This window comes from Delphinapterus leucas, chromosome 2, assembly GCF_059928025.1.
Source record: "Delphinapterus leucas isolate spDelLeu-1000000601 "Yukka" chromosome 2, BTC_Dleu_Yukka2, whole genome shotgun sequence".
Lineage (NCBI taxonomy): Eukaryota > Metazoa > Chordata > Mammalia > Artiodactyla > Monodontidae > Delphinapterus > Delphinapterus leucas.
In genome coordinates this window covers 25,367,649-25,504,547 of record NC_143130.1, presented here as the reverse complement: position 1 = coordinate 25,504,547, position 136,899 = coordinate 25,367,649, and the positions used below count along the sequence as shown (strand labels likewise).

The following is a 136,899-nucleotide window of genomic DNA, read 5'->3' as shown; positions in this document are numbered from 1 at the left end:
GGCGGCTGCCGGGCACTGGTGGGGGACTCTGACCCCCAAGGAGACAGAAGGAACTCCATAATGAACGAGTAGGATGTAAGGGGACCGAGGGGGTAGGAGAAGTGGAGGCCAGACAAGATCAGCCCCTGAGGCTGGGGAGATCAGGAGAGGCAGGTGGGAGGGAGTCTCCAGGAAGAGCGGGAGAGCAGTGGAGGGCGACTGCCCCACCTACTCGGGCACGGGGAGCTCCCAAGCTGGTTCCCCCACCTCCAAAGCACCATCCAGGCCACATGTGTCCTGGGGGGCACAGAAAGTAGGCCAAGGGGAGTATCTGAGAGGTAAGCGGGAGGGGCCCTCCAGAGGAGTGGGTGAGGAGCAGAGGGTTACTGTCACCACGTGCACTCAGGCACAGGGAGCCTGCTGAGCTCCCAGGTGAGGTCCCCTGCCCTCTGAGACCAGGGGTGGGGAGCACACCTGGGCCCCTTCTGTTCCTTGAGCCTAAGCCCCACCCCTCACAGCCCCCAGGGCCTTTTCCAGCCCTGTGGGTCCTGAGCATTGGCCCCACCTACCACCCAAACCTCACCCTTGCTTAGGCCCCGCTCTCCACAGCCAAGGACCTTCCCCCAGGCCCCCCGCTTTTTTTTTTTCCTTTTCCCTCCTCCTCTTTTTTTACTATTGTGGTACTGATGTACCTTCTGGATGTTGATTCATCTATAGTTTTATTTTTACATTCTTTATAATACATCTGTTAGTTTCATAGTCTAATTTTACTTTTTACTTTGTTATTCTTTTTTTTTTTTTTTGCCACCCCACACGGCTTGCAGGATCTTGATTCGTGAGCCTGGGGTCGGGTGGAAGCTCCTATGGTGGGAGCTGTGAGTCCGAACCACTGGACTAACAGAGACCCTCAGGCCCCAGGGAATATTCACTGGAGTGAGGTCTCACAGAGTTCCTCATCTCAGCACCAAGACCCAGCTCTACCCAATAGCTTACAAACTCCAGTATTGGAAGCCTCTGGCCAAACAACTAGTAAAACAGGAACACAATCCCACTCATAAAAAAAAAAAAGGGAGATGGCAAAAAAATGTCACAGATGAAGAAGCAAGGTTAAAACCTACAAGACCAAATAAATAAAGAGGAAATAGGCAATCTACCTGTAAAGAATTCAGAGTAACGATAGTAAAGATGATCCAGAATCTCGGAAATAAAATGGAAGCACGGATTGAGAAAATACAAGAAATGTTTAACAAAGATCTAGAAGAACTAAAGAATAAACTAACAGAGATGAACAGCACAGTAACTGAAATGAAAAATACACTAGAAGGAATCAATAACAGAATAACTGAGGCAGAAGAACGAAAAAGTGAGCTGGAAGACAATGGTGGAAATAACTGCTGAGGAGCAGAATAAAGAAAAAAGAAAAGAATTGAGGACAATCTCAGAGGCCTCTGGGACAACACTAAACGCACCAACATTCGAATTATAGGGGTCCCAGAAGAAGAAGAGGAAAAGAAAGGGACTGAGAAAATATTTGAAGAGATTATAGTGGAAAACTTCCCTAACATGGGAAAGGACATAGTCATTCAAGTCCAGGAAGCACAGAGAGTCCCATACAGGATAAACCCTCAGAAAGACACACCAAGACACATATTAATCAAACAAACAAAAATTAAATTCAAAGAAAAAATATTAAAAGCAGCAAGGGAAAAACAAAAAATAACATACAAAGGGATCCATCCCCATAAGGTTATCAGCTGATTTTTCAGCAGAAACTCTGCAGGCCAGAAGGGAGTGGCAGGATATACTTAAAGAGATGAAAGAGAAAAACCTACAACCAAGATTACTCTAACCAGCAAGGATCTCATTTAGATTTGATGGAGAAGTCAAAAGCTTTTCAGACTAGCAAAAGCTAAGAGAATTCAGCACCACCATACCAGCTTTACAACAAATGCTAAAGGAACTTCTCTAAGCGGGAAACAAAAGAGAAGAAAAAGACCCACAAAAACAGACCCAAAACAATTAAGAAAATGGTAATAGGAACATACATATCAATAATAACCTTGAATGTAAATGGATTAAATGCCCCAACCAAAAGACACAGACTGGCTGAATGGATACAAAAACAAGACCCATATATATGCTGTCTATAAGAGACCCACTTCAGACCTAGGGACACATACAGACTGAAAGCGAAGGGAAGGAAAAAGATATTCCACGCAAATGGAAATCAAAAGAAAACTGGAGTAGCAATACTCGGGATCAGATAAAATAGACTTTAAAATAAACACTGTTACAAGAGATAAGGAGGGACACTACATAATGATCAAAGGATCAACCCAAGAAGAAGATATAACAATTATAAATGTTTATGCACCCAACATAGGAGCACCTCAATACATAAGGCAAATACTAACAACCATGAAAGGAGAAATCGACAGTAACACAACAACAGTAGGGGACTTTAACAACCCACTTACAAATGGACAGATCATCCAAAATGAAAATAAATAAGGAAACACAAGCTTTAAATAACACAACAGACCAGACAGACTTAATTGATATTTATAGAACATTCCATCCAAAAGTGGCAGAATACTCTTTCTCCTCAAGTGCACATGGAACATTCTCCAGGATAGATCACACCTTGGGTCACAAATCAAGCCACAGAAAATTTAAGAAAACTGAAAGCTTATCAAGCATCTTTTCTGACCACAATGCTACTGGAAATCAATTACAGGAAAAAAAATGTAAAAAACACAAATACATGGAGGCTAAACAGTGCACTACTAAATAACCAAGAGGTCACTGAAGAAATCAAAGAAGAAATAAAAAGACACATAGAAATGAATGACAATGAAAATACAATGACCCAACACCTAAGGGACGCAGCAAAGCAGTTCTAAGAGGGAAGTTTATAGCAATTCAATCTCATCTCAAGAAACAAGAAAAATCTCAAGAATCTAACCCTACACTTAAAACAACTAGGGAAAGAAGAACAAAGAAAACCCAAAGTCAGTAGAAGGAAAGAAATCATAAAGAAGGAGCAGAAATAAATGAAATAGAAATGAAGAAAACAATAGCAAATATCAATAAAACTAAAAGCTGGTTCTTTGAGAAGATAAACAAAATTGATAAACCCTTAGCCAGACTCATCAAGAAAAAGAGGGAGAAGATGCAAATCAATAAAATTAGAAATGAAAAAGGAAAAATCACACAACTGACACGGCAGAAATACAAAGGATTATAAGAGACTACTACAAACAACTATATGCCAATAAAATGGACAACCACGAAGAAATGGACAAATTCTTGGAAAGGTACAGTTTTCCAAGACTGAACCAGGAAGAATTAGAAAATATAAACAGACCTATCACAAGTAATTGAATTGAAACCGTAATTAAAAATCTTCAAACAAACAAAAGTCCAGGACCAGATGGATTCACAGGTGGATTCTATCAATCATTTAGAGAAGAGCTAACACCGATCCTTCTCAAACTCTTCCAAAAAACTGCAGATGGAGAAACACTCCCAAATTCATTCTACAAAGCCACCATCACCCTGATACCAAAACCAGAAAAAGATATCACAAAATTATAGACTAATATCACTGATGAACATAGATGCAAAAATCCTCAACAAAATACTAGCAAACAGAATCCAACAGCACATTAAAAGGATCATACACCATGATAAAGTTGGATTTATCCCAGGGATGCAAGGATTCTTCAATATACACAAATCAATCAAGGTGATACACAACATTAACAGATTAAGGAATAAAAACCATATGATCATCTCAATAGATGCAGAAAAAGCTTTTGACAAAATTCATGATCAGAAACTCTCGAGAAAATGGGCATAGAGGGAACCTACTTCAACATAATAAAGGCCATATATGACAAACCCTCAGCAAGCATCATACTCAATGGTGGAAAACAAAGCATTTCCACTAGGATCAGGAACATGACAAGGATGTCCACTCTTGCCACTCTTAATCAACATAGTTTTGGAAGTCCAAGCAACAGCAATCAGAGAAGAAAAAGAAACAAAAGGAATACAAATTGGAAAAGAAGTAAAACTGTCACTATTTGCCAATGACATGATACTACACATAGAAAATCCTAAAGATGCCACCAGAAAACTATTAGAACTAATCAATGAATTTGGTAAGGTTGCAGGATACAAAATTAATGCACAGAAATCTCTGGCATTCCTATACACCAACAACAAAAGATCAGAAAGAGAAATTAAGGAAACACTCCCATTTACCACTGCAACAGAAAGAATAAAATACCTAGGAATAAACCTGCCTAAGGAGGTGAAAGACTTGTACTCAGAAAACTATAAAACACTGATGAAAGAAATCAAAGGTAACACAAATAGATGGAGAAACATACCATGTTATGGGTTGGAACAATCAATATTGTGAAAATGACTGTACTACCCAAAGCAATCTACAGTTTCAATGCAATTACTATCAAACTACCAATGGCATTCTTCACAGAATTAGAAGAAAAAATCTTACAATTCATATGGAAACACAAAAGACCCCGAATAGCCAGAGCAATCTTGAGAAAGAAAACGGAGTTGGAGGAATCAGGCTCCCCAACCTCAAACTATACCACAAAGCTACAATAATCTAGACAGTATGGTACTGGCACAAAAACAGAAATATAGATTAATGGTACAGGATAGAATGCCCAGAGATAAACTCACACACATACAGGCACCTAATTTACGACAAGGGAGGCAAGAACATACAATGGAGAAAAGACAGCCTCTTCAGTAAGTGGTGCTGGGAAAACTGGACAGCTACATGTAAAAGAAGGAAATTAGAACACTCCCTAACACCAAACACAAAAATAAACTCAAAATGGATTATAGACTTAAATGTAAGACCAGACACTATAAAGCTTTTAGAGGAAAACATAGGAAAAACGCTCTTTGACATAAACCACAGCAAGACCTTTTTGTGACCCACCTCCTAGAGTAACAGAAATAAAAACAAAAATAAACAAATGGGACTTAATTCAACTTAAAAGCTTTTGAACAGCAAAGGAAACCATAAACAAGACAAAAAGACAACTTTCAGAATAGGAGAAAATATTTGCAAATGAAACAACAGACAAAGGATTAATCTCCAAAATATACAAATAGCTCATGGAGCTCAATATCAAAAAAACAATCCAGTTATAAAATGGGCAAAAGACCTAAATAGACATTTCACCAAGGAAGACATACAGATGGCCAAGAGGCACATGAAAAGATGCTCAACATCACTAATTATTAGATAAATGCAAATCAAAACTAAAATGAGGTATCACCTCACACCAGTCATAATGGCCATTATCAAAAAAGCTAGAAACAATAAATGCTGGAAAGGGTGTGGTGAAAAGGGAACCCTCCTACACTGTTGATGGGAATGTAAACTGATACAACCACTATGGGAAACAGTATGGAGGGTCCTTAGAAAACTAAAAATAGAACTACCATATGACCCAGCAATCCCACTAATGGGCATATACCGTAAGAAAACCGTAATTCAAAAAGAGACATGCACCACAATGTTCACTGCAGCACTATTTACAATAGCCAGGACATGGAACCAACTTAAACATCCATCGACAGATGAATGGATAAAGAAAATGTGGCACATATATACAATGGAATATTACTCCATAAAAAGAAACGAAATTGAGTTATTTGTAGTGAGGTGGATGGACCCAGAGTCTGTCATACAGGGTGAAGTAAGTCAGAAAGAGAAAAACAAATACCGTATGCTAACACATATATATGGAATCAAAAAAAAAAAAAGGTACTGATGAACCTAGCTGCAGGGCAGGAATAAAGAGGTAGACATAGAGAATGGACTTGATGACATGGGGTCGGAGGGTGAAGCTGGGGCTAAGTGAGAGTAGCATCAACATATATACACTACCCAATGTAAAATAGTTAGCTGGTGGGAAGCAACAGCATAGCACAGGGAGATCGGCTTGGTGCTTTGCGATGACCTAGAGGGGTGGGATAGGGAGGATGGAAGGGAGACTCAAGAGGGAGGGGATATGGGGACATGTGTATGCCTATGGCTGACTTGCTTTGTTGTGCAAAAGAAACTAACACTCTATTGTGAAGCAATTATACTCCAATAAAGATTTTAAAAAAAGAACGTTGTATATTCGTGAAAGTCAAAATGAATAAACAGAAAATCTCACAAGAAAAATGAAAACTATATTTAAAAAATGAAAATTCTAGATCAGTTGAAAAAATATTTTTTAAAAAATTAAAACTCACTGAATGTGATTAACAGCTTACTGGAAATAACAGAAAAAGGAACTAGTGAACTTAAATGAACACGCATTACCTGATACGAAACATAAAGAGATAAAACAAAGAAAAAAATGAGCAGAGCCTCAGTGACCTATGGCAGCAGTCCCCAACCCTTTTGGCACCAGAGACCAGTTTCATGGAAGACAATGTTTCCACAGACCAGGGGTAGAGTTTGTTCAGGTGGTAATGTGAGTGATGGGGGGGATCATTCAGGCGGTAATGCGAGCAATGGGGAGCGGCAGATGAAGCTTCGCTCGCTCACCCACCTATCACCTCCTGCCGTGTGGCCTGGTTCTTAACAGGCTGAGGACCTTTACCAGGGGTTGGAGACCCCTGAACTATGGAATAATACCAAGTATCTAACATACAAGCAATCAGTGTCCCAGGGGACAAGAGAGAAAATGAGACAGAATATCTGAAGAGGATAATGATTTTAAAATTCCCAGCTTGATCTAAAAAATTAACTTACACATCCAAGCAGTTCAGCAAATCCCAAGCAAAACCACACCTAGGCAAATCCTAGTTATACTCCCAAAAACACAAAGAAAATTTTGAAAGCAACCAGAAGAACAAAAAACAAAAAAAACCCACAGAAACAACTATTTATTACAGTTGACAGCTAATGTCTCATAAATAAAGCAGGCCACAAGTGAAGGGAACAACAGCTATAAAGTGCTGAATAAAAAAAATCTTAAGCCAACAAAAGTCCTTCAAAAATGAGGGTAACGTAACACTTTCAGATAAAAATAAAAGCTGAGAGAAATCATCAACAGTAACTACAAGAATGCCAAAGAAAAGCTGAAGAGAAATGACAACAGATGGAAACAAGGATTTAAGAAAAAATGAATAGCATCAAAAATGGTAAAATTGTGGACAAATGATTACATTTTTCCTTCCCTTCATTTCTTTAAACTGACTGTTTAATGCAGAAATTATAATGTTGTATTGTGGGGTTTAATAAAGTATGTAGACATAAAATATAGGCAACAACAGCACAAAGGAATAGTAAATGGGATGAGATTGTTGCAAAGTTCTTACAGTTTATGTAAAGAAGGACAGTATTAACTCCAAATAACTGTGATAAATGAAGGACGATATTATAATTTATGGAGTGAGCACTAAAAAATTAGAAATGAAAAGGCACAGCTAAAAATTAAGATGAAAATATTTGATTAATTCCAAAAAAGGAAAGAGGAACCTGGGGGGGGAGTCAGGGGGAGGGGGGGAAAACAGCAAAACAACAGATCTAATCCCAACCATATCAATAATTATATTAAACATAAATGACTAAAAAATTCCATTAAAAGGCCAAGGTTGTCACATGGGATAAAAAAGCAATATTCAACTATATGCTGTAAGAGACTCACTTTAATATAAAGACACAGAGGGTTTAAAATCAAAAGGATAAACAAAAATTGTTCAAACAGTAAACAAGTTGGTATGGTTATATTAGTATGAGACAAGGAAGACTTGGTGTAATCAGAAATTAGTATCACCTAGTAAAAGAGCTTTAAATGTCTGAAGTACAAACTGACAGAACTAAAGTAGGAAACAGATAAATCCGCAATCGTGGTAGAAGACCCTCTCTCAGCAACAGAACTAGAAAAAGAATCAGTAAGAATATACATTTGAACAACTCTATGAGCTACCTTTCTAAAACATGCATGCAGAATTCTTTCAAGGGCATATTCACTAAAACATCATGTATTTGGCCATAAATTATGCCTTAATTAATTTCAAAGACTGAAAATTTACAAGTTTGTTCTCTGACCATAATGGAATTAAATTAGATGTCAGTACGGTATTTAGGGAAATCCTCAAATGTTTAGGAATTAAACACTGTACTTTCAAATAACCCAAGGGTCAAAGAAAAAAAAATCATAGGAAAGATAGGGTACCATGTTAGATGGTACATATTTAGAGGGAAATTTAGACCTTCAAATGTTTATGTCAGAGAAGAAAAGTATAAAATCAATTATCTGTTTCAACCTTAAAAACTAAAAGAAAAAAAAACCCCAAATAAGGAAAAAATTAAGATCAGAAATCAGTAAAATTAAAAATAACTACAAAGGAAATTAACAAAGCTAAAAATTTGGCACTTTGAAAAGATTAATAAAATTGATGAAATCCCATCAAGAAAAGAGAAATTATAAACTATCCAACACAAGAATGAAGATGGGAACCTCACTAAAGATCCTATAGACATCAAAAACATAATAAAGAAATATTATGAACAAGTTTTTGTCAAAAAGTTCAAGAACTTATTTGAAATAGTCAAATTCCTTGAAAAACACAACTGAAAATAAGAAATAGTACATTTGAACAGCCTTATTTCTATTAAAAGAAAATGAATTAACACTCAAAAGCCTTCCCATAAAAAAAGTTCTACAGGTCCAGATGGCTTCATTGGTCAATTCTATCAAACCTTTAAACACAATACCATTTTTCACAACCTCTTTCAGAAGACAGAGTAGGAGGAAACTCTTCCAACTCATGTTATGAGTCTATTAAGCCCTGATACAAAAAAACAGACAAGAATATTACAGGAATTATAAACCAGTATCTATCATGAACATAGGCACAAGAACTTGTGTGTGAATGTACACATACAAACAGGCACACACAAACGCATACATACACACACATATATGCAAATTAAATCCAACAGTAAATTAAAAGGAAAATATATCATGAATAAGTAGTGTTTGCTCTAAGAATGCAAGGTTAATTTAATATCCAAAAATCAATATTACATTATGTACATATTATTTCATGGCTTTTAAAATTAGTTATGAGAATGAAAAAGAAAAATATGCATTTATACTGTTTTTTATCTTTATGTAATAAATTTTACCAGAGTTCTTTGCTTTTTCATGCAGATTCAGATTACCATTTGTGGTCACTTGGTTTCAACCTGAAGAGCTTCTTTAGTATTTGTTGTAATGCAGATCTGCTAGCAAAAAATTATTTCAGTTTTTGTTTACTTGGGACAGTCTTTTATTCACTTTCACTTTTGAAACATAAAGTTGCTGGACATAGGATCCTTGGTTGACAGTTTTTTTTCTTTGAGTACTTTAAATATGTCATCTCACTGTCTTCTAGATTCCACTGTTTCTGCTGAGAAGTCGGCTGTTAATCTTATCAGGGGTCTATTATAAGCGACAAGTTATTTTTTTGTTGCTGCTTTCAAGATTTTGTCCTTGTCTTTGAATTTGAGCATTTTTTTCCTATGATGTGTTTGTTTGTGACTCTCTGAATTTATACCACTTGGAGTTCATTGAGCTTCCTGGATGTCTATATTATTATTTTTCAATCAATTTGGGGAGCTTTTAGCTATTATTTCTCCAAACATTTTTTCTTCTCTGTTCTCTCTCCTCTCCTGCTACTCCCATTATACATAGGTTAATGTACTCTGAGTAATATTCCATTGTATGTATGTACCATATCTTATTTATCCATTCATCTGTCAATGGACACTTAGGTTGCTTCCATGTCCTGGCTATTATAAATAGAGCTGCAATGAACATTGTGTTACATGACTCTTCTTGAATTATGATTTTCGCAGGGTATATGCCCAGTAGTGGGATTGCTGGGCCATATGGTAGTTCTATTTTAAGTTTTTTAAGGAACCTCCATACTGTTCTCCATAGTGGCTGCACCAATTTACATTCCCACCAAAAGTGCAAGAGGGTTCCCTTTTCTCCACACCCTCTCCAGCATTTATTGTTTGTGGATTTTTTTGATGATGGCCATTCTGACTGGTGTGAGATGATATCTCAATGTAGTTTTGATTTGCATTTCTCTAATGATTAATGATGTTGAGCATTCTTTCATGTGTTTCTTGGCAATCTGTATATCTTCTTTGTAGAAATATCTGTTTAGGTCTTCTGCCCATTTTTGGATTGGGTTGTTTGTTTTTTTGATCCTGAGCTGCATGAGCTGCTTGTAAATTTTGGAGATTAATCCTTTGTCAGTTGCTTCATTTGCAAATATTTTCTTCCATTCTGAGGGTTGGCTTTTCATCTTGTTTATGTTTTCCTTTGCTGTGCAAAAGCTTTTAAGTTTCATTAGGTCCCATTTGTTTATTTTTGCTTTTATTTCCATTTCTCTAGTAGGTGGGTCAAAAAGGATCTTGCTGTGATGTATGTCATAGAGTGTTCTGCCTATGTTTTCCTCTAAAAGTTTTATAGTATCTGCCCTTACATTTAGGTCTTTAATGAATTTTGAGTTTATTTTTTTGTATGTTGTTAGGGAGTGTTCTAATTTCACTCTTTTACATTTAGCTGTCCAGTTTTCCCAGCACCACTTATTGAAGGTCTGTCTTTTCTCCATTGTATATTCTTGCCTCCTTTATCAAAGATAAGGTGACCATATGTGTGTGAGTTTTTCTCTGGTCATTCTATCCTGTTCCACTATCTATATTTCTGTTTTTGTGCCAGTACCATTCTGTCTTGATTACTGTAGCTTTGTAGTATAGTCGGAAGACAGGGAGCCTGATTCTTCCAGCTCCATTTTTCTTTCTCAAGATTGTTTTGGCTATTCGGGGTCTTTTGTGTTTCCATACAAATTGTGAAATTTTTTGTTCTAGTTCTGTGAAGAATGCCAATGGTAGTTTTATAGGGATTGCATTGAATCTGTAGATTGCTTTGGGTAGTATAGTCATTTTCACAATATTGATTCTTCCAATCCAAGAACATGGTATATCTCTCCATCTATTTGTATCATCTTTGATTTCTTTCATCAGTGTCTTATAATTTTCTGCATACAGGACTTTTGTGTCCTTAGGTAGGTTTATTCCTAGGTATTTTATTCTTTTTGTTGCAATGGTAAATGGGAGTGTTTCCTTAATTTCTCTTTCAGATTTTTTTTATCATTAGTGTATAGGAATGCAAGAGACTTCTGTGCATAAACTTTGTATCCTGCTACATTACCAAATTCATTGATTAGCTCTAGTAGTTTTCTGGTAGCATCTTTAGTATTCTCTATGTATAGTTTCATGTCATCTGCAAACAGTGACAGCTTTACTTCTTATCCAATTTGGATTCCTTTTCTTTCTTTTTCTTCTCTGATTGCTCTGGCTAAAAGTTCCAAAACTATAAAACTATGCTGAATAATAGTGGTGAGATTGGGCAACCTTGTCTTGCTCCTGATCTTAGTGGAAATGGCTTCAGTTTTTCACCATTGAGAACAATGTTGGCGTTGGGTTTGTCATATACGACCTTTATTATGTTGAGGTAACTTCCCTCTCTGCCTACTTCCTGAAGGGTTTTTATCATAAATGGGTGTTGAATTTTGTTGAAAGCTTTCTCTGCATCTATTGAGATGATCATATGGTTTTTCTCTTTCAGTTTATTAATATGGTGTATCACATTGATTGATTTGCATATACTGAAGAATCCTTGCATTTCTGGGATAAACTCCACTTGATCATGGTGTATGATCCATTTAATATGCTCTTGGATTCTGTTTGCTAGTATTTTATTGAGGATTTTTGCATCTATGTTCATCAGTGATATTGGCCTGTAGTTTTCTTTTGTTGTGACTTCTTTGTCTGATTTTGGTATCATGATGATGGTGGCCTCATAGAATGAGTTTGGGAGTGTTCCTACCTCTGCTATATTTTGGAAGAGTTTGAGAAGGATAGGTGTTAGCTCTTCTCTAAATGTTTGATAGAATTTGCCTGTGCAGCCATCTGGTCTTGGGCTTTTGTTTGTTGGAAGATTTTTAATCACAGTTTCAATTTCACTGCTTGTGATTGGTCTGTTTATATTTTCTGTTTCTTCCTGGTTCAGTCTTGGAAGGTTGTGCATTTCTAAGAAATTGTCCATTTCTTCCAGGTTGTTCATTTTATTAGCTTATATTTGCTTGTAGTAATCTCTAATGATCCTTTCTATTGCTGCAGTGTCAGTTATTACTTCTCCTTTTTCATTTCTAATTCTATTGATTTGAGTCTTCTCCCTTTTTTTTCTTGATGAGTCTGGCTAATGGTTTATCAGTTCTGTTTATCTTCTCAAAGAACCAGCTTTTAGTTTTATTGACCTTTGCTATCGTTTCCTTCATTTCTTTTTCATTTATTTATGATCTGATCTTTATGATTTCTTTCCTTCTGCTAGTTTTGGGGTTTTTGGTTCTTCTTTCTCTAATTGCTTTAAGTGTAAGGTTAGGTTGTTTATTTGAGATTTTTCTTGTTTGTTAATATAGGATTGCATTGCTATAAACTTCCCTCTTAGAACTGCTTTTGCTGCTTCCCATAAGTTTTGGGTCGTAGTGTTTTCATTGTCATTTGTTTCTAGGTATTTTTTGATTTCCTCTTTGATTTCTTCAGTGATATCTTGCTTATTAAGTAGTGTATTGTTTAGCCTCCAAGTGTTTGTATTTTTTACAGGTTTTTTCCTGTAATTGATATGTAGTCTCATAGCACTGTGGTCAGAAAAGATACTTGATACAATTTCAGTTTTCTTAAATTTACCAAGGCTTGATTTGTGACCCAAGATATGATCTATCCTAGAGAATGTTCCATGAGAACTTGAGAAGAAAGTGTATTCTGTTGTTTTTGGATGGAATGTCCTATAAATATCAATTAAGTCCATCTTGTTTAATGTATCATTTAAAGCTTGTGTTTCCTTATTTATTTTCATTTTGGATGATCTGTCCATTGGTGAAAGTGGGGTGTTAAAGTCCCCTGCTATGATTGTGTTACTGTTGATTTCCCCTTTTATGGCTGTTAGTTTTTGCCTTATGTATTGAGGTGCTCCTATGTTGGGTGCATAAATATTTAGAATTGTTATATTTCTTCTTGGATTGATCCCTTTATCATTATGTAGTGTCCTTCTTTGTCTCTTGTAATAATAGTCTTTGTTTTAAAGTCTATTTTGTCTGATATGAGAATTGCTACTCCAGCTTTCTTTTGATTTCCATTTGCATGGAATATCCTTTTCCATCCCCTCACTTTCAGTCTGTATGTGTCCCTAGGTCTGAAGTGGGTCTCTTGTAGACAGCATATATACGGGTCTTGTTTCTGTATCCCTTCAGCCAATCTATGTCTTTTGGTTGGATCATTTAATCCATTTACATTTAAGGTAGTTATCGATATGTATGTTCCTATTACCATTTTTTAAATTGTTTTGGGTTTGTTATTGTAGGTCTTTTCCTTCTCTTGTGTTTCCTGCCTAGAGAAGTTCCTTTAGCATTTGTTGTAAAGCTGGTTTGGTGGTGCTGAATTCTCTTAGCTTTTGCTTGTCTGCAAAGGTTTTAATTTCTCCATCGAATCTGAATGAGATCCTTGCTGGTAGAGTAATCTTGGTTGTAGGTTTTTTCCCTTTCATCAATTTAAATATGTCTTGCCACTCCTTCCTGGCTTGCAGAGTTTCTGCTGAAAGATCAGCTGTTTACCGTATGGGGATTCCCTTGTATGTTATTTGTTGTTTTCCTTTGCTGCTTTTAATATTTTTTCTTTGTATTTAAGTTGATAGTTTGATTAATATGGGTCTTGGCGTGTTTCTGTTTGGATTTATCCTGTATGGGACTCTCTGTGCTTCCTGGACTTGATTGACTATTTCCTTTCCCATATTAGGGAAGTTTTCAACTATAATCTCTTCAAATATTTTCTCAGTCCCTTTCTTTTTCTCTTCTTCTTCTGGGACCCCTATAATTTGAATGTTGCTGTCTTTAATGTTGTCTCAGAGGTCTCTGAGACTGTCCTCAATTCTTTTCATTCTTTTTTCTTTATTCTGCTCTGCAGTAGTTATTTCCACTATTTTATCTTCCGGGTCACTTATCTGTTCTTCTGCCTCAGTTATTCTGCTATTGATCCCTTCTAGAGAATTTTTAATTTCATTTATTGTGTTGTTCATCATTGTTTGCTTGCTCTTTAGTTCTTCTAGGTCTTTGTTAAATGTTTCTTGTATTTCTCCATTCTATTTCCAAGATTTTGGATCATCTTTACTATCATCCTGAATTCTTTTTCAGGTAGACTGCCTATTTCCTCTTCATTTGTTAGGTCTGGTGGGTTTTTACCTTGCTCCTTCATCTGCTGTGTGTTTCTCTGTCTTCTCATTTTGTTTACCTTACTGTGTTTGGGGTCTGCTTTTCACAGACTGCAGGTTAGTAATTCCCATTGTTTTTGGTGTTTGCCCCCAGTGGCTATGGTTGGTTCAGTGGGTTGTGTAAGCTTCCTGGTGGAGGGGACTAGTGCCTGTGTTCTGGTGGATGAGGCTGGATCTTGTCTTTCAGGTGGGCAGGTCCACATCTGGTGGTGTGTTTTGGGGTGTCTGTGACCTTATTATGCTTGTAGGTAGCCTCTCTGCTAATCGGTGGGGTTGTGTTCCTGTCCTGCTAGTTGTTTGACACAGGGTGTCCAGCACTGTAGCTTGCTGGTCATTGACTGGAGCTGGGTCTTGGCATTGAGATGGAGATCTCTGGGAGATTTTTGCCATTTGATATTACGTGGAGCTGGGACATCTCTGCTGGACCGATGTCCTGAACTTGGCTCTCCCACCTCAGAGGCACTGCCCTGACGCCTGGCCAGAGCACCAAGAGCCTGTCATCCACACGGCTCAGAATAAAAGGGAGAAAAAAAGAAAGAAAGAAATACAATAAAATAAAATAACGTTATTTAAAATAAAAACATATTAAGAAAAAATTTTAAAAGTAATAAAAAAAGAAAGATGAGAGCAACCAAACCAAATAACAAATGCACCAATGATAACAGGCACTAAAAACTATACTAAAAAAAGAAGAAAGAAAAACGGTCAGACAGAACCCTAGGACAAATGGTAAAAGCAAAGCTACACAGACAAACTCACACACAGAAGCATACACATACACATTAACAAAAAAAGAAAAAGGGAAAAAAAATATATCGTTGTTCCCAACATCCACCTCCTCAAATTCTGATGATTTGTTGTCTATTCAGGTATTCCACAGAGGCAGGGTACATCAAGTTGATTTTGGAGATTTAAATCCGCTGCTCCTGAGGCCGCTGGGAGAGATTTCCCTTTCTCCTCTTTGTTCGCACAGCTCCTGGGGTTCAGCTTTGGATTTGGCCCTGCCTGTGCGTGTAGGTCGCCTAAGGGTGTCTGTTCTCCGCTCAGACAGGACGGGGTTAAAGGAGCAGCTGATTCGGGGGCTCTGGCTCTCTCAGGCTGGGGAGAGGAGGGGTACGGATGCGGGGTGAGCCTGCAGCGGCAGCGGCTGGCATGACGCTGCACCAGCCTCAGGCGCGCCGTGCATTCTCCCGGGGAAGTTGTCCCTGGATCACGGGACCCTGGCAGTGGCGGGCCGCACAGGCTCCTGGGAGGGGAGGTGTGGAGAGTGACCTGTGCTCGCACACAGGCTTCTTGGAGGCGGCAGCAGCAGCCTTAGCGTCTCATGCCCATCTCTGGGGTCTGCACTGTTAGCCGCGGCTCGCGCCCGTCTCTGGAGCTCCTTTAAGCGGAGCTCTGAATCCCCTCTCCTCACACACCGCGAAACAAAGAGGCAAGAAAAAGTCTCTTGCCTTTTCGGCAGCTCCAGACTTTTTCCCGGACTCCCTCCTGGCTAGCTGTGGCGCACTAGTCCCTTCAGGCTGTGTTCACGCAGCCAACCCCAGTCCTCTGCCTGGGATCCAACCTCTGAAGCCCAAGCCTCAGCTCCCAGCCACAGCCCGCCCCAGTGGGTGAGCAGACAAGCCTCTCGGGCTGGTGAGTGCCGGTTGGCACTGGTCCTCTGTGCGGGAATCTCTCCGCTTTGCCCTGCGCACCCCTTTTGCTGCACTCTCCTTCGCGGCTCCGAAGCTTCCCCCCTAAGCAACCCGCAGTCTCCGCCAGTGAAGGGGCTTCCTAGTGTGTGGAAACCTATCCTCCTTCACAGCTCCCTCCCAGTGGTGCAGGTCCCGTCCCTATTCTTTTGTCTCTGTTTTTTCTTTTTTTTTTTTTGCCCTACCCAGGTACGTGGGGACTTTCTTGCCATTTGGGAGGTCTGAGGTCTTCTGCCAGCGTTCAGTAGGTGTTCTGTAGGAGTTGTTCCACATGTAGATGTATTTCTGATGTATTTGTGGGGAGGAAGGTGATCTCCATGTCTTACTCTTCTGCCATCTTGAAGCCTTTTGTTCCTTTTTCTTTATTGTTTATGCTGTTTTTCAGCTTGATCAATAATCTCTATTGATCTATATTCAAGCTTGCTAATTCTTTCTTCTTCCAGTTCTAATCACTGTTGAGTCCCTCTAGGTGTTTTTATTTCAATTATTTTACTTTTCAACTCCACACTTTCCATTTGGCTCTTTTTTGTAATTTCTCTTTGTTTTTTTTAGAATTGGTTTCATAATTTCGCTTTATTGATATTCTTCATTTGATGTGATATTGTCAACATATCTTTCCTTACTTCTTTTATCACACTTTCCTTTAGTCTGTTGAACATGTTTATAATGGCTACTTTGAAGTCTTTCTTTCTTAAATACAATATTAGTCACTCTCACAAGAGTTTCTGTTGCTTGCTTTTTTCAGTGCATGGTCATACTTTTCTGTTTTCTTTTCATGACTCATAATTTTTGGTTGGAAGCTGAACATTTATGTAATAAATTGCCACAACTCTGTGTGCTGGTCTCCCCTCACCCCTTGGGGCCTTGTTACTGTTATTTGCTTATTTATTTGCTCAGTGACTCACTGGATTATTTTGGTGGTATCTATTTCCTCAAACACACAGTGTTAAGCTTCTGCTGTTTCTCCTTGGGGCTTTGGGAGAAAGCCCACGGTCACCCTGCTGTGACAGTGGTATTGGTAGAGCTCTATTCCTCTAAAATAGATATTCTTAATAACTCTATATCTATTAATGAAATAAAATTTGTACTTAAAAAAACTCCCTATAAAGAAAATACAGGTCCCTAATGACTTCACTGATGAATTCTATTAAACATTTTTGGAAGAAATAATACCTATTTTAATCAGAGTATTTTGGAAATTAAAAGATGAGGGAATACTTACCAACTTACTCTGTGAAGCTAGAGTTACCCTCATACCAAAACTAAGATATCACAAGAAAAGTAAACTGTGGACCAATATCTCTCATGAACATACATGCCAAAATGCTTAACAAAATATAGCAATTCATGTCCAGTAATATAGAGAAAGGATAATGCATCCTAAGTAAATTTGGTTCATCCCAGGAATTCAAGGTTGGATGAACATTTGAAAATAATGTAATTCATCATACTAGTAGATTAAAAAAACTATATAATCCTCTCAATAGATGCAGACAAAATTCAACATTCATTTATGATAAAAGCTCTCAAAAACTAGGAAAAAAAGGGCAAATCCTCAACCTAAAAAAGGACAGGAAACACCAAAGGTAACATTATACTTAATGGTGAAATATTGAATGCTTTCCCCATAGATCAATAATAAGATGTTTGCTCTCACCTCTTCTATTCAGTATTGCATTTGAGGACTTAACCAATGCAATAGGAAAAAAAATACAGATTGGAAACAAAGAAAAGTATTTTTATTTGCAATCAACATGTTTGTCTTAGAAAATCTTAAGGAATACACACACATACACACACACAAATAGCTATTAGATCTAATTAGTGAGTTTAGCAAGTTGCAGGATATAAGGTTGCTATGGGAACATCATTTGTATTTCTATATACTAGCAATAAGCCATTATAAATTAAAATTTCAAAATACCATAAAAATATGAAGAGATAAATATAACAAAATGTGCACAAGACCTGAACACTGGAAAATGTAGATGTTGCTTAGAGAAAATATGAGAGACCTAAATAAATAGAGATATCATGTTCATGAATTCAAAGGTAGAATATTGAGACGTTAATTCTCTCCAAATTGATCTATGTATTAAACACAATCCCAGGCAATATCCTAGCAGCTGTGGGTTGTTTGTTTTTTTTGATTTGTTTGTTTTTGTGTGTGTATGTGTGTTTTGAGGTAGAAAATAAACTGATTCTAAAATTTATACAGAAATTCAAATGACTTAGAATAGCCAAAACTATTCAAATATTGGAAAAAGAACAAAGTTGGAGGCAATGCAAATTCAAACCATATGACACCCTTCAGAGTAACTAAAGTTAAAAAATATTGACCAAGATGTAGAGAAACTAGAATTCTCATACATTTCTTGTGGAAATATAACTTTGTAAAACCAATTTGCAAGAAGTTTGACTTTATCTATTAAAGCTGAACATATGCCTTCTTTATTGCCACTATAATGCTGTATAATAGACCACCCCAGGCTCAGTGACTTAGGACAACAGCATTAATTCTCATACTCACCAATCTTTGGGATGTCTAAGTTTATGCTAATCTAAGATTGGTTTGGCCTGCAGGTTGGATTCACATCTGCTCCATATGTGCTTATTCTGAGGGCCCAGACTGAAGGGGCAACAGCTACATGAGACTATGGTCTCCTCGTGTGCATCACCTGCACTCAGGAGCCAAATCAAACTATGCAAGCACACAAGACTCCTGCATATATCATGTCTGCTAACATTCTATCAGCCAAAAGCATTCATATGACCAAGGACAATATCAATGGGGTAGAAAAGCAAACCTGACCAACAGTAGAAGAGGGAAGGGAATAAATATTTGCTGAAGGAAAAAGTCCAAATCATCATGTCCAGCATGTCCAGCATGTAATACACCCAACATAAATGATGCCCAAGTGTACAGAGATGTGAGTAAGAAAGTTCAGGGCTTCCCTGGTGGTGCAGTGGTTGAGAGTCCGCCTGCTGATGCAGGGGACACGGGTTCGTGCCCTGGTCCGGGAAGATCCCACATGCCGTGGAGCGGCTAGGCCCGTAAGCCATGGTCGCTGAGCCCGTGCGTCTGGAGCCTGTGCTCCGCAGTATTATTCATCATAGCCAAGAACTGGAAATAATGCAGATGTCTGTCAACAGTAAAATGGATAAAGAAAATGTGCTACACCCACCCCTATATATATAGCAATGAAAATGAAAGAATTGTGTACACAAAAACATGAGTCTCACAGTGTTACTCCAAAGAAACCAGGCACAAACCCATTCAGTTTATATAAAGTTCAAACCACAAGCAAAACTAAATGATAAAGTTTAGGGATGCATATTTAGGCAGCAAACCTACTAAGAAAGGAAAGGAAGAGATTACCATGGAAGTTAGATTCGTTGTTAGGTTTGATGGTAGGTAAGGGGAGTGGGTATTGATCCATAGGTGGCGCAAGAAGGAACTTCTGGGTTTTTGGCAATGTTCTATTTCTTTTTTTTTTTTTTTTTTTGGTACGCGGACCTCTCACCGTTGTGGCCTCTCCCGCTGCGGAGCACAGGCTCCAGTTTTAATGTTCTATTTCTTGACCAGGGTGGTGGTTTCATGAATATTTGCTTTGTGATAAACCAGGGAGTTGTACATACTGGTTTTATGTACTTTGAAAACATCGGCTGTACCTCAGTCTCTGCTTCTGCAGCCAACCTTCCTCAGTTCTTGAACACAATTTCATGTCTAGGACTTTTGTACTTACTTTGTCTTCTGCTTGGGAAGTTCTTCCTCCTCATCTTCCAAGAACTAATTTGGTCTGTTTTTATCACTGAGGTTTGACCTCAATGTCCCTTATTCAATGAGACGTTGTAGCTCTGCCTTTTCTGCTCCGGCCTCCAGCCTCCAACCCCATCCTCAGCATTTCTGGCTTGTTTTCACTGCAGTATTATTAAGTTCTGTTCTGGTGGTGGTGGTGGTGTTACTTGTTACTGTTTGTCATCCACCTCTAGAATAAGCTCCACTCTGTGCAGGGTCCTTATCTGGCTTATTCATGACTGTAATCTTAGTGCCTAATTCAGCACCTGGCCACAGTAAACAATAAAAGATGCTACTGAATGAGTAAATTATTCTATTCCCATAGTGTGGCCCAGTGTCTGGCTCACGGTTAAGTGCATCACCTAGTATCTCTGATTGGTATAAGTAATGCTATTTGTGGTAACAGCATTGCTATAGTAATGCTATTCCCTTAACTCTGCATGGAATAGAAACTTCTAGCGGTGTTTTCCTAGGGAACCCACCACATAAACAAATGTTACATGGATCAACGTGATTTCCTAAACGTCGCTTTTGGGCAAGACAAGACAAGCGACGCTGCGGCAGCTGTAGCAGGAGACTCAAGGAGGTAAATACTCCCAACGGTGAGGCGAAAGACGCCCGTCAACACATTCAAGCCCGTCACGGCCGCGCCTCCGCGGTTCCCCTTGCGCGCCTTCCGCTTCCGGTGACGCGTCAGCCCCGCGAGACGCCCAGCTCCGCCCGCCGGGCAACCGCGCCCGCCAGAATCCTTTGTCCAATCCCGGGCCGCGCCGCGGCCTCGCGCCTGCGTAGAGGAGAGAGGTGAGCGCCGCGTGGACGACGGCCGCAGCTCGCGCCTGCGTGTCGGCTTCTCCCCAGCGATTGGCTCCTGCCTCCTAGGGACGCCACAGTTCAGTTTTCACTTTCTCTCCCCCCCATCTCCGCTTCCTGTGGGCGTGGGGTTTTACTTCCGGGTTCCAGCGTGAGTCACTGAGAAAGTCGACTAGTTACCTCAGGTGGTGGGGAGTTTCAGCGTTCGTGCCTTCCTATGACCCTCTGGGGCAGGAGCAGCGTTTATTTGGCTGACGAGCGCGGCGAGGCCTGCAGGCTCCGAGCCTGGACGCCGGGCCCGCGTCACTCCCGCCAGCGCCTCGGAGCCGCCCCGCGACGCCCGGGCGGCGTTCTTGGCACAAGGGCGGAGAGGAAGGACTGTTTGCGACGTGGAGGGTCCCGCGCGCCGCTGACGAGCCTGTGCGAACTCGGGCCCTGTGGAACCGGGAGGAGGGGAGTCGCTGCAAGGGGCGGCCCGAAGGCTCCCCGGCCCGGGGAGTTGGCCCGGGCGCGGCTGGTTGGCAGGGTCCGACGGGATCTGTCACGCTTGGCCTCGAGGGCCTGAGGGGAGGAAGCGCGTGTGGAGGCGCGGACAGCATTTTAGCATGGGGAGGAAACTGAACGCTTATCTTCGGTCCGCGGGGGCGGCGGCGGCGCACAGGACAGGTGAGACTGCCTCTCGTGGACGCCCACCCAGAGGGCAGGCGGGAGGAGCCCGTCCTCCGGGGCCGAGTGCCCGGCGTGGCCGCTCGGGTTGTGCGGGGTTCGTTGTTGTCATTTTATTTTTTAATGAAAAATTGAGTTCCAGTCGACTTTGCATGTTTCTCATGGATGCTGAGTTGACTCACGCGTTCTTGCCTGGTAGCGCTGCTCTGGGTGGGAGGGGCGGGGGTCGGAGGTTTTCAGAATCGCTTTTGCTTTGCTGCTTCGGCTCTGACTCCACCTGTGGCCGCTCTCAGCTGCTAACACACCGATCTTCACCTGTTTCTAGTCAGTCAGCGTCTTCCAGGTGTGTAAGGCGTCAGAATTCCTGTTTCCCCTTTCGGAGGCGGAAAGTGTAGGGCGGTTCAGCACTTCCTTTGAGTTGCCTGTGAGAGGACCGCTGCATCCTCGTGGACGTTGTAAGAACTAGCCAGCTGAAGCTTTCTTTGCCCCCTTGGGTTGGGACTGGCAGTGAAGTACTTTTCTAAGGATTCTTGGTTAAGGCCGCACCTCCGCTTTCCTTCTGCATAGACTTCATTGGCCGTGTGTGACCTTTTCTTTTTTAAAGTAGGCATAGAAGAGGTCTTGCCCCAGGGAGGGTTATTTAGCTGAAAACAGAAGTAGCGCGTCATCGTAGGTTGGTCCATTCAACCCAGCAGTTTGTCTGAAGGTGGCACCAAGCAGCATTTGTGGGAGAACGTGGCACATTAACCTCAAAATTGGGGGGAAGATCCTTTGAAAATCCTCAAGTTTCTCTTAATCACCACTTGTCTATTTGAAATCCATATATTTAAATACACCTCTTTTACCCTTTATTCTCCCTGTAAGGTAAAATTAGAACAGTAAGGTTTTTGAAAATATACTCCAGACGTTAAGTGCTGTGCAAGCATACGGTGTTATTGCAGTAACGTTAGTGATCCAAGGGCCCACGGTGTTCCCCTGAAAAAGCATTAGAAGGGGAAAGGGGTTTGAATATATTTAATATTATAGGCTCTGAGATTGGTAGTAAGCTTAGGAGGTTTATAACAAAGCTGCTATTCCTTAATAGTGTAAAAATACTTTTCTGTTGAAAAACTGCCTTCTAGAACCAGATAGCTCTATACAGTATACTCAGTACAACAGTAAATAACTCAGACTGGAGAAAAATTAAAAGTGACACAGTGTTCACAACTATTTTAAGGAAGACAAAGAACAGTGTTTGAAATTTTGTGTTTTCAGGACATTTGTCCAAGTGTAACCAGTTCTTTTTTAAAAAGAGCTGTATCAGGAGCATCTCCTGTAATCCAGACATAGTTGCTTAAATGAATTAAAATCTGCAAAGTGTCTAAAAACTTAACTGAGACGTAGTGTTTGTTAAATAAATGCAGTGTGATATATCTATTTAGTGTAATTAAATAGATATGACATCTACTTGTCAAATGAGTCTTTCATTCCTCTACTGATGGACGTTTAAATTATTTTCAAGTTTTCCCTTATAACTAAAATGCTGCAGTGATTTTTTTGCCATTATAAGCAGTGTTTCATGAGCTCATCATAGTATTTCTATGAATCGTAGACTTGATTGCTTCTGAGAATGATGGATAATAATGCTATTAAATTACCCTCAAATGATTGTACCTTTTTATATTCACTTTCTCAAAAGATGTGTTTTGTGTCCCCACTAGCCAGCACCGGATGGTAATATTTTACTAAGTTTCTAATAGTTGAAATAACATCTCATTTAAATGTTTATCTTCCTTGGATAGTAGGAAAATTAAGCATTTTTGGCCAGGTCATATACTTTGCTGATTTTTTTTTTTAATTGAGTTCTGAATTTTCTTCTTTTCTTTGACCCATTTATCTACTACCACACTGTTTTAATTATTGTAGCTTTATAATATAGTTTGGTACTTTCTTTTGAAAAAAGTTTTGGGCTCTTCTTTTGCATTTTTCTTCCAGATGAAATTTAAAATCATCTTTTCAAGTTCTATAGAAAATCTTGTTGGGATAGATATTGTTTGTGATTGCATTGAATTTATAGATTAATTTGAGAAGAGACATTCTTTTGAGTTTTTCCTTCTAAGAGGATAGGTATGCCTCTTTGTTTCTTCTGTTAAAATTTTTGTTGTGAAATATACCATTTGTATATACTGTTTTAAAAAACAAAAACAAAAAACTGTATCTGTGTACTCTGCTTAATAGACCATCACAAGTACCTTAGAAGCCTTTGGTGTGTGCCTTTCTGCAGAAACAAAGGATTCTCTGCCCCCATCACCATGGTCGTCCTGAATTTTGTGTTAATTATCCCTTTGCTTTTCTTTACAGTTTTATCAACCATATATGTATCCTTAACCAACATATTGTTTACTTTCACCTGTTTTTGAACTTTAAGTAGAATCATATTGTGTACCCTGTGAATTACTTTCGTTAAACGTTATGTTTCTGAGATCCATCCCTGTTGAAGCATGTACCTATAGCTCAATTCAGAAACTTGAGGACTCCTTCACAGTTCTAGGAAGTATTGAGGACCACAAAGATCCTTTGTGGATCATATTATGGATCAATATCCTATGTGGATCAATATTATATCATATTAGATATTAAAACCAACCAATTTTAAACGTAGATATTGGTATATTTACATATACCATTAAGCATATGGTGTATTGCTTATAGAGGTGTATACCTCTAAAAAATACTACTACTAATAATAGTAAACCTACTACATCTTAAACAGCATTTTTAATGAAAAATAACTATGTTCCAAAACCCAAAATAAGTTAGTGGCAAGAGTGTTTTTGTTTTATGTTTTCGCAAATATATTTAATGACTAGAGTCTCATGTTTGCTTCTGCATTCAGTTAGTTGCAATATACTGTTTTAGTTGAAGTATATGAAAAAATCCGGCCTCACTGAGCTGTATGTTTAGAAGAGGGAGGAATATTTTAATATTCTTTTAAATAGTTATATTTTTCTTTAATACTCATCAAAACCTAATAGTTTCTTAAAGGTTAGCTGAAGTATAGAGTTTGGAATCAATGAACTTCTCAAACTATGCGATATTAAAACCTATTGGTCTAGCTTGCATTTTTTTTAACATCTTTATTGGAGTATAATTGCTTTACAATGGTGTGTTAGTTTCTTCTTTATAACAGAGTGAACCAGCTATACATATACATATATCCCCATATCTCCTCCCTCTTGCATCTCCCTCCCACACTCCCTATCCCACCCCTCTAGGTGGTCACAAAGCACCGAGCTGATCTCCCTGTGCTATGCAGCTGCTTCCCACTAGCTATCTATGTTACATTTGGTAGTATATATAAGTCCATGCCACGCTCTCACTTCATCCCAGCTTACCCTTCCCCCTCCCCGTGTCCTCAAGTCCATTCTCTACGTCTGCATCTTTATTCCTGTCTTGCCCCTAGGTTCTTCAGAACTTTTTTTTTAAAGACTCCATATATATGTGTTATTGTACGGTATTTGTTTTTCTCTTTCTGACTTACTTCACTCTGTATAACAGACTCTAGGTCCATCCACCTCACTACAAATAACTCAGTTTTGTTTCCTTTTCGGGCTAAGTCATATTCCATTGTATATATGTGCCACTTCTTTATCCGTTCATCTGTCAGTGGACACTTAGGGTTGCTTCCGTGTCCTGGCTATTGTAAACAGAGCTGCAGTGAACATTGTGGTACATGACTCTTTTTGAATTATGGTTTTCTCAGGTATATGCCCAGTAGTGGGATTGCTGGGTCGTATGGTAGTTCTATTTTTAGCTTTTTAAGGAACCTCCATACTGTTCTCCATAGTGGCTGTATCAATTTACATTTCCACCAACAGTGCAAGAGGCTTCCCTTTTCTCCACACCCTCTCCAGCATTTATTGTTTGTAGATTCTTTGATGATGGCCATTCTGACTGGTGTGAGGTGATACCTTATTGTAGTTTTGATTTGTATTTCTCTAATGATTAATGATGTTGAGCATCCTTTCATGTGTTTGTTGGCAATCTGTATATCTTCTTTGGAGAAATGTCTATTTAGGTCTTCTGTCCACTTTTGGATTGGGTTGTTTGTTTTTTTGATACTGAGCTGCATGAGCTGCTTGTAAATTTTGGAGATTAATCCTTTGTCAGTTGCTTCATTTGCAAATATTTTCTCCCATTCTGAGGGTTGTCTTTTCATCTTGTTTGTGTTTTCCTTTGCTGTGTAAAAGCTTTTAAGTTTCATCAGGTCCCATTTGTTTATTTTTGTTTTTATTTCCATTACTCTAGGAGGTGGGTCAAAAAGGATCTTGCTGTGATGTATGTCATAGAGTGTTCTGCCTATGTTTTCCTCTAAGAGTTTTATAGTGTATGACCTTACATTTAGGTCTTTAATCCATTTTGAGTTTATTTTTGTTTATGTTGTTAGGGAGTGTTCTAATTCCCTTCTTTTACATGTAGCTGTCCAGTTTTTCCCAGCACCACTTATTGAAGAGGCTGTCTTTTCTCCAGTGTATATTCTTGCCTCCTTTATCAAAAATAAGGTGACCATATGTGCGTGGGTTTATCTCTGGGCTTTCTGTCCTGTTCCATTGATCTATATTTCTGTTTTTGTGCCAGTACCATACTGTCTTGATTACTGTAGCTTTGTAGTATAGTCTGAAGTCACAGAGCCTGATTCCTCGAGCTCCGTTTTTCTTTCTCAAGATTGCTTTGGCTATTCGGGGTCTTTTGTGTTTCCATACAAATTGTGAAATTTTATGTTCTAGTTCTGTGAAGAATGCCATTGGTAGTTTGAAAAGGATTGCATTGAATTTGTAGATTGCTTCGGGTAGTAGAGTCATTTTCACAATGTTGATTCTCCCAATCCAAGAACATGGTATATCTCTCCATCTGTTGGTATCATCTTTAATTTCTTTCATCAGTGTCTTATAGTTTTCTGCATACAGGTCTTTTGTGTCCTTAGGTAGGTTTATTCCTAGGTATTTTATTCTTTTTGTTGCAGTGGTAAATGGGAGTGTTTCCTTAATTTCTCTTTCAGACTTTTTATCATTAGTTTATAGGAATGCAAGAGATTTCTGTGCATAAATTTTGTATCCTGCTACATTGCCAAATTCACTGATTAGCTCTAGTAGTTTTCTGGTAGAGTATTTAGGATTCTCTATAGTATTATGTCATCAGCAGACAGTGACAGCTTTGCTTCTACTTTTCTGGTTTGGATTCCTTTTATTTCTTCTTCTTCTCTGATTGCTGTGGCTAAAACTTCCAAAACTGTGTTGAATAATAGTGGTGAGAGTGGGCAACCTTGTTTTGTTACTGATCTTAGAGGAAATGGTTTCAGTTTTTCACCATTGAGAACGATGCTGCCTGTGGGTTTGTCACATATGGCCTTTATTATGTTGAGGTAATGGTTTCAGTTTTTCACCATTGAGAACGATGCTGTCTGTGGGTTTGTCATATATGGCCTTTATTATGTTGAGGTAAGTTCTCTCTGTGCCTACTTTCTGGAGGGTTTTTATCATAAATGGGTGTTGAATTTTTTCAGAAGCTTTTTCTGCATCTATTGAGATGGTCATATGCTCTTTCTCCTTCAGTTTGTTAATATGGTGTATCACATTGATTGATTTTTGTATATTGAAGAATCCTTGCATTCCTGGGATAAACCCCAGTTGATCATGGTGTATGATCCTTTTAACGTGCTGTTGGATTCTGTTTGCTACTATTTTGTTGAGGATTTTTGCATCTATGTTCATCAGTGATATTGGCCTGTAGTTTTCTTCCTTTGTGACATGTTTGTCTGGTAGCTTGCACTTTAAAGGGATCTTTCACCCATGCATTGGTCATGAGGAAGATACTAGTTCACTGAATTATGTAGATTTCCCAAATGATGGCACATTTCAATATATAATACCAAAAACTCACTTACATTATCATCACCACTTTGAGAACCACTCCTGTGATTCATTCGTTTTTGTTGAAGTATAATAATCTACTCTAAGAATATATTATACGTTTATCCATTTTATTCTTTATGAACATTGGTTATTACCAACATTTGGGCCATTATAATTAGTGGAGCCATAAATGTTCTCAGTCATCTCCAAGTGCATATACACAGTACTGTTGATCGGGCATATTTGTAGTGGAAGTGCTAGATCCATTGGGAGGATATTTGCATGTTCAATTTCATTAGATAATATCTGACTTTTCCCAGATGGTGATTCTGATTTATACTCCACCAGTTGTGAATGAAACCTCCCTTTGCTCACCATTCTCTCTACATATGGCATTGTCCAACTTTTAAAATCTTTGCTGGTCTGGTAGAAGTGAAATGATATATTACTGTGGTTTTAAACTGCATTTCTCTGATTACTTAAAAGAAACTCAGGGTCTGTTTTCTACAGGCTGCTTGTTTTTTCTTACTAATGTCTACGAATTAAAATGAAATATGTTATATATACTAGTTGATGAACTCTTCCTGTTGCTAAAAAAGTTACTAGGATCATTTATTTAAACAATTTAAAAACATGTAAAGGCATACATTGAAGAAAGTCTTTCTCCCCTGTACCTGTCCAGCTCATTCCCCCAGTGTATTTTTTTATATTCCGCCTTCTTACTCTAATTTCTGCTATTATGCTCCTTTATTTTCCTCCACTTTTCAGTATATTCTAGAAGTCTTCACAAATCAGTATAGAGGAAGCATACTCATTCTATAGAGTAGGAAAAGCAGTTTTCTACTTTGTGGCTGTACCAGTTTTACCTAATCTGTAGTAGATAGAGTATTTGATATTTTTCTAATCTTTTGCTAGTAAAAAAAACAAAACAGTGGTGCATGGAGTAACTTTGTAGAGTTGTCATTTTGTATGTGAGATTTCTATACAGTTAATTTCCAAAACTGATTGTTGGGTCAATATGTAAATGGTTTTGAAATTTTGGTAAATATTGCCAAATTGCTTTTCCTTGGATTTTGCACTCTTACCTGCAGTATACCTAAGTGACTTTTTCCTAAAACCTCCCCTCACGGAATATGCTTATAAATTTATAGGTTTTGATAGTGTGATCAGTGAAAAGTGGTATCAGTTTATTTGAATTTACATTTCCTTGGACTGTTTGAGCATCTTTATATATGCTTAAAGGTCTTTCCCCCCTCTTTTTTTGTACTAACTGTTCATATCCTTTGTCCATTTTTCTGTTTTTTATTGGGTTGTTGAACTTTGGGACTTCTTTACATACTCTAGGTACTAATCTTTTGATAGTTAAGTAGGTTGCAAATTCTTTTTCTCTTTGTGGTGCTAGTAATTCTTAATTTTAAACATTTTTATTTCATGTCTGTATATTTAGAATTGTTATTTGTGGGTAGTTTGGAGTATAGCTGTAATTTTAACTTTATTCACATATGGATAACCGGGTGTGGTAGAAATTACCATTGAATCCACTTGGGTTTGAAGTTTTGGTGGTGGCAGATTCTTGACTAGTGATTTAATTTTTTTAATAGTAGCAGGATTACTTAGATTCTTAAAGAAAATTATGTCAGTTTTGGTAAATTAGATTTTTTCTAGGACTCGGTCCATTTTGTCTAAATTTGTAATATTTATTGGTACAGAGTTGTTAAAAGTGCCCTCTTCCTATTTTTAATGTCTGAAGAATGTGTAATTATGTCTCCTTTTTTCATTTCTGATAATGCATATTTCTGTTCCCAACTCCCCTCCTCCTTTTCTATTAATTCATCTTGCCTGTAGTTTATCATCTATCTTAGTCTTTTTAGTGAATCCTTTTTTAGCTTTGTGATTATCTCTATCATGTGTTTGTTTTTATTTTTTAATTCTTTTTTTATTTATTTGTTTATATTTTATACTCAGCTGCGTTGGCTCTTTGTTGCTGTGTGCGGGCTGTCTCTAGTTGCGGTGAGACGGGACTACTCTTCGTTGTGGTGTGCAGGCTTCTCATTGCGGTGGCTTCTCCTGTTGCGGAGCACAGGCTCTAGGCTCGCAGGCTTCAGTAGTTGTGGCACGTGGGCTCAGTAGTTTGGCTTGCAGACTCAGTAGTTGTGGCACATGGGCTTAGTTGCTCTGCAGCATGTGGGATCTTCCCAGACCAAGGCTTGAACCTGTGTCCCCTGCGTTGGCAGGTAGATTCTTAAGCACTGAGCTACCGGGGAAGTCTTATCATATATTTCTTTTTGTGTTTATTTTTTGTTTTTTCATTTATTAAACTATTTTTGAGATAGCTATAGATTTGTATGCATGTGTATGCTTTAGATATGCTTATTTTAAAGAGCATCAGTTGGAATTTTAATGCAATTTTCAAACATTTTTAGCTGGGATATAGCCTATTTACATTTGCTACAGTTGCTCTTATTTTTGCTTTCTATTTGTCCTGGCTGTTTTATATTTCTTTTTTCTCCTTTTTTGTTATTTTTTGAAAATAGCTATTTAATATCTTATATCATTTCATTTTCCCCATATTATTTCAGAAGTTTTATACTTTTTTCTTTTTATAGTTATCCTAGAAATATCATGCATCCTTGACTTTTCAAAATCTAAAAATAACCAGTAGGGCTTCCGTGGTGGCGCAGGGGTTGGGGGTCCGCCTGCTGATGCAGGGGACACGGGTTCGTGCGCCGGTCCGGGAGGATCCCATGTGCCGCAGAGCGGCTGGGCCCGTGGGCCATGGCCGCTGGGCCTGCGCGTCCGGGGCCTGTGCTCCGCAACAGTAGAGGCCGCGGTGGCGAGAGGCCCGTGTACCGCAAAAAAAAAAATTAAAAAAATAATAAAAATAACCAATATCTTTACCTTCCTCTTAGATAATACAAGAGCCTTAGTAGTTTAATTTTATTCAGCCCCTCATGACTTAACATGTTATTATTATGTAGTTTAATTTTTTTTTAATATTCTTACAAGACAGAAGGAGACCTGTTTAGAATTGTTATTGTGTTTTGCAGTCAGTCCTTTTTTATATTTCCCACATTTTTGCTACTTTCTCTATTATTCATTGATTGTTTTATCTTTTAGACCATCCACCTAGGGCCATTTTCCTTCTGCTTAAAGTCTATCCTTTAGAATAGATGAACTCTCTTAGTTTGTGTTTACCTGAAAGTGTCTTTGTTTCACCATCACTTAAGGAAGATGTTTTTGCAGAACATAGCAGTTTAGGTTGGCAGTTATTTTCTTGTAGCAATTTGAAGATCTCATTCCTCTGTCTTTTGGTTTCCATTATTGCTATTGAAAAGTCACCTGTCAGTCTTTCAGTTCCTTGTCTCTGGCTGCTTTAATATTTTTCCCTTTGTTTTTAGCTTTCTGCTGTTTCACTGTATCTATATTTATCTTGCTTGGGTTTATTTGGCTTTTTTAAGTCTGTAAATTGGAGGTGTTTTGAAATGTGTTTATTGACTTATTCATAATTCCTGAACTGTGAATTTCCATTTTTATGTTCTGTTGATCTGTTTGTCTTAATGTATAAATAAATCTTTTATAACCACCATGGTAAATATTTTTTCCTGGTCTTTTGCTTTTCTTTTCCTTTGTTTCCCACAGTTTCCCCAACAGACTGCATTGCCAAACTCGTGGATTTTTGATAATCTGATAAGTGAAATTGTGAACCTTGACAATAAAACTCTGGAACTGGTCTTTTGAGAGGAGTAGGACTGCAACTACTCTTTCAGTTTTTTCATCGTAATTGGTCTATTCAGATGTTTCTTCCACTTAGACCAATGTTAGTAAATTATATTTTTATAATTTTCAAATTTATTGGTATAGTGTGTGATAATTTATTATTTTAGAAATTTTTCCCTGTATTTGTGGTTAGCCTCCTTTTGTTGATATTTAATTTTTTCTCTTTATTGATTATATTTGCTAAAGGTTACTTATTCCAAAAGAACCAGTTTGGGGACTTCCCTGGCGGTCCAGTGGTTAGGGCTTCACCTTCCAATGCAGGGGGTGTGGGTTCAATCCCTGGTGGGGGAGCTAAGATCCCCCATGCCTCATGGCTGGCGGGGGTGGGGGGGGCACAAAAACCATAAAACAGAAGCAATATTGTAACAAATTCAGTAAAGATTTTTTTAAAGAAATGGTCCACATTAAAAAAACTCTTTTTTTAAAAAAAAAAGAACTAGCTTTTGGCTTTTATTGTTTAACTCAATTGGCCTTTTGTTTTTAAATTTGGCCTCTCTTTTTATTTATGAATTTTCTAAGAAGTGTCTGGGGCATACTTTCTGTTTTTTCTTAAGAATTTAGTAACACTTAATTGGATAACTAAATCCCTTGGTAATATTCTGTGTTAAAGACTCTGCCCTCCTTGGTACGGTGAAATAGACCCTGTTTAGAACCTTTGGGTACACCTGCTCCCTCATTAAATATTCAAGACCCCAACTCCTGAGGCCTGTTTTGACCAGCTGAAGCACCTGCTTCACCCTGTGGTTATCCTCCACTTCTCTATGAGCCACCTTTAGTAAATAGGCCTATTCTCTGCCCAGGGCATTTGTGATGGGATATATCTAGGGGTGGTGGTGATTAAAAAAAAATCATTGTTATGGTATGGATTAGATGTCACTTTCCCTTTTGTTATATGTGATAATCAAAATAATCTAAAGCAGGTCTTAAAATGTAATTGACCCTGAGAGAAATTTAGTCTTAGGATTTTCTTGTAAGAAGGACAAAACTACTTAACAGTATCTTTGTAGTGTATAAATACAGTAATGAGTTTAATGCAGCCATTCATTGCAGGCTGATAGTTTAATGCTGAAGCACAAATTAGTAAACGTGGTTTGATGAGCCAGAGCAAAGGCCGGTTCCTTTATACAGATGTCTGAAAATGGCACCATATCAACTTCGAAGTGATTCTAATAAAAAGTGCATAATCTTGAATATGGAAAGTATGTTCTCCAAAGAATCTGTTGACTTTTTACACAGCATAGCAAGAAAGAAAACAAAATGTGATATAAGATTATAAGCATCTGTCTGATATATAGAAATCTTTTTTATAGTAGAAATGGATTTTGAAAATGTTAAAACAGTCTTCAAAAATTGAATATTAAGTCTAAAAGTAAGCCACAGTTAAATGAAAAAATCATAGTACAAAGGGATTTTTAGCAATGGAAATAATTTTTTTTTTACTTTTGAATTTTCTTTATATTTTTATATAGCAGGTTCTTATTAGTTATCCATTTTATACATATTAGTGTATACATGTCAATCCCAATCTCCCAATTCATCACACCACTACCACCCGCAGCCAATTTTCCCCCTAGCAATGGAAATAATTTTTTAAAGTTTTTAAAAAGAAGGCAGTTGCTCTCCCATTGCATATGTTAAATATGCAAAGTGATTTTGCTATTTTAAATAGTAATTAATCTACGTGATTCTTTATGAATTTAAGTAATTTCCTTTGTGAATTAAGGTTTTCCTGTATGTTTTCTATTTGTACAATACCATAGGAGCTCCTGATTAGTTTTCCGCTAGCAAGTGCAGATACGGTCCAGGAAATGCATATGGATGTCTTAGATTACTTGGTTAAAACATAAGCCAAAAGGAAAGACGTCCTTAGATCAGGCCAAACACCACACACACACACACACACACGCACACACGCACACACACACTCCAACTTTATTTTTCATGAGTTTTGTTAGGGCTGTGTGGCTTAGTGGGAGGGACAAGCACCCCATCCCAACCCTGGGTGCTGGTATCAGCATCTCCTGGGCGTATATGGAGTATCCAAAACCATATTCAGTAGACCTTTTATTTTTGTAAATTACACAGCAAAGCCCCATGAAACTATAATCAGCGAGTTTACTAGACAATAATGGGAAAGCTTTATAGCAGCGGTGAGTTAGAATAACTTGGGGTCACTGTGGTGAAAAGACATGGATTTCGGTTTAGGTCTAGGATTTGCAATCCAGAATGGTTACTGAATAACCTGCAGGCAAGACCTTCGAGGGAATTGAAGCTTGGAGCGATCGTTGTAAAATAACAATAAAACTGTCCACCTAAGAGTATTGGGAGACGTCAGAAACAGGGAACTGAGGACACTCTGCTTGTCCAGCCCTCGGACCAGACTGCGGCTCCCCGACCCGGCGCACAGCCAGGTAGCCTGGCTGTGCGCGTGTGCGCGGCTCGCGGTTCGCCACCCGCCCTCGTTGACTTTTAAAGGCACAACCCGCGCCGCCCCCGCCACACTGGCTTTCGCTGGCGGGAGGGGGCCGGAGAGGCCAGCTGGGCAGAGGGACACCCCCTCCGCCACACACCATGAGGTGAGGAGGAGGGGCCGGCCCTAACCCCCACCCAGCCAGGGGCTCCTGGAGACACCGGCGTCTAGGGCCTCCCACCTGGCCGGTGAGCTGCCTGCCAGACAACTGGGTGACGAGGAGACTGGGAGAAGGGACGGACTAGGTGTCCCACCTTCAGGGGCCTTTAGGGAGTGAAGCTTTGGTGGGGCCGCCGAGGTAGGTGGTGAACAAACGGTTCTATGTACTTAAGGGTTTACGGAGCGCCTTTGCCTCCTGACTCATGGGATTCTGCGAGCGTGGAGTGGAGAAACCCTTGCCGAACTGCCAGAGAGATGGCATCACTCTTTACAACTCTTCTGTGTGTGTAGACTTACAGTATTTTAGGAAATCTTTTGAATTGTAAAGCAGTGATTCCAAATGGACTTTTGCACTTCAAATAATAGCAAGGGTATCTTGGTTTTTATTCTTTCTGTGGGTGATTATCTTGACATTAGAAAACATTTAAACTTTTGTACATGGTAGACTTTTTTTAATTTAAGAAATTTTTAAAGTTTAAAAATTTTTAAGAACTTAAAAATTGTTATAAAAATCATACATTTCTCATTCTGTAGTATTTTCTATTTTTTAATAGAGAAGCTTTATCTTATGGGTCTCTTACTGTTTTGGCTTATGGGAAATGCTATTTCCGTTCATTTACTTTGTGTTCATTTTAAAAACTAACTTGCTACTACTTAGGGCCATGGAAGATCTTTTTTTCCAAAATGAAAATAGCTTTAGTTCCCCAGATTATATTTATGCTTACGTAAAATTTCAGATAATACGTAAAGCTGTAAAAAGAATGAAACAGGAATTACCTGTACTTGACCTACCCAAAGATAACTTGGTAGAGCGTTGAGTACTGTGGTGCTAGGAGCTCTGCTGGGTACTGAAGGGCTTTGTGAGCAAGACAAAGAGTATCTGCCTCTGTGGACCTTACATTCTGCTGGGGAAGATGGACACACACACACACCCAAAAGTAAATTGACAAAATAGCTGTATGTTGTAATGAGTGATTTAAAGAAAATACCTACTTTAGGTGGGGTGATCAGAGGAGGTTTATCTGAGGGAATAACTTGAGATTTCACTAAAAGAAGAGAGGGAGCTAAGCCAAGGGCAAAACAGGAGAGCGAGCGTTTCAGTCAGAAATAACAGCAAGTGCAAAGGCCTGAAAAGAGCAAAGAGCTTGAATGGAAAGACCAGGGTACCTGGACCGTAGTAGTAAGCCAGAGGAGGGAGGATCAGGTGAGGTGGAGGAAGCAAGCAGGGGTCAGATTTCACAGGGCCATGGCAGGGAGTGTGTGTTGTATTCTGGGGGCAACGAGAAGCCACTAAGGGTTTAAGTAGAGAAGTGAAGTGATTTGGAATATGGATTGATTCATTCAATACATGAATGTTTATTGAAACCTTACTGTGTACCAGGCACTGTTCTGGGCACTGGGGTACAGCATGGAAAAGGATAAATTCCTGTATTCATGAAGCTAATAATCTAGTGGTGGGAGCATAATCAAATAAACAAGAAAAACATCAGATATTGATAAGCATTATACAGATGATGACCATTGTTTAAATCATAGTATATGTTCTTAAGACTTTGTGTATATATATATACATACTTCTCCTTTGTTATCAGCTTTTCTTTCCCCTAAACAACTTACGGTGGGATTTTTTCTGTGTTACATTAAATGAACAGCTTTCTTTTATTTGGAAGCATCAATTTGTTTTGTAGATTAAGTGTGGCCAAAATAATACTACATAAATGAAAAAAATACTGTGCAGCAACAAAAGCTTATCTAAGTCATCTGTTTGGAAAGAAGTATATAGTAACTTCCTTTGGACAGTCTGACATGTGGCTCTCCTACCTCATCCCATGTTCCAGCAGCCCCTCATGATAACTTTGACCTGTTAATGTGGTTAGTTAAATTTATGGATTTCCTATTTATTGAACCAATTCATACATTCCTAAAATGTACCTTAATTGACTTCTGTTATTATATTAGTGTCCTGATGGATTCCCTTTGCCAATACATATATTTTAGGATTTTAGTATCAATATTCATGAGATCTATAGTTTCCTTTCTTAGTATTTTCTTTGTCAGATTTTGGTGTTAGCATTTGACTGCTTTATAAAAAAAATCGGGAAGCTCTTTTTCTGAGTTTTGGAACTCAGATTAAATTGCATAAGTATTATTCTTTCATTTAATTATCAAATACATATTTACTGAACATTCACTGCGTGCCAGGCATTGGGCTGATGCTGGGTAATCACAAGTAGACAAAACAGACATGATTCCTGTCCTCATAAGGCTTGGTTTATTAGGTAAATAGACATTAGTGAAATAATTATGATTATGTAATTATAAACCATGATAAATACTCTGAAAGAAATCATTGAAGATCTACTTTGACTGTTCTTTTCATGTATTTGAGTAAATGGTTATTGCGTTAATACACACTAAAAATTAATTCTTTTAAAATTAATATTTGTTGAAGATTTGATATGTAATTAGTTCTGTGATAAATACATAAGTAAATAAAATGAGGTCTTCATAATTATAAAAGTTAAAATAAAAATAATGGTGATAGTAGCTACCATGGTAGGTGGTATATTGCACATTTTTTGATTGAAGAAATTAAGACTTACATTAAGTAGACACTTCAGTTATGTCTGTGACACCTCCAGTTGTACACTCCTCTGGAAATTCCACTAAGATTATAGTAAAAGAGTAAAGATATAAATCCACAAAGATCAAGAGAGTGAGAAAGGACAAGATAAATGAAATCAGTATTTGGGAAACTACAAAAGAAGGTGGTCAATTACTAAATGATTTAGTGGATTAGAGAATGCTGAAGGCTGAAGAGAGGTAAGCCAACAAGAGAAGCAAGCCGATTCCCTCCACAGAATCTGGAAAAGGCTCAGGATTTAGAGGTACCAAGTACTTCTCAGGGCAGGAATATGGGTGGAATAGAAATAGAAGTATCTGTAAACTGTGGTATCTTTAAAAAGAAAAGAGAAAATACAACTTACGTAAAAGAAGAGATTCTTTTTTTTAAAAAAGGAGAGAAATTATTCAGGAAGCAGGAAAGGATTAGATAATAAAGCTGAAGAACTCTCCTAAAAAATAGAATAGCCACAACAATTAGACAAAAAGAGTGAGAAGGTATTTAGAAAATAAAGGTCCAGTCAAGAAAGTTTTTCATCTAATCCAGTGGTAGGAAGAAGAATCTATAACAAAATCAGTACTGTAAATATGTGGGAGAATCTGGAACATGATACAGTGGGTACCCAGTGATACCAACAGCCAGTGTCATTGAGATGGGATATGTCATGAAAGGTTTCAGAGAGGTACTGATACCTGAAATCTAAGTAAGTATTCAAATGATAAGCCAAAAAAGGGCACTAGTGTATACATTTTCAGGGCAATAGAAATAGCAAATGCAGAGGTGGAAACACGATATACATGAGGAACTGCAAGCAGTTCATTATTTAAGAAATTCAGTATACTTTACAAAAAATAGCATGTATAGTTTTATAATAGTACACCTTTTTTCAAAAAGGATTTGAGGTAGAACTGTGTGAATATATTTAAGATTCTTTAGAAAAAGTAGCAATATTGATTATATCATTCATTATGTCAAGAGGGGAGAATTAAATTGGGATTCAGGAGACCAGGATTCTAGTGCAGACCTACCACTAACTTGTTGAGACCTTATAGTGTGATAATGTTGTTGACTGCCTTCCCAGTAATCACCTCCCTTTTTCTTCCTTTCCCCCAAACCACAATTTTGTCTAGCTTTTGGGGTGATCCCATGCTTCAGGAGCAGCTTGGGCGGGTGAGAGTGGGGGGCTGTGTGACTATTAGTTACTCTAAGCTCATTATGGTAATTCCACTCTCTTTGGTTAGTGATTGTTTTAGGAATAAACGTGTGACTCAGTTCTGGCCAATGAGGTGAGAATGGGGTGCCTGCAGAGAGAATTCTGGGCAAGCTTTCTCACCAAGGACAAAGGAAAAGATGCACTCTCCCTGCCTTCATCTTATTCTAGCTCTGAAGATGTGTTTGAGCCCAGTGTACGGATGCAACAGAGCAGTTTTCAGGCTTAAGGGTTCCCTCCTCTGCTCCTGAAGCTGAGGATTGTTTTTAAAAATATGGTGCCTTTGTTGCTACTCCTTTCGTAAGTTGCAAGTGTAATCTGGTTTGGGAGGGTCTTTACTTCCAGCTCTGCTTTCCTCTTTGAGACCACTGTCACCAGGAGATACAGCCCTTGCTTTCCAAAGGTCACACACTCACTCTAGGAGTATTTTGTGAGCACATTCTAAGATCTCCAGGCCACCCGGACACTTTCATCATAGAGACTTTTTCTCGTTTGTCTTGATAAAATCCAGGGTATAGCATAGTACTAGATACATAATAGTCATCACTAATAGTCTTGTTTAATGAAGGGTGAATCAAATATTACTTATTTAGGGGTGGGGAGAGGTTTTATTTGTGTTCTATTTGATTTTATTATTTCCAGCCAGTAGAACATGGGTGTGGTTCTATAGTCTGTGCATTTTGAAAGTTTTTTTTCAATGAGGCAAAATTGATTCCTGTTTATCTCTGTGAAGAAAATTTTCTTTAGAAATTAAAGAATTGGGGGAAAACCATTTCAATTTATGTGTGTTACTACTTCTTATACAGCAAATTTAGCCTTTAGCTCTGGAGACTTGACAAAGAAGGGAAACATTACAAAATTGTACCTAATGCAAACTAGATGTTCAGTAAACATTTATTTATATAGTAGATATGCCTGAACTAGAACTATTCACTTTATGATTTAATTTTTTCTTTTTTCATTTTAGCATTTATGACATTAGCGGAGAACAGGACTATGTCAAGAATTCTGGGGGTATACTTGGTGAAAATGAATTAAGACCACCCTCCCAGCTACATTCCCTGTTAGAGGAGACCGAGACAAGGTTCATATCAGAGAAGAGTGGGTATTAAACTAAATGCTATAAGCTATTACTAATGAATCCAAAGTTGCACAGTACAGTGTTTTAGATTTTAATTTAGATCATGTAAAATGAAAGGACTTTTTAAAAAATTATAACTTCCAGTAGCTACAGATTTCTTATTATTAGTCCAAAATTGATAGGTGATTAAGTTTGCAAATTGCATCAGAAAAGGTGTGTGTGTTCAAGAGAAATTGTCACACTCCTCTATTTGTATTTCTTTGAAATTATGATTTATTTTACTTGATTTTAAATTGAGATATTTTAAATAGTAGAAGTAATACATGCTTATGTAAGAAAAATCTAAATTGTAGTGATATATATAAGGCAAAAGTATAAGTTCTCCTTTTTGTCCACTCCCCAATCACCATTGGTGTATATACTGTTAACGGTTGGATTTCCCATCTTTCTACATCTTTTTCTGTATACTTCCAAACACATAATTTTTTATGGTTTTTTTTACCAAAATGACAGATAATACATATTATTCACTCAGTAGTATACAATAGATATCTTTGTACGTCAGTATATACAGATTTACTTTGTTTTTATTTAGTAATTGCAAGGTGTTTCCCTATTGATGGCAATTTAGGTTGTCTCCAGTGTTTTTGCTGTTATAGGTGTTGGTGCATGGAACACCCTTGGACATATAACCCCTGCACTTATGCTAATATTTCTGAGGGATAGATTCCCAGAAATGGAATGGTTATTTGGTATGCCCATTTAAGTTTTTGTTACTTTCTGTCAAATTGTGTTCTAAAAAAGTTGTATATATCTTAAACTGGCAGTCCTTTGATATCTTAAAGGTAAGGGTAGTACATTTTAGGATTAGGTGATTAAAGAATGGGCTGTTCCTTCAACAACTGTCAAATGACCTACTTAGAGGAGATAAAGTATATAGGCATGGAGAGTATTAAAAGGTGTAGGTTGCCTTCTACTAAGGGCCTTTAATGGCACATATTGTTGGTTTCTTAGTGTTTCTGTCTTTGATAAGTGCTATTGCTTAATTCACAAACAGGAGTTGTGGTCATGTAAGTCTGGGGGAGATGTAGAAGTGGCTAGATTCTGTTAGATTACTGTGACACCTAAGTTGTTGACGTTTGTTCATCTCATTATCTGCTTTCAGACCAGATGCTTATAGAATGGAAAATAGATACCTGTGGTATAGCATCAGAAACTGGTTTATAATTTTTTTATCTCTCTTATTAGAAGTTATAAAGAGAGAAAAACGTGTCCCGAAATCAGACACTCAGTATCTCTGTCATGGATTTTGAGATGGCGGAGATTGATGCAGGGCGCTTTGAGCAGAATCCAACTTGTTGTGTCAAGCTTGACCTAACTTTTTTTTTTTTTTTTTTGGCGGTACGCAGACCTCTCACTGTTGTGGCCTCTCCCATTGCGGAGCACAGGCTCCGGACGCACAGGCTCAGCGGCCATGGCTCACGGGCCCAGCCGCTCCGCGGCATGTGGGATCTTCCCGGACCGGGGCACGAACCCGTGTCCCCTGCATCGGCAGGCCGACTCTCAACCACTGTGCCACCAGGGAAACCCAAGCTTGACCTAACTTTTAAGATCCAATCCACAAATGGCAGAGAAACGTGCCCAAAGCCAGGTGCTACAGGAAAGAATATTAACTCAGTTTTCAGAGCCATTTTGATTCAACTTCAATTTTTTCCATGTGCTCTTTGTTGATCACTTAAACCGTAAGGGATACTCTTTATGCTTTACAGACAGGTACTTTTCAAGTTACCTTCTTAGATGTTGCTTTAGATTTCTTTGTGGAATAGCCCCCTCTTCTTTCTCTTAATATTCTGATCATCTTGAATGTTTAACTAGAGCATGTGCATTGCTCAGCAAAAAATGAAACTATCCATTTATTTAATGCTCCTCGTTTTGTACACTTGTTTTAGGTGGTTAAATGAAAGCGCATTGTGTGGGAAGAGACAATGTCAAATGATTTATCAATAAAATTCTCATTATGTCCTTAATTATAGAGCAGGAAACTTGGGCTTTCTTGAGAGTATAATTGAGGTCATTTATTATGAAGCCATGAAAGATTCAGGGTTTACTGTGGTTTTCCATTAACTTCTCTGTTGATATGCTTTTCCTTCTGCCAACTGTAAAATTATTACTTTTCCAACATATGGCTATTTGGAGAGTGCTGACATAAAAAGGAAGCATTTTTAACCATAAATAAATAGTTTTAGAAGTTACAGTATAAAAGTACAAAATAAGTCATTTCTTACTTGTTCCTCCTTGTTTATTTTAAATCATTACCATTAGTCCTAGCTTTATTGGGAGCAGTACTCCCCACATTGTATTAGATAGGGTTTTTTAAATTGCATTATTTCTCACAGTTTTCAGTTTATTATTGTGCGTTGACGCTCAAAATTGGGGATATATGTAGTATTCAGTACTTCTGAAACTTATAATCTATTAACATCTTGCAGAATTTAGGGAAGTTGATAATCATAGATTGGTCATTTCCAAAGCTATGACAACTTTTATTTCTTTCACTTGTAAGCAACATCTTTCACAAATATTGAGCCTCATAGTCTAATTAGATTCTTTAAATATTATATTGCCTTTTAAAAAAATTAAATACTAGGTTTCCAAAATTATAATTTTTAAAGGAATCCCGATTTGCATTTGAGCTAGCTGTACAGATTATTTGTAAAAGGAGTTTGCAAGTGCATAGGCTTCCCAGTTTGTTTTGAGGAAGTAGCTAAAGAAAGCCATAATTTTTTAATTGTTATCACTGGTGTTTTGCTGTTTGAATCTCTTTAGAATATCCATATTTTTCACAGCACTGGTATACTGATATTGAAAGAGAGAAGGTGAAACTGAGGAAAAATAAAAGATACAATCGATATAGATCAGATATGCCAACTTCAGAATATTCTTAAGTGTTTCATCCTCTTTTCTTTCTTTCCTTGCTATTTATAATCTTTTATTTTTGATACTATGAAGTATTATTATCAAAATCATTTTTAAATTACCTTGGGAATTGAAGCATTAGGACAGTTTAGTCCAAATGAATTTTACTGAAATGTTTGTTTTGATTTCTGTAATAGTCTAGGGTTTTTTAATCTGTTGTTCATAAATTAATTTTAATTAAAAAGCTTATGCTTTCTTTAACTTTTGAACTTTAGTGTAATTGGCAGAGTCCTGGTATAAGTAGGAAGCCATATTAATGTACTTATTTATACTGTAAGGCCCAAACTTCCAGTCTTACATAAATTATTCTCTCTATTATTTACAAATAATCAGTGTGTATCCTCCCCCCAACCTTGTTAAAGAGAATAGAGAGGATGTAAATAGAAAGGAGTAAACAAATCAAATAGTTAAATGTTATGAGAACTCATTAGGCTCAGTTCTTGCTAAGTGAGGACTGGTAAAATCAAAAGACACAAGGGCTCAATCAAGAGAATTACTGGCTTGAGTCAGTAGTTCTCAATTAGGAAGCATGCCTCTCATGGGAGGGGTATACCAGCATCTTTGGGATAACACATGGGGATGGTTTGAAGAAAGCACTTTCAAGAAAAGTAATAAAGTTTTATTTTTGTAAAATGATGATTTTATAATACAGCCCATAAGAAGTAAATTTTAATAGACATGTACAGGCTGGTGAGGAAGCCCCAAAGAAACATGATTTCTAATGTGTTTGCTGAGTGTGCAGTAGTAGGCTCCTTCCAAGGAACCTAACAGACTTCCTTGGGGATTTGGTGAGAAGACAGGAAGGGTAAGTTTATCAAAATGTGGCTTAGGTTTAAAAAAATTTAAGAATGAGAAGCATTGGTCTAAGCAGTTGCTGACCACCAACTTGACACTGCAGTTGCATCTGCTTTTACCCAGTATGGCTACAGCACCCAGCTTTAAACCAGAAGGGATTTATTCTTGCATTAAAAGTAACTCACCCTCAGTTATAATCCATTTAGGTTATTTTCACATGTGAGATCTTTTAAGATAGTCCAGATATGGTAGCCAAAACACATTGTAAATGTCTTAATTATACAGGAAGAAATAGATGATTATTTCCTATTATCATAGATGATATATTTCCTGTATCAGTATTCAGTGATATTTAGTGTGCCACTTTTCCCCATCCTTTGGTTATCTTAAATAGTTGCATTATTTTTGTTTGTGTTTTACAGTTTTTGAGACAGTGTCCTTGAGTTCAGACTCTGTCTTCCGGAGGGCAGTTTCAATTCTCCATACTTCTTACTTGGACTCTGCATCTGAGCATGGTTTTCAGTACAGTCAAGTGACTTTGGTGAAAAATGACATTTTCTTAAATGAGGTGAGGTGCTTGGTACACACTGTGTCTGTGTGTTTGTTTTATTTTAGTTTTAAAGAAATAGACCCATTATTTTTGATATATAAGCCTAGTTCTTTTTAGCTATCACATTTCAGCTGAAATAAAAGATCCTTGGAAATAGTCACTTGAAAGGTAATTATAATATATTCTAGGGAATAGAAAAATAATAAATTTCATTAGTCTTTTAGCAGGAGGAATTCAGATGATGCATTTTTAAAAATTAATTTTCAAGGCAAAATAACATGTTTATAACATTTGATTATTCTCTCCTTATACAGTACAAAACTTTTTACCAAGAAAAAAAAGCAAGTGACTATACTCACGAAGAACTTCAAGAAACTTACGGGTTTCTTCTGTTTGAAACTGAAAATCAGGTAAGGGAGTTCGATCGTAGAAAAGTAATTTTGTGATGTTAATGTACAAAATTAATTATATCATTAAAGTTAAATATTGGTATTTTAGGTCTATAAAGTTTGTAAGATTACCAGTTCATCAGTCTTTTTTGTTAGTTTGGTGGCAATGTAAATGACAGTGAAAGCTTGTCATGAAAGAGATTGGATTTCTACAACTTTCCATAGGTTTTCTTTAGTTTTATCTTGAATACATTTGTAAGCTCGTGGTGAGATTTTGATTAATACAGACTTCTTAAGTATTAATAATGACTTTTAATGGAGTGAAGGGATATTTTCTATTCTCGATCATTGTTTAGATAGATATTTTCTATTTCTTGTGGAGGTTTTTCAAGTTTAAATTACATGATTTTGGGGACAAGATGAACACGTTCAGCATTCTAGTTACTTGGAATTGTTTCATGCCTTATTTTGAAAATTGAACATCCATATTGTTGATTGTACCTAAATTGTGGAGAAGGAAACTACTGTGTGCAGGTATGTCTCCAGAGATGTGTGTGGCTTCTAGATACAGTTCAGCAATGCTAGAGATCTATAATCCAACTTAAAGTAATTCAAAGGTAGTATTTCGAAAAAAAAAGGTAGTATTTCGGTTGAGGTCATGATTTTTAAAGAACAGGGATAGATTTGCTAAAGAATAATTAACACTACCATATAACTTATGGATTATATAGTAATACTAGAGAGTTTATTTAACTCCCAAATAAGATATGTTATGGATTCGTACTAAAAAAAAGAAAAAAAAAAAGCATTTGCGGATAAGACATTTTCAAATTTAGTGATTCCCAAGCTGTAATTGAAAAAGAAATCTTCAAGAGAGGACTTATCTGTGAGCTTGTTTAATTTGGTTTTGCTGGTGACATTTTTGTTAACAGAAATAATAAAATTTCACGAAAAAGTTTGAACTGTTAATATTAACTAAAACACAATTGCCTTACATAAGCTTGGTTTGTGCCATGAATGCATACAATGTACAGATTCTGTATTGAAAGTTTGTATATAGATTATAGAGTTATTTCATTGACCCTCCCAAGAACGATATGATAAGCAAAGTACGATCTTTTGTTTAAGGCAAAGTTGGTATGTCAGCGTGGACTCTGTGTTGGCAGCAGTGCTATCACCACTCTGGGTGACCCAGGGAAAGGTACGTCTGTAAGGAAAAGGAATCTCTTTTACAAGGTGAAGTGGGGTTTAGTTAGTTACATAAGATACCTATGTTAAATGCTAGTTTCATTGATGATAAATAGTAATCTTTGGAAGCAGACCTTTAAACATATAAATGAGCTTTGAGTCTAAGACGTAAGGTTTTCTAATAGGAGTTATCTTTTTTAAAAGGATGGTTGGACTAGAAAAGGTACTGAAGGTATCTTTCAGTGCCAAGAGTTTAGTGCAGTCATCTGGGGCTAGTGAGGATTTCTTCTGAATTATCATAATGGCAGTAGGAACACATAATAGATGGAACTGACGCACCTTGGCAACTGTGGAATGTGACGAGTAACAAAGAATCAAATGTAAGGTAACTTACACTGCACTGATATTGTCAGTAGAAGAGAGACACGGAGGAGAGGAAATTGTAGGGAAGCTGTTGAGTTAAAAGAGAAAGGTAATCTTATTGTCAAGAATGTGGATTAGCACTAATTTCTTTAAGCTTCACTTTCCTCATCTGTAAAATAGATAAAACTATCATCTAGATTTGCTGTGAGGATTACATGAGACTGTGTCAAGTGCTTAGCTTGGAGCTTACACCTAAATGAACACTACTACTTCAGTGAGCTAAATTTGAGAAATAATGAGGTGGTCATAAGTATTTCTGAAAGCTGTCCTGCTGGTGGTAAAAATAGTTGGAAAAGGGATTAGAACTGGAGGTTGGGGTTCAAGGTGGCAGCGGGTGGGTGTTAGTTGAAGCCAAAAACATTGTTACATGGGGCAGCAAAGATGGCAAGAGCAGAACTTTCAGGTGGTTATGGGAGCAAGGGATGAGGCCATGGGGCAAGGCTAGGAAGAGGGAGTTGAGAGCAGTCCAGGGGATGAAGAATCAGGAGGTGGAGTTTCACAGAGAACAGAAGGCTGTAAGGAGGGGTGTTAGCAGTGTCAGATGCTACAGAAGTTGGAGATCAGCACTGAGAGGATTACTGGGCTTCATGGCTACATTCCTGCTGACCATTTCTTTTAAATAACAACTTTATTGAGATAACATTCACATACCATTCATTTCACCTGTTTAAAGTATACAATTTTTTTTTAGCATATTCACTAAAATGAATATGCAGCCATCAGCACAATCAATTTTAGACCATTTTCATCAGTCACTCCCCACTCCCACCAGCCTAAGCAACCAGTACTCTACTTTTTGCCCCTATGGATTGGCCTATTCCAGACATTCCATGTAGATGGAATCGTATATGACCTTTTGTGACTAACTTTTTTACTTAGCTTAGTGTTTTTGAGATTCATCCATGTTGTAGCATATAGTTCATTCCTTTTTTGACTGAATACTATTCCACTGTACCACATTTTCTTTATCCATTCAGCACTTGATGGACATTTGGTTGTTTGAACTTTTTGGCTATTATAAAAAATGCTACTATGTACATTCTTGTACAGGTCTTTATGTGGACATGTTTTTTCATTTCTGTTGGGTTTATACCTAGGAGTGGAATTGCTGGCTCATATGGTAACTCTGTGTAAAACAAATGTTTTTTTAAACTTATATTCAGCTCTTCTAAAGGACATGAAAGGGGATAAGTTCATAACCCGAATAACAGTTTACCTAAAACCTTTTTTTCCTTCTCCCCTACTATTTTTAACCCCTCCTTCTTTTCATGAAAAATGCTAACATAGAAAAAGTAGAGAGCATAGTATAATATACCTATCACCTACGTTTAACAGATAATGTTTTGCATTATTCTCTTCATTTGTTTAAAAAAATTTTTTTTTCTGAAAATTGTGAAAGTGAATTACAAGCAAACACCTCAGCTTACATCTCTAAAAATTAAGGCCATTTTTGTGCTTTACTGCAATCACATGAGTTTATTGTTGATGTTTGAGAGGCTGGCTTCAGTAGGGTGGTGGAGTAGATAGAGGCTGGATTGCTCCTATAAATATACAATCTTCTTCATCACATGTACTGGGGGTAATAATAAAATAGCACTACTGCCTGTGTGTGTTCTGTAATTTTGGACTCAAATAGAAATGGATAGTTCTGTGTATGAAAGTAATCCTTTATATTACTGTAGTGTATTATAGTTTTAAAAGTTTATGGATCTTTTTAAATCTTCCTGAGAACCCTGTGGTTTATGTATCTATACTCATGCCCACCCTGCCCGCTTAAGTGACATACTCCTCAGTCACATGGTTATTATTAGCAGTAAGTGAAAAACCTGGAACTGGAACCCAATCTTCTGGCCACAAGTTTATTGCTCTGTCTGCTATATCCATGTCCTCACCATTGTCTTTTATATTTCAAAAGAGATACTTCAGGAATATCTCTGAAATGTGTCCTTTCCTCCTTATTCTCACTGCTGCTGCCGTGTGGGGATCCTCTTCTCCTGTGGTAACTTAAAGGAGTCTCTCCCCTCTTGAGACTCACTTCTCTATTAAGCTGCAGTGGGCTGTGATGTGGCTACAGTGGTGAACAAAACAGATATAACCCCCGCCTCCCTGGAATTCACAGCCCAGCAGAATAAGCTGCCTGAAGGACCTCGTTGTATTTCCCTTTGTGGCACTGCTGCCTGGCACACAGCTGCAGTGTAGTAGACCTCAGCACACATTCTTAAATATGAGTACTTACTGAGATGTTTTGCAAAAAATAACTTGAGAATCAGATTACTGTAGGCCTTTTCACTGAATGATTGCATGGAGAAAACACAGACTCACGAAGACTTTTGAAAAATGTGATACTCTTATCCCTTTTCACTTACCATACCCAAATAGAAAATTGGTTGTCGAACAGATGTATTGTATCTTAGCTCTAATGTTTCCATACCTTTAGAATATCTCAAATAGTTTTTAAAAGGTAAGCAGTTTCAAAATAGTTTTTTAATGTTAGCATTTATTTGTCTTTTGTGTTGTCTTGTTCAGTTAAAGGTAACCCATGTGTAAATAATCTTTTTAAAGTGTAAATTAATCTATTTTTATACTTTTATAGGTGTATACGTTTCCAAATACTCAGACTATCTTCATGCAAGACCTTGGTATCATGGGAAGTCTGGTTATGTTGTAATTTTTAATCTAATTAAGGTAAAGACTAAATGTGCTTCTATGTAATTTTTCTTTTAAAAATGAAAGATTATCAGTCTGTGATAATGTTCTTTGCAGATCATTTGCTACACAAGGTCCTTGCCAAAGACAGCTATCAAAAGTCAGAAAAAATAACTGCTTTTTGCTTTCCTTTATGGACAAAGCTTTTTTTAAATTCATTTTATAGATGATCTATGAATATGTTTTTTTAAAAAAAGCTTCAAAATAATACAACAGGTATTCAGTGAAAAGCTTTCCTCTCACCCTGTTCCACAATGCCACTTTTTAAATAGTAAATAACAGAAAACAAGTAGCTGCTTATAAAGCAGTGTGATTTCAGTTATAAGAGATGAATTTAGAAAGCAACATTCATTGATTTAAATTGTCAAAATGAGAAACCTTTATATATATATTTTTCTAACCTCTAAAACATTGAGACCTTGTTCACAGTTTCATGGGGCACCTGCAACTGATGATCTCAGAAATTTTTAAATGCTCTTAAATAGTCCAGTATAAATGAATCACGCAATTAGAATTTTCACTCAAATAGTAGGAAAACTCTAATTTTAGAGGTTGGGGGGCTTTTTGAGGACATATTCTGTGGTCTTGTTTTGTTTTTGCTTTTGTTTTAGCTTTCGTACTATCTTAAGTTCTTTGGTTATAAACCTAACACTACTGATTTTTTTAAGAGTGTGAACTCTTCATATTCCAAAACTTGTCCCCAAGAACTGGAGGGAAAGTAACATTGCATTGGCTCATAGTCACTGCTTCCCTCCCTTACTCTTCCCTCTCCTGCTCTGTGATAAGTGCTGTAGTTCTGCCGCAGGCAACGTGCCTGTCAGCTCAGGTAACAAACATTTTTTGCTTATGTCAGATTGTGCCTCGCCATTGGATTCGTGCCCCCATATCCCACCCTGTCTGGTGGATACTGCTGTTCAGTTTTTGCCTATGTGCTCTCAGTCTTCCTTACTTTACTGCTTAGAAGCCAGCCCTGCCCAACATCATAAGCTGTTTGATGGGGAGAGAATACAGGTTTTGATTGCTCACTGAAGTACCATTTATATTATTTGTCTTCTTAGTATTGCCTTTGGTGGTCCTGTTGATGAAGAGGCGGGACCTTGACAGCAAACATGTGTATATGTTCTTTATTAGGCTACTTTTAAATAAATCCTAGAGTAAGATTATTGCTATTTGAAAACATTTGATTAGTCTTAATATTTTCATTCTAGGGAAGAGTCAAGTTTGTGTCTGAGAATTATACAACTAACTATACCAGCCCATCTTCTGGCTATGATTGCCACGTGGCTGTAAATACTAACAAGTTTTCTCACAAGACAAGTCATTTTCGCACCTTTGAACTGAATCAGGTATAGTCACCTGGGAATAAATCATTTCTAAATCTAATGAGTTAAATTTTGGGGTTGGGTAGGGTTGAAATAAACTTGACGCACGTGGAATTCTGTAGTATTACCCTGATAATACTTATTTTGCTTCTTTCAGTATTACCTCTATGAACTTTCAGGCAGCACTGTTATTGAGCGACCCAGACAGATCTGTCCTTATGTGATTGTAGCTTTTCAGTACAGGGAACCTAAAAAGATGGCAGCACCAGCTCATAATCATAAAAGCGAGTAAGTAATTATGTACATACTTTGTTTTACTGGATTTCTTTCCTTTGCTCTTATAAAATATGCTTCTTTTTTTTCCCCCTAGACTTGAACTCAAAGAAGATGGTAAGAAATTATTTAATTGGTTCTTTTAGCTGTTTCTTTAAGTAAATGTTTTGTTCATAAATAAAATAATCAGTTTCTTTCTTACCCTCATTTCTTACAGTTCTCATCTATCCATGGAAAGGGAAATTAATTATTCAAGGCTGTCTGATGTGTGATATAACTCTTTGGTCCTCTTACGGTACATTGGTTCCAAAACAACTGTAAGTATTGAATAAGTGCCTTTACTGATGCTTGTATAATTTTTTGATTCTCATTTTGAGGTCTTGCTTGTTGGCACTGGTGTGAAATACAGCAACTGTACTTGGTTTTAGATTACTCTTGGGGAGATGTATAGAGCACAGGGCCATGACACAGGAGACCTAAATTCAGATATAAATCTGACCGTTGCCTTGAAATAAGTTAGTTTTATAATCTTTGACAAATCACTTTTTATGTTTTAGTATCTCAATCCATTTATGGGAAAATGATCTCTCAGGCTAAATTAATATACTTGATGCTAGAAGTTTGACTTTCCCCAAGAAACAACTTGGACTTGCCTAGATAACAGATGCAACAGATTCTAGCCACTGAATTCTATTAGAATCTTTATAAGGTTTGCAGTATCTAGTTTTTTAATTTTCACATGATTTTCCTAGACTAGTATTAGAGTAGCTTTTACATGTATTTACATTATGATGAATTACAGTATTTGCTTCTGCAGAGAGAACTGTGAAGGGCATCTTGTGATATCTTTTTGTTTAATCTATTCTTAGTTTGCACCCAAAACTGTTGAAAGTTAGACATGCTTTAATTGAAAAATGAAATGAAAACTGGTGTGCTATTAGAAATCATTTACTTTCTACTGGCCTTTTTTAAGAAGAGAGAGGGAATTTATAGCCCATAGAATAAATTAAGGATTCTGTGAATAAATAAATGGGAGAGAAGGGAAAGTTCTTTCTCACTATAGAGTGCAACTAATAGGTATAGAAAGAGTGATGGAATTTGGAAATCACATTTTGGCAACATCATAATAATCAATGGAGGCTTGATGTAGTAGGTGCAAGTTTGATGGTATTTACATATCTCGCAAAGGAAAAAATAAAGACTTTACAATGGAAGAAGCTACAGATACCATCTTAACTAAGTGGTTAAGTTAATGTCACCAGGAGAGGAATAAACATCATGTGCTTCCTGATATGATGCACAGAGAATAACACGATATCAGTCTGTGGTGCTCCTGCCAATCTAATCAGGAAGAAATGTTAGACATGCCCAGATTGAGGGACATTCTGCAAAATAAATGGTCTACATTATTCAAAAATATCAAGGTCACTAAAGATAAAGACTAAGAGATTGTTGCAGACTGAAGGAGACTAAAGAGACATACGTAAATGCAATGTGGCATCCTGGATTGGATCCTGAACCAGAAAAAAGTACCTTCTTTTGTTACAAGGGACCTTAGTGAGACAGTTGGCAACATTTGAATGAGGTCTGTAGGTTAAACAATTGTCCTGTATCATTGTTAATTTCTTGATTTTTGCTAATTGTTTTGTGGTCATATAAGGAATATTTTTCTTAAGGGTACACATTAAGAAGTATTTGGGGGGAAAGGAGGCATCTGTAAGTCTACAAGTATTTAAAAATGAGTTTTAAAGAAGGAAAAGGTAGTCAGGGGAAATGATGCAAGTCTGGCTGCGGTTCATCCCGTGGCACTGCGTGGTCGGCAGTCCCATATTATCAAAAGTTCTTACGTAGTGTAATTTCTAGAAGATTCTCATTCCAATATGCGTATTCTTCCACATGTCTGGATATTTTGGTTATAAAAGAAATGCATGCATTCAGAAAATGTGAACACATTTGCAGACCATGGTTTATGAGGTCACATACTCAAAAATCTATAATATTTATGAATATGTACATTATTTGATCTGGCGTTTATAGATTTAAGAATTTTTTGTGGTTATAATATTTTTGTTTGCTTTATATTAGAAAACCAAAACTTATGAAGCTGTAGTTTCAGTGTTTATTACATTACATGACATTGTTATTTTGTTTTTTAGACCACATGAACTAGACTTTAAGTATGTAATGAAAGTGTCGTCTTTGAAAAACAGACTACCAGAAGCTGCTTTTAGAAAACAGAATTACGTGGAGCACAAAGGTCTGTTCAGATGTCATGGTACACTGCATGTCCTGAGCTCTGTTCCAGTTCTTTTCCACCCTCTCTTTCATACACACATGCACGTGTGCATGTGCACTCTCTCTCTCGCCCTCTTACTTCTGTTTTCCCTTAAGTAATTCTTAAAAGGGTCTTTTGTGAAAGGTGTAGAGTAGCTCTGTGATTCAGTTCTTGGGAGGTTCCCTCTCTACCTACTTTCTGGAGAGTTTATATCGTAAATGGGTGCTGAATTTTCTCAAAAGCTTTTTCTGCATCCATTGAGATTATCATATGGCTTTTATCCTCCAATTTGTTAATATGGTGTATCACATTGATTGATTTGCATATATTGAAGAATGCTTGCATTCCTGGGATAAACCCCACTTGATCATGGTGTATGATCCTTTTAATGTGTTCTTGGATTCTGTTTGCTAGTATTTTGTTGAGGATTTTTGCATCTATGTTCATTAGTGATATTGGGCTGTAGTTTTCTTTCTTTGTGACATCTTTGTCTGGTTTTGATATCAGGATGGTGGTGGCCTCGTAGAATGAGGTTGGCAGTGTTCCTCCCTCTGCTATATTTTGGAAGAGTTTGAGAAGGATAGGTGTTAGCTCTTCTCTAAATGTTTGATAGAATTTGCCTGTGAAGCCATCTGGTCCTGGCCTTTTGTTTGTTGGAAGAATTTTAATCACAGTTTCAATTTCACTGCTTGTGATTGGTCTGTTTATATTTTCTGTTTCTTCCTGGTTCAGTCTCGGAAGGTTGTGCTTTTCTGAGAACTTGTCCATTTCTTCCAGGTTGTCCATTTTATTGGCGTATAGTTGCTTGCAGTAGTCTCTTATGATCCTTTGTATTTCTGCAGTGTCAGTTGTTACTTCTCCTTTTTTCATTTCTAATTCTGTTGATTTGAGTCTTCTCCCTTTTTTTCTTGATGAGTCTGGCTAATGGTTTATCAATTTTGTTTATCTTCTCAAAGAACCAGCTTTTAGTTTGATTGATCTTTGCTATTGTTTCCTTCATTTCTTTTTCATTTATTTCTGATCTGATCTTTATGATTTCTTTCCATCTGCTAACTTTGGGGGTTTTTTTGTTCTTCTTTCTCTAATTGCTTTAGGTGTAAGTTTAGGTTGTTTATTTGAGATTTGTCTTGTTTCTTGAGGTAGGATTGTATTGCTGTAAACTTCCCTCTTAGAACTTTTGCTGCATCCCATAGGTTTGGGGTCATGTTTTCATTGTCATTTGTCTCTAGGTATTTTTTTATTTCCTCTTTGATTTCTTCAGTGATTTCTTGGTTATTTAGTAGCGTGTTGTTTAGCCTCCATGTGTTTGTATTTTTTACAGTTTTTTTTCCTGTAATTGATATTTAGTCTCATAAAGTTGTGGTCAGAAAAGATACTTCATATGATTTCAATTTTCTTAAATTTCCCAAGGCTTGATTTGTGACCCAAGATATGATGTATCCTGGGGAATGTTCCATGAGCACTTGAGAAGAAAGTGTATTCTGTTGTTGTTGGATGGAATGTCCTATAAATATCAGTGAAGTCCATCTTGTTTAAGGTGTTATTTAAAGCTTGTGTTTCCTTATTTATTTTCATTTTAGATGATTTGTCTGTTGGTGAAAGTGGAGTGTTAAAGTCCCCTACTATTATTGTGTTACTATTGATTTCCCCTTTTATGGCTGTTAGCATTTGTCTTGTGTATTGAGGTGCTCCTATGTCAGATGCATAATATTTACAGTTGTTATATCTTCTTGGATTGATCCCTTTATCATTATGTAGTGTCCTTCTTTGTCTCTTGTAATAGTCTTTATTTTAAAGTTTATTTTGTCTGATATGAGAATTGCTGCTCCAGCTTTCTTTCAATTTCCATTTGCATGGAATATCTTTTTCCATCCCCTCACTTTCAGTCTGTATGTGTCCCTGGGTCTGAAGTGGGTCTCTTGTAGACAGCATATACACAGGTCTTGTTTTTGTATCCCTTCAGCCAGTCTATGTCTTTTTGTTGGAGCATTTAATCCATTTACATTTAAGGTAATTATCACTATGTATGTTCCTAGTACCATTTTCTTAATTGTTTTGGGTTTGTTTTTATCAGTGTTTTCCTTCTCTTGTGTTTCCTGCCTAGAGAAGTTCCTTTAGCATTTGTTGTAAAGCTGGTTTGGTGGTGCTGAATTCTCTTAGCTTTTGCTTGTCTGTAAAGGTTTTAATTTCTCCATCGAACCTGAATGAGATCCTTGCTGGTAGAGTAATCTTGGTTGTAGGTTTTTCCCTTTCATCACTTTAAATATGTCCTGCCACTCCCTTCTGGCCTGCAGAGTTTCCGCTGAATGATCAGCTGTTAACCTTACGGGGATTCCCTTGTGTGTTATTTGTTGCTTTTCCCTTGCTGCTTTTAGGATTTTTTTCTTTGTATTTAATTTTTGATAGTTTGAATAATATGTGTCTTGGCATGTTTCTCCTTGGATTTATCCTGTATGGGACTCTCTGCACTTCCTGGACTTGACTGACTATTTCTTTTCCCATGTTAGGGAAGTTTTCAACTATAATCTCTTCAAATATTTTCTCAGACCCTTTCTTTTTCTCTTCTTCTTCTGGGATCCTTATAATTCAAACATTGGTGCTTTTAATGTTGTCCCAGAAGTCTCTGAGACTGTCCTCAGTTCTTTTCATTCTTTTTTCTCTATTTTGCTCTGCGGTAGTTACTTCCACTGTTTTATCTTCCCGGTCACTTATCCATTCTTCTGCCTCAGTTATTCTGCTATTGCTTCCTTCCTGAGAATTTTTATTTTCATTTATTGTGTTGTTCATCATTGTTTGTTTGCTCTTTAGTTCTTCTAGGTCCTTGTTAAAGGTTTCTTGTATTTTCTCCATCCTATTTCCAAGATTTTGGATCATCTTTCCTATCATTACTCTGAATTCTTTTTCAGGTAGACTGCCTATTTCCTCTTCGTTTGGTCTGATGGTTTTTTACCTTGCTCCTTCATCTGCTACATATTTCTCTGTTTTCCCATTGTGCTTAACTTACTGTGTTTGGGATCTCCTTTTCGCAGGCTGCAGGTTCGTAGTTCCCTTTGTTTTTGGTGTCTGCCCCCAGTGGGTAAGGTTGGTTCAGTGGCTTGTGTAGCCTTCCTGGTGGAGAGGACTGATGCCTGTGTTCTGGTGGGTGGGGCTGGATCTTGTCTTTCTGGTGGGCAGGGCTGCGTCCAGTGGTGTGTTTTGGGGTGTCTCTGAATATAGTATGATTTTAGGTAGCCTCTCTGCTAATGGGTGGGGTTGTGTTCCTGTCTTGCTGGTTGTTTGGCATGGGGCGTCCAGCCCTGGAGTTTGCTGGCCATTGGGTGGAGCTGGATCTTAGCGTTGAGACAGAGATCTCTGGGAGAGCTCTTGCCGGTTGATATTACATGGAGCCGGGTGGTCTCTGGTGGTCCAGTGTCCTGAACTCGGCTCTCCCACCTCAGAGGCTCAGGCCTGACACCAGGCCGGAGCACCAAGACCAACCATGTCAGCCACACGGTGGGTCTAGGGAGAAACGGAATTTTTCACAATAGCATTTTAAAATAGGAAATGTTCTGTGTTTCTGATTTTCTCCACAGTCTGTTGCCAAGATATGTGCTTCAATATGTATGAGGTGAAACTGTCCAACAAACAAGGGGAAAAAGTAGATAAACTAACAGAGTACATTAAAAGGGAGCAATTGGTAAGAATCATCAGTTTAAAATATTATTATTATGTTTTCCTTAAATTGAGAAATTGATATCTATTTATTAGTTGGCTCTGCCTAGATTGAATTGTTTTAGCTTGCTTAAAAGGATTTTTTTTTTTTTTTTGGTCACGCCACACAGCTTGTAGGATCTTAGTTCCCTGACCAGGGGTCAAACCCGGGCCCACAACAATGAAAGTGCCAAGTCCTAACCACTGGACCGCCAGGAAATTCCCTTAAGAGGATATTTATCATTTAATATTTATTGACATGATATTTATTGGCTAACATGTTCATCCCCTTTGTATCTTAGTTTACTTTTTCTGTGTCTCACTAGTCAGTTCATACTCCTGGTTTTAAGTATAGGAGGACAGTTTTTCTCAAATCCTTTTTTGTTGTTGTTTTTGTTTTATGATGGAAGAATTGAGTAGATCCCTAGTATTTCTGCATTAATCAAAGCAGATTGATTTGTGGGATATTCTTTAAAAGTGACCCTTGTCAACACATAGGTGTATAAAGAAGAAAAAGTTGCTGCTTCTATTGTTTTCATAGCGTAGAAAAGCACGATTCTACTGAGAAATATGTAACATCCAAAGACCTCTCCACTGTGTTAACCAGGGCTCCTCGGTCTGAGGATAGGAGTAGATGCTGACCTTACAGTGAGTGATTCCCAAACATCCCAAAGGAAACAGTGTGCATGATGGAAGTGACCAAACAAGTCTGCTCAGCCCTTTAGTGGCACAACGGACTTATCCCCATAGTAGACAGTATGAAACCAGTAAATTAACAGAATAGATAGGTGAGCTGCCTTGGGGGTAGTGTCAGGTAAGATGCTTGAGTTGCATGTAACAGAAATTCAGACTGGCTTAAACAATAAAGAGTTTTGATAGGCTTACTTTTCAGTTTTAGATGGTAAAGCAAGTTCAAGTGCTGTTTGCTCAGGACTCTTTTTCTTTCAGCTTCTCCCTCCTCTGTGCAATAGTTCTGTCCTAGGCTGCCAGTCAGGGCTGCGTGCTTCCTTTTTGCATCCAGAGAGAACCCGTCCTCCAAACCATGGCTTCTGTCCTTAGACCAGCTCCATCATCTGCATGTCTCTCAGCAGGAACTAGAAAGGGAATGGCCCACACTGATTAGTTCAGGCCACTCAGAGCCCACCTTCCAGAGCTGGGTGCGAGGTCAGGGCCCCCATTCTGCAGTAAGGAGGTGCAGTGGCTGACACAGGATGCTGAGCAGGTGACCACTGAGTATCGACTGGGATTACAGGCTATGTGTTTTTGAAGTAGTGTAGTTCATTTTATATTTGGAAATTCAAAGGAAGGAAGTTCAAAGATACTTTCAGAAAATGCATTAGTGAAGGGTCTACTTGTGAGTGCTTCTGGTATTGAACTCAGGAGACTCGGTGCCCAGCTTTACTTCACAGTTTGTGTGTTAATTACTTAACAGAAATTACTTATCACATAAGGTCCTTCGCTCTCAGTGCTCCAGGCTGCTTTTCCTGCCTCATTTTATAATGAATAATCTTTACATATCGGTCTCCCTACCTAGACATCGAGCTCCTTGAGGGTAGGTATCATGTCTTAAGCATCTTTGACACCTTGGTGCCTGGTGTATAGTGGACGAGCAGTAAATGTCCCTTGTACCTACAGCACTGGACTTCAAGAACAGTACTGAGGAAGGTCTCTTCTTTAAAAGGTGGTAAAGACATGTATGGCTGGATTTTTCTGTGTGTGAATGGAAAAGGCTAGAAGTAGATATTTCAAAGATTCTATGATGTTTTTCCCCACAAAGGTTAAAATAGGAATTTTATATAGCCCTTTCAGCGCATAATTTGAGAGACTAATAAGATACACTACATATTTGTTTTACTTGCACATATTTTGGAATAAAGAAATGTACAGTTTTAAGCAGATATAGGATTTTACTTTCATCTATATTACAAAACTAAAATTCAGAATAATGTAGCTAATTATTGTCACTTTTACTCTTTACACCGATAAAAAAAATAAAACAAGAATTACATCTGTTTGCTGATAAATACCAAAGATATGGGTATATATAACTGTTGATACATTTATTCAGTAATTCTTTCTTGAGTGCTTACTGTGTGCCAGAAGCAAAAAGACAAATTGTCCCTGCCATCAAGGAACTTACAAGACTATAGGAGACAACAATGTAAACCAACCAATGCATAGGGGCTGTGATAGAAATGTTTGGAGACTCACAATAGTGATTGTTCCTGTGGGTGAAGTTTCAGTCTCATAATTAGTTCCAATAAATAATTAGAAAAGAAGTCTTTTTTTCATACTTGAGTTGTTGAATAATTTATTGATTTATCATATTTGTAGGCTTATGACCTGTCAATTTTTGAAGTATGTTTTATCACTTTATAAAGTGGTATATTTTATTCTGTTTTTTTAACTGACAAATTATTGTATGACATTGAATTTTATCTTTGTTAAGGGTATATAGGCTTTTGAAATGGTGACTAATGGGGAAGAAGAGCTGTTATCTCTGTGATTTAGAATGACAGAAGATGCCACTGAAGACTGTGGTAGAGGGAAAATAGAAATATTTATTTTCATCTGCATTTCTTATAACCAGGGGACCTAATGATGTTATTTCCTTTTATTACTCATCTCTTAGGAAGCTGTAGAAAGGATTCTTTTAATGGATGGTATCTTCCAGTTTTTCTAGTCCCAGGATTCTGTGATATGTTTTGTATTAAAATGAGCTTAACATGTTAATCATAGGTCTGATTGACCTTGAATTTGTAGTGGCTAAATGGGAACAGAGCGGCTACTTAGCAGTATGAAATGTCCAACATGTCAATGAAAAAAAATGAAAGACGTTGTTTCTGATTGATTTGTTATGTAATTGAACACTATCCTAAAACTAACCCATGATGTTCTAGTTATTTATTATATGTAGCCATAACAAGGCCAAGATTACTTGAATGCTAAGGAACTTGCAGTTTCTGATACTGGGGACAAAATTGTCCTGATTCCCATAAATACTGACATTTCAAGAATTTTTTTCTTTAACTTTTCGTGAGCTTAAAAATCACTGAAGAATGTGGTAGAGGGAGAAGGAGAGAGGAATTGAATCTTCTTTCTTGCTATTTTATGTTTAAGGCAATCGTCAAATGCTTAGAAGATCGAGAATTTTTCATTTTACTTACGTCGTCAGCCTTAATGTCAGAAACAAGTAAGAACAACTTTTTGAATAAATGTTTTTCAGTATGTTTACTTTTATTGTATAAGATCAGCAACCTCACTTTTCTTCTGATTCTCATTCTGTGTAGGTTTTGGAGAGGAGCAGATGGGTCTTCACGGGTTGCATTTATTCCATTCATCCCCGTCAGCAGGTAAGGACCAGGACTGGCAGTTCACTGCACCTGTGGGCCATTTTTCAGTCCTCATCTTGAACTCTCAGCAGCATATGACCCTGGTAACTCTTTTCTTCTCTTAAATAACTTTCTTCCTTTACTCTCCCTGGTTAATCCTTCATCTCCTTTCTTTGTAGGCTTATCCTTTCCTGTCTGCTCCATGCTCAGATATCCACCTGCCTATGGACATTTCTTTCTACTTAAATGTCTCAGATGGTCCTCACATTCAGCATGTCCAAAACTGGATTCATTTGTTATTGAACAACAAGAGCTGGGAGTTGGTTTTATCATAGTCTCCCCGTCAGTAGGACTTAAGGTCCTCACAGAAGCACTTCCCTCTGTCTGGACTACTTGTCTCCTTCCCCCTGATCAGATGATGTTGATCACCCCCCAAGCCAGGACCAGGAATTGCCTGTTAGGGGCAAAAAATATTGCTCCTGCAGTCTGTAAATAGATATACAGTATATCTGTGGTATTAGAATTTCAGAGGGCAGTTAGGAAACGAAGTCTAGAAAGGCTCTCTTTGGTGGGGGTAGATAATGAATAAAATTGGAGGAGAAGTGCTGGTCTAGCCACTTACCCATAGCTGTCAGGTGTCAGTTTAAATATCACTTTATTTATTCCCATCACCACTCTTCCTTCAATGAGGACCCCTAGGCTTTTCACCAATATAATTTAAATACTTATTTTTATAATTACTTAATGCCTGCCTTTCTTGTATTCTACTGCATCCCTACTGCTTAGCAATGTCAGGCACCTAAAAAATAATAAGTGCTTGCTGAGCAAATAAATAAATTAAGTAAATGAGTCATTTCTTTTTGTCATATGAGGAAATTTTCCTCATTGTTTTATAATCACACTGTGTATGTTTAAACATAATTTGTACATAGTGTATAGTATTTATAAAGCTACAACCAATCCAAAAAAAATTTTTTTAATTGACGTTTTTAAATTGTATTCAGCTACTCAAAGCAGAGAACTACTGGCATTACCTGTTTGGAATAAGCAAAATATTACCAGTTATAATAACATAATGGCAATAGCTGCTTGCATTTTTCAAGCATTTACTACATTGATATTCTGCTAGGCACAATTGATTTCACAGCCCTTAATAGGTATTTTTATTGTGACCATTTCAAAGATGAGGAAACTGAAACTTAAACTTGCCCAAGGTCAAACAGCTGAGTCTGAGCTGGCTTCCAGCTCTGTTCCCACACTGCCTCCCTCCGTATGCAGGAGCTCTGCCTTTATTCTTATTTTTAGGTGTACACTACCACCTGAATAAGAAACATTAGTTCCTGTAGCATTTGGTGTTGAACAGCACAGGATTTCTTTTTGAGTAAACATTGGATTGTTGTGTTCAATGTTCACAGCCTCCTCTAGTTCATTAAGACACTTTTCTATTTCTGGTCACTCAGAAATGTTCAGTGCTGTGGCTATTTGTTTTAAATTGAGTGACTCTTCGCTTAGCAGACTTAAAAAGTTCTTTTTCTTAGATTTCATAATAGCCTGTTACAAATCGTTCTGACTTCTGCCTTTCCAAATTCTTGAAATGATGAAGTTGTCTAGAAAACTGCTGCTTTATTGTGAACTGTTAGCAGTACATAAGAACTTTGTCATGTTTTATTTTTCCTTTTACTATCTAAATGAACTGCAGAGAAAGGAATTTTTATTTTAATGGCTAGCCACATTTTCCTATTTATTTTTATTTGCCATTCTTTTCCTGATACCTGCTCAAGTATAAATGTATTCAGCTAGGTGTTTCTTAATTTTGCAATTACTTTTTCGTTAAAAAGAATGGTATACTTCAGTTTAGTAGGCACCAAAGGTCTTTATTATCTGTGGGTTTTTTATTACTGATAAATTACATTTTCTAGGATTTTATTACCTATTTCTCAGTGACCTGACCTTTTCTCTTTTTTCCCTGTACTATTTTCCTTTAGGTCATTGAGTTGCTGAAAAATTAGCATTTCAGTCAGAGAGTGAACCAGGGAGAGGAAGTAAAATACAGACTAGTCAGTCTAGTTACATAATATTAAAAAATTTCATTTGATAGAGAAGGTGATGAAATATATACCAGCAGTTACCATGAGAGTTGGGGGTTACTTAGGGTTTACTTTCTTTTAGTTCAACTGGTTTGTGTTGTAACTCTAGTTTCTTCCAGTTTTATTGAGATATTATATAATTGACATACAGCACTATATAAGTTTAGGGTTTACCAGCATAAAGATTTGACTTACATACATTATGAAACAACTACCACAGTAATTCTAGTGAACATCCATCATATCATATAGATACAAAATTAAAGAAAATAGAAAAAAAATTTTTTCCCTTGTGATGAGAACTATTAGTATTTCCTTTCTTTTTCCTTCTTTGGCTGCGTTGGGTCCTCGTTGCTGCAGGCTTTCTCTAGTTGCGGCTAGCGGGGGCTACTCTTCATTGCAGTGCACGTGCTTCTCGTTGTGGTAGCTTCTGTTGTTGCAGAGCACTGGCTCTAGGCACGCGGGCTTCGGTAGTTGTGGCATGCAAGCTCAGTAGTTGTGGCTCGCAGTCTCTAGAGTGCAGGCTCAGTAGTTGTGGTGCATGGGCTTTGTTGCTCCATGGCATGTGGGATCTTCCCAGACCAGAGCTCGAACTCGTGTACCCTGCAAAGGCAGGTGGATTCTCAACCACTGCGCCAGCAGGGAAGTCCCAGTATTTACTTTCTTAACTTTCATATGTAACGTCAGCAGTGTTAATTATTTTTTATTATGTTGTACATTACATCTTTAGTACTTATTTATCCTATAACTGAAAGTTTGCACCTGTGAATACCTTAAGAGAATTTGAAGTAGGTCATATAAGGTACAGATTAGATATATTTTAAAAGCAGAAAATGAGAATAGAAAAGTAATTCTGCCAACTTTAAATGCCGGTGCATTGAGCCCACGCTGGGCTCCTGGTCAGATGAGATGGAGCTGCAGGCGGGCCTGCCTTCTTCATTCTCACCTGATGATCCCATCTGAGTGACTCTTTTTTGGTTCTGTGTGTGCGTGTTTTCATATATATGGAGATAATATATGTTCAGTAAGTGCATCCATAAGTCTTCTATTAATTGCTATTTAGATTACCATTTGAAACACTGTATCATATTTAACCAACCTGTAATTTTGTAATCTAAAGCGTTTTTTCCTGCATGTTTTTGAAAAAACAAGAACTTTGGGTTTTTAATACATGTGTATATATTTTAGGGCTGAAAGACTTGAAAGTTGAAGATGACATCTCATTGAAGGTGGTACCTATTTTACCTGCCCTTAATTGTGCCCTGCTGGAAGCAAAGAAATCATTCCCTGAAAAAGGAATCTGTCCAAACACATTAGTAAAGCATAATCTCCAAGAACTGTACAAGGTGGACAAAAGTCCTTCATTGACTGCTGCTTCTCAGGATGGAATTAAAGAGACTGCATTCTTTGGCAAAGTGTCCAGTGGTTTTGACTTGACTCCTCCAGCTGAAAAGTGCCCTTTACAGTCTTTAACTCAGTTGAGATCTTATTTTTCAAATCCTAATGGGTACATTTTGGAAGTATCTACTGCACTAGACTTATTGGCAGAGTGTCCTCAGTCTCCTTGTATTTCAGATGGAATTTGTGATGCTGGATTTTCTTTAGTTATGACTCCAGATGCTGAATTTCACGACTCAGAGGCAGAAGTAAGAAAAGAAACAGAAACACAAAAGAATTCTGAAGAGATGTTTAAAGCAAGGCAGGGAGCTCTGGTCCCATTAAGTCCAGTATCAAACCTGAGAGTTCAGCATAAGAGAAAAGCAGGCACGCTGCCCGTGGTACGGAGTAAAAGGGTGAAGTTGTGCCGTCCCTTTCCCAGAAGAACTCCTGCTGGAGCAAACAAGCGTCCAGACTCTCGCACAACTCTCAAGTTTCGTCAGAAAAGAGAAAACGGTAAGCATGGTCTGTATGGATTTTCAGATGAGCAATTAGTAATAACTGTTGTCTGTTAACCCTGTTCCTGTGTGACCATCCTGGACTGTAGCTTGACAGTGTCCGTTAGCTCTCTCCAGGTGATCTGTGTGCATGCTAAAGTTGGAGAAGCACTAATCTAGATAACATGAAAATCAAGAAATTGGACAAAAGCCCACCCACCAAAAGCTTGTATTTCACTTGTAAAACTGCTCAAATCATCACTCAGTTATTTACTTACCTGTCTAAGAAATAAGGTCATTCAGTTTCTGAACTGTCCTCGGACAAATTCGAGTGGAAGAAGAGGATCTGCTAAAATCAGGCACACTAAGAACAGATGGCAAAAACTGATAAGTGATAGCCTGAACATGTTTAAAGAGGGGGGAAAGTGCCTGGACTCTCCCAGAACTAGAGCATCCTGGGGCAGAATTTCTAATCCTTTGTGTGTTTTAAAAGTGGTCGTCTGGATCCTACTACAGACCTACTGAAACAAGGTCCAGTGGCCTCGAGACATATATATTGAAACAGTTCCTCAAGTGGTTTTGTTTCCCCCTGAAAACTGAGGGAGAATCAGCGTCCAGAGCCATTTAATGTTAGTCAAATGCACTTCAGCGAACAGAGCACAACAAATAACACAGTTTTGGCTTAGAGTCATCTCAGATTACGTGTGGTGTATTTTGTTTAAAACTAGGGAACTTATGCTCTATGACCCCTTAGAGAAGAGGTGAGCAGACTTGGGCCAAAGGGCCCCTCAGGCATTACCTGTTGTCTCTGTACTTCACTGTGCTGGCACAGGTGGGCAGCTGTGACTGAGGTCTGGCCCTTCACAGAAAAAATTTGCCAACCCTATCTATAGTATTTTGAATTTTAAAATTCTGATGCCTAAAGAAGAAACACTGGAGGTGTGTGGATCCCCAGGATCCTAGATAATTAAGATTTTACCCTGTGGTTTAACAAGTAGTTATTTCTGGCCAATTATAGTTTGAGAAATTGTGCGTGTGTGTGTGTGTGTGTTTAGGAGGGTGGTAGAAAGAACGGCAGTATGAAGCAGCAACTCACACTCTACATTTCCTCACAAATTCCAGGCCAACCATATTGGGTTTCTCTCTATATGAACCATTTTAAAGGTATTAAATAAATTACCTATAATTCAACATATATGTTGTCACTGTTTCTCAAGTGTGCTAATTTCATCCACTATAAGAAATATGTTTTAGGGATGTCCCTGGCAGTACAGTGGTTACAACTCCACACTTCCAGTGCACAGGGCACGGGTTTGATCCCTGGTCAGGGAACTAAGACACAACATGCCACAGAGTGTGGCCAAAAAATGAACAACAACAACGATGTGATTAAACCAGCCAAGATGACTAAATATAATACCACAAAAGCTCAAAAAAAAAAAAGAAAAGAAATACGTTGTATATTGTAGTCCAGTACACACAAATTCATACATTACTGAAACAGAAATTTCAGGAAGCATTTACCCTAACTATGTGTAATACAATCTGATATCTTCTGTTTCATTTAATAAAGAATTCTGGTTGCAGCCTATTAAGTTTATTTTATAATACACCCATGGGTTATTGCATGCAGTTTGAGAAACATGTCATTGAGTGATGCAAATAAGCAGGGCAGTCCCTGCAGGATCACCTGTTTTGTGTTTCTCCTTTTCCTCGCAGGACCTAGGTTGTGAGAAATGTTCCCCTCCTGCCCGTGCAGATGTTACGCTTCGCCTAGTCTTGATCATCTCATCTTATTTTCTTTCTCTTCTTAATTTAGTCTTAACAGTTTTCCTGCTTGACTTATATTTTGCCTTTTTTTATGCTAAAAATTTTAGAAATTGTAACCAGTATAAAATCAGAAGTCTTACTCTAAAAACAAAACTGCTGCTTTATTGCCTTTGATAGTTTAGTAGGGAAGAAAATAATTAGACCCAGGGAAATGTACAACATTAAGAGAGTCTAAAAGCTTTTTTAAAAAACCATTTATTTTTCTAACCTTCAAAAGAATAAAATGAAATTGGTCTCTTTTTACATTTCACTAATAACCATCACATTCTGAAACTGTTTAATATGTTTTCTGTTCTCAATCAATTAGAAATAGCATTTTCCATATAACGTGATTTTAAAATATTTGCAAACATTCACATGTGTGATTATATAGTCAATGGGGAAAACGTTTTCACAGGGAACATTTATTAACATTTTTTTTAACTCTTAAAGGATTGAAACACTTTCTGCGTGTGATGCAAGCAGGTTGTTAATAGTTTTTTCTCCTCATGTGCCTCCACCTTTAGTTCTTTCCTTCCTTCCCTGCGAGAAGTAAAGCTGAGCATTTTGTAAGAGAAATGAGCAATTATAATAGATTTATAGGAAGTTAAATCAGAAGAGGACTTTCTTCAATGTACCTTCCTCTGTCTTCTCTTAAGAGATGATTTTTCAGGCAGTGTTAAAGCTTTGATATTTAGGTGTAGTGAAGGAAAATATGTAAGATGGCTCTTTGTGAACCTACAGTCTCTTCTCTACAGTGGGATCATGGTTTTAACCATATGGCTTTATGGGAGCTGTGTCGCTTTTGTGTAAATTGAATTATCTGTCACCCTGTGCTGTGAACTAGCATGTTCAGCCTTACCTGCCACATCAGTCAGCCAAGATTATGGAATCTTTTTAAAAAATTAAGTCATGCCTTGTTTTTATAAAGTTATTACTCTGATATTTTTCTCCTAATCCTAATTAGGGATATAGACCAACACTTAGCAAGTTCAAAAATCTTTTAATGAAATGCCCCAAATTTTATATTTTATTCCCCATTATTAAAGTTTCCCCCCCAAAACAAATCAAAGGAAAGCTATGCTGATAAATATGTGCGCCCCCTACCCCTTAAAAAACGGTGTCTTTTCTGCATAAGGTGCTGAAGTGCTGACTGCACAGTTTGTACAGACAACCAAATTGGATTGGAAAAACCAAGAAGCTCCTATTTCTAAAGATGTTCCAGTGTCAACGAATGCTAAAAGGGCAAGGAAACGAGAGACATCTCCAGTCAAAACTGTTCCAAGGGCTGAGCCACCTGTGAAGAAATCTCCACAAAAACAGAGGGAAAATATAGTAAAAGGCAATCAGAATCCCAGAATCAGAAAGCAGCCACAACCTGGTAAGAAGTCCTCTTCCTGTAAATTTCAGCACCGTAATACAGACTAATCGAGATTATAAAGTAGTGTATTGAAACAGTATAAGATCAGTTGAAATCTGTCACGTTCTTGTGGTCTTCTTTAGTTCAGACACTGACAGGACAAGTAACTTGGTTTCCCATTGTGAATAAATTAGAAAGTGCAAAGATTCATACCTTCACTAAATAGACCCTACTTTTCATTCTGCAGAAAGCCTGAACATGAACTGTTCAGCAGAGTTAAGGTATAAATGGCCTTTTTTAATGACTAAATTCACAAGCAAGTAGCATCTGGCAGTATTTTTCTGGACCATAATCAGTTATAAAAAGGATATTATAAGTTTGTCCAGAGGGAACTGTAAAGACATGGTTCAAAGCAGTCAGTAATCTCGAATGCTGTATTTCATTTGTATTTTTTCTTGTGGTTTTTTTTTTTTTTTTTTTCGGTACGTGGGCCTCTCACTGCTGTGACGTCTCCCGTTGCGGAGCACAGGCTCCAGCCGCGCAGGCTCAGCAGCCATGGCTCACGGGCCCAGCCGCTCCGCGGCATGTGGGATCTTCCCGGACCGGGGCACGAACCCGTGTCCTCTGCATCGGCAGGCGGACTCTCAACCACTGTGCCACCAGGGAAGCCCCTGTATTTGGTTTTAAAAGGCATTAAATTAATTTTAAAAGCAGTTTTACTTTTCTACTTCTACTTGTGTGGAAGTGAATAACCAAGTCTCCTTCTGTGAGCCAGCAGCTGACTGCTAGTTTCGTGTTCCACCTGCTGGAACCTCCTCGTTGCTGGCACGTTCCCTCATTACCGCGGACCTCACTTTTCTCCCAGCTCCATGTCCCTCTTCACACCCGTCTCTCTGAGTAGAGTGCAGCTCCACCAAGCTGCAAAATCTGTACAGTTTACACTATCTTCGGTATTGAGTCCTACTCTGTTGTATGTGTGGTGGTGTTTTTTGTTTAGAAAAACCTTCATTTCCTCATATCTCTGTATTTCCATCAGTTTTCTGTCTAATCTCATGATTCTACTTTCTGTTATCTACCTTTAGGTTTTTTAAAAGCCTCAAATTTAGTGGAATTCAGGGAAAGAAAGTCTTGTTTTGTTGGGGTGATGGTATTATGGATGAGCTTGGTTTTTTCTTTCCTCATGTTTTTAAAATATTTTTTCGGCCACACCTTGCAGCATGTGGGATCTCGGCTCCCTGACCAGGGATCGAACCCACACTGCCTGCATTGGAAGCGCAGAGTCTTAACCACTGGACCACAGGGAAGTCCCTTTCCTCAGTTTCGTTAATGTTGTTTATGGCTGAAGATTTTTCTGAAAGCTCCTCAGTCATATCACCGTACAACCTGTAGAGAGTCATACCCAACACAGACTCTCTGCTTGTCTCCCCAGGCAGTTACGAGGTGGTCTTACCCACGGGTCCACATTTCTCTCCTGCCGTTTCCCAATGCATGCCTTCCCTGCCAGGCACATGGTGCCACCCACACGAACCACGCCTGTTGTCACTCCTGTGCAGTCCCCTCTGCTCAGCTAAGTCCACAGGGAGTCATTTCCTGATGCTCTGATCTGCACTCATTTCTCCTTTTTTTTTCATTTCTTTTTTGGGTTTTTGAGAACATTAAAGAGTTAATTCATACTATTTTCCAATCATCTGGTGTGTCTTGGTCCTGTCTTTCCAATTAGTCTGTAAACAGGATGAGTATAGATTCATACATAATGCATTGTATTCCCAGCCTTGTCATCAGAATTCCTTGTGCTGAATTGGCTTCTATATACTTGTAGGCTAATGGATTAGTGGGAGGAGGTGTGCAACTGGGCATTGGCAGAAAAGTGAGCCCAGAAAATGAAAAGTTTCCAGAATGGGTATTCAGAAATAGGGCGATTTGTATTGCAAGTGTCTGTATATATTGTGCAGCCACATTCCAAGTTAAAATTTTAAGATTACCACCTTTTAAATAATGTGTTAATTTTTCTTTTATTTCTTAATCACCCATGCTAATCCACTTCATTTCTTTTACTTGAAATATCAGAGTTTAAGAAGGCTCAATCATTTTGTTACTGAAACTAATGGTTTTCTGTCCTTTTTAAAGTTTTCAATGTAGTTTTTATTTACTGAACTCTTTAATTTTTTATAATTTATTTGGCATCATTTTATCTATATTTCTTAAAAGAGATAGATTATCAGTATTGTATTTTTAATTAATTGAAAACCTCTAACAAGTCAGTTATTAAATGATTTACCTGAAATGACACATATTAAAATGAACCCTTTTTCTTGACTCAATACAGTGTTCTCTATATTCGACCTTCCTCATAGTGATACTCAGTGTAAGAACCATAGTATTTAAGGATAGAATGAACTTAGTGTCAGTAAACACATCAGATCCTAAAATGAATGTGTTTCCAGTACACCCGGAGGGTTCAAGAGACAGCCCTCTTTGGGCCACTTTCTCGTACCTCACCCCGTTGGGCTTTGATATTTTAAATAAGAACTGGGCAGTGGTTGATTAATTTTACCCTCCTCACCATACACACACTCTTGTCATTCTGTTTGATGACCTCTTAGGCCAGAGTTTTCTCTGTAAATGTACTGTCATTGGGCTTTGCAGACAGGTTAGTAATTTATTTCAGACCTGCTACTGCTAACTATAAAGAGGAGCACAGTTGGCTTTTCTGTCCATCCAGCCACCTGCTACAGGGACTCACTGCCCAGTATTGTTGAGAACTTTGTCCTTCATGATAATCACATTTTAAAAGGCTGAATCAAAGTCCTGAGAAGGCAAGTAAACCACCTGAGAATGTTAGTTTTCTGACCGAATGCCAGTGGGTAGATTTGAGTACCTGCTGTAAGGAGAATTATCAGTAGATGAGGAGATTTGCTTTTTTGCAGATAGAATAGAGAGGACATGTTTTTAATGCAGAAACTGAAGTTTTAAAACTTGAAATTAATTGGCGATTCTGAATATTCTTACTTTTCTCATTTTTTATTTGTATCATAACGTATTATAATTAAACATCAGTACGGTTAAAGATCACCTCTATTTTGAACTTAGGTGATTTCTCTAATAACTTGCCAAGGGAATTGATTTCTAAGAAAGTACATTAACCTTCTATAATATACACTTTAAACTTAGAAATTCTTAGATTCTCACTAGATTGTAAGCTCTCTGAGGGCAGGAGTCTTGTTTTCTTTTCTTGTTTTTGTTTTTTTCTCTTTGTATATTTCTTTAGCTGAGCAGTATGCCTTGTGTGTAGGTCAGTACATGCAGGTTTTTTGTTTTTTTGTTTTTTTTTTTTTTTTGCAGTACGCTGGCCTCTCACTGTTGTGGCCTCTTCTGTTGCGGAGCACAGGCTCCGGACGCGCAGGTTCAGTGGCCACGGCTCACGGGCCCAGCCGCTCTGTGGCATGTGGGATCTTCCTGGACCGGGGCACGAACCCGTATCCCCTACATCGGCAGGCAGACTCTTAACCACTGTGCCACCAGGGAAGCCTGAGTACATGCAGTTTTGAAGGGTGATTTCTTTTTAAATTAATATGCACATTCCTTAAGACTTGTTCCTCTGGTAAATACATTATAATACATCAGGAAGTTGGACAAGACCTCACTCTGGTAATAAAAATTTAACATACAATTTATGCAACATATCAAGAGGTTTTTCTTGAATATGTTGACTTAACTGTTGATTTTCACTGAACCATAGTAATATGACAGAGAATTAATTCTATGGAAATCAAGTGTTATGTGTCTTTTTTTCTTTTATGCTGAAGCCAAAGGAGAAACTTCTTCACAGCTTCAATCAGAAATTTCAGATGGTCAAGAAGATGTTATTAGCATAAGTACAGCTCAACCAGAAAATATCACAGTGGCTCCAGAAGACCCACCTGAGAACTCCATTGTCAACTGTGACTCCCAGGCCCTAAATATGTTGGCTGATCTTGCATTAAGCGCTGCTACCTCTACCACACCATCCTCTGAGCCCAGAAACTTGCCCTGCTCCTCTGAATTGCCACAGAACGATGTTTTGCTTTCTAAAGAACATTCTTTGCGCGGTACATCAGACCATGAATATCATAGAGGAGTTAAAAGTCAAAAAGGTGGACCGTTATCCAAGCCCTCCTCTGATAAGAGTAATCTGACATCAGACCCCACGGTCAGCCAGGAGGAAGAAAGCTTGGTTGCTGGCATTCAGGCCCCTGCAGAAGCCCAGTCAGCACTGCCCGAGGAAACCCTAGAAAGTTCCGACGCAAGCCAAAGCTCTATCGTTGCTGTGGAGCATTCCTATGCCCTGCTCCTTGCAGAACATTCAAAGAAGCATCTACAGCAGAGAGGGGCCCCAGGCCCTGCGTTTGCCAAGAATGGCACAAAAGGCCCTGAAGCGGGAACCCCAGTGGGGAAAGTGATGCCATTTCGGCATCAGCAGGTCACCTCCCCACTGCAGCAGCTTTCCGAGGCCCCAGCGCTCAGGCGCAGGAGCAGGGTGCTGCCCTCCAGTCTGCAGGACTTCTGCCGCTCTCGTACCGTATTCAGCTGTGACGGCTCCTTTAAGGTCACTTTCATATGGGAAGCAGATTACGTGTTCAGCTTAGACAGCAAGTATACCAACAACCCCCTGGAGAAGACTGTAGTCAGAGCACTACACGGGTGAGTAGGAGTGACACTGGATGAAAATGGATGAACTTTTCCGTTGAGATAAATGTAGCGAGAAGGGATACTTGTGCTAAACTCTGGGGAGGGAGAAGGAAGTGTGTAAAATCCAGTAACTTGGGAATAATACCAAGCAGATTCACTGTAATTATTTGTTAAATCAACTTCATTTTTATTTTACTCATTGTTTCATGTTCATGTAATTTTTAAAATAAAAATGAACACAAAAACTAAGGTTAATAATTAAGGCACTTACTTATAAGATAATCAACTAATTTAGTCATTTTCAATGATTTTGGTTTCTTCTTTCTTTAAAATCTCAGGCCTTGGAATACTGATTTACCAGATAACATGGAAGAAGTGAAGCTTTTACTTCATATGTGGGTAGCTCTGTTTTATAGCAATCAAAACAAAGTCATACAATCATCCCGAAAAGTAGTAGAACACAGCAACCCAGCAAAATACGTGTGCATAAATAGCACGTTAGAATCGTTTGAATTCAGTGAAATTGAAGAGTCCTCCGGTGTGGAAAGGTGCTCCGTAGACCCTCTGTTGGAGACTAATGAGGCTCCCAGAGGTCCTACTGCCAAAGTGTCCTTCCCAGACACTGACCCCCTGCTTCCTTTCATGAAACCACCGCCTGTGAGAGGCTTGGAGCTTTGGGTGCAGAATGAACAGAAAGAAATGTTTGCAACAGCAGGTCATCCAGAGACCCCAGAAAGCCAGGATTTCATCTGCTCTTGTAATAATGAGGTAGGTAAAGCTGAATACTGTAAATGCTGGTGTTATTTTTTAAGAAATTTTTTTTGTACGTAAAATCACATTCATAACAAGGCATTGGTTTCTTTTAGGAAAGTGGATTCTCTAGCTATGTAAAGGATTAGAATGCCAGAAACTTAGTTTACAAAGTCTGGATTGTCTGCAGGTGGAGCTTATCTACCATCCTGATTGAAGAAACAAAAGTAGGAAAAAAATCGTAGGCCTCAGATGAGCTGGGAGCCAACCATAATTATGTAACTTTTTAGTTGTATGATTTGGGGCAAATTACTTGTTCTCTGAGCTTATTATCTTTTAAAAGAGGTGAATAATACTTATTCTGTTTACCTATAATAGTGTTTATGGATCAAATGCAGTAATAATATAAAAAATCTTTGATAAACCTTAAAGGAAACTAAAATTGAATATATTAAAAAATATTTTTAAAAACAAATCCTGAGGGCTTCCCTGGTGGCGCAGTGGTTGAGAGTCCGCCTGCCGATGCAGGGGACACGGGTTCGTGCCCCGGTCCGGGAAGATCCCACATGCCGTGGAGCGGCTGGGCCCGTGAGCCGTGGCCGCTGAGGCTGCGCGTCCGGAGCCTGTGCTCCGCAACGGGAGAGGCCACAACAGTGACAGGCCCGCGTACCACCAAAACAAAAAACAAATCCTGAGACAGTAAATAAAATGCCAGACCTCTCATAGGTCTGCAGATAACTGTTTGTAAATATGAAAAATACACTTTGTTTCATTTCACTGTTCTCAACTGATAGGACAGATGATCGATTTTTTTTTTTTTTATTTTTTTGCGGTACGCGGGCCTCTCACTGTTTTGGCCTCTTCCTTTGCGGAGCACAGGCTCCAGATGCGCAGTTTCAGCGGCCACGGTTCACGGGCACAGCCGCTCCGCGGCATGTGGGATCTTCCTGTACTGGGGCACGACCCTGTATTCCCTGCATCGGCAGGCAGGCTCTTAACCACTGCGCAACCAGGGAAGCCTGATAATCGAATTTTAATTGGAGCAAATTAAAAAGTTGTATCAAGATTCTAAGTAAATGGATTGACAAAATACCTGCCTTTTTAAGCTTTCAGAGCAGATTTATTACAGAATAGTTTTACATGGGTTTGGGCACCTTCAGTGCCTGTGTTAACATTGAGTTTCTGTACCTGGGCTTCCGTGGGGATTTGCAGGTCCAGGGGTGAGCCTCAGAGGGTCTGTGAGTGTCTGCAGATGCTCATCTTCATCAGAATGAAGACTGGTGGAACGCTGTGGGCCAGAGACTGGTCTGAGCCCTTCACTCGCATTAGCTCAGTTAATTCTCACACGGCCGGGTGAGGTAAGGACCGTGCCACCCATCTTACAGGTGAGAAGACTGAGGATGGAGAAGTACAGAATGGCCTGGAGGCACATAGTAAATTGTCCGGCCAAGACTCAGATCTGGACACTCTAGCTGTTTCTCAATGTCTAATTCTGTGGATGTATTTATGTATATATATGCACATATGTGTGTGTTTATATCTGTACACATAAAATATATGTTACGTGTGTATGCGTTTTTTTTCTGAGGATGGGGTTCATAAATTTCATCTTATTCTCAAAGAGATACATAAAATCACTACCTTAGAATAAGAAAGTATTTATGTTTAGTCAGGCAGATTTTAATTATTACATATATATTTATACACACACTAGTTTCTTATAAAGTACTTTTGGTTGTGGTAATATATATTAACTTACTTTAGTAATGTCCAATTAGGAATGATTTTCTTGCAAACATGAAAGAGTATTAAGTAGAAAGTAGAATGTTAAAATTAACGATTCCTAACACTTTCTATAGCATATACTTAGAAATATGTTTCCGTCATCTTCTTGAATACTGTACCCATACTTTAAAGGTGCACACACATCCTGTACCACTCCCTATTCTCGGGCAAACTAGGATTATCAAAGTTTTCATTTCACTAAGAGCACAGGCATGGTGAGAATCACGACTGTGGCCCAACATTATCAGCCACAGTGTGATTGGGAGGGTCATAGAACTGTTCTCAGAATGAGTGTGCCATCAAGAGTTTTCTGTGCTTTGTATCTGGCCAGTCGTGTCCCCTTAAAACCAAGTCTCAGCCCCTCCCTGCCAATTGCTCAGGTCAGTGTCTTTCTTTGACTAAGGCAGAACTGTTTTTAACAAGAGATTTGAAACACAGGTCCTGACTTACAACACGACTGCTTCAAAATCTGGCAGGAAATCTGTGGCCGTAGCGTTCCAGAGCTACAGGTGTAGGTCAACTGTATGGTCAATCCACTTTACCATATTCTGAACAAGACCATTCTTCAGCCTTTACAGAAAAAAAGAAAAGAAACAGCCTTTTTATGAGGTTATCAAAATTGTCCAGAGGTATTTCTGTTACTGTTTATGCTAAATCCTTTCTGGTACTGTTTAAATCAGTCCTTTTAGTTGAGTTTATTAATGCAAGCTGCACTGCGTTTTCTACTGCTTTGTTGAATAGGGAGGTATTAAAATGAGAGAGAGATTATGTCCAGTTATAAGGTAAGAAGACAGCTAAGGGGTAAGGGACTTTTATTTAACAGGATAGAGATTGATACCTTGGGAAAGCTGCTTATCAGTGTATTCTGAGTACAAGAGATAATAATTAGTGTTTCCTCATGGGAACATTCCAGATGACAGTGCATTTATAGTCTAATTGAAAGCTGGTGTTTAAAATAAGTTATTCTTTGCTTTAAAGATTATCTTTTAATCTTACTAAAAATAATTTAAATTAATTGAGCACCTTTTCCTCTACTGCTGCATTTCTGAATTAAGTGATGCTATTTAGCAAACAGTCTGCATTTTCAAGTCTTTAAATTGCCAGTGGCCTAGCCACTTTTCTTCCCAAAAGTCCATTAAAAAAAAAAAAAAAGGCTGTGCAACTAAGAAAGGTTTGGAGTTCTCGTGTGTGTGTATTTAGATAAAACAAATTCCTATTTGGGGGGTATTTTAAGCCTAAGAAGAGAGGGATTTGCTTGATCTCTACCCTATGAAGATTCAAAAGAACAGAGCAAACTAAAATTGATCTTTGTTCTGTTCTTCACATATGTAAATGCTTGAAAAAAAGATCTATTTGGCTCTTGATTTTTTAAATTAATTTATTTCTTTTGCTTTTATCGTTTCAGATAATTGGGGGGAAAGCCGAACAAGAGTCATCAGATAAACTAGAGACCTCTAATCTGGTGCTTTCTAGCATTGGAAGTACCCAAACTAATGGATCTTCTATTCCTGCTGAAGATAAAACCTTTGAGCCACTTGATGGCACACAGCTGACGTCTTATAATGATACTGTCACACAGTCCACATTCGCCAGGACTTACAATGGGATCAGCAATCCGTCGATGATTTTTCAAAAGTCTGTGTACAGCACCCTTGAAAGCAAAGTTGATGTTTTTCATGCAAAAATGCAAACAAAAACAGGTGCTTTGCAGGGCCTTATCCAGCATAGCAGCTCTGTAAACAAAGAATGTCAGTCATCGTTGGAAGGGGAGGATGATACGGAGTATGTAGTGATTAATCTGGAACCACTTACATTCACTTTTGAAAAAAATGCCTATGCACCAGTACAGACAGAAGTTGTAAACAGAGCTGATAAACCTACACCCTTTAATGTGGAGTTGATTAAACAAGTATCACCTGCTACAAGCCTTAGACATCCTGTGTCCGCATTTGAAAAGACACAGGGTCTTAGGGACGTTCCCTCTCTGGCAATGTCAGGACAACAAGGCGCTAAGTACCTTTGTGCCTCCTCAGTGAGTAGAGAGATACTTGCTAAAGAAATGTGTTCATTACAGAAAGGGCAGGCTGTTGCAGGCTCACCATCGCCGTCTGATAATTCCCTTGTAACAGAGGCATTATCACTAGTTAAAAGTTCTAGTTATTTGTTACCCAGAGAAGAAATGAAGCTCTCTCAAGCATGTCTTCTGTCGACCCAGAGTCTCTTCAGCATCTCTTCGGAAGAGACTGTAGAGTCGTCCCAGCTTGAAGAAGTAGTCTCATCGTCAGCCTCTGATCCCTTGGAAGAAAAAGATTCACTTGACTGCATCCCATCAATGAGGAATGCTTCGGATGGCTCTTCAGAACTACAGAATGACAAGAGTGGTCTAAACAGTGAACATACGAGTTTTGAAACATGTAATTCTGCATTTACCAAACAAACCAGCCTATCTGTGAATAGAGAGGAAGTCAGCCTCGAGTTATCAGAGGAGGATTCTGACCTTGACCTCACTCTCACCATATCACCGCCCACGAGTCCCTGGGAAGAAGCATCCGCTGGTGAAATGGAGCAGCAGCAGGAGGCCCCGTTACCCTGCTTAGAGCTTCAGGAGACAGCGGAAGAAATAATTGAGCCTGAAGAGGTGCCTGATGTGAACTCTGCTGATCACATGTCAATGAAACCACGAGAAAGTGAGAGAAAAGGTGATAACTTACAGACAGTGGCTTTCACACTTTCGAAAGAAACCTGTGCCCTTGAGGTTGCAGAGGAAGTTCATGTTGGTTCAGACTTCTCCTTCAGTTCTTTAATTGAAGAAGTGTCACCAGCTTCTAGCCCTGACTGCCAGGTACCAGGTGAAGAAGCACAGCCAGCTTGGGCTGTATCTCCAAGTAGTTTTAAACTCTGTGATGCACACTGTGAGAAAACTGACAGATCCTCCCAGGTTGAAACAGTAGATTTGGCCATAACAGAAAAAGAAAATTCTTTTGTTGGTCCCACCCACCCAGTGGGACAAGATAACTTAACTCAGATACAGCAAATGCAGCTTTCTGCTGAAATGCCTCTAATACTAAAAAATCACCCAGGAAGAAAAGATAGATTTTTAACCCTTCCTGGTGAAGTCACTGAGGAAATTGTCCCAAGTGAGTGTGGTGAGGGTTACTCTTTCTCAGAAAAGGTGCCACACCATGATGCAGAGTTAAACCAGCCTGCCTCAGCTGCCACATGCAGAGATTCTCTAGAAAACCTGGTAACATCAAGAAATCCACTGCAACCAATGAGCGTAGAGAACAGAAATCCCCACCTAAGTCATCTTGTCGTGGAGACCAGTGAGCCTCCGTTTAGCCCTCAGAAGATCCTTGAAAATAAGTCTTTTGCTGACACGTTTGTTTCTACAACCACACCAAGTGGTGTGAATGTGTCATTAAAACAGCAGACCAGCTCTAAGAGCCTTAAGGAAAATGACTCGAGCATTGATTTGCAAACAAACGAACTCTGTTACATCCTGGTTAAGTCCTTGCGCCTTGACCCAGTTGCCGGAGCTGAGGCTGTGCAGGCCCGCGGGTACCTGGAGCTCCCCAAGCCCACCCTCTTCTCGGGAGAGGCCACCCTAACCCACAGGGCAGGACCCAGCGATGCAGGGATGGAGTTTGAAACACAGGAAATGATCATCAGAATGGCCAGTCTGCTCAAGAATAATGAAACTGGAGCTGAGTTATGTGAAACAGCTATAGATCTAGGAGGTGTCGGCTCTCAGCTGCACATCACCTCTTCAGAAGGCAGACACAAACCGGCCCACATGCTGCAAGATGGGTCACCGTGTGCAGCAAGAGCTCTGCTGAATGGTGGGCTTTTCCCCGTCTATTTACATGCTGATTCTTACCAGAATACAGCAGCAACAGGTGAAACTATCGATACAGAGCCTTCTTCCTTTGTTCCGAAATCTTGTGCCCCTCTTGTTTGTGGGGTCTTTGAAGAGCAGGTGGAAGATAAGAGTGCTGATGAGGGGCAGAGGGCTGAGTGGGGCTCTGTGACCCGAGGTGGAGGCCTGGATATCAGTGTGAACTCTGACATCCATTATGAACCACCTTCTGGAGACTCGGATCAAGACTCTTTTGGTGAGTGTGGAAACCCCAGATTAGATACGGAAGAGTCCTGTACTTTGCGATATAGTCACACCGAGAAGAAACAACGTACTTCCAAAGATGGTTTTGACTCTTTCCTGAACCTAAACAATAGTGATTATGATGACTGGGGCTACTCGAGCCAGGTTCCAGGGCTGGAGACGGGCATTCCTCCCAGAAGCTGGCCCGTGGGATTAAAGAAGGAAGATAAGTGTGTGCCCTCTTATGTCCAAATCCGAGATCTCCGTGGGATCCCCAGGACCTACGCTAACTTCACTGTCACTAAAGAGCTGAGAGACACCACGAGAACCCTGCATAGCCTGTGCAGGCACCCCGGCGTCACGGCCAAGGGCGGCTTGCTCAGCTCCTGGACAGACACTTGGCAGGTGGCAGACGACCTCACCCAGAACACTTTAGATCTGGAGTATCTGCGTTTTGCACATAAACTAAAACAAATTGTGAAGACGGGAGTTGCTCCGTGTTCCGCCCCTTCCACCGCCGTCTTTCCTAAGGAGCCCCCTCTCCAGGGCGCCATGGGGGCTTTCCCTGCGACAAAAGTGCCCGAGTCCCCAGGGCTGCCTCCTTCCTCCCATAGCAGGAGTCCCCTCATGGTGACAGTAGTGCACTCAGGCCCCAGACACCAGGGTCAGCAGGCGAGAAGGCAGACACCCAGCTGTGTGGGCCGCTCCTCCTCCTCCTGGAAGGAGAGGTGTGGCCACGATAGAAATCATCTCCCAAACTCTGAACGAAATTCAACTGTTTCATACCACCTCAACAAATTGAAATATAACAGTACATTGAAAGAGTCCCGGAATGACATTTCCCTTATTCTCAACGAATACGCCGAATTCAACAAGGTGATGAACAGCCACCCGGTCATCTTCCAGGAGAAAGAGCCACATGCTGCTTCTGGAGAAGCCGAACCCCGAGAGCTGTGTCCCTCCACCCCTCGGCCAGCCTCCTACGATGACATGGTTGCAGACCTGTGCACCAGTCTGCACGTCAAACTGGAGAGGGTTGTGAAGGAGGCTTGTACCAGGACCTTCCTCTTCCACCTCGTGGAGACAGAGGACAAGTCATTCTTTGTAAGAACAAAGGTAAAGTGCCAGATTTTCCTTAACAGTTTATATTATTTTGATCGCTGTCTGAGTTTTTTGTAAGTAATACAGGATTCTCAGCTTCAGAAAGAAGCCATTGATATGAAGTGGTGTTTCGGCTTCTCAGCGCAGTCTTTCCCTGCAGACTGAAGGTCTGGCCACAGGGACCTGCCGTTTGTGCTATATTTGAAGATTTGTATGATTACCCAGCATTAGTGCGGTGAGCTCTTTTCATAACACAGCACCAGTGGAGGCATATTCAACTGTACACACAAACACAGGCCAAAGGTTAAGATTCAGCTTTAACAAAAGCTTACCTGTGTACCTCCACTAGTGTGGAGAGTGAGGGGGATCCAGCGTCCTTCTCAGATGTGCGTGTTGGAGCCCCATGTGCGCAGGTGAGGGGAATGTTGCCTCACCTGATCCTCTCGGTCTAATGGGACGTGAGAAACATGGTAAAGATAACTGTGCAACTGTGGCAGGTGTGTCGGGGCAGGTGCCAAGATGTCATTCTGAGGGTGGCAGACCTGGTCAGGGGCCCAGGGACGTTCTCCTTCAGGAGAGGACGCCGGCCTCTCACCAGGTGTGGACGGGTAGACCAGTAAGGGTTCGGGTCCCGATGCCCGATGAGATTTGTTTCAGGTCCACGCGTGTCAGCCCTCGTGCTGAGTCCTGGGTTAAGTCAGGGTGGCTGCCCCGGGATGACGTGTCCCAGGAGACCCCTGCCAGCGCCCAGCTGCTGAGGAGCACAGAGCGCCTGCAGATGTTTGCAACATCTGGGCTGAGTGACGAGCGTGACGGTCGCCATGATGGGTGCGCGGCGTGTAGATGCCAGGGCCGCTGCGGAGGAGCGAAAGGCCCCAGACTGCGCCTTGCGCCTCCTGGCAAGTCCTGCCCCGCATCGGTCAGTGTGGACGTCGCAGTCATCAGGCACCTGCGGGCCGAGGCTCAGCGCTGCCCCGGGGGGAAGCACGGGCCTAAGGAGGCTTCCTGAAGGGTGGGGGGCGGTCGGGGGCACGGCGATCACCGTCAGGGGTAAAAGGGCCACGTGGACATCACGCGGGGGCAGTTGGACTGTCCTGAGGTCCCTGCAGGGCACCGAGAAATGTTTCTGAAAGATGAGGGGCAGCACGTTTGCACTTGACAGAGTGGTCCCTCCACCACAGCACAGAGAGTGGATTAGAAAAGCGAGGCAACCGGCCTCAACGCGAGGCTTCCCCGTGTCGCCCGAGTCAGCAGTACGTTCTCCTGTGAGGCGGCTGATGGCTCCTGTTTTGTATCATTTAATATGATTTTTAGTGTTTTCCAAATTTGTGGAATCAAGGATCCTCTTGTTGTCCAACGTTCTTCACAAATGGCTGCCATATCTGGTCTGCCCTCCTCCCGCCCCCCTCCCCATTGTCTTTGTTGCAATTTCTGTGCCATTTTGGTAAGATTTTAGTTGAAAAAATAAAGCATTAAGTGGCCTTCAGTCTTTGGAAGGTGATTAGCCTCCAAAAGTAACCTGGAAATTATTTATTCATTTTAACCTTGAATTAAAGTTGATTTTCTCTGGCTGAGTAGATACGCCACACCCTGACCTGTGCTGAAATAAGTCAGGGATCAACTGAGCACCATGGCCATGTCCTTGTTTTACCACATTGAGCAAAATACTTGATTTCTTTTTGCTTCCATCTCAAAAGCAACGATGCACTATCTTAGTTCTCATGTCTTTTACAGAGTACAGGTGACACTGGTTTTCATACGGGAGCAGTCACAGTGATGTTTATCGAAGTAACACTTGTAGATAACGTGCTTGTTTCAGTAGTGACTGTATCATTTCATGGTACTTCTAGATAACATGCTTGTTTCGGTAGTGACTGTATCATTTCATGGTAATATTTTATCACGTGGCCACTATTTACAACAGAAAATAACATCGGGTGCACCTTTAAAACAACTTCAAGTGAGAAAGTGGACATAGTATAAAGTACATTTGAGAATAAAGTGTGATCAAGAGCAAAGTGTTTTTAAAAAGCTCAGAAAGCTATGGTGGAGAATCCGTCTGTCCTGGAGCATTCACCAGTGATGGGGTGTCAGGCCCTGTTTACTCATAAGGTGATTCAGGGTGTGACAGGATGGCCCAGAATTCCACAGGAGCTGATGAAAATGTTGAACCTATCAGAAAGCGTATTAGTTCAAATCGTTCATTAGTAAAATAGGTGAGGATTTATAAGGATTTATATTTAGATATTTTAAGGAGCTCTTTGTTCAAAGATATCTTGTCTGTAGGAATGTCTTTTGAAAATACATCACCATACTTTTTTTCTCATTTTATTTTAAAATTTGTATTGGAGTATAGTTGATTCACTGTGTTGTGTTAGCATTGCCATACATTTTGAGTGAAAACTTGAAGTCAAAATTTGAGTTGTCTTGAGATCTGGCGGGGAGACTGACCAAAGTAACACCTTATTTTAGAAAGGAAATAACAAGTGATGGTGTTTTTGGTAAACCTCCAGAATCCTTCAGACAGAAACAATGTCAAAATCACAAAGGAGGACAAGGTTAAGGAACTTCTTTAACTACACGAACTTATCCTCCCAGTGAGGCTTATTGCAGAACTGCTCTGTGGAACACAGCCACACCCCATAACCAGGCACAGTGTAACACCCGGCTCCCGCCACTCTTCAAAGCCTGGGTCCAAGCCACTGCCAGCTTCCAGAATCCGTCCTTGTTATCGATACTCAAAGTAATGCATAGGCATCATGGGTATCGTCAAAAGTCGTAGAAACATTTTGACTGGAGGTGGCATTTTTCAAGTAAATATCTGCCTTCCCAAGGTAACTCCCTTGAATAGGGTGAGGTTCATGTGTGTATATTAGTCTGAGGCTTCAGAAGAATCCACCTTTGATACTTTATGAACATGAAAGATTCATTATAAAGTGCTTTGCCTTTGAAATAAACTTCTAAATCCAGTTGTCAGTGATACCCAGGAGTCATTTTATATGTGAAAGCTGACGTCTAGTAATAAGATAAACTGCCATTTATGTTGCCTTATTAGAACGTAATTTAGTAAACAGGATGTGGTCTTTGATATGTTTAGTAAACTGTAAAAGTAGTTCTGTGCAAGTATCCTTTTTTAAATCATGTCTATTTGTAAATCTTTCAGCATATTCTAAGGAAAGGAGGCTACACAGAAATTGAACCTCAGCATTTCTGTCAGGCATTTTACAGGGAGAAGGATATGCTCATAGTCATCATCAGAAATGAAGATATATCATCACATTTGCATCAGGTAGGTTTGGAAGTAACTTTCTTACAGAGAAATGTATTCTGGGCATTTTATGTTATTCTATAATTATCAGGCTCATCACTGCCTTTTTATTTAGGGAAGGAGTTAAAGCACAATACCATTGAATCTAAGTGGGAAGATAATGGGGTTGAGATACTGTACTACGGATACTAACGTTGTAATTTACCAAGGTATTTATAAGGCAAATTATGTCTCAGAGTTAAGAACATTTTCATAGTAACTAAGGGAGAACTTCGATGAAGAGAGACTGGTAAAATTTTCTCACCTGAAATATAAATCTACATTTGTTGATGTCTAACAGTAATAAATCTTGCTTTAAAAGGACTTTTGAAAATTTTCTTAACTCTTTGTTTGTTACCATATTTACCTATCAGTTAAATAAAAGTAATTGCTTGTCCCAAAAAGCTCTGACATCGAGGCTTAGCCTGGGCTTATGGTCCTGCGTCAGGAGGCAGGAACTGAACCCACAGCACGGACGCCACGTGAAGCGGGAGACTACGGTGGTGGTGAGCTTGCCACCTGCCTGATTACAGGTCCCAAACCTCAGGTGTTCTCCCCTCGTTCCGTCTTCCACCTTTGGAGTTGAGAGACCACTTTGTAACTAATCTTAATGAGTTTGCAGCATTGCTGATGGAGTTAAAATTCCTTATTAACTGACAGAATTACCAGTCAGTCATCAAGGTTAAAGGTATTTCCAGCTGTTCCTGAGTTTGGACACCCTTGGATAGAAGTGACAAAAGTGACCCAATGAACCTGTCTTCACCGGGGTACCTTTTTATGTTTCAGATTCCTTCTCTGCTGAAGCTGAAGCACTTGCCCAGTGTCATCTTTGCCGGAATCGACAGCCCTGAAGACGTCCTCAGTTACACCTACCAAGAGCTGTTCCAGACAGGAGGCTTTGTGGTGTCAGATGACAGAATACTAGAAACTTTAACATTAGGTTTGTCTCTCATTTTCCTTTCATATCTAGTCAAATCAATTTCTTCTTGCCCAGTGATTCAAATATTATTTCATCAAAAAGAAATCAGTATTAACTCAATATGTCACCATCTGTTGAGGGCTTAATTTCTGTCATATGCTGTGCTAAATAAGCACTTTGCTCTTGACCTCTTTTGTATTAAAACCTCTCGGTAATGTGGCTAAACTGCTCATACACATTTGAGAGTTTGTTATATTCAATTCTTCCCTTTGCCAAATCAAATCAGCTACATATTTGTTTAGAATCAGCCCTCTTTCCTCCATTTCTGTTGCCATCACCCCTACCATTTTGTCGGTATCATGGAAATCTAAAAAATGGCTACTGGAAGTCTTCTCAGTTATCTGCTTAAACACTCATATATAAATAGTTTCTCTCGGGGCAATGAATTTGACGTCAAAGAATGTTAGAGCACAGGGCAGACACTTTATGTACAATCAAAACCTGCCCAGCTCTGATAGCACATTAGAAGTAAACATGGATACCACTTCTCCATTGAAGAGGAGGAGGACGTACCTTAACAAGCATGAATGTTGCATAGAAAGTGGAGTTGAAAATATTTGTAGATTCTGTATTTAGAAGCCTAGACCTATCTTATCTCTGTTGCAACAGGACCCCACTTTCGTTCCATCCATAGATTTATATACACTCAGAGCTTTTAACTGGTAATGACTGCAGTGCTCTTCTCTCCTGCTAGTATGAGAAGGTGGGGCTGGGTTGAGGGATCACGGGTTAAAGCGCGGCACAGCATCCTTCCTGCCCAGCTACAGGAGTGGCAGTGATGGTCAACACTCAAACATGGGGCCTTATTCTCACAAATAATCATCCCTGGGCTTTGACTAGACAAGCCAAAAATCCTAAAATACATCTTCTCTTGTCAAATTTGTTCATTCTGTAGTACAACTGAAGGAAATTATCAAAATCCTGGAGAAACTAAATGAAAATGGAAGATGGAAGTGGTTGCTTCACTACAGGGAAACTAAAAAGCTAAAAGAAGATGTGAGGTGAGACCTTTATGGAATTTGAGGCCTGGGTGTGGGGGAGGGTGGAGACACCCGGGTTCACCCAGAAAGGCTCCCTGAGCTCTGGACCAGTGTCATCCACGTGTTGCCACAAGGTCACTTTGCAAGAACATAAATCGTCTATGTCACTGAAGGCAGTGTTTAGGTCTGTGGACTGTTTTTCGGGTTTTGTTTTTATACCAAGGCTTTCAGTGCAGGAAGCTGTGTTGTGACCATAATCCAGGGTCTGAGTTGCCTTCTCCAGACCAACAGTGACCAAGTCAGACACACACAGGAATCCTAAAATGTAAAAAAAATAAATTCACCTATGGGTTTTTGGACATTTATTCATAAATTAGGTTGCTCCAGTTATAAGGACAGAAAAATTGAGACCGGCATGTAGCCTTAATTTAACTCTTAAATAATAGACTAGAAACAGGCAGACTCCCTTAAATGAAGAGACTTGGGGCCTGCGGGAGGCCCTTCCGTATCAAAGATGGGCCTGCAGGTTGTAATGAGACGGGAAAAGGAGTGTGGGAATGCAGAGGTGGACTGGGGGAGTCTATAGATGGGACAGGTCATCTGTCACAGGACTGTCCTAATAAGCTCACGCATAGGAAGCAGACAGTACAAACCCACTTTAATGATGTGGAAGTTGAGGCACAGAGGATGCCAGACCTGACCCAGGCAGACAAGGAGGAAGTCAGGAAACTGGGCTTTGACCCGGAATGTTCGTCTCCAACCTGACAGTTACCTTCTGTTTGACCGCACTGCTTTCTCCGAGGAAGACAACTGAAATCGTGGATACGCACGGGATCTCGAAAGATGGCCGAGAATAGCAGTTGGGGAAAGGCTTGCACTTAGGAGAGGAACTTGTACAGGAGGAAAAGAGGGAGCGGAACTGAGAGCTGAGACTGTCAGGGAGGAAGGGGCTCCAAGGGGCCCTCACAGGGCTTAGTTAACACAGCCCTTCAGAGGGAAGGTTCAGCTTCAGGAGTAAGTACAGAAGCAGATGAAAGCTGAGGTGGCAGAGCACACCTGTTAAGATCGGTCAGTGTAAATTAATTCAGCATGCCTAGGACTTTGCGTAAACAGAGACACTTATGTCACTGGAATCTCTTCACATCGGGCCAGTCTCGAATAGTGAGAACTTTTCAGAAAACTTATCATACCCTTTTGCCCTTGGAGGTGGGGAGAATTTGTCCAAAACTAAAACAAAACAGAACAAAAACCATGCGTGGTAATCAGTAGCTACAAAACCATCCTCTAATTCATCTCTAGGCAGATACAGGACTAAACAGATACATAATTTTTTAAATATGCAAAATAATGCCACACATAGCATAAAAGAGTAACTAGAAGCATATAAAAAATTTCTGTTCACAGTGATAAACTATGTACAGTATGATGCCAGGCATATAAATTTACACATACAAAGGATAAAACCTGGAAGGAAATTCATCGTGATGCAGTTCATGGTGTGACTAGAGCTTTGGGAATACGCAGGCTTTGGGTTTTCTCCAGCAAGCAGGAGCGAGGGTGTGAGTACTGGAGGGGCTGCAGGATGGAACACTTTCCTCTAAAAGGAAGAATAAAAGGTAGAAACAAGATTTAAAGTGAGGTGAGAAAATTCTAGCTGTTAGATGATCTTAATGAAGTTGGTGACTATCTAACCAAAAAGAAGTAGAGTGGTTTTGGAGAGCCAAAGCACGGGAAGCACTGCTGTATGAGACAGGATGCAGGAAGGGGCCCGCTGGGAATGAGTGGGAGGCTTGCCAGCCACATGGCTGGAAGCAGTGTTCGAGGGCCATGTGCTGTCCTTCCTGACGGGACGAGGAGTAAGTACACTCGGAATGTTTTGAGGGAATTCGACAGGATGGTGACGTCTGGGAAGCCAAGTGTGTCATACAAAAGAACACAGAAGGGAAAAGGAGTTTGACTAAGTATAGTGAAGGCCAGAAAAAGTCTAGGAATAAAGCAACTGAAAATTAAGATACAGAAAATCTTTCACAAACTTAGACTTATCTAAATTTAACATTTTTGCGTATTTTTCAGAGTGGATTCAATTGCATATAAAAAGAACTTAATATTGAAATCGTATCAGAGTGCAAATATCTTTGAGCTGCTTCATTATCACCAGTGTGACTCCCGATCATCAACAAAAGCTGAGCACCTGAAATGTCTGCTAAACCTGCAAATTCAGCATGTCCACGCGAGGTTTGCCGTCTTCCTTACAGGTAAATTCATAGCCTTAGTTCTAATTTTCATCAACCAGTTAACGCCCAGTAGGTCCACTCTAGAAACGTCCTTCCATCCAAGTGGAGTCATTGGCGGCCAGGAATAAACACACACGAGGCTGGGGCAGCAGGTATTGTGGGTTTTGTCCTGTTAATAGAAAAAAAAAAAACCTGTACTACATCTGTTAAGTGTAACCATCTAAGCTTTTAAAAAAGTGCCCATCAGTGGTTTCAGCTTCCTCCCTCCCACCACCGCCCATGGAGGCGGCTGCTCCCAGAGCTCCAACCTCATTCCTCACGTGAAACAGGCTCGCTTTTTCCTTCACGTGTATGAGTCTTTTTTTTTCAATAAAAGGGATTTTGCTGCTTTTTAAATTAATGAATTTTTTCACCAAAAAAGCTTATTTTTCTTTTTACAGAAAAGCCTGTTGTCTCCAGAGATGTCTTTGAAAACAGTGGCATCCTTGTTACAGATGTAAATGACTTTATTGAAAATGTACAGAAAGTAGCAGCTCCATTCAGGAGTAGCTACTGGTGAGAACACTTGTGACTCTCTCCCACGTGAGCTGGAACTGACAGCAGATGCTGACATCTGTGTCTGCGGGAAACCAGTTGCTCAAAAACTTTTGTACCTTATACGTCATGCTGTAAATTTAAAGTTTTGTTTATTTAGGGGTGCTGCTAGTTTGGCATAAATGGGACTTTCTCAAGTATCACTAATGAAATAACTAACCTCCACTCTATGAGTGTTTTCACCTGCAGTCCATCTGCTGCCAGGACGGAAGACAGTGTAGCCTACATGCATAGACATTTTCCCCAGTAGGTAGCATCCTATTTATGGAATAGTTCTTGGTTATTTTATTTTAAAGACGGAATTATCAATTTTGTATTTGTCCAGGTGATTTAACTACAGCTTACCTAGACATCGGTGATGCCAACAACAAATGAGTATTTTCCCTTTTCTTTGAAAACCTTTGATTTATATGAGAAGACTGTTCTGTGTATCTCAGTGTTCTACAACTTGGGGGAACATTTTTCTTCGTGTTTTACACATTGCCAGAATGTCTGACTTTGTTGTCTGGCTTTGTTCACAGCAGCACTGTAGTTTTCCATTAGTTTTGGGTTACAGTGTTCAATATTATTGTTTTAAATTATTCTCATTTTAAGCAGAATAGCTTCAAAGCTATTCATTGAAATTAATGATAAAAATAAGAATTTTACAAGTGTACTCAATTGTAGCAAAAATAAGTCTATTTTAACCAGTAGCTTTGTTTTTGCACGTTAAGGTCAGAAATGCACATGTAATGCATGTTGTAGTCTGTTTTAAAGGTTTTACCACCTGTGTAAAAACTAACATCTTCAATGGTTTTATCTGCTGTTATTCATGCTACACTACATAAACATTTTTTTCCTAAATGGTACAAATTTATAAACTGTCATTTTCACTTACTCAGTTTTTGTAAACAGCGTACTACAAAAATCAACCCTCTGAGGAAGAAATAATCATTTATTTATATTAGAAATAATTTCTACACCAATCTTTAAAACTCAAAACCAAGCAAAAACATTGGTAAGATACATAGTATCTATTTGGAACAAAGGTTTTTGTACCTAATTTGTTTCATTTTAATAAAGACAACTAAAAATCGTTCAACTGCTTCTGCAATGATTTTATAGCAAATATTAAATTTGTAAGAGAATGTTTTACAGCACTTTAAATTTTTTAGGCCATTTAGCAGAATAAGTAGCTTCCAAAAGAATCCTACCACTTACCTCACTTTGGCCGCCATCTGTCAAGCCTCATCCCCGCAGGCCTGCCCGGTGCTTTCCCCTCCCTCGTGCGGTGCCGAGCAGCAGGCTCCAGCAAGAGGACACCTCACAACTCTCCAATTGGCCCTTCCAGGGGGTCATGTCAGCCTGCACAGGAACTTCCCTCAAAAGCCATTTATCTGCTTTTAAACTCCCCCCACAGAACCGAAAGTGTTCCTTTCCCCTCGGTATGTTCTTAGGAGGAGGAAGAATGACTGAGTTTTAATTCTTACCCTAGCTCTTGCTTAGAGACCCACTCAGCTGATTTTTACCCCAGGGATAAGAATCTAATAGGACCATAACTGTATTTGGTACACTGACTTAATGTGAAATTACTACGGAAAAGGAAAGTACAGCGCACCTGCCAGCCGTGCTCCTCCCCTGAAGAACCTTCCAGCACCCACGAGGCCGCCCGTTCTGTAACTGAAGGCTTAGCCAGGCCACAGAGGAGCAGGCGCCTCCAGACTGAGCTTCTGCAGAGACTCTGCCCTCATCACCTTTGTGCCCCGTTGGCCTGGCACAGAAATGTTAGTTGTTCCAATAAATACGCCGAATGCAGAATATGAAGGCATCCTGGTACTTCCTTCGTACTACTAACCCAGCTTGTGCCTCCACCTGCGTTAACGGTTCACAATGTGAAATGTTGCAGGAAAAGAGGGGAAAGGCCTGCTGGAATTTTAGATAATCTTATGAAAAGGAAGCAGTTGTTTTCAACCGGGGTGATCTGGGGTTGTCACGCCAGGGAGGTGCATACAATGTGCAGGACAGCCCACCTACAACAAAAAATTCTTCGGCCAAAAATGGATAGTATGAGATTGAGAAAGCTAAAGTAATCACTTGGATAATCGAAGTTATTATTACCCTAAATCCTTTAACAGATTGCCTACCTTAGTCTATGTCCTTCAGACTCAACTTTAAAAGAGAATACAGTTACAATGTCCTCATTCCTCCGACATAAATGACAGACTCAACTATAAAAGAGAATACAATGTCCTCGATGTAAATGACAGCACATACAGTGAGGCTTGTAACAATCAAGGGGAAAGGAGGTACCACTAAAAACTGTCTGTCTACAATCTGAATTAAATGAAAATACTGGGACTTCCCTCGTGGCACAGTGGTTAAGAATCCACCTGCCAATGCAGGGGACACGGGTTCGATCCCTGGTCCGGGAAGATCCCACATGCCACAGAGCAACTAAGCCCGTGTGCCACAACTACTGAGCCCACGTGCCACAACTACTGAAGACCACGTGCCTAGAGTCCATGCTCCGCAACAAGAAGCCCAGACACCACAACGAAGAGTAGCCCCCACTCACCACAACGAGAGAAAGCCCGTGAACAGCAAGGAAGACCCAACACAGCCAAAAATAAAATTAATTAACTTATTAAATAAATAAATATATTAACGCACCCATTCCACCGGATGTCACTTACTCTCTGATGGGAACGAATCCTTGTTCTACACCACTACTAAGGATATCTAAGAGAGTCTAATAATTACATTGTACCAAGAAGTAATTCGGGGTCTACTCACAGTGAAGCCAGATGGCAGCACTCCACCAACCACTAGGGTCTTCAGCACTCTTCCCCAGCATCCGTTTTCAGCTCTAGTGAAGGAAATGAGCAGCTGTGTCAAGGCCAGTACAATACTTACTAGCTCTGAATTGTCAGGACACAAAAGACCAACAAGAGGGAGCTGGTTTCCAGAGTTTGGCTTTATTTTGCAGTACAGAAATCATTTGGAGCCATTGTGAGACAGACATCATTGAAGCAGAGGCTCTGTCAAATCAATACTGCGTTGCAGCAGCTTGGTCCATAGAAGAAGCCACACCTGGGATACAAAAGAAGCTTCTACGTTTACCTGCTTTATGATAGTTTCTTTCCCCTCTGCTCTCATCAAATTTATTAGATTAAAACACCGCACACAGGCTTCCTCCAAAATGACTCTCAAAGTCTGGAGTTTGGTTAGAATTGGAGGCCCACATAAACCCAGCTTGTGGCTATGCTGCCTGGGCACTCTTCTAACACTTGATGTAAATGTAAAGGGGTGGGGAGGAGTGAGGGATACTGTCCCCAACGATGGAACATTCGATTCCGTATCTCCTTAATGTCAAGAGGACAGATGGCACGCAAACTGTACTGACACAGCTCTTGAGCAGCAGAAACTCATAACTGCAAAGGCTACACTGATTAAAAGATACAAATACTGTATCAAGTTCTCTGTATCAGTATCACAATGTTTTAAAACTGATCCTTCACTAGAAAAAGCAAGCCAGTATTGGTTAAATTGAACAGAATGTGGGAACCTGCCAATTCTGAAGAGCCACTCCATGAAAACAAGTTAATACATGATATTAGAAAGGGGAAGAATATTTACTGGTACAGTGCTCTGCAATCTCTCAGCTTTGATTACAAAAGCAGGCCTTACAATATTGATTTCATACAATATGCATCATTTGCCAAATTTTAAGTTTGTCCTAATTAGATGATAACATGTACTGCTGTTAGTCTTCCCCATAGATGTCATTTTTCTTGCGCTTCATTTCCTCGAAGTCAAACTCGGATCCCATCATCCTCTTATAGATGTCCTTAATGTCATCACAGGTTGTCTCAAAGTGAGTTGTCGCATCATATGTACGGGATATAAAGATCTGGAAATGAAAGTCACAAAGACTTCAGACTATTTAGTGATGTCTCCCAATAAAGCCTGGTAATTACCCTTTTCAGATTGCCACTCACCTGGCTTTCTGTTCCCAAATCTTTTGGTACAAGGAGGTCACTGATGCTTACGAATCTGGAGGGGAAAAAGAATTAAGTAAGCAGGGAAGTTGACACGCCCACTCACCGCTTTGCCTGAAATTCAAAACCCAGGCTGGTAAGAGATGATGGCTGCTCTCATTGTTCTCATGGGGTTCTGTTCACCATGGAGCCAAAGGCAATCCTGGGTTTGAGCTGCTATAAATGAACACATCACTTACTTCTGCTCAATTGGTTCCAAGAGTTCCAGAGCTGGTCTGATTTCTTTCTCGGGCTCCTTGGTCTCCACGGTTGTGCTGGCGATGGCAATGTACTTGCCCTGTGCGGCCACGTTGTGTGCGGAGGAGATCATGCAGACATAGATATCTGCAAGCAAGCAAAGCCACCTCACTGCCAGGGTCTTTCAACCTTGGGCCTGTGTGTGCACTCAGTTTCACCCATACTTCATTGAGGTGTGAGTTAAAATTACTTGGAACAGACTGGATATTCTAAGATTAAGTTCTATACGGAGACAAACAAGGTCATACATAAAATATACAAATATACAGCAACTCTTGGCCTACTGGAGATGAAGGATTTATGTGGCAGTGAATGGTGGACGGGGAGATGACATTCTCTACCCAGATGTCACAGCTCACTGTGAAAACCTGTCTTCCTCTCTGAACCCTGCATTTAGAAAGGTTTTGAATAGCTAAGATAGGATTTATTTAACTACTGATTTCTCATTTTTTAAGCAATATAAAATTGCAAGCACAATAAGCTATTCTTGAGTTGGCATAAGCTCATAATAATTCCATAGATTCTACTTGTCTGTATACCACTAGTTAACTACATAATTTCCAATATAAGAGATAATTACTGGGTTCCCTTTACTCTTTTTACACTCTCCCTGACCCTGAGATCTACTTGGGAGCCCTTGAAAGATTACTTTCGTCTGTGTCTCTTAGTTCTCATAATAATCTTCTGTGATTTCGTCTCTTACATGGAAAAAAAAATTGAAAGCTTTAGGGCTTCTAACTGAAAGGAAGATGGGAAAAGCTAGTGGATGAAAGAAAACTGGTTAAAGCAAACAGATTAGGAATTACGATTTCAGAGCTAAGTCCTGATCCTTTTTTTTAAATTTATTTATTATTTATTTTTGTCTGCATTGGGTCTTCATTGCTGCATGCGGGCTTTCTCTATTTGTGGCGAGCAGGGGCTACTCTTCGTTGCATTTCACAGGCTTCTCATTGTGGTGGCTTCTCTTGTTGCAGAGCACAGGCTCTAGGTGCGTGGGCTTCAGTAGTTGCGGAGCGTACGCTCAGCAGTTGCGGCTCACGGGCTGTAGCGTGCAGACTCGGTAATTGTGGCGCACGGCCTTAGTTGCTCCGTGACATGTGGGATCTTCCCAGACCAGGGATCAAACCCGTGTCCCCCGCATTGGCAGGCGGATTCTTAACCACTGCGCCACCAGGGAAGTCCTGCTAAGTCCTGATCTCAATCAGAGAAACCAAAGTTGTTTTCTAGCACACTGCTAAAATCAAATACAAGTATTAAGTTGACAAATCATGACACAAAAGCAGTGCTGTCATCAGCTCAAAGTAACAGTGAAATCAGGTCAACTAATAAGCATAAACCTCCACAAGGCACACAATGTTCAAACCAGGCAAGACTGCCTGCTCATCCAGTCCAGCCTCTCAGTTCTACAGAAGAAATGGAGGCCCAAAGAGGGGGGTACAAGTCCAAGGCAGGGCTCCTAGGCAAACGTTTCCATTTCAAAGTGATGACTTAGGACTCTTAGGATCCTTAGACTTAGGATCTCTATGAGCTAAAAGGGATACATCACATTTTATTTTCCATATGTAAACTAAAGTCTCTTCACTGTAATAGAGCAGATAAAATTTGTAATTTCTACACACATCTGCTTATCTTCAAAACTGACCTGACTTCCGATTGACTTGGTTCTGTGGAATAATGATCTGGCAGGAGTTGGCATCGTTGGTGTTCTTGATGGGGTGGCTGAGGATACAGATGACTCTGATCACCTGGCCCACTTTTTCGACTCGATCTTTCACGTAGCTGGGATCACAGATGAGCTGCTTACAGCGAGCAATCTGTAATAAAACATTAATGGGTATAATGATGCCATCGTTCTTGAACATCGCCTGTTATCTTCAAGTTAACTGTAGATAATTAGTGAATTATAGATAACTATTAAAACTAGCTTTGCCGACAATCCCTATAAATTCTCCTGGAGCAAATCTATAAATTCTAAATCTTATTGAAATATTAGGAAAAGTGTGTTGCATGGTTTTCAGACACATAAGTTTTACAACTGGGCAGAAGAGGGTTAAAATCCTGGCTCTACCCAACCTCAAAGAGGTTGTTGTTAGGATTAAATGAAACAGTGTATTTAAGGAATGTCATTATATGTAAATGGACCCAGTGAAAAGTAAATGGTCTATAAATAGTTCTTTCTAATATTAGAAACAGACCATAATCTCTCCTTTTAAGACTATACTTACTAAGTAAAACTTAAGTTGCAAGATAAATTATGTATTATTATATTATCGTCTTCCTCTTTCTATCAAAGCCCTGAAATGTCCTAAGAGGAAGCAGTTGCCTGAAGCAAAGAAAAATGGAATGAATAAAAAGAACTTTGCGATATCAGATTAAGACGTTTATCCCTATTCCTAAACATCTATTATGTGTATGCTGGAAGCACAAGGTAGTTACAAAAGACCTACAACAATAAAGGGTCAGATGGCCAGCTAGTGAGTATAGATTATATGGTCTGAACCCATAGAATACCATCAGGAATCCCCAAATATATATATATATATATATATATATATATATATTTTTTTTTTTTTTTTTTTTTTTTTTTTTTTTTGCGGTACGCAGGGCGGAACACAGGCTCCGGATGCTCAGGCCCAGCGGCCACGGCTCACGGGCCCAACCACTCCACGGCATGTGGGATTTCCCGGACCGGGACATGAACCCGTGTCCCCTGCATTGGCAGGTGGACCCTCAACCACTACACCACCAGGGAAGCCCCCAAAATACTTTTTTAAACATAGTTTTTCAGTTTCTTTTTTGAACGGTTCCATTTGTAAAAGTTGATGGTTCATGAAATATGGTCTGGCTTGCAGACCAACAGCACTGGCATCTGAGAGCTTGCAAGAAAATGCAGACCCACCACAGACCTACTGAATGAGAAACGTGTACTCTGACAAAATTAACAATTTACATTCATTTCAAATTTGAGAAACACTGCTCAAAACTCCACCCGACCAGTTCCTTGGCTAAACCCAAAATAAAATAATGTTAACAGTAATGATTAACATTACTAATATTTAATAATTTAATAATAATAAATTAAATAATAAAATAGTATTGGCCAAGCCCCAATTCAACCAATAAGTTATAAGTGGTACATATAAAGCTAAATTTAAATGAAAATTCGGGAGACAGACACCAACCCACACTACATATGTAATACCATTTAGAGCTCATTCATAATTTGTTTTAGTCTTAAGCAACAATCAACACAACAGAAAATATTAAATATTATAAGTTTTCAGTCATTATGAATACCAAGTTACCATAAAGAAAACATACATAGTGTGAAATCTAGGATCGATGTCCATACCAAATTTAGTACTTATTAAACAAAGTTTTCTTTACAAGAATATAATATTTCTTAAATTGTAAAAGCTACTTACCTCTCCTTCAGATTTTACACCAATCACTTTTCCATTTTGCATAATGATTTCTTCAATTGGTTTATTCAGCATGTAGGTACCTCCATAAATAGCACTTAGCCTAGCAAAGTATTTAAACTATAATTAGTAATTATAATTGTAATTATAATCAATCAGTAATTTATAATTATTTCAACTACTAAAGTCTCCTTTCTTAGATTTTAATGAGTTACAGGAAACATGTATTTGTTCAGTTTCCTTCCAGAAGGCATTAGTTTAAGTCATAAAAGCATCAATTCTAAAACAGTCAAAACCATGTAATGATGTCCCACATTCGTAGTTATCAAGTGCAAACAAACCACACTGACCAGTAATGGAATAACAGCTTGTAAGTCTAATCCTCCTGCATATTAAAAATTAAGACTCTGAACCACGAAAAATCTATCAGAAAGCACACTGGACAGTGAGTAAAAGCAGGCAGAAACTAGACAAGAGACTTGAAAGAAGCAATTGGATGAGATCTTCACGTGGTTTGTATGGCTCTTCCCCTGACAGAATGACCTACCCAGTCCTTGTAACATGGGACAGCTAGAACAGAAGCAAAAAACCTGCAGTCTTACTGATTTAACATGCCATAAGATAGAGTTTGGGGCTGTATGAGGAAATAAAAATTGTGGGAGAAAGTCTTCCAAAATGGGGAGCAACCAAATTATAAAATCTCTTCAAATCCTTAACTAACTCCAGAAATGCTTGTACATAGGAGAGAGACTCCAAGGAACCCAGGAAAAAGCAAAAGCTAAAAGGCAAAAAGACTTGAGGAGAAACTACAGCTACAGGCCTTAAGGACAAATAAGTTTGAAGTTTGAAACTGCCATATTAGAGGAACTTGGTACATACCTTGGGCTTTCCAGTGAAACCCCAGAGGACCACACCTCATGAAGGATTCAGCCAAAGACAAAAGACCCCCCACCTACAAAGTATAAAATCAAGTCTCCAAAAGTTCAAGGTGAACGGCCAATAGTTTAACTGCCAACTCAAAACTAAAATCAACACTCATCACAGAAAGAATCCACCATCTCTACAATATACCGATCAGTTATGTCCAACATACAATCAAAAATTACTGGACACATGGAAAAAAAGAAAATGGAAAAAAGTAAAGAGGAAGAGTGATCAAAACAAACAGATGCCCAGATTACTGATGCTAAAATACGCAGGGAGTTAAATGCAGCTACTACGAATATGTACAAGGACAAACATCCTTGTTCAAAGATCTATGTTCAAGAACGTTATAGGAGAGAAGTCAAGAGGGCGATGTGGGAAGACACGGAGTTAGCATCTCCCCAGAACTAGGGCGGCTGCCGGGCGCTGGTGGGGGACTCTGACCCCCAAGGAGACAGAAGGAACTCCATAATGAACGAGTAGGATGTAAGGGGACCGAGGGGGGAGGAGAAGTGGAGGCCAGACAAGATCAGCCCCTGAGGCTGGGGAGATCAGGAGAGGCAGGTGGGAGGGAGTCTCCAGGAAGAGCGGGAGAGCAGTGGAGGGCGACTGCCCCACCTACTCGGGCACGGGGAGCTCCCAAGCTGGTTCCCCCACCTCCAAAGCACCATCCAGGCCACATGTGTCCTGGGGGGCACAGAAAGTAGGCCAAGGGGAGTATCTGAGAGGCAAGCGGGAGGGGCCCTCCAGAGGAGTGGGTGAGGAGCAGAGGGTTACTGTCACCACGTGCACTCAGGTACAGGGAGCCTGCTGAGCTCCCAGGTGAGGTCCCCTGCCCTCTGAGACCAGGGGTGGGGAGCACACCTGGGCCCCTTCTGTTCCTTAAGCCTAAGCCCCACCCCTCACAGCCCGCAGGGCCTTTTCCAGCCCTGTGGGTCCTGAGCATTGGCCCCACCTACCACCCAAACCTCACCCTTGCTTAGGCCCCGCTTTCCACAGCCAAGGAACTTCCCCCCGCCCCCCGCTATTTTTTTTCCTTTTCCCTTCTCCTCTTTTTTACTATTGTGGTACTGATGTACCTTCTGGTTGTTGATTCATCTATATTTTTATTTTTACATTCTTTATAAGACATCTGTTAGTTTCCTAGTCTAATTTTACTTTTTACTTTGTTATTCTTTTTTTTTTTTTTTTTTGCCACACCACACGGCTTGCAGGATCTTGATTCGCGAGCCTGGGGTCGGGTGGAAGCTCCTATGGTGGGAGCTGTGAGTCTGAACCACTGGACTAACAGAGACCCTCAGGCCCCAGGGAATATTCACTGGAGTGAGGTTTCACAGAGTTCCTCATCTCAGCACCAAGACCCGGCTCTACCCAATAGCTTACAAACTCCAGTGTTGGAAGCCTCTGGCCAAACAACTAGTAAAACAGGAACACAATCCCACTCATAAAAAAAAAAAAAGGGAGATGGCAAAAAAATGTCACAGATGAAGAAGCAAGGTTAAAACCTACAAGACCAAATAAATAAAGAGGAAATAGGTAATCTACCTGAAAAGAATTCAGAGTAACGATAGTAAAGATGATCCAGAATCTCGGAAATAAAATGGAAGCACGGATTGAGAAAATACAAGAAATGTTTAACAAAGATCTAGAAGAACTAAAGAATAAACTAACAGAGATGAACAACACAGTAACTGAAATGAAAAATACACTAGAAGGAATCAATAACAGAATAACTGAGGCAGAAGAACGAAAAAGTGAGCTGGAAGACAATGGTGGAAATAACTGCTGAGGAGCAGAATAAAGAAAAAAGAAAAGAATTGAGGACAATCTCAGAGGCCTCTGGGACAACACTAAACGCACCAACATTCGAATTATAGGGGTCCCAGAAGAAGAAAAGAAAAAGAAAGGGACTGAGAAAATATTTGAAGAGATTATAGAGGAAAACTTCCCTAACATGGGAAAGGACATAGTCATTCAAGTCCAGGAAGCACAGAGAGTCCCATACAGGATAAACCCTCAGAAAGACACACCAAGACACATATTAATCAAACAAACAAAAATTAAATTCAAAGAAAAAATATTAAAAGCAGCAAGGGAAAAACAAAAAATAACATACAAAGGGATCCATCCCCATAAGGTTATCAGCTGATTTTTCAGCAGAAACTCTGCAGGCCAGAAGGGAGTGGCAGGATATACTTAAAGAGATGAAAGAGAAAAACCTACAACCAAGATTACTCTGACCAGCAAGGATCTCATTTAGATTTGATGGAGAAGTCAAAAGCTTTTCAGACTAGCAAAAGCTAAGAGAATTCAGCACCACCATACCAGCTTTACAACAAATGCTAAAGGAACTTCTCTAAGCGGGAAACAAAAGAGAAGAAAAAGACCCACAAAAACACACCCAAAACAATTAAGAAAATGGTAATAGGAACATACATATCAATAATAACCTTGAATGTAAATGGATTAAATGCCCCAACCAAAAGATACAGACTGGCTGAATGGATACAAAAACAAGACCCATATATATGCTGTCTATAAGAGACCCACTTCAGACCTAGGGACACATACAGACTGAAAGCGAAGGGAAGGAAAAAGATATTCCGCACAAATGGAAATCAAAAGAAAACTGGAGTAGCAATACTCGGGATGAGATAAAATAGACTTTAAAGTAAACACTGTTACAAGAGATAAGGAGGGACACTACATAATGATCAAAGGATCAATCCAAGAAGAAGATATAACAACTATAAATGTTTATGCACCCAACATAGGAGCACCTCAATACATAAGGCAAATACTAACAACCATGAAAGGAGAAATCGACAGTAACACAACAACAGTAGGGGACTTTAACAACCCACTTACAAATGGACAGATCATCCAAAATGAAAATAAATAAGGAAACACAAGCTTTAAATAACACAACAGACCAGATAGACTTAACTGATATTTATAGAACATTCCATCCAAAGTGGCAGAATACTCTTTCTCCTCAAGTGCACATGGAACATTCTCCAGGATAGATCACACCTTGAGTCACAAATCAAGCCACAGAAAATTTAAGAAAACTGAAATCGTATCAAGCATCTTTTCTGACCACAATGCTACTGGAAATCAATTACAGGGGAAAAAAATGTAAAAAACACAAATACATGGAGGCTAAACAGTGCACTACTAAATAACCAAGAGGTCACTGAAGAAATCAAAGAAGAAATAAAAAGACACATAGAAATGAATGACAATGAAAATACAATGACCCAACACCTAAGGGACACAGCAAAGCAGTTCTAAGAGGGAAGTTTATAGCAATTCAGTCTCATCTCAAGAAACAAGAAAAATCTCAACATTCTAACCCTACACTTAAAACAACTAGAGAAAGAAGAACAAAGAAAACCCAAAGTCAGCAGAAGGAAAGAAATCATAAAGATCGGAGCAGAAATAAATGAAATAGAAATGAAGAAAACAATAGCAAATATCAATAAAACTAAAAGCTGGTTCTTTGAGAGGATAAACAAAATTGATAAACCCTTAGCCAGACTCATCAAGAAAAAGAGGGAGAAGATGCAAATCAATAAAATTAGAAAGGAAAAAGGAAAAATCACACAACTGACACGGCAGAAATACAAAGGATTATAAGAGACTACTACAAACAACTATATGCCAATAAAATGGACAACCACGAAGAAATGGACAAATTCTTGGAAAGGTACAGTTTTCCAAGACTGAACCAGGAAGAATTAGAAAATATAAACAGACCTATCACAAGTAATTAAATTGAAACCGTAATTAAAAATCCTCAAACAAACAAAAGTCCAGGACCAGATGGATTCACAGGTGGATTCTATCAATCATTTAGAGAAGAGCTAACACCGATCCTTCTCAAACTCTTCCAAAAAACTGCAGATGGAGAAACACTCCCAAATTCATTCTACAAAGCCACCATCACCCTGATACCAAAATCAGAAAAAGATATCACAAAATTATAGACTAATAGCACTGATGAACATAGATGCAAAAATCCTCAACAAAATACTAGCAAACAGAATCCAACAGCACATTAAAAGGATCATACACCATGATAAAGTTGGATTTATCCCAGGGATGCAAGGATTCTTCAATATACACAAATCAATCAAGGTGATATACAACATTAACAGATTAAGGAATAAAAACCATATGATCATCTCAATAGATGCAGAAAAAGCTTTTGACAAAATTCATGATCAGAAACTCTCGAGAAAATGGGCATAGAGGGAACCTACTTCAACATAATAAAGGCCATATATGACAAACCCTCAGCAAGCATCATACTCAATGGTGGAAAACAAAGCATTTCCACTAGGATCAGGAACATGACAAGGATGTCCACTCTTGCCACTCTTAATCAACATAGTTTTGGAAGTCCAAGCAACAGCAATCAGAGAAGAAAAAGAAACAAAAGGAATACAAATTGGAAAAGAAGTAAAACTGTCACTATTTGCCAATGACATGATACTACACATAGAAATTCCTAAAGATGCCACCAGAAAACTATTAGAACTAATCAATGAATTTGGTAAGGTTGCAGGATACAAAATTAATGCACAGAAATCTCTGGCATTCCTATACACCAACAACAAAAAATCAGAAAGAGAAATTAAGGAAACACTCCCATTTACCGCTGCAACAAAAAGAATAAAATACCTAGGAATAAACCTGCCTAAGGAGGTGAAAGACTTGTACTCAGAAAACTATAAAACACTGATGAAAGAAATCAAAGATAACACAAACAGTTGGAGAAACATACCATGTTATGGATTGGAACAATCAATATTGTGAAAATGACTATACTACCCAAAGCAATCTACAGTTTCAATGCAATTGCTATCAAACTACCAATGGCATTCTTCACAGAATTAGAAGAAAAAATCTTACAATTCATATGGAAACACAAAAGACCCCGAATAGCCAGAGCAATCTTGAGAAAGAAAACGGAGTTGGAGGAATCAGCCTCCCCGACCTCATACTATACCACAAAGCTACAATAATCTAGACAGTATGGTACTGGCACAAAAACAGAAATATAGATTAATGGTACAGGATAGAATGCCCAGAGATAAACCCACACACATACGGGCACCTAATTTACGACAAGGGAGGCGAGAACATACAATGGAGAAAAGACAGCCTCTTCAGTAAGTGGTGCTGGGAAAACTGGACAGCTACATGTAAAAGAAGGAAATTAGAACACTCCCTAACACCAAACACAAAAATAAACTCAAAATGGATTATAGACTTAAATGTAAGACCACACACTATAAAACTTTTAGAGGAAAACATAGGAAAAACACTCTTTGACATAAACCACAGCAAGATCTTTTTTTGACCCACCTCCTAGAGTAACGGAAATAAAAACAAAAATAAACAAATGGGACTTAATTAAACTTAAAAGCTTTTGAACAGCAAAGGAAACCATAAACAAGACAACTTTCAGAATAGGAGAAAATATTTGCAAATGAAACAACAGACAAAGGATTAATCTCCAAAATATACAAACAGCTCATGGAGCTCAATATCAAAAAAACAATCCGGTTATAAAATGGGCAAAAGACCTAAATAGACATTTCACCAAGGAAGACATACAGATGGCCAAGAGGCACATGAAAAGATGCTCAACATCACTAATTATTAGATAAATGCAAATCAAAACTAAAATGAGGTATCACCTCACACCAGTCATAATGGCCATTATCAAAAAAGCTAGAAACAATAAATGCTGGAAAGGGTGTGGTGAAAAGGGAACCCTCCTACACTGTTGATGGGGATGTAAACTGATACAACCACTATGGGAAACAGTATGGAGGGTCCTTAGAAAACTAAAAATGGAAATACCATATGACCCAGCAATCCCACTAATGGGCATATACCGTAAGAAAACCATAATTCAAAAAGAGACATGCACCACAATGTTCACTGCAACACTATTTACAATAGCCAGGACATGGAACCAACTTAAACATCCATCGACAGATGAATGGATAAAGAAAATGTGGCACATATATACAATGGAATAATACTCCATAAAAAGAAACGAAATTGAGTTATTTGTAGTGAGGTGGATGGACCCAGAGTCTGTCATACAGGGTGAAGTAAGTCAGAAAGAGAAAAACAAATACCATATGCTAACACATATATATGGAATCAAAAAAAAAAAAAAAGGTACTGATGAACCTAGCTGCAGGGCAGGAATAAAGAGGTAGACATAGAGAATGGACTTGATGACATGGGGTCGGAGGGTGAAGCTGGGGCTAAGTGAGAGTAGCATCAACATATATACACTACCCAATGTAAAATAGTTAGCTGGTGGGAAGCGACAGCATAGCACAGGGAGATCGGCTTGGTGCTTTGCGATGACCTAGAGGGGTGGGATAGGGAGGATGGAAGGGAGACTCAAGAGGGAGGGGATATGGGGACATGTGTATGCCTATGGCTGATTTGCTCTGTTTTGCAAAAGAAACTAACACACTATTGTGAAGCAATTATACTCCAATAAAGATTTTAAAAAAAGAACGTTATATATTCGTGAAAGTCAAAATGAATAAACAGAAAATCTCATAAGAAAAATGAAAACTATATTTAAAAAATGAAAATTCTAGATCAGTTGAAAAAATATTTTTTAAAAAATTAGAACTCACTGAATGTGATTAACAGCTTACTGGAAATAACAGAAAAAGGAACTAGTGAACTTAAATGAACACGCATTACCTGATACGAAACATAAAGAGATAAAACAAAGAAAAAAATGAGCAGAGCCTCAGGGACCTATGGCAGCGGTCCCCAACCCTTTTGGCACCAGAGACCAGTTTCATGGAAGACCAGGGGTAGGGGGAGTGTGGGTTGAGTTTGTTCAGATGGTAACGTGAGTGATGGGGGGGATCATTCAGGCAGTAATGCGAGCAATGGGGAGCGGCAGATGAAGCTTCGCTCGCTCACCCACCAATCACCTCCTGCCGTGTGGCCTGGTTCTTAACAGGCTGAGGACCTTTACCAGGGGTTGGAGACCCCTGAACTATGGAATAATACCAAGTATCTAACATACAAGCAATCAGTGTCCCAGGGGACAAGAGAGAAAATGAGACAGAATATCTGAAGAGGATAATGATTTTAAAATTCCCAGCTTGATCTAAAAAATTAACTTACACATCCAAGCAGTTCAGCAAATCCCAAGCAAAACCACACCTAGGCAAATCCTAGTTATACTCCCAAAAACACAAAGAAAATTTTGAAAGCAACCAGAAGAACAAAAAACAAAAAAAAAACACAGAAACAACTATTTATTACAGTTGACAGCTAACTTCTCATAAATAAAGCAGGCCACAAGTGAAGGGAACAACAGCTATAAAGTGCTGAATAAAAAAAGTCTTAAGCCAACAAAAAGTCCTTCAAAAATGAGGGTGACGTAACACTTTCAGATAAAAATAAAAGCTGAGAGAAATCATCAACAGTAACTACAAGAATGCCAAAGAAAAGCTGAAGAGAAATGACAACAGATGGAAACAAGGATTTAAGAAAAAATGAATAGCATCAAAAATGGTAAAATTGTGGACAAATGATTACATTTTTCCTTCCCTTCATTTCTTTAAACTGACTGTTTAATGCAGAAATTATAATGTTGTATTGTGGGGTTTAATAAAGTATGTAGACATAAAATATAGGCAACAACAGCACAAAGGAATAGTAAATGGGATGAGATTGTTGCAAAGTTCTTACAGTTTATGTAAAGAAGGACAGTATTAACTCCAAATAACTGTGATAAATGAAGGACGATATTATAATTTATGGAGTGAGCACTAAAAAATTAGAAATGAAAAGGCACAGCTAAAAATTAAGATGAAAATATTTGATTAATTCCAAAAAAGGAAAGAGGAACCTGGGGGGGGAGTCAGGGGGAGGGGGGGAAAACAGCAAAACAACAGATCTAATCCCAACCATATCAATAATTATATTAAACATAAATGACTAAAAAATTCCATTAAAAGGCCAAGGTTGTCACATGGGATAAAAAAGCAATATTCAACTATATGCTGTAAGAGACTCACTTTAATATAAAGACACAGAGGGTTTAAAATCAAAAGGATAAACAAAAATTGTTCAAACAGTAAACAAGTTGGTATGGTTATATTAGTATGAGACAAGGAAGACTTGGTGTAATCAGAAATTAGTATCACCTAGTAAAAGAGCTTTAAATGTCTGAAGTACAAACTGACAGAACTAAAGTAGGAAACAGATAAATCCGCAATCGTGGTAGAAGACCCTCTCTCAGCAACAGAACTAGAAAAAGAATCAGTAAGAATATACATTTGAACAACTCTATGAGCTACCTTTCTAAAACATGCATGCAGAATTCTTTCAAGGGCATATTCACTAAAACATCATGTATTTGGCCATAAATTATGCCTTAATTAATTTCAAAGACTGAAAATTTACAAGTTTGTTCTCTGACCATAATGGAATTAAATTAGATGTCAGTACGGTATTTAGGGAAATCCTCAAATGTTTAGGAATTAAACACTATACTTTCAAATAACCCAAGGGTCAAAGAAAAAAAAATCATAGGAAAGATAGGGTACCATATTAGATGGTACATATTTAGAGGGAAATTTAGACCTTCGAATGTTTATGTCAGAGAAGAAAAGTATAAAATCAATTATCTGTTTCAACCTTAAAAACTAAAAGAAAAAAAAACCCCAAATAAGGAAAAAATTAAGATCAGAAATCAGTAAAATTAAAAATAACTACAAAGGAAATTAACAAAGCTAAAAATTTGGCACTTTGAAAAGATTAATAAAATTGATGAAATCCCATCAAGAAAAGAGAAATTATAAACTATCCAACACAAGAATGAAGATGGGAACCTCACTAAAGATCCTATAGACATCAAAAACATAATAAAGAGATATTATGAACAACTTTTTGTCAAAAAGTTCAAGAACTTATTTGAAATAGTCAAATTCCTTGAAAAACACAACTGAAAATAAGAAATAGTACATTTGAACAGCTTTATTTCTATTAAAAGAAAATGAATTAACACTCAAAAGCCTTCCCATAAAAAAAGTTCTACAGGTCCAGATGGCTTCATTGGTCAATTCTATCAAACCTTTAAGCACAATACCATTTTTCACAACCTCTTTCAGAAGACAGAGTAGGAGGAAACTCTTCCAACTCATGTTATGAGTCGATTAAGCCCTGATACAAAAAAACAGAGAAGAATATTACAGGAATTATAAACCAGTATCTATCATGAACATAGGCACAAGAACTCGTGTGTGAATGTACACATACAAACAGGCACACACAAACGCATACATACACACACATAGATGCAAATTAAATCCAACAATAAATTAAAAGGAAAATACATCATGAATAAGTAGTGTTTGCTCTAAGAATGCAAGGTTAATTTAATATCTAAAAATCAATCTATAAAATTCACAATAGCATAAAGAAAATCTGCATTATTAACTCAATGTCAACACCCATTCGTAATAAAAATTCTCAGCAAGCTATGAAAATGGAATTTAATCTGACAAAACTGCCTATTATAAAAAACATACAGAAAACATATTTAATAATAAAATACTGAAAACATTCCCCTGAAGGCTGGAAACAAAGCAAGAATGTCCATCTTCATCGCTTCTATTCCTCATTCTTCTGGAAGTACTAGCCAGTTCATAAAGTCAAGAGGGTAAAAACACAAAGGTTGTACAGGAAGAAGCTAATCTCTCTATTCACTGATGATGTAACTGTGTACAAGGAAAATTCTAAGAAATCTATAAAACTAATAGAATAAGTGCAAGGTCACAGGAAGTACAAAAATCAATTGTACTTCTGTATATAAGCAGCAAACAACTTTAAATAAAATTGAAACTTTCATTAACAGCAGCATCAAAATAACATATAATACTTATGAATAAGTTTGAACCAAAAAAGTGCTGGATCTCTGCAATGAAAGCTACAAAATATTGCTGAACAAAAGAAAACCTAAATACATGGTGAGAGACAGGGTTCACGGACTGGAAAACTCAATGTTATTAAGATAATTCTCTCCCTAATTGATCTATAGGTTTAACTCAATCCCAACTAAAATCACACCAAATATTTTTTTCAACACACTGACACCTTCTTCTAAAATCTATGTAGAAATGCAAGGACCTAGAATAGACAAACCAATTGTGAAAAAGAACAAAGTTGAAGGATTTATATTACCTGATTTCAAGACTTATTACAAAAAACTGTAATAATCAGGATGATGTAGTAATGGAATAGGAAAAATAAATAGATCATTGGAACAAAATAGGCATGTGTATATGGCCAACTGATTTTTCACAAAGGCACCAAGACAACTTTAAAACAAATGGTGCTAGAACAACTAAATATCAGTACAGAAAAAAGTGAACCTCAAGCCTCACCTCACACACCAACATGATTTCAGGATGAATCACAGATTTAAACACAAAGCTAAAACTATAAAGCTTCTAGAAAAAGACATAGGAGTATCTTTGTGCTCCTGAGGTAGGCAAATCTTCTTAGAAACCAAAAAATACTAAACATTAAAAAAAAAACCCTTTGGTATATTAGCAAAATTTAAAACTTCTGCATATCAGAAGACAAGCCACAGACTAAGAGAAAAATTTATAATACATATACTGACAGAAGACTTGCAGTCAGGATACGTCGAGATTGCCTACAAATCAAGAACAAAAAGCCCAATCTTTAAAAATGTGCAAAAGAAATGAACACTCACACCACAAAATTATACAAAACAAGCTCATGAAAAGGTGATCAACATTAGTCCTCAGGAAATGTAAATTAAAACCATAATGAGATAGCATTTCACACCTACTTGGGTCGTTAAAATTAAGAAGACTGACAATACTAAAGGTTGGCAGGTGTGTGGAGCAACCACAACTCTCACATGCTGCTAAGTGAATGTAAAATGGTACAACCACCACTCTGGAAAGTTGTTGGGCAGTATTATCAAGTTAAACATATACTTGCCATATCAGCCAGCAATTCCACTCCGGGATATGTACCCAAAAGAATGACAACTGATGTCCATACACACTTTTACACAAAAGTTCATAGTAGCTTCATTCATAATACCCCAAAACGTTTTGAAAACTACCCAGATGTCCATCAACAGGACAATGTGGTATATTCACATAATTCACATAATGAAACATTACTCAGTATTTTTAAAATGAATTTAACAGCACGTGCATCAACATGGCTGAAATCTCAAAAATATTGTTAAGCAAAAGCCAGATAAAAATGAGTACATAGGGACTTCCCTGGTGGCGCAGTAGTTAAGAATCCGCCTGCCAATGCAGGGGACACGGGTTCCATCCCTGGTCCGGGAAGATCCCACATGCCACAGAGCAACTAAGCCTGTGCGCCACAGCTACTGAGCCTGCGCTCTAGAGCCCATGAGCCACAACTACTGAGCCCGTGTGCCACAACTACTGAAGCCTGCGCGCCTAGAGCCCATGCTCTGCAACAAGAGAAGCCACCGCAATGAGAAGCCCGTGCACCACAACGAAGAGCAGCCCCCGCTCACCGCAACTAGAGAAAGCCTGCGCACAGCAACAAAGACCCAACACAGCCAAAAATAAATAAATAATTTTTTTAAGTAAGCACATATTATTCCTTTTATATAATAAAACTTCAAAAACAGGCAAAAGTGTTCTATGATGATAGGAATCACAAATGTAGTTGTTACAGTGCAAGGGTGGTGGTGATTATGAGGGGATACAAGGGAACTTCTGGAGTAAGGAAAATGTTCTACATCTAGATTGGAGTTTGGGTTACAAAGGTCTATATATATATATGTCCAACTCATTTTTTTTTTAACCACAGATCTGTGGTTTCACTGTATATAAATTTTACTTCAATAAAAACAAAAGGCACCTCACCACTCACAGACAAATCTTGTCTCATTATTCACAACCACAACCATATCATAAACTACCGTTCAAGACGAGGTTCAGGATCAGTGAGGTTTTAGCACAAAGATTAAACATGGGCTCTCACCGTGCAAATCCTTGTGGCAGTTCTCCAAGGCCGTAGAGTGGATAAAGGTATGGGCTTTTGCCATATCTTGCCAAAGACTCACTGTAAAGTTTAATCCTATTAATGGTTTCACAACATGGTTGATCTAAATAGCTAGACAAAAGGAAATGACCATTAGAAAAGGGCTTTGGTTTGCATGCTTATATTCAATTTAAAATCTTTTTCTGAATGGATTTTAATTCAACATCTCCACATTTTATTTAAAAGGCTCTAACTCTAATGTGCAGTTAGAACTTCTTCTTTAGTAGTATAATAGAGCTATATATTTGTTTTGTTAGAATTTCCACTCTGCAGAATTGGGAAATTCAGTGAAGAATTCCAAGAAAAATGTAAATCTGAAAACCAAAAAACTTACTCACCAGTTCTGTAAAGTGCCAGGGCATGACCAGTAACATCTATAACATCTTGGCCCAGGGCAAATTTCTTATACACCTCTCGCATTGCCGTCTTCTTAGGATCAATGCCCTCAAAAGTTCTAGGATCACTCTCATCAAAGGTGGCAACATACACCAGGAATTTTCTGAATCGACGTTTTTCAAACAGCCCCATTCGGCCTAAAAAATAATTTTTCAAAAAGCACACACTCACAATAGGACACTGAGGAAAAGAAAATGTGAAAATAAAGTTTAAATATTTTATGTTATCTGAGGCTCTTCTAAGGCAATGTGCAATTTAAAATATGGGAGTTTGGACATTGCTTTAAAATAAACTGACAGTTTCATAACACTTTAAAATAAACTGTCATAATTACAATAGATCAGCTATTAAGCCTTCAATTTTACACAATTACAAGTAATTATAACCAGTAATTAATTAAATGCAATATGTATAATTATACCTCTTATTAGGTACAAGATAAATAAGACTTTGAAAAACTATTATTCATGAAGGCATCTATCTGAATGTTTTTTTGACAACTCTGATCTGTACTCCAGCAACTGCCTAAAATTCTCAATGCACTTCATTCTTTTTTTTTCCATATGCTAAGATACACTCTGGTATTTAATGGAAAAGCAGCTTAGATACCAAGAACAATCTCTGACCTCAAAGAAATTTAGATGCTGATTATGCTGCCAGTCACTTTAATGAAGTCCTAGATAAGCAGTTCACTGCTTTTTACACTAAAAAGCAGATCAGGAGAAAGCTATGAACTACCACCTAAGAAACCCTCAGTTCTTCCTACTACTCAGGATCCCTACTACCGTAGATAGCTGGCAGAAAGACAAGGTCAAAGGAAAAGAAAAATTTCTGGTTGCATCTCCTTCTTCCCCTTTCTTAAACCATACGGCTACTTTAAAAACAACTATAGCTTTAAAAATAAATGCTTAACCATTCCTTTTATATCTGTTGACAGCTGAATATTTTGATAATTTAAACATTATTTCCCCCAAGACTATAGCTGAAATCAACAAAACTGAAAATTAAAATGATCACGAGGCTATTCATGACAGCTGACTACATTTAACTTTTTAAATTAATATTTAGAACCTAGCTTTAAAAAAATGGACAGACTGCATACACAGTAAAAGCATAAGGCTAAAAAGGAATATTCTATTACCACACAGCCCCCTACTTAAGACACAAGTGTAGTTTCGGGGAAGGTGTAAAACAGCCAAAGGAAACACGAGTCACCACTGCAACGCACTTACAACTTGGGGGTCAATCTGGCGGACACTGCCTGTTGGAACCTAAAGCTCTTACCAACAGTTTATTGTTGAGTTATCGCATAACTTCTCTTAAAATAAAAATGAAAATGTGTATTCTTAAATTCCCCACTCTTTCCCTCTTTTCATCTCCCTCCCTCCTCCAAGCCTTGAGCCTGACAGGGACACTCTCCCAGCACAGTGGACTCCTGTCTCCCAGCACAGAGGAGATGCTCTAAGCTACTCCTCCATCCCTTTATGTCGGAACCAGATACCAGTGCAATTACCAACATGTGAGAGACCCGGTGCTCATTCTGAAAAAGTCCTAATTTAACGAATTCAAATATTATTTCCTACCATGTAATTTTTATAACAGCTACTTCTATATGACGATGCCTTCCCTGGTCACCCTATTTAAACTAGTAGCCCCACCCTCACTCCCTCCTTTCATCTCCATATCCATCTGATACGTTTTTATATCAGATTATATCACCATCTGAAATGCTTCTCCTTATTTATCTGTAGCCAGTCTCCCACTAATGGAAGCTCCAAAAGGGAAAGCATTTTTGTTTACTTTTTTCCTTCTGTTGCACCCTCCCTACCCCCAAACCTAGAAGGGTACCTGGCATATAGCAAGTGCTCAATAAATATTCAATCCATATAATTAACATCTGATGGGACTGAATATAAAAGAAGTTGACTTATTCATATACTGGACATACAATATATAAATAAAATACTCAAATTATATGATAAAAGGACTAGAAAAAATCTTTTTCACAATTAGTCGAGGTGTACCTTCACTCATTTCAAATGGTTTTACTTTTCCTTCATTCACTTGCACACTGAGGGATATTTACCAAAAAAGACACTTATGTCAAGACTTTTAAAACAGAATAAAGCTACAAAATCCAGAGCAGTTTCAATAAGAGAACAGAAAAAAGCGTTCCAATTAACTAACAGGCATAAGATTTGACAAGTGAATTAAAAAATAGAAAAATCAGAGTAGAATTAACGTCACAAGAAAAGCACTAAAACATGGCACACAACATGTCATTCCAACAGTGGACCTAAACAGCCTCACCCCAGTTCACAGCTGGGCTTTGCAGCAGGCACACCAACTCCTGATAGCCACAAGCCCTGAGATGTCAAAGGTGCTCCCGACAAACAGATGCCTCACCGCGGTAAGAGTGAGAACAAACAAGCAAGCTAAAGATTCAACCGAGGATACAAGATTTTGCTGGGCACGTTTCAAAGGTATTCATGAAAATGTCTCAAACTTCTCTGAACATAGTATCTGTGTTCAACATTACTCTAGAGGCCAAATATACTTCTCATTTATTTGACTAAAATAACATGTGACCAATGAACAAATATTTATTGGAACCTTGAGGTTTTAGCTGGCATCATGACCTACCACAAGAACCAACAGTATATACAGCTCCTAAAAAAGCCAATGTAAACTTGGGCTACATTAATAGAAATATATTGTCCTAGGAAAGTAAAAGTCCCAAGGACACTGAGTGGGCAGACAACACTTGGAGTATCAGGTCTGGTCTGGCTCTAATTCTATTATATAAGATAATCTTGGCAAATCAGAGAATTTCCAAAGAAAAGTGGCCAAGGGACCTAGATGGCATATTATATAAGAAACAACCACAGGAACTGGAAATATGTAGCACGGAGAAAAAAGGAATTCCAGTGTACGTGACAGTTGCTAAAATATCTGAGAAGCTACATTTATATACTAGATAGTTCAGCGGTTAAGAGTGTGGGGTTCTTGAGTCTGACAAATCTGGCTTCAAACTAGTTTTACTAGTCATGAACTATGCTACTTTGGGCTCTTTCACACCTGTATACCTCGGTGTTCCCATCTGTCAATGTAGATAATAGCACCACGTCTCAGGGGGTTGTAGTGAAGGACTATATAAAATAAACTTCGACTATACACATAAAATAATTAGTATATAAATGCCTGCACATAATGTTAAAAAATGTTAGCTATTATTAAAAGCATAAAATAATTTCTTTTTATTTATCTTTCTCTTGAACTTCCCACCCTCTATACTTTTCCTACCCCATTCATTCATTCTGCCTAGAATTGTCTTGCCTGCCATTCCAACTTCAAAATCCTATCCATTAATATAAAAATAGTTGCTGATAAGGTAGTGATTGGTAAAAATTCATGAAACTGTATACTAACATAGGTAAATCCTAGTGTATGTAAATTAAACCTCAATAAATCTAACCTTAAGAAATACATACATTAATATATTTGCTTATTTTTGCAAGAAGAAACATAAGGAGGGTAAATCAGAAATAAGTAAAAATGACCACCTATCAGGGTGGAAAGAATGGAGTGGCAAAGATAAGACTCTAAATATATCTTTTAATACAATTTTGACTTTCAAGTCATGTAAATGTTTTACATATTTGAAAATATTAAATCAAAAACAGAAACATAAAACTGTTAAGTCCTTCAATTTTTATTAAAAGAAGTGGTTGAAGCTATTAATATAGATAAGAGCTCAAAGAGAGAATAAAAATTTTAAATTAAAAAACCACAAACTTTGTTCAAAAGAGTTCTACTCAAACTGCTGAACTCTTATTTCTATGAAAACACTTTATTTAAATTAGATGCACTGTCACTGAAAAGACTTTAAATGATTTCTAACCCATGATCACACCATGGACTCCCCTCCATTCATTCAGAAGCCATCCCTTCCCTTACCCAACTGTCACTCCCAACCTGGCTGCAATCATTAGTGCTATTTTTTAGTTTCTGGCTTTAGTGGTTTTCAACGTTTTATGCCCAATATTTTCGCCCCTAATAGCAAGAAGTAAATAAATGGAATTAGAAAAACTGCCAAAATAACTTAAACTAGGTTTTTGTTGTTTTTTTTTTTTTTTGTGCGGTACGCGGGCCTCTCACTGTTGTGGCCTCTCCCGTTGCGGAGCACAGGCTTCGGACGCGCAGGCTCAGCGGCCATGGCTCACGGGCCCAGCCGCTCCACAGCACGTGGGATCTTCCCGGACCGGGGCACGAACCCGTGTCCCCTGCATCGGCAGGAGGACTCTCAACCACTGCACCACCAGGGAAGCCCTTAAACTAGGTTTTTAGGTGAGAAATTTTTTTTTTTTTTTTGGCTGCATTGGGTCTTCACTGTTGTGCGTGGGGACTACTCTTCGTTGTGGTGAGTGGGCTTCTCATTGCGGTGGCTTCTCTTGCTGCAGAGCACAGGCTCTAGGTGTGTGGGCTTCAGTAGTTGTGGCTCATGGGCTTCAGTAGTTGTGGCTCATGGGCTCTAGAGCGCAGGCTCAGTAGCTGTGGTACATGGGCTTAGTTGCTCCGCGGCATGTGGGATCTTCCCGGACCAGGGCTCGAACCCGTGTCCCCTGCATTGGCAGGCAGATTCTTAACCACTGTGCCACCAGGGACGACCCCTAGGTGAGAAATCTTTTCCAATCTTAATGCCAAAATAATTACTGGAGAATTTACTTGACACTCTTCCTATTCTCCCAATGCAAACCTTTCCCTCCTCTGAACTCCTACAGCACCTACAAAACTTATCTACCCTTTAGTTATACAAATTTATCCTTCCTTAAACTGCTCTGCATGGCAACAAAAACACCTTAAAGGATGGAAGGTCTTTTCTCGGGGTGTTTGCTATTTAAAAGACTCAGAATAAAAAATTTTAAGCAGAAATCTTTGATGAGCCAGTAGAGGAAATAATTTGGGGCAGAAAACAAAATCACTCCATATTCACTGGGAATACCTAGAAACAGAGATGGTGGATAGTGACACCAGCACCACTTAGAGGATGAGTTCCACCAGAACAGCATGTTGGATAGAGTAGCAAAGGAGGTCAGCGTAGATGGGTGATGAAGTACACGGACTGTGCAGCAATCCCACCAGGGTTTCAATGCCATCCTGCCACTCATTACCTATGTGATTTTGGGCCTGAGTTTCCTCATCTATAAGATGGAAACCCTACCTCACAAAGGGCTTCACAAGTCAAGTAAGAAAGCAAATGTGAAGTGTCTCTCACAGAGCCTAGCACAGGAAAGAGTCCAAGAGACAGTGACTCTCACGAATTATTAATCTGAAAAGAGTATACTAGACCTAGGAAGGCTCAGCTTCACCAGCAACAGGCTCCATGAGATAAAACCTCTCCAGGCTTCAGAAGGGCAGGAATTTCTGAACATCTTGTTTACTGAAGTACTCACAACTGCCTACAACAGTGTCTGGCACATAACAGACACCCAATAAATCTTTGTTGACTGGATGAATGGATGGATGACTAATGCAGGGGACCTTAAATTTTATCTCTAAGATCCCTTTATGTTATAAAATCTTAATATTCTGAGAAAATAAAATAGAATTACTTACTAGATGCCAGGGCTTCTGCTTCAGTGGAAGGAACCTTGTAGATTTTTCCTCCCTTATAAACAAAGCTCCCTTCAGTCACTTTGAAATCCAGATAGCGAGTGACCTCTGTAAAAAGCAGCATCTTAACCAGCTGACCTGTAAGAGTCACATAATTCAAAATGTTACTTAAATCTTACTACTTTTAAAAATCAGCAGAAATAAAAGTACATTTACTAACACTAATGGCTTTCCAATTTTTTCTTAACACCATCCAGTAACTCCTAGAAAAGTCTCCAAAGCCATATTTTAAATAGGACAATCAGAATGCAGATTGCTTAGCATATTTAGACTTTTTTTAAATGTTACAACTTCAAGGTTAATAACTTCAACATGCTTTTGTAAAAGTTATACAATAATTATTAGAAGTATGAGGTTTAGAATTATAGTACAACTGCAGATAGGTTTGGGTTTCTTTAAAGTTCCTACTGTATTTTAAAGAGAGACAACTCACAGGCAAAATTTTCCAGGAATTTGTGCTTTTCAGTTTCTAAGTCAATTTATATTTATTAAAATGAATACTAGTTTTGGGTCAAGAAAAAGCTAGGATAAACCAAAGAAATTCTGGTATACTAAAAATTGTAAACTTCTTTGAGAAACCAAACAAAATTATTTTAAAGCTCATTTGAAAGGATAAACATACAAGGACATTCAAAAAAAATTCTTTTTGAGAACAAGAAATAGAGTAATGAGAAGACCTTTATGCAGCCAAATGTTTCAGTATACTGTACATTAACTAGTCCATAAATCAGTGAAAAACAGAGACCCATGTAAAAGAATTTAATATATGATGAAAGTTTTCTAATCAAAGTGGAAAAGATAAATGATGTTGAGGAACAACTGATTAGCCATTTTGAATAAATAAATTTCTATCTCTACTTCTCAAACAAAAAGGTAATAAAATAAATTTATTCATGTTAAGACAGATGAACCTTGGGAGATTGGGATTGACAGAAACACACTACTATATATAAAATAGATAACTAATAAGGACCTACTGTATAGCACAGGGAACTCTACTCAATACTCTGTAATGGCCTGTATGGGAAAAGCATCTAAAAAAGGGATATATGTGTATTTATAACTAATTCACTTTGCTGTACACCTGAAACTAACACAACATTGTAAATCTACTCCAATAAAATTTTTTTAAAAAATAAAATAAAATTGTTACATATTTTCATAGTTCTATGAAGGAATAAGATAGATGCTGACATAAAAACACAAAACAAAATAGATGAACTTATTTATACAGTGAAAAACTGACACCATAATACCATTAAAAGCAGATATTAGTATTTTTATAAACTTGAGGTAGAGAGAAAAATTTTAAACATACTTCCAAATCAAAACCAATAAAAGAAAGCTCAACCAATGACTGTGTGAAAAATAAAAGCTTTTGTACAGAAAAAGTAAAACAAGAGTTATATATAATGCCAATCACAAACTGGAAAAGATATTTTCAACATACTTCAAAAGGGCATTTAACAGCTGTTATAATAAGCTCTTTTAAATAAATAAGGAAAAACACAAAACATCAATAGAAAAATGTGCAAAGCGAAAGGCTGGCCAGTTCATTAAAGAACATGAAAGCCAGGCTTCCCTGGTGGCGCAGTGGTTGAGTCCGCCTGCCGATGCAAGTGACACGGGTTCGTGCCCCAGTCTGGGAAGATCCCACATTGCCGCGGAGTGGCTAGGCTTGTGAGCCATGGCTGCTGAGCCTGCCCGTCCGGAGCCTGTGCTCCGCAACGGGAGAGGCCACAACAGTGAGAGGCCCGCGTACAGCAAAAAAAAAAACCAAAAAACAAAAAAAACCCATGAAAGCCAGTAACTCTAGAAATCATTTCACCCTCTAGTAAGTAGACATATTTAAAAAATCCACTATTTTGTCTTCTAGTATGACAAAATCACAAAAACTAAAATGAATAATATCTGGGAGTGGTAAAGGTACTGGGCAAGGGGCAGCCTCAGTCTACTGGTGAAGTAAAATTTGGCAATATAAAGGAAAAAGCCTTAAAAAATTACTGCCTTTAGGGACTTCCCTGGAGGCACAGTGGATAAGACTCCGTGCTCCCAAGGCAGGGTGCCCGGGTTCGATCCCTGGTGAGGGAACTAGATCCCACACGCATGCTGCAACTAAGAGTTCACATGCCACAACTAAGGAGCTCATGAATGAAACTAAGGAGCCCACCTGCCACAACTAACACCCGACACAACCAAATAAATAAATAAATATTTTTAAAGAAAGAAAGAAAATTACTGCCTTTATCCCCATACTACACTTCCAGGAGTATACAATGAGATTTATTATCCCCTCCAGCCCCTGGTTCCATCCCTCCCTCTCTCTTTTAAATGTTCACAGTATACTGACTGAAAAACATGTTAACTGGGAAGAGGTGGGGGGGAAACTGGCAGGTGATACACCAGAATATTAACCATGATTCTAAACAATAAGATTCTGGTTATGAAAATTTTATTTCCTTTCTGCTTACCTGTGTTTTCTAATTTTAATTAAATAATTTTATTATTTATATAATAAAAACTTTGTGTTTACAATTAACCTCAAGATAATTCAGTTATTTAACTTCAAATTTCAGAGAAAATTCCAATAGGATCTTTCCACTGAACATATTCCCAAATTACAGAACATAAATTCAAAAAAGGGGGAAAGGGTGGTACATACTTTATTTCATGGGACATAAAATAGACTTATACTTACAATTTAGTTTTTCAACGTCATCTCAGAAAAAGATGCTAAAAATCACAAGATGCAATTTAAAGATACTCCTCTAACTAAAAATATGAGAAAAAGAGTATATTTTAAATTTCTAGTTTGTGTTAAGGATTAGTTTGCCTAGCAAAAAAAAGTTTCAAAAAATTCAACAGCTAAAATTATAATGTTCTAAAATAATATACCCATTAAACCAGGAACTAAGAAAATACCGTGATGCGTTTTAAAAACAAAAATCTAATGAACATCCATTACTTATTCTATGCCAAGACCTTTGAAAGGGTTATTTAACAACTCCCTCAATCCTCAGAACCACCCTATCACATTACTATTATTATCATCTCCATTTTACAGATAAGGAAATGAAGCTCAGACAGGTTTTGTAGGTGGTCTGGGGTCGCCCAGGTAAAGACATTTTGTGAAGTTCTCTCACCGTATGTCACCTTTTTCTGACATTAAAGAGCCTGCAATGGACTGTTAAGGCAGTGCTTCTCTAACATCATTCTGCTTAGGAATTGCCCGGGGCTCTTATTAAAATACAAATTTTGCTTGGGTAGTTGTAGGTAACGCCCGAGATTCTGCATTTCCAACCAGCTCCAAGTGCCCCTTAGTCCATGGACTGAACTTTGCAAAGTCTTAAGGCATTACTTTCCTCCGTTTTCTCGCCTCTTCCACCTCCTTCTCTCTGCCTTGGCCTTATTTCCTTTTCTACTCCCTGCCTTCATATACCTTTAAAAAATTTCCTAACAGAAATGACCCACAAGTGTGAACCAGTAATATTAGTGATTCTCAAAAGGATGTACGGAAATAAATCCACTCAGCTGTCTTAAAGTTTCATGTATATTGAACAGTGTCAGATCATTCAGACTTCACTGAGCTCTTTGGTGTTACCTAGGGACTTCACATTATTTTTAAAGCACACAAAAGACCTCCCCCCACAAAAAAAAAGAAAAGAAAAAGCCCACTAGAGCATACTGAATCCAGTTTCTTCTTACTCTTCGTGTTCTGTGAGGCAAAGTGAATCATCAGATGATCTCCAAGTACCCCCAGTGCATGAGCCCTCTGTTCTGTGATATGAACCCTGCTGAAAGCCATGGTCGCCGACCAGGAGGGTGGATCCACTCTATCACTGCAGTGTTCCTTGGGGCCACCTAAGGCCGTATTTATGACTTCATAGCTGCCATCTCTGCTGCATTACAGTGAGATGTGTCCATGTTTCTATTGATGAGTGAACCTCAAGAAGATCTTCTGACTGGCATACATTTGAGAGCAGCCACAAAGACGTTATTAGTATTTATTTACCAAAAGTTAAGATTTGAGATTGGAATTCTGCACACACCAAAATTATTGCCTTCGTAGGAATTTTTCTTTTAATATAACTTGATTATGATAATTATTTGAAAAAAGTCACACTTTTTATACTACTGCAGTGCCATTAACACATTATGCAATCATTTGTTTTCAGTTCCCTTTTATTCTTTGTCAGGTGCCCCAGCTGTTCCATGAGAGTTGATGAACAGAGGACACTGTCCTGGGAAATGTCTGTTCCACCCAGTTCCATGTGTAGTGAAGAAAGTGTACACAGTGTGTGGATCAGTTCCTTAACTGAGTTAAGGGACCTACCTGGAATATGAGCATTTATGTCTCTCACTGTTCACTCACTCACATTTACTTGCTTACCGCCCCCCATCCCCCGCCCGCCCACCTGCCTGTCCTTTTCTCTCTATCTAGCCTAGCATGTTACAGACCAGTTTGCAAACTCATTTCCTACTGAGGCCAGGCAGGTAATAGAAACGAGCAAGGTGGACTGGGCTTAAGGGAAGGTAGGAAGTGGTGGAAGCTGAGGGGAACCTGAGAGCTCAGGAGGCCTTATCTAAGGGAGGCAGCTGCCAGTGAGTCCTTATCTTCCAGCATTTAAAGGGGACCTAGGTTGTTAAGAGAGTGGATCCTAAGAAATCTCATCACAAGAAAAAAAAACATTTTTTTCTTTTTCTTTTTTGTATCTATATGAGATGATGGATTTTCACTAAATTTACTACGGTAATCTTCACAATATATGTAAGTCAAATCATTATGCTGTATACCTTAAACTTACACAGTGCTGTATGTCAATTATATCTCAATAAAACGGAAGGAAAAAAGAAAAAAATGAGAAAAAACTAATATGAAAAAATAATTGTGAAAGCTTACAAACTAGAAAAAAACATTAATATGGCTGTTTCTGAAGGCCCAGTTACCTAAGATTGTCACCAAAGTATCAAGAGGAAAGTCTGTTACAAATGCTTACGATTCTGATATTATGCCACAGCATAATTTTGTTTCTCCGAAACCAATTACTAAGAAGTCACCCCCTCTTCCCTCCATTCTTAACTTACCAACTCTAGATGCCTCTAATGGGCCCTATTACTCACCATACCGTTGCCATTCAACAGAATCCACTTCCACATAACCGGAGTAACACTCTCTGTCAACAGTTACTTTCTACTTTCAAATTGGATTCAATGTACTATCATAAATTTAAGTTGGAATTCTTTACCATTTGCCATAAGGAACTTGGGAATTAAGTCAACATTCCAGTCTCTTCCTCTCCCCATTGATGCTGGTGGTGCTCCAGGTATTTTAAATCTTTTGTATAACTAAAACCAAAACAAAAAACACCCATAATGTAACAAAATTTAACTTTCATTGCACAACTATTTTTTGATGAAGTGATTTTGGTATAACTAAATACCACCAACATGAGGTAAAGTACAGTGCATTTCATTTTTAATCAGAACATTTAACACTATTCCAATACATGTGTAAATTAAATATATTACTCAACTCATGAATGCCAAAATAAATATTGCAGAGGTGGTGTGTATTTGCTTTTAACTAGCAGGAATACAAAACAAACTATTTGTTATGATGTACTAGTTTTGCAGAAACATCCCTTACTATTTGTAGAAATCATTTAAATTCATTCTCTATTAAATAAAAAGCTAACAAAGGCTTAATTTTGCTTCTGTGGTTACATAGGGAGTTAAAAATAAATTTTGGATTATTCAAATCAGAAAAGACAATTAAAATTAGTTCCAGTTAATTTATAATTTACATGAGAGTCTGAGGCTCTAAAAGCAGCTTTCAGCTTAAAATTTAATATTCATTCAAACTCATGAATTCTATTGCTAAGATGGAACAGAACAAGCAAAGGTGGTATATATTCACTCAATAAAAACCCCCAAGTTCTTGAGTATATTAAAAAAGAGTACACAACCCAGTCAAAAAAATGGGCAAAAGATCTAAACAGACATTTCTACACAGACATATATATGGCCAAAAACACATGAAAAAATGTTCAACATCACTAATTATTAGAGAAATGCAAATCACCTCACACCAGTAAGAATGGCCATCATCAAAAAGTCTACAAACAATAAATGCTGGAGAGGGTGTGGAGAAAAGGGAACCCTCCTACACTGTTGGTGGGAATGTAAATTGGTGTAGCCACTATGGAGAACAGCATGGAGCTTCCTTAAAAACCTAAAAAGAGAGCTACCATATAATCCAGCAATCCCACTCCTGGGCATATATGTGAAGAAAACCATAATTCAAAAAGACACATGCACCCCAATGTTCATTGCAGCACTATTTACAATAGCCAAGACATGGAAGCAACCTAAATGTCCATCAGCAGAGGAATGGATAAAGAAGATATGGTACATATATACAATGGAATATTATTCAGCCGTAAAATAGAATGGAGTAATGCCATTTGCAGCAACATGGGTGGACCTAGAGGTTATCATACTAAGTGAAGTAAGTCAGTAGAGGAAGACAAATACCATATGATATCACTTATACGTGGAATCTAAAGAAAAAATGATACAAATGAACTTATTCAAAACACAGAAACAGACTCACAGATTTCAAAAACAAACTTATGGTTAACAAAGGAGAAACACACAGGGGATGGATAATCTAGGAGTTTGTGATTAACATACACACACCACTATATATAAAATAGATAATCAACAAGGATCTACTATATAGCACAGGGAACTCTACTCAGTATTCTATAATAAGCTATATGGGAAAAGAATCTGAAAAAGAATGGATATATGTATATATATAACTAAATCACTTAGCTATACACCTGAAACTAACAACATTATAAATCAACTATACTCCAATATAAAATAAAAATTAAATCAAAAAAAAAAAGGGGGCTTCTCTGGTGGCGCAGGGGTTGAGAGTCCGCCTGCCGATGCAGGGGACATGGGTTCATGCCTCGGTCCGCGAAGATCCCACATGCCGCGGAGCAGCTGGGCCCATGAGCCATGGCCGCTGAGCCTGCGCGTCTGGAGCCTGTGCTCCGCAACGGGAGAGGCCACAACAGTGAGAGGCCCACGTACCGCAAAAAAAAAAAAAAAAAAGAAAGAAACAGGACAGCTTGCTCATCTTACTTAACACTAGCTAATAAATATACTAGGTGAAGAAGGAATGACGCCAGCACATCGCTCCACAGATGATTTACAATGGAGAGGTCAGTGGTCATCACCTCAATCAGATCAAATTGAGCATCACGAACAGTGATGCTGATGCAGGCACTGTGCCTCCTTATGGGATGCAGTATGAAGTGCCCAACAATACCTTCTTATAAACTGGCCTAGACTTGCCAAAAGAAAAGAGGTGGCGAGACTTTTGTAGATTAAGAGAATAAAGGGAAACAACACAAAAGGCAATGCTTAAACTAGTTTAAAATAAAAAGAAAACAAACCACTCCTACACAGCAATATACAACATTCTTGGGTTCAATGGGGGATTTGAATATAGTCTGGATATTATTGTTACTTTTCTTAAGTGTGATAATGATATTATGATTATGTTGGAGAATGTTGTTCTTCACAGATGAATGCTGAAATATTTAGGTCAAGTATCATGTCTACTACTTTCAATGGTTCAAAACCAATAACACAAACAGACATGAAGCAAAAAAATATTCCACTGGTATTATTCTTTCAACTTCCCTATATGCCTGAATATAGAGAAAAAACCTTTTTGATATAAACATTAAGTTTATTTCATCAAAGTCACTATTTTAAAAGTAACTGACAATATCTATATATCTCCTATAAAGCACAGTACAGCTCAGATTCATACACGTGGATGGTGAACAAACCCCACACAGAGAAATAAATATACTTAGTGAAACACACTTTGGAAATGCTTCATGTGCTCATTTTCTAAAGAAGCAGGAAGCACAGAGTATAGTAAAAGGAACTAAGCTTTGACATGGAAACACCTAAATATCCATCAACAGAGGGATGGATAAAGAAGATGTGGTACATATATACAATGCAATACTACTCAGCCATAAAAAAGAATGAAATAATGCCATTTGCAGCAACATGATGGACCTAGAGATTATCATACTAAGTGAAATACATCAGAAAGAGGAAGAAATACCATATGATATCACTTATATGTGGTATCTAAAATATGACACAAATGAATCTATCTACAAAACAGAAACTGACTCACAGACACAGAGAACAGACTTGTGGTTGCCAAGGGGGAGGGAAGCTGGAGGATAGATGGAGTGCGACTTTGGGATTAGAAGATACAAACTAGAGCAGACAAACAATAAGGTACTGTATGGCACAGGGAACTGTATTCAATATCCTGTGAAAAACCATAATGGAAAATAATATGAAAAAGAATATATATAGGGCTTCCCTGGTGGCACAGTGGTTAAGAATCCACTTGCCAATGCAGGGGACACGGGTTCAAGACCTGGTCTGGGAAGATCCCACATGCCGCAGAGCAACTAAGCCCGCGTGCCACAACTACGGAGCCTGGGCTCCAGAGCCCGCATGCCACAACTACTGAAGCCTGTGCACCTAGAGCCCGTGCTCGGCAACAAGAGAAGCCACCACAATGAGAAACCCATGCTCCACAACGAAGAGTAGCCCCTGCTCACCACAACTAGAGAAAGCCTGCATGCACCAACAAAGACCCAATGCAGCCAAAAATAAATGTAAATAAAATAAATTTTAAAAAAGAATATATATATGTATGTGTAACTGAATCACTCTGCTGTACAGCAGAAATTAACATAACATTGTAAATCAACTGTACTTCAATAAAATAAATTAAAAGAAAAAGGAACTAAGCTTTGGAATCATATAACCTGGGTTATCAGCCCGTCTCTGTGATCTTAAGCCCACAGAAACTATTTTGCAATCTAAAAAATGGGGATAAAATCTCTTTGAGTGACTGGGAAGATAACTAAGTCCATGTAGAAAGCACTGGCACTGTGCCTGGCGTATGTCAGGTCTTCATCAACAGGTACCCTCCATGCACCCTGTCAAGTCTACACTCTATTAACTTCAAGAGGGAACAGATAACTGCTCCAGATGGCAACAAAGGTCACAATTTAAATATCTACAAGCCCCAAACTAGGAGCTCCTGAAAATTATGATGTTACAGATAATCTATTTAATAAAACAAAATTAAAACCATCTATAAAAAAGTAGAGATTCACAAGTAAAAGACTCAAAGTACAAAAGGGACATTAATTTATTTTAATACTTACATCTTCCAGCGGTGTTATAGATGCACTCTCTCCTCCATAATATGGGTTTCTATCCATGTGAAGAACTTTCTTTCCGTTCACTGACATTATACCTGACAGGATACATTCCTACAGGGAAAGCGTAAGTATCTTCAAAGGAAGGAAAATGCTACTGCATGTTTCAAACAGATAATTTTTACAAGCCTGTCATTAAACATTCTTTTAGTAATTAATACTTATGTATATGCAATATTTGATGTAATTTTTAAAGACAAAGCCCTAAAGCAACCAGGGTTCAAAGTGTGTTCTGAGTCCCAAGGTTTAAACTATTTTCATAATAACACTAAGACATCATTTTTTTCCCACTGTGTTATACTTGCACTGACAGCAGAAGAACAATGGTGGATAAAGCAAATTAAGGCGTTGGCTCTAACTGCACTAGTCATTATATTCTTCACCACAAGGCACTCATGGTTTAAAAAAACAAGGCCAGTTTCACTTAAGACTATCCTTGATGAAGCATTAAAAATCACCTCTGTTAACAACACCCTTGAACACCCATCTTTTAAATATCCCGTGTAGCAAAACAGGAAATTCACATAAAGCAATTCTAGCTCAAGGAAAGCCTTTTGTGCGACTGATTTGTAAGCTGACCTAGCTACTTTTTTCATGGATCATCATTTTTTTTTAATATACTTATTTTTATTTATTTATTTTTGGCTGCATTGGGTCTTTGTTGCTGTGCGTGGGCTTCTCATTGTGGTGGCTTCTCTTGTTGCGGAGCACAGGCTCTAGGCGTGCGGGCTTAAGTAGTTGTGGCACGGGGGCTCAGTAGTTGTAGCTCATGGGCTTAGTTGCTCTGCGGCATGTGGGATCTTCCCGGACCAGGGCTTGAATCCACGTCCCCTGCATTGGCAGGTGGATTCTTAACCACTGTGCCACCAGGGAAGCCCCATGGATCATCATTTTTAAGTAGAAAAATAACTGACAAACTATGATTACTCAGACTTAGGATTTTGGCAGACATTTTCTCAAAAATGAATGTCAAGGAAAATAACCAACAGTATTTGTTGCCAAAAATGAAAAGTCAAAATTCTGAATGAGGGACTTCCCTGGTGGCGCAATGGTTAAGAATCCGCCTGCCAATGCAGAGGACACGGGTTCGATCCCTGGTCCAGGAAGATCCCACATGCCACGGAGCAACTAAGCCCATGTGCCACAACTACTGAGCCTGTGCTCTACAGCCCACGAGCCGCAACTACTGAGCCCATGTGCCACTACCACTGAAGCCCACACACCTAGAGCCCATGCTCTGCAACAAGAGAAGCCACTGCAATGAGAAGCCGATGCAAGCAAGAGTAGCCCCTGCTCGCCACAACTAGAGAAGGCCCATGCGCAGCAATGAAGACCCAACACAGCCAAATATTAAAATAAATAAATAAAATGTATTGAAAAAAATTTTTGAATGAAAATCTGAATTTTGGAAAACTTATATCCACCACCATGGGTACATCAGATCCCCAATACTTAAAGGACTTTTCAGACAACATCAGTGATATTAACAAATATGAGCTTTTGACATGGCATAACAAAATGTGTCAGCAATTCAGAAGACCTGCATTACTAAGTAAAACAGTACTTTCCCAAGTGACCAATGAATGATGTTACAAAATCATACAGGAGGTTAAAAGAGAAATTCAAAGCGCAAGCTAGATTAACGGATTTTAATGTAACGGAATAAGAAATGTTCACTGATGTGGTTTCAAATTTCATATTGCAATTAATCTTTAAAAATACCCTGCCACTTGTGTTTAGGTGTAAATTATAAAAGGATACGCACAACAATCTGAAAGGCTATTAAAATACTCCTCCTTTTTCCAACTACACATCTGTCTAAAGCCTGATTTTCTTCATATACTTCAGCTATGACAAAAATTATGAAAGACTGAACACCAAAGCAGATAAGAATCAGCTATCTTTTAAACTAGATATTAAAGAGATGTGCAGAAAATGTAAAACAACCATACTCTTCTCATAAATTTTTTTGTTTTGGAAAACAGTTATACTTCAAAAAACTGTTATTCATGTTAACATGTAATGAGTTTATCACCATTATCTTTAAGTGAATAAAAAACATTTTTTAATTTCCCAGCATTGATTTCTAATAGGATAAATACTGACAGATACTCTTACAAGCGAAAGCTCTTCAGGGACCTCAATTTTTAAGAGTGTAAATAGATCCTGAGACCAAGAGTTTGAGAACTAGAGCCCTAAATGAAGCATCCAGGATAACCATTAATCAACTGACAATCAACAGAGGATTATAAACCATCACTCTCAGTAAAAAGGTAAACAAAGCGTGAATATACTAAGACATACCAAATCAAGATGGGGTGGGGGAGCAGTCAAGAAAGTCAATCCAATTAATGGATTAATGAGAAGAAACACAGAAATGGGATATTCATTCACCCAAAACCCTTATACCAGAGTTTAGGTGATAAGAGCTTTATTTTTTTTAATGACAAAGGAAATTCTCTGTAACTTTATAAATCCTAGTGCTTCTCAAATTTATCAAAGACTCCAGACAACAGAGAACAAGCTCATCCCCCTAGAAGCCTGACTCTGAAATCTTTATTTTCAAAAATTCGTACACATCTCAAACTCTCCTCCATAATGTACTATTCATTTTAATATTTTAAAAATATTTTAAATTAGTTACTATCAGGTTCAAATTTTACTCCAAGAGGGTGCATCATTTCTTATTTAGATCAAGAAACATTATGAGCACTCCAGGCCACCTCCAGCCATAACCACTCCTCAGCCCACAGCCACGCTCATGACTTTTAAGAGCAAAGATTTGTTCTACCTGTTTTTGAACTCTGAATAAATAGAATCTTGTAGTATACACTTCTTGTATACACCTTTTAGTCAACATATGTTTACAAGATTCATCCATGTTTTGTTTGCAATAGAAATTTTCTTACTCTTACTGCTATATGGCAGGGGTCTCTAAAGTACAGGAGCCAAATCCAGCTTGCAGGCTATATTTGTAAATAAAGTTTTACCAGTAAACACCCATGCCCATTCATTTACATGTTGGCTGTTTTCACTGTACCACAGTGGAACTGTAGCTGTGACAAAGACCAAGTGGCCTGAAAAAGCTGTGGACTTTTACCTGTTTGCCTAGCCCTACCAACAGTGGATCTCAAAGAGAGCTCCTGATTTGGTATCACCTTGTGAACTTGTTAGAAATGTAAATTCTAAGCAGATTCTGAAACTTTACTTTGCATCCACATCACCGGGACAGCTTGCTAAACCTGAACGCAGGGCCCCACCCCCAGAGCTTCTGAGTCAGCAGGTCTGCGGTGGAGCCTGAGAATCTGCATTTCTCACCAGTTCCCAGGTGAGAATACTGCTGGTCCAGGACCAGTTTCAAGAACCACTAGTAAAGCAGTGCTGCTCAAACTTTATTAAACACCTGGGGGAACTGTAGATTTTGATTCAGCGTATCTGGGGTGAGGGGTGTAACTGTCTGCATCTCTAGTAAGTTCTCAGGTGTTGCAGAAGTAGTTGATCCATGGACCACACTGCGGGTAACAAAGCCATAGGAGTCTTTTAAATGAATACTCCGCACAGATATTCCACAACTTATTTATCCATTCTATTACAGGTGGACATTGGGATCGTTTCCAGTTTGGGGCTGTTACAAATAATGCTCTATAAACATTCTCAGTGTGTCTTTTATGCATGCACTTGTTGGATAGACATTAAGGAGAGTACAGATACTGCCAAACAGCTTTCCAAAATGGTTGTACCAATTTCATAAGCTGTGTCAGCAGTATATGAAAGTTCCTGTTGTTTCAAATCCTTGCCCAACATTTTGTTCTGGCCTTTTAATTTTAGTCATTCTAGTTAGGATGTGGTTTAATTTACATTTCCTGACAAATAATGAGGCTGAGCACTTTTTCACAGTTTACTGATAATTGTAGTATCTTCTTTTGATAAGTGCCTATTCATATTATTTGCCCATTTTTAAAGTGGGCTTTCTTTTTTTTTTTTACTACTATATAAAAATTCCTTATATATTCTAGATATTTAAAAGTGCTTTATTGGTTATATATATATTGAAAATATCTTCATCCATTCCACAGCTTGACTTTTAACTTTCTTAATGAGGTCTTGATAAACAGAACTGAAAGTATTTTAACTGTAAAAATTAACTCCAATATTATCAAAAGCAAATCACTTGCTTAAAAAAAAAATCTAAAGAAGCACTAACATATGATTCAATATATTATATGAAAGTAGAATAATATTTACAATCTCAAAAACAGATTATGACATAAACAAAGGAAAACCAAATAGTCACATTTCCAGTTGACAAAAGTAGACTTCACGGTTCAACTTTTGGAAGCAAAATCACAGCAAGCAACTTTGAGTGTTGCACAGCTTCTATATATAACTTTTCATACTTTACTGCAAATAAGCATGACCCACTCACTGGACCATGGCTCCAAAGCAAGCACTGAAGGCTGAGGCCTAATAAAGGACCCAGGAATATAAAGATTCAGCAGTCCAAAGAGCTGATACTAACTACCTTTAAAGGCATCACTTGGAGCAAATATATTAAAAGCTAATTAATAATTTGCAGGTTCACTGATTCTTCTAAACCCATCTATAAAAGATTGCTTTTACAATGCCAAGAGAATACATAGAAGCACAAATGTAATACTTTAAATTTTACTTTACAACATGGGATGAAGTCATTAATTCACTGATAAAACCAATCACATCTGAGTATAGGGTATATATTAATGATCCCAAAATTTTAGTATCTTCCCAAATTAACAACTCAAAATTAAAATCTACTATCTGGTGAATACAGAATAAAAAGCAAAGCACATCAAAGTCAGAGAAAATACTCTAAGTGAATTTCCTTTTTTCACACTAGACAACCTGGACCATCCATCATCTATGTCAAGAATACTGATAACTTTTACCAGGAAACATATATGAATGAATATTAATGAACACATTAGTTTTAAAACTAACAGATGAGAGTGCTCCACACTTAATTTCAAGCTCACCCACAACTGACCTGAACAGGATAAGAATATACAGACTCACAACCAAAATAACTAAAACTGTAAAACCATCTTCAGAATCCAAGTTTTTTTGGTGTTTTGTTTGCTATTATGCCTTATTTATTTTTTATTTTTAGGGCTTAGAGCATATTAGGTGCTCAGCATGAATAAGTGAATGCATGCATGCATGCATGCATGAATGATGCACACAGGATGCCTGGCAATCTCAGGTGGGTCTTTCATCCAAACTGAGCTCAGGCCCAGAATCCAAGTTAAGATAATGGCATCTGCCACCCAACTGGCTCTTCATGTTGGCCTACATAAAGAGGTAACCAGCTTAAACTAAATGTTTGAAGTTCAGCTGCAGCAAAATTCTAGTCTGTGCAGATGTGTGGGTGCGGTGATGGTCAGGAAGGACCAAACCAGTGATACCGAGGCTCACTTCCCTTCAGCACCTACACACAGAGCTAGGTTTGCAATAATCAGAGTAACTAACTCAAACGGACAGCACCTAAACACACTAGGCGAAGTACCTCTTACGTAGTGAAGCAGCCTGTATGGTGTTCCCATATATGAACTGTGATGAACCTAAACACAATTGCGAAGGCCACTGGTACTAAATAGTATCCCAGTATCCTGGAAAAGTTAATGCCCACCCCCCTTCCTACTTAGAGGGCAACTCAGGCTTGGAAGAGAATAGAACCAGAGTATGTTAATATTCTGATGTAAAAAAAAAAATTCTGATGTAACTTCCAAGTGATCAAACTAAACACTATTAACACTCTAAATCCTCCTGCATTTTAAAGTTCTGGAGTGATTAAAAAAAAAAAAGAAACAGAAAGTAAATGCACACAAAAATGTGATCAGGAAAACAAGGAACCTAATAAGTCATCTTAAAGAAAAGTGTCTTTATACTTATCTAGAAAATGTATTAACTAGAAAACTTTTAAATCATTTAATCTCAGTGGTATACGTCTTACAGCAACAATAAAAGTGGAAGTTAGTTTTCAGCAGAATAAGTGTTTCTTTAAATGTCTCTGTCCCTCTAATGCATCTCATTAAAAGCTGTCAAGGATAACTTTTCTTGAAATTTGGCTCTAATTAGATCATTCCTGATCAAAACCCTCTCTCGTTGGCCTAGAAGATAAAATTCAAACTTCTTAACCTACTATCTTCAGCATCCTTGGTGATATACCTTCTTTCCAACACTGTTTCCATTACACCTCTTCATACCTTCTGTTTCACACAAAATAAACTCCCTATCCCCTAAATATATATCCTTTTCTTAATACTGACTTACACTGCTCTCTCTGCCTAGAAAATCATTCCTCCTCATGTTCAAAACTTACCAATATTTTTTTAAACTTTTTCAGTTTTATCGAGATATAATTGACATACAGCACGGTAAAGACTTAAGGTGTACAGCATAATGATTTGATTTACATACAACATGAAATGATTACCATAGGTTTAGTTAACATCCATCATCTCACATAGATACAACATTAAAGAAATGGAAAAAATACATTTTTCCTTGTGATTTACGCTCTTAACTTTCATTCATAACATACAACAGTGTTCATTATCTTTATCATGTTGTACATTACATTCCTAGTACTTATCTTATAGCTTAAGTCTGTTCCTTTTGATTACCTTCATCTAATACCCCCTTCCCCCTACCCTGCTTATCAATTATTTTTAAAAGCCAACTTCAATAACTCCTTCTTTATGCAGGTTTTTCTGATTCCCCTATCTGAATTCCCACATGTGTGAATTCCCTTATGGCACTTAGTACTTTCTCATATTAACTCATATTATAGTTACCCCCACATGAGAAGAAGCTACTCACAGACAGGTGTGTTTGCCTTTTTATTGCCCATAATCGAGCACAACAGTCACAGGTAACTGAAATTGAGTAGGCCATTACTCCAGTAAGTCTTTAATCAGGTACTGTGAGAGGGGACATAAAGGTAACTGCAGGGTATCATGTATGCGAGCCAAACGTTTACCTAGCGGTCTTCACAACCAAATGTCTCACTACTACCTCGAAATGCTGAAATATGTCTGATTTTACTTCTATTCTACTGGACCAGTATGCTTAAGGCTGATTTAAAATACAAACTGCCTACATAGTATTTATACCTTCCAAAAATAAGACATTTGAACACATTGGTCCTATGATCACTACTGCAGTGGACAGAAAGTTGTTTGTCCATAGAACTCAAATAGCAATGGCAAGGATTTTCAAGGAGTAAATATAAAAGGCAATTCAAGATTTTTAAATCCGGTACAAAAACTCCTCTTTGAAGTCACAAAATTTTAATAAAGAGAAAGGAGGAAAAGTATGGCTGGGATATAAAACAATGTTTTAAACAAATACTGCTGAGAATAATCTGGTTAGATATCACTAAGTGTCCTTTTCGATTCAAAACTCCTTACGAAAATTACCATGTAGCACAAAACAAAACAAAATACTGCTGGGAAGCACAAGCAGCTGTGGAGCTAGTTACCCTTATTTTATTATTTATTACTATTTCTAAGAAGACTCATGAATTTATTGCCAAGCCCAAAGTCAATCAGAAACAGCAAATTAAGTGGTCAGAGGCTGTCGACAGTCACCAGCCTAACCAAAGTAAGCAAAGAGGAAAAAATGAAAAGTAGACGGTAGAACTAACTCCCAAAGCTGAGCAGTCTAAGAGGACTTAGTTAAGGAGGCCAAAGTTCCTACAAAGCTCCCTAGGTCTCAATGGCTTCATTATGTTATAGCATAACAGTAATTAATCCTCCTGATGTGGAATCTTTGTTATCAGTACATTAACTATGTTCCTTAGTCTGTTAAAGAAGTTGTGATACCATTTGAAAGGTTTTTCTCTAAAAGTTACGGTTGTTTAAAGGGATAGCCCTCAATTCCTTAAAGAACTCAATTATATGAAATATTCCATTTCTCCTAGACAGAATGAAGATTTTGCTCTAGTTTACACTAAATTGTTTTATGCCTTCTTTATCAAAGTTACTATCAATATTTGTGCACTATTATTTTAGATGTAACAATCGATACAAAACAGTGACAACATTAGGCAACACAGAGAAACCCCAACACTTTCTTACACTTTATATTAAAAGTAACAAGTTAATCACACTAAAAAATGCACTGACACACAGGCATCATGCAGTATTTGGTACCCACAACTGATAGCACACACCTGTTTTTAGGTTCTTAAATCTCAGGCACTAAATATTTATAAATCAAAAATTAAGAAAAGTAAATGGTATGTTCACACCAATTACTCAAAGTTAATTATAATTTGAGGCTTTTTAACTTTGGTGATCTCTTCATTTAAGTAATCAAAGTCCCTGTATCACTAAAAATGAGGGTATAAGATTTTATCACTATCAAAATCATCCCGGGGGGCTTCCCTGGTGGCGCAGTGGTTGAGAGTCCGCCTGCCAATGCAGGGGACACGGGTTCGTGCCCCGGTCCGGGAAGATCCCACATGCCGCGGAGCGGCTGGGCCCGTGAGCCATGGCCGCCGCTGAGCCTGCGCGTCCGGAGCCTGTGCTCCGCAACGGGAGAGGCCACAACAGTGAGAGGCCCGCGTACAGAAAAAAAAAAAAAAATCATCCCGGGACTTCCCTGGTAGCGCAGTGGTTAAGAATCCACTGGCCAACGCAGGGGACACGGGTTTGAGCCCTGGTCCGGAAAGACCCCACATGCTGCGGAGCAACTAAGCCCGTGCGCCACAACTACTGAGCCTGCTCTCTAGAGCCCGCGAGCCACACCTACTGAAGCCCACGTGCCACAACTACTGAAGCCCGTGCGCCGCAACAAGAAGCCACCGCAATGAGAAGCCCGCACATCGCAAGGAAGAGTAGCCCCGCCCCGCCACAACTAGAGAAAACCGGCGTGCAGCAACGAAGACCCAATGCAGCCAAAAATAAATTAGATAATAAATGACAGCAGAAATTTATCTGATTGCTAGTTAAGTATGCATCTATCATTCACCAAAACGGTCACAATTGATCCAAATGAAAATTTAAATAAGGTGCATTATCTTAACTTGGTTGTTATGCAATAAGACTGTGCCCTCTTTGAGACAAAGTGATATTTTCTGAATTAGGCATATAGAAACCTGCATGAGAAAGGATTTGCACTTATTTGTCCGTGTTTAACTGCCCTAATCAAGAGCAAATCTGAAAGACCAGCAATAACCGTAGAAAAACAGTGGAACTAACTAGCTCTTACAATATGCTGGCAACAACAGTGCCCATTCCAGTGGGCAAAATCCACCACAAACTAATAAGCTCAGCTCAGAATCCCAATTAAGCACTTAGAAAATGAAAAAAAAAACACCCTGCAGTGGGTAGGCTATTCATTAAGGCATCTAACAGTCTTCCAACTCACCATCAAAAAAGGAATTCAACCCAATACCTCACATTCAAAATGACTAAATAGCTTTCTAGGTAAGCAATCTCATCTATTCGGTACTATTTCCTAGCCAGTCCCATTTCTTTTTCTGGACTGTTGAAACATAATGAAGCATTCAGAAATGAGTATTATCGAACAATCAGCATAAATCACCATAAATAGAAAAATGACATGCCAGAAAAGTGCCATTCTAGTTCCCAACAATCTTTTCCTAAAAAACTGCCCAAATGCAAGTTTGACAGTTTTCTCTTGTCCAGAGAAATCTAAAATAGTTACTTTGGAGTGTTAGCTGAAAAAAATGTTAATTCCATCTTGAGAGATTACAATGCATTTCAACAAATTAGTAGTGGTTTACATTAAATGACTCTGGACTTTGAGATCAGTTTATATGGGATACACAAGATCAAAATCAGTATTCATCTTTTAAAACAAAGCAGTCCAATGTCAGAATTTCAAATTTCCAAAAAACTTTTGATAACGGAAATGGTCCTCTCTTCAAATGGAATTCTTTTGCAAGATGAATAGTCTTCATTTTCTTTTAAAAGCACAAAAAGAAGTAAAACATCTGCCTGTATTATTTGCAGAATACTATCTAAAGTTCTCTAAGCAGACAGCCAGGAAAATAAATTTACCATGGTATTACGCACACCATGCAGTAATAGAGAACCTGGCCTCTAGCACCCCATCACCAACCTCTTTCTCAGGGGAAAGCCTCCAGAAGAGACAGTGTAGGCAAGGACAGACCACACAAAAGGAAAAGATGGCAAAGGCCAGGTGAGAATGGACTAGACAAATTTTGAGAAAACTCATTTCCATTCTACAGTTGCTCAAGTGGGATGGGAGGGTGGTTAAAAGGAAAGGATAATGCTTCTCACCTGGAGTGGGGGAGAAGGATAAGAAATCTAATTTTCTCCAAAAATGTAAGTTCATTGAACTTAATTACCTACCAAACAGTGATTATCCAGTGACTCGTCACCGACACTGACTAGTAGTAGAGGCTGAAGTCTAAGTAGGAAATGCCACTGTGATTGGCCTCCACCCTCCCCCACTCCGCCGGCTGCTTTTCTGTTTCCAATCGCGAGAGGCCATCAACCCGTAAGGGAGACGCATCAATACACCAATCCGGGCTTTTCCGGCCTCTGCTGCAGCAGAGCGGACTCTCGTTTCCCACCTACTCTTACTCGGCCATCACGACCCGCCCAGGCACCTGCCGGACAGGGCTTTCCATCCCCCGGTGTCTCCTCCCCGTCCCGATGCGCCGCCCGGCCCGCAGGCCCGGCCGCAGGCCCGGCCGCAGGCCCGACCCGCCTCCGCTCCAGAGCGCGGCCCGAGACCGCGGCGGAAACCGGCCCCACCCGGAGACCCTCGGAGGAGACCCTCGGAGGCGAGGCGCGGCGCGGCCCGCGGGGATGGGGAAAAGGGGGCTGAGCAGGGCGTGCGGCCGGCCCCCTCCCGACCCTGGACTCCGGCCCCCGGCCCCGGGACCCCCGCCCCTCCCCGCCGGGCCTCACCGTCAGGCCGGTGCCCAGCACTATCACGTCGTACTCCTCATTCATGGCGGGGCCAGGCGCGGACGGAAGACCAGAGAAAAGAAAAGGCGCAGTACTCTAGGGGTCGGGAGGTAGGCGGCCACCCTGAGGAGGCGGAGGAAGCGCTCAGGCCGGGCCCGGGCACAAGGGAAAAGGGAAGCGGGAGCAGAGGGAAAACGGAGCTGGCGAGGAGGGAGCCGTCCGCCACCTCAGACGGAAAAAGAAGAGCAGGGCGGGGAGGGCAGGGAGTGCAAAGAGGGAGAGGAGAGGCGGGCGGCGACTGGGGCCTCTGCAGCCGGGGCGGGGCTCAGAGGAGGCCGTCGATCACGCCCTTCCCGCTCGCTCATTGGCTAGATCCCCGTCGCCAGCCCAACCTTCTTCTTTTCCTACCTCTCGCGAGAAGAGGGCGGGCCGTGCCCCTTGTGGAATCCGGCTCTCCACGCGGCGCGCTGCCACCGTGGTTGGGGGCGGAGGCGGTCGCGCGCTGGCCTCCGAGGGCTGGGGCGGCAGCGTGCTTGCGGCCGGGAGGCAGCTGTCCAGTTCGTTACTCCCGCCGCCCAGCGGGAACCTTGCCGCCGCCCTTGGACTTTGGGGCCAGGACAGCGGGCGGCCGCCCCGGGCCCCGCAGACCCGGAGCTGACGCCATGTGGCCTGACCCTGGCTGCGGCTCAGCCCCCTGCGCCCCTACGGCGCGCCTAGGCTGGTCTTTTGCAACTTCTCTTGCTTTTCTTTCTATCCTGCCTCCCTTTCCTGAAGGAAAAAGGACCCAACATATTTTAAGGAATTTAGAAATCACTGCTTTCTCTTACTTCCCGCCCTATGTCGTCCTTGCTTGATGCATTGCCCCTTGTGCAGCCTTAGGAAATTTAGAAGAATTTTAAAAAACGAAAAACGAACAAAAAATCTTCCTTTTAAAAAGTTACCTTTCGCATAAAGGGGAAGGCCAGATCTGATTGGAAGCAGGTCTGAGCCTACTGAGGGCTATAACTTAAACCAGCTGTAAAAATAGCTGAACAGTATGTGCATCGGTTTACGCCATGAGTGTAGCAGGAAAGAGTCCCTGTTTGCCTTCCATTCCCTCTACCACTGACCGCCCGGCCCTCCAAACACACACACACCTTTTTTTTAGGATTCTATTTGGCATCTCCAGCTCTGGGTGAGGTGTAAGCAGTGGCTCCTGTTCTCAACCAGAGAGTAGACCCTATACGGGCCTTCTATAAAAGTCATTTTCCTAAAGGCCTTGACAACCTGTGTCTTCAGCCTGTGACAGGTCTGCATACTCAGCAGACAAGAGTTGGTATTTCCTTCAAGATTTACTCTCAAACATAGCTGGATAAGTGCTATTATAGCATGATAGCATAAAGTAAATCTTGGTAGACAGATCTGCCTTCCTTCATGTTTAAATCACTGATTCAGGAAAGAATGTAACAATTTTTTACAATGTTTCTTCACTCCTAACTAGAGGTTAAGAACGTATATTATATTGGAAGATGGACTTTTTTGGGGGGGTGGGGGGGAGGGAGAAGAAAGCTGCTTAAATTTACAATTTTAAGATGTTTTTGATGTGGACCATTTTTAGAGTGTTGAATTTGTTACAGTATTGCTTCTGTTTTATGTTTTGGGTTTTTAGCCAGGAGGCATGCGGGATCTTAGCTCCCCCACCAGGGATTGTACCCCCTAGTTAGAAGGTGAAGCCCCAACCACTGGGCCACCAGGGAAGTCCCTATATTCAGTCTTAATTGGATCTGTATACATTAGTGACCAAATGAATTTTTACAAGTAGACAAAAATCAGGTGCAAAGTTACTAGACTACTGAAAGATTGTGTAACAGTGTAACTGACTTTTCTTTGGCTAAACAGATGATGCCTTAAGAAAGTCCTGCTGTTACTCTCTAAGTAGTCAGGTGTCATGTGTATCTAACATGTTTACAAACAACAGGAATTTATTTCTTACAGTTCTGGAGTCTAGGAAGTACAGGGTCAAGTTGTGTCTGGTGAGGACCAGTTGCCTGGTTCACCCTGTCTTTTCACTGTGTCCTTATGTGGCGGAAGGGACAAGGGATCTCTCTGGGGCTGCTTTTATAATGTTACCTATGTTTTTAAACTGACTGAAAATATTGACTCATTTTTTTTTTAATTAGAACCTTTTTCACATATTGCCATCAGTCTCTGAATGTTGAAGAAGCTTTTAAGCATATCAGCTGAATTACGTTGCCATGTCTTAAGTGAAGGATAGTTCATCAATACCCACATGGAGTTACTGAAAAACTTAAAGGTATTAGATAAGAGAACAGAATTTAAGGTTAATAAGGCTCCTCAGTCTGATCCCTTACACTCAAGTTTAGTTTTGTTGGCAGATAAATCCTATGGCCCTGTAGAAGGACCAAAAAAAAAAAAAAAAAAAAGAACTAATCTTCAACAGATTGAGTCCATCCAGATTCCACCCCACCTATTCCAGTTGCCAACAAACTTGGCAGACAACAAATACTGTTTATGGTGCAGTGGCTTAAAAGACACTAATTGGTTCGGTGTATCAAAGGCCACAGATGGCAGTTCCTGATAGAGTGTGAAACCTTAGGTTGGGGGAAGTAGGTTGGTGGAAAGGAGTAGAAAACACCATCAACCTTGAAAATGTTTCAAATCTTTACACAAAGCAAGAGGAGTCCAGAGACAGTCTTATTTATACTTGGCACTGCGGAATAATTGTTTGCTGATCTGTTTCTCTGCCTGCACTTCACAAAGGAAGAGACAGAGTCCAAGGAAAAGAAAATTAGAGTGAACCTTCTTAGTCCAGGCTGTCTTTCTCTGTCCAAAACCACAAGTTTCTCAACCAGTATTCCCCCTCCTGGGTGTTCTGACCATTATCTTCTTAAAACTTGAATCAGAGCATGTTCATGCTTCCTTCTGCCTGTGTTTTGCACTTAGAGTAAAATGCAAATTCTTGAATAGGGCCTAAAAGGTATTGTTTAATCTGCCTCTTCTCCCTCTCCTGCTCCATCTTGCCATACTTCTGTCTCACTACACTCCAAACACACTAGTCTTTCAGTTCCTAGAATCTGGTGGAGCTTTTAACCAACAGAGGGCCTTGCACTCTTGGCAGTCCTGTGGCTACCGACCCTCACTTCCCCTCCTGCACCTCTTCTCACAGCTAGTTCTCTCCACTTCCTTAAGTTTCAGCTTAAAAATCTTCCCTGACCACTTCATCTAAAGTGGGTTCCCCTCAACTTTTATCCTCCATCATCCCCCTGCTTACTTCTTTCATTCCTTTTTTTAAAATAAATTGATCATTTGCTTGTTTTTTGTCTGCCTGTGGATCAGAATATAAACTCCCTGAGTCCTGCTGAGTCCCTGGCAGGTGATGAGTAAATATCTGATGAATGAATAAGAGACCTGGAAGTTGATCCCTAGATCTACAAGGACTAAATGTGATGAAATAGGTACCAGCTCCTCTTGGTACTTTTGAAAAGCACAGCTTTTCTTATAGCAGAAGATACTAAAGTTCATATTTTAGAGGGTCTTAAAGGTAGGAATTGGCAAAACATAAATCTGTTTAAAATCAGAATGGCTACTGCTGAAGATAAAACATGATAGGATCTAGAAAAAATTTTAATGAATTTCCAAAAATATATATTTTCTAGTTTATGATAGATCATTTACTCCCCCATCCCGACCCCCAAACTCTTCATCTGTCTGTGGTCT

General features: G+C 38.9%; 2 protein-coding genes across 7 annotated transcripts; one reads left to right on the top strand and one right to left on the bottom strand.

Annotated features, from left to right (window-relative positions):
- The first annotated feature begins 20,634 nt into the window (after nucleotides 1-20,634).
- On the top strand, nucleotides 20,635-89,125 carry TASOR2 (transcription activation suppressor family member 2). 6 transcript variants are annotated; one of them, XM_089906561.1, is made up of 25 exons: nucleotides 20,635-21,317; nucleotides 30,848-31,025; nucleotides 38,415-38,548; nucleotides 42,722-42,867; nucleotides 43,164-43,259; nucleotides 44,367-44,439; nucleotides 47,443-47,534; nucleotides 48,764-48,901; nucleotides 49,035-49,165; nucleotides 49,248-49,267; nucleotides 49,368-49,467; nucleotides 51,307-51,407; nucleotides 54,998-55,101; nucleotides 58,236-58,308; nucleotides 58,406-58,468; nucleotides 61,723-62,427; nucleotides 65,356-65,598; nucleotides 69,384-70,257; nucleotides 70,584-71,013; nucleotides 74,186-77,995; nucleotides 81,144-81,269; nucleotides 82,074-82,227; nucleotides 83,162-83,267; nucleotides 85,320-85,501; nucleotides 85,921-89,125. In XM_089906561.1, the coding sequence occupies exons 2-25, from the start codon at nucleotides 31,003-31,005 to the stop codon at nucleotides 86,037-86,039; spliced, it is 8,043 nt and encodes a 2,680-aa protein (XP_089762687.1). In that variant the 5' UTR covers nucleotides 20,635-21,317; nucleotides 30,848-31,002; the 3' UTR covers nucleotides 86,040-89,125. The 6 variants fall into 6 exon arrangements, with proteins under 6 accessions (XP_089762687.1, XP_089762689.1, XP_089762688.1 ...); XM_089906562.1 differs by having other exon boundaries at nucleotides 20,643-21,317; nucleotides 86,400-89,125; XM_089906563.1 differs by lacking the exons at nucleotides 30,848-31,025; nucleotides 38,415-38,548.
- Nucleotides 89,010-133,468, bottom strand: LOC111177972 (rab GDP dissociation inhibitor beta). The gene is made up of 11 exons (XM_022580215.3): nucleotides 133,183-133,468; nucleotides 122,183-122,290; nucleotides 118,142-118,241; nucleotides 112,839-112,973; nucleotides 107,161-107,359; nucleotides 106,767-106,898; nucleotides 93,774-93,873; nucleotides 91,991-92,162; nucleotides 90,291-90,435; nucleotides 90,052-90,106; nucleotides 89,010-89,963 (listed from the first exon to the last, which is right to left on the bottom strand). Exons 1-11 carry the CDS (start codon nucleotides 133,225-133,227, stop codon nucleotides 89,817-89,819), a joined length of 1,338 nt encoding a protein of 445 aa, XP_022435923.2. The 5' UTR covers nucleotides 133,228-133,468; the 3' UTR covers nucleotides 89,010-89,816.
- Between the last annotated feature and the right edge of the window lie 3,431 nt (nucleotides 133,469-136,899).

Excerpts from the sequence above, each read along its gene's own strand:
- TASOR2 (XM_089906561.1), top strand. The coding sequence starts at position 31,003 with ATGTTTCTTCCACTTAGACCAAT. Across the intron at positions 77,996-81,143 it reads CATTCTTTGTAAGAACAAAG|CATATTCTAAGGAAAGGAGG; the intron begins GTAAAGTGCCAG and ends TAAATCTTTCAG. Across the intron at positions 82,228-83,161 it reads ACTAGAAACTTTAACATTAG|TACAACTGAAGGAAATTATC; the intron begins GTTTGTCTCTCA and ends TTCATTCTGTAG.
- LOC111177972 (XM_022580215.3), bottom strand. The coding sequence starts at position 133,227 with ATGAATGAGGAGTACGACGTGATAGTGCTGGGCACCGGCCTGACG. Across the intron at positions 112,974-118,141 it reads CAAGTTCCTTATGGCAAATG|GTCAGCTGGTTAAGATGCTG; the intron begins GTAAAGAATTCC and ends TGACTCTTACAG. Across the intron at positions 93,874-106,766 it reads CTGCCACAAGGATTTGCACG|GCTAAGTGCTATTTATGGAG; the intron begins GTGAGAGCCCAT and ends ATACTTTGCTAG.